The 117,419-nt window shown below is 57.6% G+C and overlaps 4 protein-coding genes and 1 non-coding gene across 5 annotated transcripts; 2 read left to right on the top strand and 3 right to left on the bottom strand.

The window, feature by feature from the left end:
- Window positions 1-31,772: 31,772 nt before the first annotated feature.
- On the bottom strand, window positions 31,773-31,845 carry TRNAR-UCG (transfer RNA arginine (anticodon UCG)). The gene has a single exon. It is a non-coding gene; the product is annotated as a tRNA-Arg (tRNA).
- A 1,070-nt stretch (window positions 31,846-32,915) lies between these two features.
- POLG (DNA polymerase gamma, catalytic subunit) lies at window positions 32,916-45,114 on the top strand. The gene is given in 23 exon segments (XM_087829074.1): window positions 32,916-33,459; window positions 33,461-33,639; window positions 35,337-35,532; window positions 36,269-36,433; window positions 36,533-36,679; window positions 36,822-36,901; window positions 37,219-37,401; window positions 37,498-37,649; window positions 37,785-37,911; window positions 38,668-38,889; window positions 39,079-39,199; window positions 39,396-39,482; window positions 39,770-39,877; window positions 40,309-40,469; window positions 40,835-40,888; window positions 40,978-41,095; window positions 41,432-41,567; window positions 41,666-41,912; window positions 42,419-42,541; window positions 42,658-42,826; window positions 42,936-43,144; window positions 44,008-44,168; window positions 44,646-45,114. Coding segments are annotated over 23 exon segments (3,687 nt in total). The 5' UTR covers window positions 32,916-32,994; the 3' UTR covers window positions 44,723-45,114.
- FANCI (FA complementation group I) lies at window positions 44,399-69,453 on the bottom strand. The gene is made up of 37 exons (XM_016197723.2): window positions 68,946-69,453; window positions 68,079-68,151; window positions 67,436-67,566; window positions 66,851-67,007; window positions 66,717-66,774; window positions 66,503-66,544; window positions 66,128-66,251; window positions 65,619-65,704; window positions 63,916-64,042; window positions 63,431-63,520; window positions 62,741-62,877; window positions 62,315-62,495; window positions 61,609-61,696; window positions 60,045-60,175; window positions 59,580-59,650; window positions 58,830-58,944; window positions 57,389-57,511; window positions 57,065-57,133; window positions 56,240-56,341; window positions 55,164-55,334; window positions 54,814-54,935; window positions 54,128-54,292; window positions 53,403-53,582; window positions 52,358-52,524; window positions 51,967-52,043; window positions 50,951-51,067; window positions 50,184-50,235; window positions 49,300-49,427; window positions 49,140-49,208; window positions 48,861-48,954; window positions 48,410-48,597; window positions 47,419-47,472; window positions 47,277-47,336; window positions 46,747-46,818; window positions 45,977-46,072; window positions 45,606-45,710; window positions 44,399-45,038 (listed from the first exon to the last, which is right to left on the bottom strand). The coding sequence occupies exons 1-37, from the start codon at window positions 69,027-69,029 to the stop codon at window positions 44,958-44,960; spliced, it is 3,987 nt and encodes a 1,328-aa protein (XP_016053209.2). The 5' UTR covers window positions 69,030-69,453; the 3' UTR covers window positions 44,399-44,957.
- Window positions 69,454-72,638: 3,185 nt separating this feature from the next.
- On the top strand, window positions 72,639-76,358 carry RLBP1 (retinaldehyde binding protein 1). The gene is made up of 7 exons (XM_016197750.2): window positions 72,639-72,822; window positions 73,093-73,221; window positions 73,868-74,072; window positions 74,452-74,630; window positions 75,157-75,315; window positions 75,500-75,610; window positions 75,825-76,358. Exons 1-7 carry the CDS (start codon window positions 72,811-72,813, stop codon window positions 75,981-75,983), a joined length of 954 nt encoding a protein of 317 aa, XP_016053236.2. The 5' UTR covers window positions 72,639-72,810; the 3' UTR covers window positions 75,984-76,358.
- Window positions 76,359-82,417: 6,059 nt separating this feature from the next.
- Window positions 82,418-115,917, bottom strand: ABHD2 (abhydrolase domain containing 2, acylglycerol lipase). Its single transcript, XM_087829075.1, has 11 exons — window positions 115,835-115,917; window positions 104,020-104,109; window positions 101,352-101,551; window positions 90,528-90,703; window positions 88,562-88,729; window positions 86,972-87,155; window positions 85,182-85,274; window positions 84,611-84,721; window positions 83,399-83,468; window positions 82,950-83,034; window positions 82,418-82,622 (listed from the first exon to the last, which is right to left on the bottom strand). Exons 3-11 carry the CDS (start codon window positions 101,543-101,545, stop codon window positions 82,429-82,431), a joined length of 1,275 nt encoding a protein of 424 aa, XP_087685201.1. The 5' UTR covers window positions 101,546-101,551; window positions 104,020-104,109; window positions 115,835-115,917; the 3' UTR covers window positions 82,418-82,428.
- Window positions 115,918-117,419: the final 1,502 nt, after the last annotated feature.

Raw genomic sequence — 117,419 nt, 5'->3', positions numbered from 1 at the left:
TCACTCCAGCTTCGGGGCTGCACTGCCAAGCTCCTTTCTGCTGGGCCCGGGCCTGCCTCCACGGCAGGGGAGGGGGAGTGGGGAAGGCTTGGGGTGCCCGGGGGCTTCCATGAGGACCTGGGAAGAGGGGCTCTGCCTGCCCGCTCCGGATCCTTTCTTTACCCCTTCCGAAAACAGAGGCCCACACTCCCGTGTCCACAGGGACAGGACTCCCAACACCCGCCCCGCCCGGAACTCCCTGTCACTGCTCAGTCAGTGGGTGTCACCACCATCACAGACTTTCTGAGCCAGAAGGAACCGCGAGATTCCCGAAGTTCGCCTCACTCATTCCATCGGGGAGAAACTGGGGTTTGGGGGTCAGGGAGACACGGCTGGCCCGAGGCCACGCAGCAAACCAGTGGCAAGGCCGTGCTTCGTGTCCGGTTCATGGCCAGGCCTCTGCAAGGACCCAAGAGGGGGCTTCTCCATCACATGCCCGGCCATAGGCGGCGGGGGTCTGGGGCCAGGGGAGACCGTAACGCAATAAACAGACTGGCCATCTGGCTCGGGGACAGAGGAGAGCCCAGACTGGCCGCTTCTGCTACCCGGTCCCGGGGGGCCCTATGTGGAGAGACAGACGGCCAGATGGACAGGCACTGGCCCGGGTCTGGGTGGAAGCCAGTGAGCTCCCTGTAATCAGAGCTAACCAACTTTGAGACATGGCCGGGTGGGGGTCGAGGGGGCACGGGGAGGAAAGCCAAGCCCCCGAAAGGGCAGAGAGACAGAAAAGCGGGTGGGGGGAGCCGAGATCCCCACCCGGGCGCGGAGCCGGGCTCCCCAGGTAGGCCCAGCCGGGCTCAGGGCTCCCTCGCAGCCACACACAGGCCCCCCTCCCTCCCAGGGAAAGGCAAACACAGCCCCCTGGCACCTTCTCAGACATGCATGCAAAACTAATTAACATGGGGAGACATGCGAGCAGCCGGCAGCTCCACACCCTCGAGCCCACGCAAACAAGGCGAGCCCTTGTCCGGGGACGTGCACAAAGCTTTGTTGCTAATTTAGGCATCTGTCTCTGTCTGGTCTGGTCCTCCTGCCTGCGCTGGGGTTTTTCCCAGCCCCTCGGACAATGCTGGGAACAGGCCTGCCGATCCCTTATTCAAATCACACCCAGGACAATGAACTCATTGTGCAGGCCACAGAAAAGGGGATGCTGGGGGGGGGGGGCATCGGAGCAGAGAAGGGGGGGGTTACGAAAAAACGGGAACCCAGGAAAGTGTTTACTAACACAGCCCTGCAGCTGCCTGGGGCCCCCCTCCCTCCCCCAGTGGCTGGGAGAAGTCCCGGGACTCACTCAGAGGTGGGGGGCCAGTGTGCACGAGGCCTGGGCCGGCAGATACAGCTCTGGCTCCCACCTTCCTCCCCCTCTCTTCCCCCACCCTCGACAGCCCATGGCTATGCCTGCACGTCCAGGGCCAGACACAGCTTTACACACTGGTCTGGGGCGTATTTTTTCCCCCCCTCACTTCAGACGAGACGGGGCTGGGGGAGAGGTGTGGGCCGCCGTTCGGGGTGGGACCTGCCACCTCGGCCATTGTCTTCCAACGTTTCATTTTCTGCTGCTTCCCAGCTCATAAATTAGAGAGGAGACCGTGAGCTGCAAGGGGACAGGCTCCCCACGGACGGACGGAGGGGAGGGGAGGGGCGGCAGGCGGGTAAGTCTGTGAGCCCCGGGCAGATGGGGCTCCCCCAGCCGCCGCTGGCTCCCACCACACCTGGCCGGGCCCTCGCATGGTGCCCCCCCAAAAAAAAACCTATACACATAACATACATATATAAACATCCACATGCACCCAGACAGGCAGGGGTGGGCAAGAGTAGGTTTAAAGTTGCTTGCATAGAAACACAGTAATAAATAAATAATGTCAAGAATAAAGTGTGTTTTGAGTTTCCACGACTGTGGGCCTCCTTTCGCCCACCCAGTATATATATAAATCTCCCGCAATCCCTGAGGGTGAGATCCCAGGCATTGGAATGCACCCCCCCCAGCCCTACCCACCGCTCCCTCCTACCCCCCCTCCACCCCACGCCCTGTGGCACTGAGAGGGCCCAGACAGGACCCAGTAAACAGACACACACAGCCTGACACTGACGTGCACAGCCGCCCCCCCCAGGCAGCCCCAGACACACACACTCACAATGGTGTCATGAATGCAGGCGGCCTCGCATTGGGTCAGAGCCCACGATGTGGGGCGCCCAGCACCCCGGTGGCTGGGAGGTGAGGGAGACGCTGCAGGGCAGCTCCCCGAACCACCCCCTCGGGGCTCGGCTCCGGGGGGGGGGGGGGGGGCGGGTACTGACTCAGGCATCAGACCGAGGCCAGTAGCTCCCGAGGCACCAAAGTTTGGAAGCGCCTGGTGGGGACTGTGCCAGCTGCCCTGGAGAATGCTTTTTCTTTTTAATGTGGAAAGAAACAGCGTTTAAAAGTCACCTTAACTGCCCTGCATTTCAAGGCCTGTCTTGAACTCGGGGCCAAGAGGACGGCTTAGTGTTCAGAAGCCAGCACAGATGACCAGGGGGAAACGTCACCGCACAGCTTTGGGACAATGGCCGGTGCTGTCAACTGGCCTCCAAACTGAAACCTGAGGCTGGCTGGTCTCCGTGCTAATGACATCCATTCAAACCAGCTCTAAGACGGCTGGGACCCCCTTCAGAGACGGCTGGGACCCCCTTCAGAGAGCGGGAACCAGCTTCCCTGCAGCTGGAAGGAGACGGTCCCTCCCGCACCTCTGACAGGTACAGGTGACCCCCGAACGGCCCAGGTGGGAACTGCACAGGTCTCCTTATGCGCGGATTTCCCCCCAATAAATATGTACAATACGATAAACGTACTTTCTCCTGTTTATAATTTTCTTAATAACATGTTCTTTCCTCTAGCTATGTTATGAGAACACGGGACAGAATACATACAACATACAAAACACACGTTCATCGGCTGACTATGTGACCGGGAGTGTTAGAAACTGTGACCTTCCAAGCAGCGCTGGACTCTCCTTCCGGTCAAGTAGGCAAGTTTTCGGGGAGTCAAAAGTTATAGGTGGAACCCTGGCTGGTATGGCTCAGTGGTTAGAGCGTCGGCCCTCGGACTGAAGGGTCCCGGGTTCGATTCCCGCCGAGGGCACGTACCCTGGTTGCGGGCTCGATCCCCGGCCCTGGGCCGGGCGCATGCGGGAGGCAACCAATCCACGTGTCTCTCTCACGTCGATGTTTCTCTCTCTCTCTCTCTGAAAAGCAATGGGGAAAATATCCTCCGGTGAAGATTTAAAAAAATAAGAATAAATAAAAGTTATAGGTGGATTTTCGACCGCACAGGGGATGGTGTCCCTCACCCCCATGTTGTGTCAAAGGTCAAGTGTACTTTAGGAATGTCGGGGAACGCCTAGAGCTTTATCTTCCTAAACATACACACACACGAATACCAACCCCAACCAGAAAACCACCACGTTAGTGACAATAAATAAGATGAATCTTATTTGGCCTTCGGGCTCGTGGAGGCAAATGGGACAAGGGCGGAGCCTGCGGTCTGGGCTGTAGGGCCGGTGGGTTCATTTGCAGGGGCAACGGCCAACTTAGGGGTACAAGGGGGACTCCCCCAAACTCCAGATGTGCCGGGAGGAGGCAGCTGGGAGACGGCCCAGTGCTGCTGACTCACGTGCAGGCTCACCCGGGATCCAGTCTGAGCCAAACCGGGACAGAATTCAGGCCCCGGGGCCCCAAACGGCGTCCGATTTCTTGCAAGGGGGGAGAAACCCCTGTACCTGAATTCATCCCGCTGAGATGTGTCACCCGGTTGCACTTCAGGTGTTCCCTTCGGATCTCCAACGCAAATCGCGACGGTCACCGCTACGCCGCTGCCCGAGATCAAATTTGGTTTTTAAACGAAGAGAAGGCAACTGAGACGTCACAGTTCTATCGAGAGCAAATGGAATCTGGAAAATTGAAGTTTTAGTCCAGGTTACACGGCAGCTTCAGGGCACCATGGGCAAAGCAGGACATGGCTTCTGACCCTGCTTTCCCGGGGTTTGGGACAGGGGCAGGGAAGCCAGAAGTCGCAGACTGGTGAGAACTGTCATATCCCAGGGTCCCCTAACCCAGCAGCCCCCCCATCCCCCGGCTGGCCTTCGTCCTGGATGGATGAAACTCCACACAACGCAGCTTCAAGTGCTGGGCCAGGGACTGTGGTTTTCTTTTCTGTACCCACAAGGCCTTGCCCGGAGCCCAACACATAGTGTGTGGTCAGTACACGTTGAATGAAATGAATGCAGTAGAAAAAATACAGTCAGCTGCAGGCAGACCTCCAATTCCTGAGCTCCCCGGTTCCCTTGCAAACTGGGATATAGCTGCCAGCACAGCCCTGGAGGTGCTGAGGGCCAGGCCGAAAGCCGTCAGGGGAGAGAGGCCCAGGAGGGCGTCCTGGTCTGGCTCAGGGCGGCCTGGCAGGGCGACCCCGCCCCTAGCCTGCCCTGCACCCCGGTTGTTCTGGGTCTCCACCCTCTGGCCTACTCTTCTGGACCCAGATCCCAGCGCCAGGCCCGCAGGACTCCGCCCTGCCGTTTCCACCCCCTCCCACCTCTGAACCTCGGTCCGGGGAGTCCTGTTTGGGTGCAGTGAGCCTTCTCTGACAGCCGAGCCCCAAACAGATTTCTCCTCTCTGAACTCCCATGGCCTGAGTCTCACCATCTGCCCCTTGAATGCTGCCTCCTCAGGTGACTTCTGCTCCAAGGGGACAGTGAGCGGGCTGGGGCTTCTCCTGGGCTCTCTCTGCTCCGTGGAGCCGGGCGCTGACCCGTGATCAGCAGCCACCACGACTTATTGCAGAGGGACCGGCGGAGAGCCGAGCCCAGGCCCTTGCTCGCCGCCTTCCCTTTGCTCCTTACAGATGTGTGGCCCAGGGGTGAGAGTCAGCCACCGGAGAGCCCTCAGCCCTGCCCCTAATGCCCCCCATTCTAGAGCAGCAGATGGGGCACAAAAGGACACTTCTTGAGGGCCACAAGGTAAGTTTTACTGTCCCCAATTTTACAGATGAGAAAACTGGCTGAGAGAGAGAGAGAGAGACAGGGAACAGCGTGCCCGTGGGGTCCGAGCTCGGTCGGGCAGACTCCCGGTTCCCACTGAGCCACACGCACTGCCTCTCACACCATCGTGATCTCAAAGCCGGGGACCCAACAGCAGGAGGGAGGAGACGAGACTAGAAACAGCTAAAAATGGGGTAAAGGAAGCCGCAGACCCGAAGGGAAGGGGGGCTGTGAACTGAGACCTTGGAGCCACCCCCTAGGGACCCAAACGAGCCCATGCTGCTTCCCAAGGCCCAGGCCAACTCTGGGGACCAGGACCCACAGGGACTCAGACTTCCCCCGACCCGAGGGCTGGCGCTTCTGGGATGCACCCCAGGAGACCCTGGATTACCTTTCCCACCCCCTCTGCTCCCCCAGACGCAGGGCGGATAGAAGAGAAGACGCAGTGTTAGCACGAAACCTGGCACAGCCTGGGAGCTCCATAACCGGCTCCTGTCACCACCGCCGTGACTCATTATGATTTCCTGGCTGCTTGTCCCCCACCTCCCAGGCTCCTGCGGGGAGCCCTCTTTTCACAAACTCGAGGGTTAGAGGAGCTGGGTGGCCCTTCACCCAGCCCAGGCCTCCAGGGCAGTTTCTGAGGGCGCTGGGGGAGGGGGGGAGGCTGGAGGCAAGGCCGGACCCACAGCCAGGAGCCCTCCGAAGTGAGAAGGCCCCTCTGCTCTCCGACAGCCCAACAGCAGGGCGAGCCCAGCGCCTCCCCAGAAAATCTCTCTGAAGACCCGGGGCCTGGCAGGGAGCCAGGGCAGGAGGCCTCTCCAAGAAGACGCTGGCGCCCAGCCAAGGCGCATCCCAGAAGCTTCAGCTGGCAGAGAGGGGCAGGGGCGGAGGGGAGGAGGGGCGGCCCCGAGAGGGGCAGCGAGGAGCCCTCGGGCCACAGGAAACCTGCTTATAGGGGGTTCGGCACGAACCCGGGGCGCACAGCTGCTTTCCCATGCCTCGTGCTTTCGCACATCTGGGAGCAATGAGATCACCGCGAGGAAGGGGAGGGGGTGCTGGGGAGGTGTTCTACATGCCCCCCCTCCCCCGGACAGCCCTCCTGCCATCTACATCTGTGCCCATACAGGCTCCACGGGCCCCCGCTGAACCTCCACCCAAAGCCTGCTCTGGGATGACCCAATGGCTCTCTTCACCCCACCGTACATGCTGACAAACAGGGGGCTGCCTACAGATCCAGGCCTCCTGCCTCAACGGATTGAGGGGTAACCCCCATTTAAGAGGCTGAACTAGGTACCCCTAAAAGCCCCGTTAGGGCCGAGCCGCTCCGCCTGGCTTTTCCATCGCCTCCTATGCACCGAGCTCTCTGGGACCTGACACCTTCCAGGGGGAGACCGGGGTCAGTTACCGAGCCCGGGGCTGGGAAGGTCTTGACCCTCTCTAGTCTGGACCGATGAAAATATGAACTACACGGATCGTTTTAAATTTTCTAGGAGCCACGTTAAAAAGTAAGAAGCAGCCTGGCCGGTGTGGCTCAGTGGTTGAGCGCCGACCTATGAACCAGGAGGTGGCGGTTCGATTCCCAGTCAGGGCACAGGCCTGGGTTGCAGGGGGCTGGATCCCCAGTAGGGGGCGCGCAGGAGGCAGCCGATCAATGACTACGTTTCTCTCTCTCTCTTTATATATAAAAAGATATATATTTTTTAAAGTAAGAAGCAGGTGAAACTAACTTTAATAACGTATTTTATTTAACTATGGTCAGAATGTTTCACTGACCACATTGCATGAGACCAACCGTGGTCAGCACCGAGGACAGTGCAGCTCTGGACTCCAGCGACTCCCCTCATTTAGGGGTGAGGGTGTGGCTCATGGGTCTAAGAAGAGGGCACCCGAGTGGAAAGGGAAGCCCCCAAGACCCGCCCCAACAGCTGGGCCCATCAGCCCTTCCTTTCAAGCCTCCCGACAAATACTCATGGCCTATTGAAACGGATCGTTTCACGATAAACCGAATTCGGGGGCAGGGGGCTGCCACGTGAACCTGTTTGAAACAGGCAACCTGCAGAGGAGCAGACATGGGTATTTTTGGCATCACAAGCTCAGAAACAAAGACCCCCAGGAAGAAACAGGAGACGAGTGTGGCTGAGGACCTCCTGGCTCCCGTGGGTCAGAAGTGCCCCACGCCCCGGGGCAACTGGGCCTGGTGAATTTTCTACCGCATCTCCCAGGGAGGAACTACCCACAAAAGCTCCTCGATGCTTTGGGAGGCAGGGACAAGTCACGCATTTATTTACCCAGCTCTTCTAGTCTTCTTAGTCGGAGTCGCCATGCCAACACACAGCCATAATTACCGGGGAGCCCGCCAAGAGTGGCCGAATTGACAAAGACGCTATATCAGGGCCTGTGAGCTGAGCAAGGTCAGGCTCCTCGCCGCCCCCCCCCCCCAGCTTCCTGCCCGGTCCCTTTATTCCACTCGGAGCCATCTCCTTCCCCCTTCATTCTTTCTATCCCACCCAGATGGTCCCTGATTATATTCTGTGTGCAAAGAAAGGCCGTGGACGGCTCAGTGTATAAAACACTTTTATAGCAATTAGGAGACAGGTTCTCCTTTGAGTCCCCGTTTCAACTTGTGGGAAAAGTCACTTGAACGTCCCGGCCTCAGTTAGCTGGCTGTGGATGGGCAGAGTGCTCTGAACGCCGCCCATTCAGCAAGTGGGCGCCTACTAGGTGCAGGGGCCTGGGTGTGCGTCTGGCCGACTCTGAGATCTCCTTTGGGATCAGCTCCGGAGGTACCAGAAGCTCGGGGAAAACAAAAGAAGGTTCAGATCAGACAGGGAGCGGGGTCTAATTCCCCAAGAACAGCAGGGCTTCTATCCCCCCCCCACCCACCCAGGAAGAGGGACCAGGAGCAGCTGAGTGGCGGGCTCTATCAGGTTATAAAAAGAGCGGGGCGATGAGGCCTATCGGGCTAAGCGACAGGCATCCTGAGGTCCCCAGCGAGAGAGAGGACATGCGCCCATTTAAAAAACGGGAGGTCAGGCAAGGAAGGCGGACAGCCGTCACCCAGCCCCGCGCAAGTGCGCCCCAATCTCAGGGCGCCCAGTGCACCAACATCTGAACTTACAAAGGAGATAAATTGGAGGCTGACGATTAGCATCACAAAATGATTATTCCCTTTGTAAAAGGCTTCGCTGCTGGACTGCTTTAAATAGTGCATTTAAACCATGATCTGATTTGCTAAATTCGATTTATACACATCCACCGCCTAAGCCGGCGTGCGGCTGAATTTACATGTCTCCCCTTGGCACGGAGGAAGGGAGAGGCCAGCAGTTATTTGGGGCCTTTAATCCTTGTAGACAGTAACTAATCTGGGGGGGGGAGCTGAACCCGGTTTTTCTTTCCACAGCTGGGGCTTTTGCTGGAGACTGGCCTCGGCCCTCCGCCCTGCCTTGCCAGGGCAGAGCCAGCCCAGAGACAACGGGCAGGGTTTGGCCAGGCTCTGGCTGTTGGAGCCTTCCTGCCAACAGGGGCTCCTCACCAATAAGCCACCCTCCTCCCCGCGCCCAGGGGTGACAACGTTTTCCGGTACAAATTTCCAGAGGATCTGGCCTGTGGCAGGCTTACTAAATTTACTCTGCGCCTACGGTGATCACACGAGGGGTTCAAAAGGCCTACTTCTGGGGAACCACGAAAATTGCACATTCCGGGATTTGTACACAAGCCACAGGAACCAAACCTGGGCAGGCACGGGAAGGCTGTCTCTCCACCCAAAGACAAAAGGACGGGTGGGCCAGGGCTCACGGCGACCAAGCTATGCCAGCAGGAAATCCTCCGTAGTCCCCATAAAGGGACTTACGGGTCTCGCCCACAACAGGGTTCCCCCACAGGGAAACGACCCCTCCCATGAGGTGCAACAAGGCGGTGGTAGGGCAGGTAGGAGCCGGACCACCGCCAAAGGGGCAAATACACTGCCCAGCTCACGGCATTTGCCGAGAGAGGCCTAAGGAATTCCCCGGCTCAGAAACGCAACAATCGAAACACAAGTCCCTTTGGAGAGCCCCACCCTCCGCCCCCCATCTCCCAGTCCAGAGGTTTAGCCTTGGAGCACCACTCACTCGTTTATCAAATATTTAAAGACACGCTCGTGCCCAGCACTAGGAATGCGGGGCCAGAAAGGAACAGGAGAGCAGCACACAGGCCTGAGGACTTGCCCGCGGGGGATGGATGGGCCACCGGACACAACTAAACCGAGTCCCTGTTATGACGCCTGCTCATGAGAGGATGGGAATCAGGACCCCTGGGCCCCGGTCCTGGCTTTTCTAGCTCACTTTATGATCCTGGGGCAAATCCGTAACCTCTCTGGGCCTGGTTCGTCATCTGTGCCGTGAGCATTTGACCTGTATCGTCGCCACGCTTTAAGTTTCTACAAATCTTACGGAGGGAAAGAAGAAAACAAAAAGTCCACATCTCTAAAAATCCGACGACCTTCCTTTTTCGAGCAAGGTTACCAACCACCATATTTTCTTCTTTGTCTTGGCTGCCAGGAGGCTCAGGGCACCCGAAGTATTAAAATCCCACCGTCTGTTTTAGGCCAGAGCTTTCCGCCAGGTTGGGGAGTCCCAGGCTGTGTTGGGTTGGGGGTTGGTACTTGACAGATAAGATCACAAAGGCGATGTGAACCCCTGTGCTTGTGCAAAAGAGAGCCTTTGGGCGAGAAGGCCCTGAAGCCGCATCCCGCCTGTGCCAAGATCACAAAGAAGGAATCCACACCTGAACCTGCCAGACGGAGGCCCGAATGCGAAATGCTCGGCACCAGGCCCCCGGCACAAAGAGCTATGGAGCGACTCCGTACACACAAAAGGGACACTCCTGGAGTTTCTTAGTCACTCTGGACAAATGCACATGCGTGGGGCCTGCCTCGGGGCAGCGGTGGGTCAACGGGAGCGGTCAGAGCAAGAGCCACTGCGCTGAAATCACTCGCCCAGGTGGCAGGGGGGGCGCGCAGAGGGGGCGCGCAAGGGGGACGCGCAGAGGGGGCGCGCAGGGGGAGCGCGCAGAGGGGGGCGCGCAGGGGGAGCGCGCAGAGGGGGCGCGCAGGGGGACGCGCAGAGGGGGCGCGCAGGGGGAGCGCGCAGAGGGGGCGCGCAAGGGGGACGCGCAGAGGGGGCGCAGCTCTGACCCCAGGCTGAGGCCTGCAGGGGTCGGGCTCAGAGGGGCAGCCTCAGCCCCGCTCGCTCGCTTCCTTCCTCCCCGACTGACGCGCAGGGACCCTCCAGGCCCCAACAGCACGGGCAGGCGACCACTTCGGCCCCTTCGGCCCCTTGGGCGGGGTCCTCTGCGCCCTGGCCACGGGCCCCACCCAACCTGGGAAGCGCGGCCCCGCCGGCCCGCTCGCCCTTCAAGGGCCATGCAGTTTGGAGAGAAAGCGGGCGCCAGCCACGCGCCTTCCTTTGCTCCGACGCCACCCAAAGGCGGCCAGCGCGCACGGTCCCCAAACGACGCCACCGCTCCGGGGGACCCGCCCCTCCAGCCCCGGCGCCCCCCTCGGGCCGCGGGGAGGCCGTCTCCGCCCTGAGCCAGCCGGGCTCCGTTGGGCCGAAGCCTCGGTCCCCGCAGCAGCCGGGCCAGAGCGCACAGCCGGCCGGGGCGCGCGCAGCGACTGGGGCCCGACAGCAGCCACGACGGAGGGGCCGGGCGGGAAGGGGGGGACCAGGGCTCCCCGGGCTTCCTGGGGCCGTGAACACCCGCGCGCCTGCGGGGGGCGGGGGGCGCTCGGGGCCTGCGCTCGGGGACGCTTGGCGCGCGCGCTGCGTGGCGCTGCGGGGGCTCCTGGTGCGCCCCGCGGCCATCTTGCCCGCGCTCTCAAAATGGCTTCCGGCCGCGGCGCCTCCCCCGGGGACCCCCCGGCACTTTGGGTTCCGAGGTTTGGCCCAGCGGGGCGCGCGCCCTGGTGCCCGCGACGTGCGGATGCTCGCGGAGGCCGCCGGCTGCGCGGACGCTTGCGCGCCCCCGGGGCCCGCGCTGGACCTGCGGCTCCGTCTCCGCGGCCCCGCCGAGTTGGGCTCCCAGCCGCGGCCTTTTGGGGGCCGTCGGAGCCCCTCGGGCGGGCGGGAGGCAGGCCGCGCGCCACCCCCGGCTGGAGACGCCCCAGGCCACCCCCCCCGCGCGCGCGCCTCGGGCTCCGCGCAACGCCCACGGGGAAGGCCCCGGGAGGCCAGACCCGTCAGAGCCGCCGCCGAGAAGGCGCCTACTGTGTGCAAGGCGCGCGCCAGCTCGTCGGGAGTGAAGCGCAAAGCAGGACGAGCCAGTAAGTGAACGGTTAGCGCCGCCGCCGTCTTGCCCGGAGGAGGGGACCGGGTGGTGGGGGCGACACTGCATCCGGGCTCGGGACGGTCACCCACAGCCGCTCCTCCGACCGGGTCCTGGCGTCTTCCAAGCGCGGGGGCGCGCGCGTCCTTGGAGACACCCGGGCGGAGCTGGGACGCGCGCCGACGGCGGCCCCGCCACTCACCTTTCTCCGGGGCACCCTGGGAGCGGACAGCCGGGCCCGCAGGGGGCGGAGGAGGGAGGCGCAGGCAGGCGGGGCGGTAGCTGCAAAACAGGGAGACATCAGGCGCCCCCCTTACTCCCGCCCAGATGCGCTCCCCTTACGCTCGCTCGAAGGTGGCTCTTGGGGACACTCGCATCCTGCAGGTCACCACCACAGCCGGGGATGCGGGAGGGGAGCCGGGTGGGGTTCAGGCTAAAGGGGATCCCGCTCCATCCCCGCCGGCGGGCCGGGCACCCAGCCACCCGCGAGGCCGCCGCTGGAGGCCGCCCTCGGGCGCGCGCTGAGAGCTGCAGCCCCGGGACTGCAGGCCCGAGAGGCGGGCCCCTGGGTGCGACTGGGGCGCGGCGCAGCGCAGGACCCCTGTCCTGACACCGGGTATTTGCCCGAGCCGGGGACCCCAGGCCATTTTCCAGAAGCAACAATCTACTATGAATAATCCTAAACCCTGAGCTGACCCGGGCCTCCTGGCGATGGCCTCCTGGCCGGGCAAGTCAACCCCTATCCTGCTGGCTTCCAGTCTCCAAAGGCACTTGTATGCCCCCCTCCTCAGCCAGCCAAACTTGGAACTTTAGGCCTGTCCCAGTGTCCTCCCAACCCCCAGAAGGGCACTCCTGGGAGCCCTGGCTTGTCTCCCAATTTGGGGGCACCGCGGGCATGACAGGCGCTGGTCAGTTTTTCCATGAGACTCAGGACATCTCCGGTGCTCTCACGGTGTCCAGCGAGTGGAGGTTAGAATTTCAGATCCAGAGACCCGCGTGCACCCCAGTCCCAGGCTGCAGAAAGAGGTGTCCTTTGCTCAGCGCCCACTATGTGCAGGCACCTTAATGTGTCTATTTTAATTCTCACATGACCCCTGGAGGTGCAGGTACTGTTAACCCCATTTCCCAGACAGAGACACAGAGGCCCGGAGAGGCGATGTGACTTGTCAAGGATACACCGAGTTGTCACGGCCAAACCGGGCTCCAAAAAACAAACAAACAAACAAACAAAACCTCCTCACAGGCACCGGCATCCCTCCCCCTGCCCCCAGCCACTGCCCTTCTGGAATTTGATTTTCCGTTTATTAGCTCAGTCCAAGTTGGTGCTGGGACTTCCTTGAGTGCCTCAGTTCAGGAATGGTCACCCCCAGGAGCAGACAAGGCCACGTAGGTGGCCAGTCCTGCTCGGGCCATGGCCACTGATGGGGAATTTCTGCAGCTCGCCCCCCCCCCAACACCCCAGAGAGGGACATCCCTGCGCACTTTAGCCTGGGTCCACAACCTCGGGGAGAACCGGCCAAGCCTCACGCTGGCCAGAAATCTACTCCTGATTTTTAAAACCCCAGTCTATGCAGTCAAATAAGTGGGTGACCTGCATTCCTATCAGGATAATTCACGCAGGAAGGGATGAGTTGAAGGGGCAGGGAGGGGATGCTATTTTTACCCACAGCCCCAGTGGGGACCCGAGGGGACTCGGGAGCTAACTAGGGGAGCATGGCGAGGGCGCCCCTCTCTCTGGTTCCAACAGGGAGAGAGGCAGGAAGCCTGAACTCCCCCAGCCTCTAAGCCGCGAGGCTCTTTTCCTTTAAATGACGTTCACGTGACGTTGATATTTTGTTTTCTTGTTTTTGTGTGCGGGTTTTGTTTTTTTTTTCTTCCCAATGAAACCTCTATCAGAGACAACCTCCATTTCAAAAACTCTGTCCGTTGGGCCTGGGGTGCGAGAAACAAGAAGCAAAACGGATTTTAACGTTGATTTAAAAATGGGCTTTTTCAGAAGAGGGCCGGGGCGACAGTCCCCATCCCCCAAGCTGCCCGGGAGGCGAATGTAGGGGCAGGTTGAGATGGGGTGGGTACAACAGGGACTGGGAGGCACCGAGGACTGGGGGGGGGGCACAGAGGAGGCAGTGTCTGCAGAGGGGAGAGGAGAGAGGTCCTTTTTAAAAGAAATGAAATAACCTGAAGTCGATGGGGTGGGACCAGCCCAGCCTGGGGGATGGCCTGTGGTGCCCAACCCCCTCCCAACTCCCAGGCCTCCCCCCTAATAAGACAGGGAAGGCTAGAGAATGCCACCCTGAGGATCCCTGCAGCACACAAAGAACCGGGGGGTTAGACCAGAAACAGAGGGGAGCAGCTGCACTCCCGGCAGCCCCCTAATACGTGGGGGTAACGAAAACTAGGTTGCAAGCTGCTGGGGGTGGCGGGAGGCTGACCGGGGAGGGGAGCACCCGCCCCGTGCAGATGGAAGCGGAGAGGAAGTTCTAATTAGCAGAAAGCAGCTCTTTTTCCATTAATAGCTCCCCATCACGTCCTGGATGCCGCGCAGGGAGGCACGTAGGAAAGTGTGAGGCTCACCTGTCCCCGGCTCATTAACAGGCCTGGGGTGAGAACAGGGCTGTCCTGGCAGAAGACCAGCCCAAATCAGCCCCCAGCCCCTGAGCTGACGACAGCTCTGACTTCTGGGGTCGCCGTCCCAGGGAAAGTGTTTAACCCCAAGTCCAATGCGACCGTAAAGGTGAAATCTGGACACTGGCTCGGCCATGCCTCTGAGGACAGTGCTCCCTTAAAAAAAAAAAAAAAAAAATTAAAAAAAAGTCCTGGCGTATGAAACTCTAAATAGGTCCATGGTGAGGAAAATCAGAAGGTGGGTGGGTAGAGATTGACAGAGGCAGGAGGGAAGTTTCTGGAGGGAGAGAGGCTGCCTGGTCTCAGGTGCTGGTTTCAGGGGTGTAAAATGCATCCGTCAGGACCCATGGAATTGTACACCTGTGATCTGTTTCTGTACGTAAATCAGACTTCGAATCAGCTACGTAGGTGTGTGTGTATGTGGCTGTCTGTCACACACACATAATTGCAAAGGTCTCGGCCCCCCGGACCCCGGACGGATTCCCCCCCCCCCAGCCTGAGATCTCCTAGGCGCCGAGGTTCACACCCTTTCCAAGGGTCACGGCGGAGGGAAGGGGCCGGAGCAGATGGGGAAACCGGGCCGCTGTGGCCGAGGTGGCGGAGCATCCGGCAAACACAGGGCCCCGGCTGGCTGGCCGGCCGGGCCCGGGCCGGGGAGGAGGGACGTCTGAATTGAATCAATTAGCAGCCGAAAACTTCAGAAAAGAAGTGAGGTCCTTCATAAAAACAAAGCCCACTCCTTAATCCCCAAAGGCAATCCTCGCCCCCCTTCCCATGGCCAATCCTCGGTAAACAAAGAAATCCCTCCCTCCACGGCCACACCTGACATTCATTGGGAGGTGACGCTGGGGACTTGGGTTCCAGCTCCCACAGTGGCCTGATGACTGGAGACCCGGGGCACTGACCGAGGGGTTTTCCTCCCTCCCCCCTCCTTTCTCTCAACATCTCCTCTCCTCTTTCCACTGCAGCGGGTTCTCTCTCTCCCCCTCTCTTACTAAAAAAGCAAACCCAAAAGGCAAGAAAAATCAAGGCAAAGATCTCACCGACTCTACTTTGTTCATTTATTTTGACAAGTGCAGCTGAATTTTAATTATTGATGATACTACTTCATAGTTGCGGGGGGGGGGGTGTCTTTGGTGCTATTCACGAACCCTGTCTGCCTAACCGGGGCCCTCACTCCCGCACCCCCCTGGAGAGCTAGCCGCCCCAGGGAGATGCGGGGTGAGACCAACGCTCTGCGGCAGGGTTTGCAATTTTCGGGGGGGTGGGAACTGGGGGTGGAGAACTTTATGGGCTTGAGGATGCACACACAGGCCACGTGCACTTTTACCCGGGAATCTCAAGCGGTCAGATCAGCGGAGGCCCGAAGAAATTAGGCTGCGGGCGGGGGGGGGGGGGGGCGATTAAACATTGAAATAAAAACGGAAAACGTGACACAGACAGTCCTGTGCCTCTTCCAAGTACCTTGTGCCTATTTATCATATATCTCAAGTGGACAAACCTGGTGAAAATTCGGAAGAGAAAGGGTGGGGGGTTTCTTAAGCTGGTGCTCAGGCGGGATGCTCCCTTCAGCGCACAATGAACCTCGGAAAACAGGTCTCGGTCAGCGCCACGTCCTTTTAAACGGGGCGGATATTTTTATAGCTCCCACCCAGCCCTGTCGCCATCCTTAACATAAACCGATGGTCACATAAGGGGGCGATTTGGAGTGTAGATCATGCAAATACACAAGAATGAATGTATTATATATACCGGAGTGTAACCATTCGGTCCAGACACATAGTTATCTGTACACACCTGAAGTTACATGCTCCAAAGCATGTACATTCATATTACCCACAATAGAGACAGTGTAAGTTGTAATACAATTAGGGCTTACTTTTTGAATGTAAAGAAACAGATGACGCTCTATTATTATTTTTTTTTAAAAGCACCACAGGGCTCCTTTTCTCATCTCTGCCTTGTTTGCCCACGCCCAGGGCTGTTTAGGGACATTCTAGGAGACAGGAGTGGGTTATTTTGAGACCATCTGCACCCACTTCCCGCCTCAGGATAGAGTCCAGGATTTTCCCAGAGTCTTAAAAGGGCCCAGGTTTGGTCCAGCCCCCCGGGGCAAAAACAGCGAACTAAGCAGCAATTGCTGGTTTCTCTTACTGGGCGATTCCAGCGGGGAAAAGAGAGACCTCCCCAGAACTAAGATGGGCCAGGGGCTCGGAGGAGGGGGCCCGTTTCTTGGCACAGCCACATGTGTGTGAGAGGGTTCGTAGAGCCTGCCTGCACCCCTGAAGTCCCGGAGAGTGACCCCACCCTCCTAGCAGAAGAGCGTCTTGGCCAGTAGCTCGGGGGCAACGTCAGCGGGAGGCACCTGGCTCCCAGCTTTCTCGCTTCGTCCCAATTTCCTTCAACGCTGCTTAAAGTCGTGGCCTGGCCCTGGCGTGGGAAAAGCAGTTTGGAGCCTTTCACAAATCCAGTATCCCCTTGAACCAAAACCAATTAGCCTGGCCCAAGGTCCTGTCATTGAGGCCCTGGCCCTCTTTTCAAACCCCTGCGGCTCAATTACGGCGAGGGGCCGGCCAGTGAATGCCTGGACCACTTAAAGTGGTGCTTAAGCCGGACTGGTCTGGAAGGAAGGAGCCGGCGCTATGGGGGCTGCAGTGGCCCCTTCTCAGCGCCGCTGACCAAGGTTTTGTTCCAGCCACAGCCCCCACTCTGCCTCTGTTTTTTTAAAAAAAACCTTCCCCAACTCTCGGATTCCCAGCGGTCTGGACGAGTGAAACAGGCTGGCTGTAGGACACCACCGGACACCCAAACTCGGCTTCCCCCAGAAAGAAGGGACATCCCCAAGCTCTGTCCTCAAAAGCCTCGCCCTCCCTGCTCAGGGAAAGGGCGCCCGCGCATCCATAGGGTGCGCCCTGGGCGCTTTCCGGGATGAGCCTGCAGACCAGCCCATCTTACCGATGACAAAACTAAGGCTCCGAGAGGGAAAGCCACTTGCCCCCCAAACCAGAGCCCTGACAGCAAGGCAATTAAGGGGAACCTCTGAGAGCCCCTGAAAAGAGAGAGGGTGAGACAGACAGACCAAGATGGACCTTTGCATCTGGCCCAGAAGGACGGAGGGGAGTCTGGCCGCGGGGATGGAAAAGGGCCCTGCCCGCGCCGCGCGTTCTCCCGCTGCCCGACCCAAGCGGAATGGGGCTAGGGCTGGGTTTGCGGTGCCACCTCTCCCTCCAACCCCGCAGTCGTCCCCACCCCCCGCCCCCACCCCCAGACCGAGTGGAGACTAGCCCTCGGTGATGGGCAGCTCTGCCAGGGCGCCCCGGCCGTCGCCATGGTGACGAGCATCCCACCCCAGGCCGGCGCTGATTGGCCGCCCTATCCAGGCCGGCGGAGAGGGGCAAAAGTCAGGGCGGGATGGGGGCAGAGACACCCCGACACAAGCGGGTGCCAGAGATGCCAAGGGGGGGGGGAAGAGTCGAGGGCTATGAAAATGGCGCCGAGGCGCACAAGGGGCCGCGCTCTGGGTGCGCCAAGCCCGGGCTGGAGAGATGCGCGCGCGGTCGCCTGGGCCTCGAAGGGCGCACGCCTGGCTCTGGGGCTCCCCCCGGGCTCGGGGCTGCTGATCCCTTCCCAGCGCGTCCCGGGCCCGCCCCCGCCGCACGTTCGGGCCGGGCGAGCGCGCAGCGCAGCGGATTAGCGGGCCCGCAGCCCCGAGGGCGCGCGGGGCGGGCGCGTTTGGGGCGGGGCGGCGGCCGCGCCTCTAATCCGGGCGCTGCGTGTGGGAGCGGCCGGATCAGGGCATTAGCGCTGTAACTTCGGATTAGTAACGCTGGCTAAATGAGCGCCTAATTCCAACCCTTCATGCTTTTCAGAGTCGCCGCCCTGGGCCCTGGGAGGCCTCCCGGCCTCGCTCCCTTGCGCGCTCAGCTCCCAGTTCCCGGAGGTCGGAGCGTGGCCGCGGACACCTCCCCGAGCCGCCGCCCGGATCAGGCCTCGGGACGCGCTGCAGCCCGGTTTTCAGCGGCGCCCGGGACGCCGGCTTTGCAGTCGCTGGGGGCGAATGAGGCCTACCTGGCCCAACAGTCTTTCAGGGCTGGGAGTTCCCAGACCAGCAAAGGGGGGGGGGAGGGAAAGCCCTCGGTGCCTCTCCCACCGCAGGGGGCTGCCCTGACCCGTGCCCCTGGCCAGTGGCTTTGCTGGGCGACCTTTGGCGAGCCCCTGGGCCTTCCTGAGCTCGCTCCTTCTAGATGGCCCGGGAAAGGGGCTCCGCGAAGGGTCCCAACCAGTTCTGGCTTCCAAACTGCAGCTTCAGTCGCACGGTCAGGCTCCCCCAAAAGCTTTTGGGGACTGGGGCATGGGGAGTAATGCAAAGTTTCCGCAAAAGTGAAGCCCCCAAACGTGGGGAGTGAGTGGCTAAAAGAGGTCGGGAGGTCTCCCTGGGGGAATCGGGGGAAAAAAAAGCACTGAGAAGGCCCAAGGCCCAGCCGGAGGCTCCATCTCCGGGCCAGACAGAGAGGAGCGTGGTGGGGCGTTGATTTTGAGCCTGGGTGTCCAGAGGGGGTTTAAATAGGGCTCCGATGGGGACAGTCATTGGTATCCCGAGGCCCAAATCAGGCGGGTTGGCCTCTCTCCAGGGCCATTTCTAGCGGGGTGGGGTGGTGCCCAGGAGATTAGGATTCCAGCCAGCGCGCTCTGCCCTCCGGAGCCCTGCGGCTGCATCCTTTCCAAGACGCCGGAGGTTTGCATCAACCAATTTTCGTAGAAAGCGGAAAGAAAAACCGAATTCACCCAGGCTCACACTCTTCCATCCCCGGACTCAGATTTTAAGGACTACCCAGATGGTTTTAGGACCCTGGTGTTTAAAAAATAAATTAAAAAAAATCAACTCACATGAACTGTGTAGACACAGTTCAAAATAGCAAAGGGATGGGGGTGGTGGGGAGGGAAGATGGAAGCCTCGGGCCCAGGGCCAGCTGGCGAGGAAGGGAGGCAGAAGCACAGGCCGAGGGGGTGGGAAGAGATGCTCCGGTTTCCTCCGAAACCAGGTCACGATCCGAGACCTGCGCACACTCGCTCCCAGGTGCGCTCGGAAAGGAGGGCCTGCCCCGGGGGGTCCGGAAACACGCTGGTCACCCTTCGCCAGCCTCTTGCCAGGAAAAGGGGAGACTGACCTTTAAAAAATGGGGGAGGGGGTGCCACATAGGACCCATGCACACCTTGTACCTGGCGAGCCTCTCTGGGCAGGACAACTGGGGGCAGAAGCGAGGGCAACTGACTTTTCCTGCCTGTTCTTTTGTTTTCCTCCCATTTAAATTTCATTTTCCATCGCTAACCCATTCAAGATGGGCCGTAGAAGACGGGCCACTGACACCCCACTCCCCTGACCCCCCTGCTCTGCACTGGTGAGCTGTGTGACCCTGGAGGTGTCACCTCAGGCCTCCAGTCTGTTCCCCCGCCCATACAAGGGAAAAAGGGTGTCAAAGTGGCGGGTCACGGCCCTGCCAGCTTGACTGTCATACACTCAGACCCCCGCACACCTAGAAGGCCCCCCCAAACCATCGGGGGCTCGGGACCCACAGTGGATCTTTTCTTATCTGAGGCAGGGCAGGGTCAGGGCTGGGAGCCCAGGCGCTTCCTGGGGGGAAGGGGGGGCCTCCTGGAGCCCAACTCAGGGCCCATTCAGGCCGTTAGGGGGTGAGAGTGACCTGGAGGCCGAGGAGGCCCTCAGGAGGGACCCGAGCGCTCCGTGCCGCGTGGGGCCCAGGTCCCCAGGCAGTTGCGCAAGGGTGCGCCCCACGCCCGGAGCCCAGCTGAGAGGGGCTGGGAGCTTTCGTCGCCGGGTGTGCTGCCTTGGGTTGCCATGGAAACGGAATGCAGATTTCCCCCAATTGCTTTTTTATTTGCTAGACATTGTAATACATCTTATGTTGCGACTGGGAAGGGGGGGGGGGAGTAGGGGGAGGGGCCGTCGGGAGCCTCGCCTGCACCTTTAACCACTCGGGCAAGTTGGGGAGGCGCGGGCGGGAGCGGCGGGGCCCAGGCTGGCGCGGAGGTGGCGCGGGGTCGAGCGCGGTGCCGGCCTCCCCGCCTCCCGCCTCCCTCCGTCCGTCCGTCCCGCCCGCGCGCGCGGTTTGTATGCAGGGCAGGGCCGGCCCGTCGGGGAGGGAGGCCCCCGGCCATTGAGCCCGGTCCTCCGCAGTTCTGCTCCGCTTCCCGCTGCACACAGACACCCCCCCGTCCCCAACCGCACACAAAGGCAGCTGCCAGAGCCCGTGAAAACTGATCAAATTATCAAGAACTTGACCTCGCGGAGGGGAGAGGCTCGGGCGACCCCCGCGCCGTATGCTAATGGCGCTCCGGGCCGCCTCGTCGAATAATTCGATAAAGGCCGCATTGTTAGCGCCGGGGCAGCCCCCCGGCCGCCCCCCGCCCCCCCACCCCGCCCCGCCCCGCCCCGCCCCACCCCCCGCCGGCCGCCGTCTCGGCCCCGGCGCATTTGCATCCCAAAATCCCCGTCGGCCGCTCGCCCGGAGGATTGTTCCAGCCTGATTTATGGGGTGAAGGCGAAGGCTGGCGCCTTCCCCGCCGGCGACCCCTCCGCAACCCCACCCCCCTCGGTGCCCCCGGCCCGCTCCACTTCGGGGTCCCCGCTCCGGCGCCAGGGGGGTGGGCTGCGTCGGGGCGAGGAAGGCGCAGAGGAGGGGGGAACAGCTGGCAAGTTCCTCGCGGGGACGCCAAGTGTCCCGGGGAGCGCGCCGAGGTCAGGTACCTGGTCCTGGGCTGGAGTCCGCTGGGCCGGCGCTGGGCTCCTTCGCGCTCCTGCGGCTGGGGCGCGCCGGGGCGGCCGGCGGGGCGCGCGCTCGCTGCCTCGCTCGCTCGCAGAAGTTGTGAGAGTCATTTCTGCTTTCGGTTATCTAGCTTTATGACGGCTCTGCGGCACTCATACAGCTAGATAACCAAAGAGAGAAACGGGCCTCCCTTCGCCACCGCCGCTGCCGCGCCGCGGGGCCCACGTGCCGGTGCCCGCCGGGCGCGGGGACGGCCGCGGGCGCCGCTCCCGGATCCCCCGGAGGCGCGCGGAGAGCCGAGAGGGGACCGACGGACGCGCGGACACGCCGACTCCCACGGCCGAGGCCGGCGCCCCCGCCCAGCTCCCTCCCTCCCGCGCTCGCTCCCTCCCGCGCCCTCCCTGCGCGCTCCTCTCGGCTCCCCGTTCGCCGCGTCTGGGCGCCCGCCGCCCGCTCCGACGGCGTCCCCGCGGCGCTCGAAGGGCGCGCGCGCGACGCGCTCCGCCAGCCCCGGGCGCCCCGGCCGCCCCCCGCGCACTGGCCCGCGGGCCCTCCTCTCGCAGGCTAATCGCCCCGCGGGGAAGTGACGTCAGTCCCGGCGCCGGCCAATCCCAGGCTCGCGTTCAAATCCCAGCCCCCTTCCCGCGCTCCGCACCACCCAGCCTTACAATGGCCTCGGCGTTCACGGCTTCCCCTCCCCGAGGGCAGGGCAGCGCCCCCTCCGCCCTCCAAAGCCTTAGGGCCGCGCGCCGCGGTGCGCACCGTCTGGCCTTCCCTCCAAACTCCACTGTCTTTTCTCCGTCGCCCCGGGAAGCCCGGCAGCCGCCGCGGACCCTCGGAGTTAGGGAGCTCCAGTGGCGAGGTCTGGGGACGCGCCTGCTGGGGCGTAGCGCAGGTTTCTCCGGGGCGGGCCCAGCGCGCACTTGGGGAGGCCGAGAGCCGAGAATAGGAGCCGGTTCGCCTTTAAGTTCCCTTTCCCTCTCCCCACGCGCAGCACCGTGCAGCAGACCCAGCCCACACGCGCGGGGACTTGAGTGCAGGGCGCGCTAAAGCGTCCTGAGGCGCACGGGCCGGTGTCCCACCCACAGTCCCTGGAGCGCAGAGGTTCCCGAGCCACGCTACGCTGGGGCCAGGCCCTGGCGCTCAGCACCGGACTGCTGGGTCCCCCCTCTGTCTGAGAGCCTCGGGGAACCTGCAACCGATTGTGCCTGGCCCCTTGGAGATGGCCTAGGCCCGAACGAGGCTGCCGGTTGCATTCCTGTTCCCCAGAAAAATGAAAACACAAAGCCGAGCTCCGCCCTCCTTCTGGGGCTCTCGGCACACACCTGACCCTCTGGGCTGCACGCAGCTCAGCAGGGGAAAGGGGCTGCCAGGCTGGATCCCCTGGAATCACCCCACCGGAGCCTGAGAGCAGACCTGGAGGCCTCATTACAGCCTTCCGAGCGGCCCATGGGCGCCCCTTCTCGCTCACCTCGGCCATCACCCCCTTGCTCCTAGATGCTGTGTGGCTGCCCTCCAGCCTTGGGGGCCACTGGGAGTCACCGCATCCCCCTGCCAGCCACCCCGGGGAAGTAATGGATTAAGTAGGAAAAACGCATATTATCAAGAGCTAGGGACAGATTAGGCGGCGAACAGGCGGTCAGCGCTCAGCGCCCGGGTTTTCTGTGCCCGCTGATGCCGGGGCACCGTGACGTTGGGCAGAGGTACCCACGAGGGTCCATTTCAGCAGGGCCTGGGGGCACCGAGCTGCTCCCGGCCAGGCAACCGCCCCCCAGGGTGGGTTCCAAAGAAGGGGGGGCAAAGAGGATGGTTTCTGGAGGACTTCACGATTTTTCTGAATTTCCCTTTCCCCCCTGAAAACGACACGTCTCCATTCGGTCAAGTGCCCATTGATTTTTGTCAAGTGCCTGCTGCCCCGCCGCCGCTGGGGTCAGCTCTGCTGTATTTTCATCCTGACCCTAAATCCAGAGCGGCCTGCACCCTGCAGCCACCCCAGCCAGGTTGTGCCAGGCCAGCCGTCCACACCTCTCCCCCCAAATCCCGTTTGACACACGCGCCCCCTTTTCCAGAAGGCGGACGGAGCCAGACGGAGCCAAACGGGGAGGCCAGCAGCAGCCCTGGGGGAGAGAGCCACCTGAATTTGGGCCTGAGACAGTTAACGGCGAGGGACTGCCACCCTTGGGAGGTGCCCCTTGCTCCCCTCCCCCTGCAGCTCCTGGAACCCCCGCTGGCTCCCCTTCTGGGTGTGTGTGGGGGCGGCCTCCAGAGCCCCAGGCCTTCGGGGCCACCCCGGGGTGGGAGGGGTGGGGCTGCGGAGGTGGGACCGGGCGGAGGAGCTGGCTCACCTGCGAGGGAGGGAGGAGAGTGGGATCAGGGGGAGACAGAGCAGGAGGGAGCCCCTCGGAGTGTGATTTAAGGAGGACGTTGCACAAAATGGCTCCTCAGCGAGGCTCACGGTAACACGGTGGCGCTGGAGGCCCGCCCGGCAAGCAGGCAAGGGCGGGTGGGGGCTCCGGGGAAAGAATTAGAAGCCTGATTTGGATTCAGTTCAGATGCGGGGGGTGAGGGGAAGGCCTCTGTCACCAGGGCCGCCTCTCTGCTGGCCTTTTTGGGAAACTGAGTCCCTGGGTGGGGAGCAGGTGAGGCTGGCCCGGGGAGGCTCCCACGCCCTGCTGGAATCAGCGACCCAGGGAGGCCAGGGGAGCCCGGGCCCTGAGGGTGTGGGCTGTGGGGAGGGGCTGCCCTGCGGTCTCCGTGGGCTGGGGGGCCGCCTCCAGGCACAGCTCAGACGGGACGCGGTCCAGGCGATGCCAGCCGGAGGCCCATTGTGCGGGCTGGGCACAGCCAGCTGAGGGTGGCAGGCGGCTGGGCAGGCCCTGGCTCCCGATCACCCTCTCGCTGGATGGGTCTGGGTTCTACGCGACTCGTCTCGTCTCGCACCAAGCCCCCAGCCGTGACCTGCAGGCCCCGAGGTCACGGGAAAGCAGGTGCTGAGTCTGGCCGGGCGCTGGGCGCTGAGACCAAGGAGCCAGAGGTAGACCATGGCCCTGGCCATGGTGCTGAGAGCCACGGCCGGGCCTCTCTCTCCACCGCCGCTCGGTTTGCCCGAACTTCCTCGGTTTTCTCCCCACGGTCCCAAACCTGAGCTCCAGGGGACTCGGGGCAAAGGAGCCGGAGCTGAGAGAGGCCCAGTGGCAGGTGCCTCCCCAAGCAGAGGCTCCCCCGTCCCCCAGGCGCCTCCTCTGAAGACCAGAAGCTCCATTTTTTCACATTCAAACCTGCACCGAAGGACAGACAGGCTCCGGAGCCACCATCCCTGTATCTACAAAAAAACGCCTACTCCCGCGGTAGCCTTCGGACCCACACAACTTGCAACCCGCCCCCCACATGCACACGCTCGGCCCAGACACCCGGCTAGCAGATACCCGGCCCGCGCCCGGGCACGTGTACTCGAGGGCTCTCGTGCCCATTGGCAACCTCGGCTTCCAGGGCTCCAGGCTGGCTTTGGCCCAAGTCCCTACTTCCTGCTGGTGGTTACACAACTCAGTGTGGGGGCCGTGACAACCCCTGGGAGTGTGCCACCCCGCTTGGGGACACAGCGGAGCGAAGGGGTTAAGCGGGAGAGCGAAGGGGTTAAGTGGACCGAGCGCGGGCAGTTCTGACTTTGGACATCAGCTCCGTGCCGGCGCCGGTGTCGTGAGGCCAGGCTAACCCCTGATCCGGAGGCTCAGAGCCTGAGCACCCGTGGAGCTCCCCGAGGCCCACCCAAGACCTTCCACTCCGCCTGGGACTAGTGCTCCTTTCCTGAGCCCCTCTGGGCCTTCGTTAGGAGACAGATCTCGGGGCACAGCCTAGGCTAAGCCCGGGGTGCCCTTTCCCCGCTGCTCCCTCCCCGCCTCGCTCCTTCCTCGGGCCTGATTAGGTTGCTCTTCCTTCCCATTGTCTGGGGTCTAGGAGCCCAGCACCGGACTAGCTCAGATGGACCCAGCTTCCTGCACCCAGGGGCCCAGGACCTGCCTGCCCACCTTCATGAGCACTGGGTCAGCTGGGCGCTAATGCCCTCTGTGGCCTCCGTTTCCTCAAACTGAGGCCCCGGGGAGGCCCAGGCTGGGCAGGAACCCAGAAACACCCCTCCTGAAAAGGCCTGAGCAGAGCAGCGCCCCTCCCCTGGGGTCTCCTCCAGCCGCTGGTATTGCTCCCGGAGGCTTCTTCCCTGGACCCCTGCATGGCACCCCCACCCCCGGTGTCCACCTGGGCCACCCTCTGGCCTCCGCCCTTGACTGAAAGCCAGACCCTCCAACTCCATCCTACCCCTCTCTGTAGCTGAAGCGCCCGCCTCCTCCAGGACATGGGGAGGGGCTCAGGAAGGGCCCCAGCCCCTCCAGGCCTCCCCGGCCACAAGGACTCGGGATTTCTGGATGTTTGCATATTTCTGGACACATGTTCTCCTCCCACGAGCTGACCCCGGAGCCTCTCCCAGCTTCTGCCACCTCCCTGCCCTGCTCGGGGCCAGCCTGAAATTCGCCCCAGCCCCCAGCCTTCTCCCAGAAAACCCCCTTATTCCCAGACTCTCTGGAGCCTGGGCTGGAGGAGAGGCAGAGATAGCCTCCAACAGACTCAAGACGGGGGAGCCGGACAGAAAGGGTTCCCCCACAGCTCCCCATTACAGAGGCTGAAAAGTGTGCCATAAATCTTGTCTGGAGTGGGTGCTGTGTGTTGCATTATTTCTTAACTCTATTTTTTTTCCCCCCCGGGAAGCCACTTTCTGCGTTATTATTTTTGCGGGAGAGGGGATGGGAGGACGGAGGGGGAGTTAGGGGCAGACGCGAGGCAAGGGGCGGTCGGGGAAAGTCCCCGGAACCTCACTTTGGAAACATTCCCCCCTTTCTGCTAAGCCTGCCCGCAGTCCCACGGCCTCCGTCTGGCTCCCTCTCTGCCCGCCCAGGGGCCTCGCCTCGGGGCGCTTCCCACGGCCCCGCGACCCTTGACCTTGGCCTTGACCATTTGTTGGGGATGGTGGGTCAGGCCCCAGGGGCTGACCAGGTCGTGGTCAGGGCGCACCCCTCACCTTGCCCGGCGGTGACGGGGATGCCCCAGCCCCCCCAGGGCGCCCCAGCCCCCCAGCGCCGCCCCAGCCCGGGCTCCGGCGCGCGCCCGCGCCCCGCTCCCCAGCCTCACCGAGCCGCGGCAGGCGGGCGGCGGCACTTACGGACCGGGAGGGGCCGGGGGCCCGAGAGGCGGCGGGGACGGCGGCTCGGCGGCCCCCGGTGGGTGCGGAGCGGCTCGCGGCTCGGGCCCGGCGGCGGCCGCGCTCCAGGCGCCCTGGCCCCGCGGACGCACGGCCGGGAGCCGCGGGGGGCGGGCGGGGCGGCGGCGGCGCGCGGCTGCTCGGGGCTCTGAGCGGCTCCCGGCGCCGCCTCCTCGGGCGGGCACGGCCCGCAGTGACGTCAGCGCGGCTCCCCCCGCCCCCTCCCCGCCCCCGGACCAGTGCGGAATGGAGGGGGCGGAGGCGAGCGGCGAGGGGCGCTCCGCCCGGCTCCCCCGCGCCGCCTCCCAGCCTTTCCCGGGGAGTCGCGGAGCCATTCGAGCCCTTCATCCCCCCGCGCCGCCGGGCGCCCCCGGAGCCGCCGCCCCCAACCTGGGAGGCGGCGCGGGCGCCGGGCTGGAAGCCTCGCGGGCGGCTCTGAGCTCGGCGATCCGGGCTGCTTTGGGGAGAAGGGAGAGGTGACCGGATTGGGGAAGGGGAGGGGGGGCGCGTCTACTCTCCGGGCTGAAAAGGGGGCGTTTTATCTTTCGCCTACAAAAGTGATGGGTAGGTTGAGGGCATCCGCACTGGACTGGAGGATCCCGGGGAGGGGGAGCCCCCACGCGAGCTCCGAAAGGATGCTTTAGCTCGGAGGAAACGCGTCCCGTTCGGAGCCGAGGGAGCCCTCCTGGCGGGATGCTGCGTCTCCGAGGCCCAGCGCCGCCCCCATCCCCGCCCGCCCGGGGCTGTGCACCTGCCAGCTCCGCCCGCGGGGCTGCGGGCGCCCCGAGCCGCTGTCCAAATGCTGAACTCGGCCTCGGGAGGGACTGGCTCCGGACGCCCCCGCTCCCCGTCGCCCCGCGTCGCCCGCAGGGGCGCACGGGAGGTTCTGGCACCGAGAACGCGCAGCCCCGGGAAACTTCGGTGCGTCGGGACGGTATCTGAGAGCGCGGCGGGCGCGAGGAGGCGCGCGGTCCAGCGGAGGCGCGGGCGGAGCCACGCGCCGTGGCCAAGCGGAGCCACGGTCCTCCCCGCGCGTCCTGGCCGCTCGCCCGGGGTCCCCTCTGCCTGTGTGTTTCTCCCGCCGCCACAGCAGGGGACGTCCCTCCGGCTGAACTTGTCAGCGGGTCTCAACATCCATCAAGAGCCCAGACAGACGGGCCAAGTTCACGAGCAACGCCGTTAACCCCTTGCAAGCCGAGCGCCTCCCACTGGAGGGAGCCGCGCGCTCTCGGGCTCCAGAGGCGCTGCCCCTGAGAAGCAGCAGCGGCTTCCCCTCCTTTCTTCTTTATGCCTCTGTTCCCCCAAACAACTTGGGGAAAGGGCTAGAGGAGGGATTTTCCCCCCACCCCATCCCCGATGCATTTTTCCGGCCATTTTTTTTGGGGGGTGGGGGGTCGTTTTATTTACACTTTTCATAACCTCTCCGGGTTTCTTTTCTTCTCAGTTAGTTGGACACCGGCGTCACTGACTGCTGGGTAGATGTCTCTCCCTGCGCCCCCGTTGCGACCAGGCTCGTTGTGTGTGGAAAAACTATTAGGAAGTTCAGAAAAATATAAGAGAGGAAAATATTCATTGGCCTTCGTTGCCACACCCAGAGGCCTGGCTTTAAAAGAGAACCAAAAAGGATATTCTCGTGAGGCGAGTCTAGATTGCCGGTTGGGTGGGTAGGGGGCAGGGGGAGTGAGCCTGGGGAGGGGGGCCAGGGGCACGCGCCCGGCCTGGCTGAACTGGAAGGGGGGAGAAAAACAAAAACCAGCCCTGGGAAGGATCAGGGACGGAGGCCTGCCCAGAGAGAGCCTGCTAGAGGAGCCCTGGGGAGACGCGGCGAGGTGGAGGGACAGAGAGACAGAGAGACAGAGGGGGGCATTTACAACCTGCACTGGGGAGCCAGAGCAGGACCAGGCTCTCCCTCCCCCCTCTCCAGCCATCGGCCCCCCTCTCGTCTCCAAAGCCCAGGAGAGGCCTCTCCCACCCGCCCTGGCAGCGCAGCTCTGGGGCCTGGCCCAGAGTGGAGGCGTCGGGTGGGTGGGGGTCCCTGCACAGGGCGAATGCTCCACCCTCCTGGGGAACCCCAGCCACCTCCCCGGGAAGCTTCTCTGCCTCTCCCAGCGGCCGGGCCTCCCGGGGCCACGCTCCCCCTCCTCCCACTTCCTATTGAATTCCCGGCGTCTGGTAGCTGGCGGCGACTGGGGCGACCTACCAACTTTTCCCCTGGGCATTTTCTCACCCCCTCCGCCCCCCCCCCCCCCCAGCGCTTTCTTTTCTTTCGGGCCCCGCGCTCCTTTTGAAAGGAGGCACCCAGGCCCGGGACGTGTTCTGCAGTTTAACTACTTCCAAATTCTTTGTTCGGGTCACCCCGGGACTCCATTGTCCACCATTGAGAGCTCGGGCGGGAGGGCGGGCGCGCCTCTGCCCCGCGGGCCCCAACCCATTAGGCCGCCGCTCCGGCCCGCGGCCCATTGAGGCGCCCGCCAAACCCGGGTGCCCCAGGCCCCTTCCCCTGCCCTCCGCGTCTGCTGCCTCTTTTGGATGCCCCGGTGGGGTGACAGGAGGCTGCAGGTCCCCGCGCCGGGTGTCCCCCTGTCTGGAGGGACTGGGCGCGGGTGCAGGCCCAGCACGATTCCTGCGGGCTCCGTCCCAGGCCGCTTGCCCTCCCTCACCCAGGGTCCTGGCTGTTTTCTGCTGGGCTCTTGGGCCTGCGAGGCAGCTTTGGAGGAGGCGGGAGCCAGGCCTCAGGGATGGGGGTGGAGGTGCAGCCACCCCCCCCCCCCAGCATCCCAGCAGCCTGCATTTCCCCCCTACTCTCTTTCCTCGGGGCCCAGGCCCCCAGCTTCCAGTTGGCTCCAGCCTCTCCTGAGTTAGGAGCGTGGAAGGAGGCCACCAGGTTGGGGGGGGGGGGGTGCACAGGGAGCTCTGTCCTGCGCGCAACGCGCCTCCAGTTGTCCCCAAAGGATGAGTCACTGGGGAAAGGACAAGAGGCGCCCGGGCCCAAGACGTGGCTTGCAGGCGCCTAGGGTGCCAGGGCTGCAGGTCCTCCCGCGGCCTCACCCTCTCCAGCCTCAGATCCCATGGAGACAGGGAGCGCGAGGGCCCCCAGGGGACTCAGCTCCCCAGTGCCCACCTGGGGATCGCCTCCAACGCTCGTGCGCCCCAGAGAGCCTCCCATGGCTCGGTAGGGAGGCGAAGGCTCGCTGAGCTTACCAAAGGCCTAGGAGAGGCTGAAGGTAAAGCTGGGACCCACGGGAGAACCAGGGAACCAGGACCGCGCGGGGACAGGGTGCGGAGACTTCGGCCTCAAGGAATCGCGGCGGCCGGACCCGCGCCCCCTGGCGTCGGCGCTGGAGCTCGCGCAACGCCGCCCGGCCACCCCCTTCCCCTGGGGCTCCAGACCTGAGGCTGGGAGGCCAAGGCCGCGCCGCCCCCGCCCCTAGACCCGGCCGGACTGCGCCAAGACCCTTGCGGGACTCGGGGGCCCCTTGCGTCCAGCCTGCGGGCCGGGGGTCCTCCCTGGGACCGTCCTGACCTCGCCAATGTACCCGGCCCGGGAGCGCGCGGCGCCCCGCGCTGTCCAACAGCGCCCTCTGGCGGGGGCTCCGGGGATGTGCAGGCGCACGGGGCTTAGGCTGCTGCGGGCGGGGCGCGAAAGACCCGCGACCCACGGGGCGTGGGTCTGATAGTTTGGGGTCTGCATAGAAGGGACGGAGATGCAGTAGCCCCACGAGGGCTGGGCGCCCCTTCCTTCTCCTGGCTCTTCTCTGTCTCGCCCTGCACCCTGCGCGCCCACTCGTGGGCGAGGCCCTCCCACCAAGTTAGGAGAAACGGGCACTCGCGGCGAGGGAGGCAGCCGGGCTCAAGGGCTGCGCCCCGCCTCCCTTTTGGGGCGCCTGCCATCCTGCCCTCCTTTGGGGGGGACCCGTGCAGACCGAGGTGGGTGGAGCAGGCGCAGGGCCTTTCCCCCCAGGGATCCTCCCGCGATTCTAACTCCAGGGGCAGGGCACCTGCCCGGCCTGAAGTCGCCCTGTGAGCGGGGCAGGCATCTCGACGGGCACTGCCTGGCACTGGGCTGTCCTCTCAATGGGTATCGAGCAGGCCAACGACAGCATGGCCAGGAAGTGACGTTCGGTCAGGCCAAGGGTCCTTCCCTTCTTTGTGCCATAGACGCCTTCTTAGAATAATGCCTTTAAATGCGGAAAACACACAGGGTCACGCAGGAAAGCAAAGGTACAATGAAATATTAGAAAGAATAGGTGACAGGCGTTTTTTTGTTTGTTTTTGGGGTGTGTTTTTTTTGTTAACTCACTAAATAAAAGACCTAGCGGTGACCTATTTAACATTGTTATTTTGAAGTACAATTAGTGTAAAGAACACATTGAAACAGCTGCAGCCCGGCCGGCGTGGCTCAGCGGTTGATCCGCGGCTTATAAACTAGGAGGTCACGCGGGTTCGATTCCCGGTCAGGGCAGATGCCCGGGGTTGCGGGCTCGGTCCCCAGCAGGGGGCGCGCAGGAGGCAGCCGATCCGTGACTCTCTCATCACCGATGTTATGAAAAGACCCACGATTGCTGCTGATACCACGGAGGCTGGTCGCCTAACCTCATAATTGAAGGAAATGCTGAATTTTAGGAGGAGACAAACAATGAGACAATGTTTTCCCCACTCGGGGACTCCCTGGTTTCACGCCGAGAGCCTCTCCTCTCCCTATTTTGTAAAAAAAAAAAAAAAAGCCAACAGTGCAAGGTTAAGGGGAAAGCGGGGGGGGGGGAAGCACGGATTATAAAAGAGCGAGTTTTCAGTTAATTGGATTTTTTTGGTCTTTTTTTTTTTTTTGCCAAAAGGAAAAATAAATAAACAAGGAAACATTTGTGTGTGTGCCTAACACCCCTAGGCCACCGGTAGGGCTTTTCCCTGCCTCTCGGGGCGGCCAGAGGGGCCGGGCGGGATGGGCGCAAGGCCCGCGGAGGGTGTGAGCCCCTGACCGCCTCCGCAGCCCCCTCCTGGACAGCGCCGAAGTCAGTGCCGGGGGCCCGAGCACGGCGTCCCGGCCCACGCACGGGCAGGACGGTGGGGTCCGACTTTCAGGGAGGCCTGAGTTTTGTCCCCAATCCGCTACGTGACCTGCCCGAGCCTCGCTTTCCTCACCCGCGCAGCTCGGGTTATCCGCGTGGGCCGCTCGGGTTATCCGCGTGGGCCTCCTCCTGCTGGGAAAACTCGACGGTTTCCCAGCCGCGGAGCGCGGACAGCCTGCTGCCCAGGCGCCTGGAGAGACAGGCGGCGGGAGGAGCAAAAAGCGTCCCCCGGGGCTGCCCAGGCCGGGGGCAGCAGGGCGCGCTCGGGGAGGTGCTTACCACCTGCGGGCAGACCCAGGCCCACCAAGGGGCAGCGTTTTTACCCCTCAGAGTTGCCCAGGAGGAGGAGGCGCCCCAGGGGGCTGACCAGGGAGGAGGGGTCCCCTCAAGTTGCGAGCTCCGGCCAGTCCCGCGTATTAGTCGCGTATTAAACCGGGGTTCCCGCGTAGGATGCGCTTCCCCTTCTCGCGCTGGGGGTCGCCCGGCTGGTACAGTTTCGGGGTGTCCCCCGCTAGCCCAGGACGCGTAGTCGGGGACCAACTTCCCCGGGGACACGCTGGGCGAGGTGTCGGGGGCCGTTGCTTCCGCGGTTTGGGGGGCGTCCCCCAGGGTCCCACGGGCACAGATCCCGAGCTATTCTGGGCCCTCGGTTCCCGGGATGAAATAAACCGAAAAAGTATGAGCGGAGCCCCTGCGACCGCGGCAGGACTCGAACCTGCAATCTTCTGATCCGAAGTCAGACGCCTTATCCATTAGGCCACGCGGCCGCCCGGCAGCGCAGGCCCGTGGCTGCGCTACAAAGTCTCCCCGCCGCGCCGGCCCCGGGCCAGCCCATGCGCCTCCCGAGCGGGGGAGGCCGGGCCCCGGGTCCCGGGTTCCGCACGCAGCGCCCGCCCGGAAGCCCCCGTCCCCCCCCGCGGGCGGGCCGGCCCACTGGCGGGGCTCCGATTGGCCGCGCGGCCCGGCCCCGCCCGCCCCCGGGGCAGCCGCGGGCCCCGCGCGGCGCAGACGGGAAGTGGCGGCCGCCAGCGAGGCGCGCTGCGCGGGGAGACCGCGCGCCAGCCCGGGGCTGCGGAGGCCGCGCGGGCCGAGAAGCGGCGGCGCGCGCCCGGGGCCGGGAGCCGCGGACCCGGAGGCACCGGGCGGACCGAGGTTTCGGGCGGGCGGGCGCCGGGGAGGCCGCGGAGGCCGGGGCGCGGGGCGGCGGCGCGGGCCCTCCCTCGGCTGCTGGCGGCGAGGCCCCGAGCGGGCGGAGGCGCGGCCGCGGCGCAGCGGGCGGCGGGGCCCCGGGGGAGGGCGGCCCGCGGGGCGGGTTCGAGTCCCAGCGCTGTCACCCCTGGGCGCTGGGCCCTCGGGCGGTCGCGATCACGATCACGGCGGCCACTGTTCGCCGAGGCCCGCGCCCCCCCTTGTCACCCGGACAGCCGCCCTGCAGCGCAGAACCCGTAGCCCCACTTTACAGAGTGGGAAAGCGGGGCGCACGGAGCTGGCCCAAGGTCACGCGCGCAGGTCCCGGAGCCAGGGCCCGGGGTTCAAACCCGCACCCTCCTCCTCCTGCAGGATCCGGGCTTTTCGGTGCCACGCGCACCCCCCACCCCCTCCACCTCGGCCCCAGGTTCACCGAGGAGCCCACGCGAGCTCCGGTTGACTCAGTGGGGCCTTGGCCGTCTCCCCGGGGGGGGGGGTGAGGCTTAACCGAGAAAATGAAGCGAGAGGCGCCGGGGGCGCAGCGCGCGCGGTAACACTGCCGTCCGTCTCCTCCAGGGCGCACGGCAGGCATGCGCGGGCCCATGTCGCCGAGGGACCGGCAGAGACCAGGCGCGTCGCTCTCCACGCCCCTCGGCCAGTAGAGGCAGCCAAGCTGGAGCCCAAGGCCAGGTGCCCTGAATCCCAGCGGGGGGCGCCCTGCACCCACCATGAGCCGCCTGCTCTGGAAGAAAGTGGCCGGGCCCGCCGCCGTCGCCGTCGGGCCAGGGCCGGGCCCGGCTCCGGCTCCGGCTCCGGCTCCGGGGCGCTGGGTGTCCAGCTCCGCCTCCGTCCCCAGCGAAGGGCAGCCGCAGGCGCCGCAGCCGCAGGCGCCGTCCACGGAGGAGGCCGGGCAGCTGCGGCACAACCCGCTGCACATCCAGATGCTGTCCCGGGGGCTGCACGAGCAGATCTTCGGGCCCGGCGGCGGGGAGAGCCCCGACCCGGCCGCGGTGCGCCGCAGCGTCGAGCACCTGCAGCGGCACGGGCTCTGGGGGCAGCCGGCCGCGGCCCTGCCCGACGTGCAGCTGCGCCTGCCGCGCCTCTACGGGGGCGACCTGGACGGGCACTTCCGCCGCCTGGCCCAGAAGCAGAGCCTGCCCTACCTGGCGGCGGCCGACGCGCTGCTGCGGGCCCCGCCGCCCCCCCCGGCCCGCCAGCTGGGCCTGGGCGCAGGGCTGGACGCGCTACGGCCCCGCGGGGGAGGCCGAACCCGTGGCCACCCCCGAGGAGCGGGCCCTGGTGTTCGACGTGGAGGTCTGCTTGGCAGGGGGAACTTGCCCCACGCTGGCGGTGGCCATGTCCCCCTCGGCCTGGTAAGTGCGCGCAGGGGGCAGGGGCCCAGCTTCATCGTTTGGTTCAGTGGACGCTGACCGAGCTCCCACTGGGTGCCGGGGTGGGTGCTCTTCGAGCGACTGCAGACTCGGTGGTGAGTCGGCTTGAGCCCAGCTTTCCTGAACAGGAGACACAGACAGTAAACAAGCACCCAGGCAGGTGTCCGTGGCGACCCGGGTTAGTGAAGAATCACAGGAGGGCTGTCCTGGAGACCGGCGGAGATCCCCTTGACTTGGTGTCTTTGCCCCTCTCCTGATAGCTTCCTGAGAGGACACTGGAGCAGTGTTTCTACTTGGGGACACTATTGGGTATTTTGGGCGGGAGAAATCTCCCTTTTGGGGGACTGTCCTAGACAGGATAATACATCAGCATCCTGCTCCTTTAAATGCCAGAACCCTCCCCCCAAACATTTCCAAATGCCCCCCTGGAGGCAGCATCCTCCTGAGCACCCCCAGCTAAGAAGCGCTGCCGTTTCCTTCCCTCAGCCTCCCAAGCAGGCCGGGAATGGAACCTGCAACCGAGGTACGTGCCCTTGGCCAGAGTCGCACCCGGGGCCCTTCAGTCTGCGGGCCAACGCTCTAACCACTGAGCCAAGCCGGCCAGGGCCAGTGACTTTTTATTGCAACTAAAGTTTCTGTCATCACCGTGGCCTCAAACGTTGACCTTCTTCAGCCTTTTTCTGTGTTTTCAGGGGCTTTCACCTCTAAATTGGGGCGGGAGGTTTCAGCTTCAGTCTCTGAGCACATTCCCACCTGCAGTGGGAGCTCAGTTTTACCAGCTTTAAAAAGAGGAATCTCTTTTTGCCCCTCCCCCCACCCCACCCCACTTCCACACACACACTTGTTGAAACTGTTGGCAGGTAACCCCTCCTCCTGTCCATCAGGGTTGCAGGGAGCTCCTTTGCAACTGGGGCGGCCACATACCTGGCGTGGTCACTCACTTTGATGCTGGTGGGCCATGACCCTTTGGCATAATCTGTGTGCACAACAGGCTTTTCCCAGCGGCCACCTCCCCACGCTCAGCCACATGGCTCTTGAGCCCACTCTGGCCTCTTCGGAGTCCATCAGGCCCTCAGCAGGCGGCACTCACCTCCTGCCCCCAACCCCTGCACATGTTTCCTGTTCTGGCACCTCCCCTGCTCTCAGGGAGGCTGCTCTGAGAGCCACAGACCCTCCAAGGTGTGTGACCTGCTCTTTGACCTTTAGAATCTCCAGCCATCAGATGACTCACCCTGCACACAAGTGCAGCATTGTCTTTTTTTTGCCACTTTCAATGAAAAAAAAACACACACCAATATCCACTTTGGATTGTATTCTAGTTGTTTCTCAAAGTGCATTGGCACTTTGAACACTAGCTGTTTGTGGTGACAGTCATGAGGGGTTGGGGATGTTTATGAAGCACCTCGGAGCCAAGCTCAGGCTCGGGGAACACTGGGCCCGAAGCCCAGGCTGAGCGCGGACCCCAGGGCTGTGGCGCTTACGCCACCTTTTCCTGCGGAAGTAAAGCTTTGTGACCACCCACAGCACAGGCCCCGCACCGCTCCACCTGACCTCTGGCTCCGTGAGGGTCAGGAGCACCCATTGGTGCCTCTGGTGTCCACAGCTGCTGTGTGGCCTGGCCCGTGGTGGCAGGGGTGCAGTGGGTGCTGGGAGCGGAAGTTCATGCCTCTCTCCCTCAGGTATTCCTGGTGCAGCCAGCGGCTGGTGGAAGAGCGTTACTCTTGGACCAGCCAGCTGTCGCCGGCTGACCTCATTCCCCTGGAGTTCCCTGCCAGTGCTGGCGGCCCCTCCCAGCGAGACGGGCAGGAGCAGTTAGTGGTAGGGCACAACGTTTCCTTTGACCGGGCCCACATCAGGGAGCAGTACCTGATCCAGGTAAGGGCCCTGGGGCCGGCTGCAGGTGCTGGTGCGGGTGGGCGGGAGCCCTGGCCAAAGTGACTGTGGGAGACAGTGACGACCAGCCTGTCGCAGATCCTGAGTTGTCACAGGACAAATGGCCCTTTGCTCTGTGTGGCACGGCAGAGCCCAGCATGGGTCTTTGCAGTCTCTGGGCCATGCAGCCTGGGCTGACGTCCTGCCTCGGCCGTGGATGAGCGGTGTGAGCATCTCGGCATCCCCGAGCCTGTTTCCGTATTTGTGCAAGGACGGAGATAACTGTCCGGAGGGTCTGACCAATGCACAGACACTGCAGCCATGTGTAGTTGTGGCAATTCTTAACTTTAGGAAAATGCTTTATCATCGTGTTCTCCCGACAGCCCCGGGAGAGGGCAGTGCAGGGAGAGCAGCCTTAGCCTGTAGCTGAGGGTGCCAAGGCTCAGCCTTGTTGACTTGCCCAGGGCTACTTGCTTGTGCGTGGCGGGGCTGGAGTCGAGCCTGACAGCTCAGAGGCCTTGTTTTGGCCCCTCTGTACCCAAGGTGCCCCTCAGGGCTGTGCTGGATGCTGGAAGGACGTGTGTGTGGCCTTTAGGCCAGGTGTGCACCTTCAAGGGGGGCTAGAATTGGGGAGGGCAGGCCCCTCAGGCCCAGGGACAGGCGTGGTGTCGGAGCTGTGTGATGGGGGGAGGCTGTATGAGGGCCCAGCGGGCTGGCCCTCAGCTGCAGCCTGTCTCAGGGCTCCCGCATGCGCTTCCTGGACACCATGAGCATGCACATGGCCATCTCGGGGCTGAGCAGCTTCCAGCGCAGCCTGTGGATGGCAGCCAAGCAGGGCAAGCACAAGGCCCGGCAAGGCACACAGCGAGGCCAGAAGCCCCCGAGCAAAGCCAGCGGCCCGGCGGTGAGTGTGCACCGTTGGGGGCGCGAAACCCCTTCACCAGCCTGCCTGTCTGGCCTGAGGCCAGGCTCACCTGCCATGTCCCTTGCTCTGGCCCCTCAGATCTCATCCTGGGACTGGCTGGACATCAGCAGTGTCAACAACCTGGCAGACGTGCACAGCCTGTATGTGGGGGGACCTCCCCTACAGAAGGAGCCTCGAGAGCTGTTTGTCAAGGGCAGCATGAAGGACGTCCGGGAGAACTTCCAGGTACGGAGCTGAAGAGGGCTCTGGAGGGATGGGGTGGCAGACCCCTAGCTGAGCCCGGGGCACCGCTGCCAGACCTGACCCCGAGACCGGCGGTGGTAGTGGGATGGCTGCCCACCCAGCGCCTTCCTGTCGCCTGTGCCAGGACCTGATGCAGTACTGTGCCCAGGACGTGTGGGCCACCTATGAGGTCTTCCAGCAGCAGCTGCCACTCTTCCTGGAGAGGTGAGGTGGGGCCCTGTGGGCACCATGGGGCCAGTGCACAGTGACAGTCACCTAAGGATGCCTTTCTCAGAACACATCCCAGTTGAGCCGCACATGACTGTCTCCATATTACGGATGGAGGAACTGAGGCTCAGAGAGGTGACCTGCTGTTCCCAGGCTCTGGTGGCAGAAGCAGTAAAGCCGGGGTTTAACCCCGTGTGTCTGGCTGTGGAGCTATGCTGTGCGGGTGGTGGGTGAGGCTTGCCACACCTCTCGGGGATCGGGCCGAAACCTGCTTCCTGTGGTCACTTATGGCAGCCCTGGTGTTTGCCCCCAAGGTGTCCCCACCCTGTGACTCTGGCCGGCATGCTGGAGATGGGTGTCTCCTACCTGCCCGTCAACCAGAACTGGGAGCGCTACCTGGCGGAGGCGCAGAGCACCTATGAGGAGCTCCAGCGGGAGATGAAAAAGTCGCTGATGGACCTGGCCAACGACGCCTGCCAGCTTCTTTCCGGGGAGAGGTAGCCGGGCCTGGGCAGGCAGGATCGGGGCAGGGGACAGCAGGTGGGGGCCTGGCTTTCGGCTTGGCCTCAGCCCTGTGCCAACTGGCTGCGCAGGTACAAAGAAGACCCCTGGCTCTGGGACCTGGAGTGGGATCTGCAAGAGTTTAAGCAGAAGAAAGCTAAGAAAGTGCCAAGGAGGGAGCCAGCCGCCAGCAGCGTGCCCACCGAGGGTGCAGGGGCCCCCGGACAGCCCCAGGATCAGGAAGGTGGGGAGCATGGCAGGAGGTGGGGCAGAGCCGGGCCCTGGGAAAGTGCTGCTGCAGCCCTCCGGAGATCAGAAGCTGGGCCGGTCTTCCTGAGAGCCCCTTCCCAGGCTCTGATGGTCCTCCCACCCTGTACAGACCCCGGCCCCCCCAGTGAGGAGGAAGAGTTTCACCAAGCGATCACGGCTCGCATCTGCTTGGAGCAGCTGAAGGGGACCACAGAGCTCCTGCCCAAGCGGCCCCAGCACCTTCCTGGACACCCTGGGTGAGCCCTATCCTCTCACCCCCATCTCGGGACACCCCTATTCTGGGCCCCAGCGCAGGGCTGGTGGCTGCCATCTGTTCCTTCTGACTTCCACGCCTGCCCTCAGCTGGTTCCCTCTGACCCCTGGCTCACTGAGCACCTGCTGTATGCCTGCCATGGCAGCCCTGGGGGTGCATACAGGAGCATAGCTCCTCCTCTCTAGGACCCCCTTCACCCCTGGAGGAGCCAGGCACGCAGACCGGCTCGCGCAGCTGGTGTCTGTGTCCAGGGTTACACAGAGGAGTGGTTGTGTTGAGGCAGTGCCTAGCTCTGCCTGGGGTAATCAGGGAAGGCTTCCTTAAGGAGGTGACCCTTGACTTGAGCCTCACAGAGTGGCAGAGTTGGGAAAACGGGCAGCCAGGGTGAACAGCACGTGAGAGATGGAGCTCTGGTCTCCCTAGTGTGTTGCTAGAGCCGTCGGGGGAGGGCAGACCCATTTGTTTCTCTGCCCAGTTGTCCTGCAGGGACTGGAGCTCGGGAAGGAGCCCACCGGGGGCCACGCCTGTGGGCCCTGGCTGCTGCCTAAACCGGGAGGGTCTTTCCTTTTGAGATCTTTGAATTTTTCTGCGGGACTCCACAGGGGTCTGGGCCACATCCCAGAGGGAGAAAGTGGCCACAGGCTGAGGTCACGGGCCTTGGAGGGTAGGTGGAGCATGTCGTGGGGAGAGAGCCTTCCTTGCGGTCACCACTGTGACACTGTTCTCTGGTGGGGCACAGGTGGTACCGGAAACTCTGTCCTCGACTCGATGACCCTGCGTGGGCCCCGGGCCCCAGCCTCCTCAGCCTGCAGATGCGGGTCACACCCAAACTCATGGCGCTGACCTGGGACGGCTTCCCCCTGCACTTCTCAGAGCGGCATGGCTGGGGATACCTGGTGCCCGGGCGGCGGGACAACCTGGCCAGTGTGCCAGCATCGGCTGGGGTGACCTGCCCCTACAGGTGAGGCTCAGGCTCTGGGAGGACCGGCCGAGCACATAAGGACCCCTTCTAAACACCGGGGAGCACTGTCCGCTTCTGCCTCAGAGCTGATTCTCAGGCCTGGACAAGGGGAGCTGTGGAGGGTGCCCTGCACCTGCCTGGCCCGGAGCAGGCACATAACCCGAGGCTGCTGCCCTGTTCTCTGCCCAGAGCCATCGAGACCCTGTATAGGACACACTGCGTCAAGCAGGGGAAGCAGCAGCTGGAGCCGCAGGAGGCGCGCCTGGCCGAGGAGTTCCTGCTCACCGAGAGCAGCACCGAGTGGCAGATGGTGAGGGCGAAGCGAGCGCGGCCTGAGCTCTGGGGAGGGTCCTGTTCCCTCCCGAGGAAGGGGGGGGTGGGGCACGGGGAGTGCCCAGCTCTCACCCCAGGCCGGCCTGGGCTGTCTGCGTGTCGCAGGGAGGGGCTGGTGGATTCCTGCCGACCCAGCCTCCTGCTTTACTCCCTTGGTACCTGGGCCCATCCAGGTGGAAGAGCTGGGCTGCCTGGAGGTGCAGGACGAGGCCAAGGCAGAGAACTGGGAAGCAGCGGCTCCGGGTGGACCCGCAGCTCTGGTGAGCAGGGCACGTGCTCAGGCTCTCTGGGTGGGTCCTGGGGTCTGGCCCTCCCTCTGCCCAAGTAGGGCTCCCACCAGAGTCCCAGCGGTCCCGGGGGGTTGGGAGATGCTGCCCTGCCTTGGAAAGGCCTAGGAGGAAGCCTGAGACCTGGTGGCTGTCCTGTCACCGCCCAGCTCACCTGCTCAGCGTTTCAGGCCCCTTTCCCACCCCTACCTACCCTACCCCATGGCCCTTGCTGAATGCAGGTGCCGGAGCAGGGCCTGACCTAGGTGTGTGGCCCACAGACTGGTGCTCATGGCCCAAAAGCTAGCCAGCCCGCCTATCACCACGGCAACGGACCCTACCATGACGTGGACATCCCCGGCTGCTGGTTCTTCAAGCTGCCTCACAAGGTGTGTCCTGGGTCACGCACGTCCATGTCCTCACCGTGCTCAGGGCTCCTGGCAGGTGGGCGGAGTAACAAACCAGGAGGCTGCCCCTTTGCAGGAGTGGCCGGGGCAGTGGGCAGAGCTTGATCGCAGGCAAAGAGCCCATCTCTGTGAGCCAGTTTTCCCTGTGGAAATCGGGTGGGAAAGGGCATGTCAGGTGGCTGGCACTGAATCTGCCGCATGGTGGGTCCTGTGACTGGCGGCTGTTACTGTGAGGGGGCAGGTGCGTCGTATCCATCCTGGTGCCTGCCTGTGTGGCCGTCAGGGTGGGATCTGCCCTGACAGCCCTGCTCCAGGTTCCGAGCTGCGCCGGGCAGAGCCCAAGTGCACAGACACCGGCTCCCAGCCAGGGGTCTGCCACCTGCCTCCAGCCCCTGCTTCTGCTGACCCCCCAGGACGGTAACAGCTGCAATGTGGGCAGCCCCTTTGCCAAGGACTTCCTGCCCAAGATGGAAGACGGCACGCTGCAGGCGGGCCCCGGAGGTGCCAGCGGGCCCCGTGCCTTGGAAATCAACAAAATGATCTCTTTCTGGAGGAATGCCCATAAGCGGATCAGGTGGGCCACCGTGGGAGGGCAGGGATGTGCCTGCCTACCCCAGCCAGGTTTCTGCGGCGCTGGGACTCCCTTCCCTGCCTCCCCCGGGGCCCCGGGCTCAGCCTGTGCTGCAGGGAACAGCCCAGCTGGGTCTGGAGTCCTTGCCACTTGCAGTCCTGGGGCTGCCCACCCACAGGCAAGTCTGTCCCTCTCCAGCCTCAGCTGCCCTGTTTACGTGCAGAGGGGTTACTGTGGAAGAGGCTGGAGGCTGGGCAAGGAGGGGGCAGGCACAGCAGCCCCCGAAGCTGGGCAGTGAGGGCCCTGCTGGGAAGGGGTTGGGTTCTGACCCCGTGATGTGCTGAGCCTCAGCCTGTCTGTCCCCACAGCTCCCAGATGGTGGTGTGGCTGCCCAGGTCAGCTCTGCCCCGTGCTGTGACCAGGTATGGCCCGCCAAGTGGTTGTGGGGACAGTTAGGGTGTCCTAGAACCAAAGCAGGCTGCTGAGGCTGGTCATCTCCCCCTCCGCCCAGGCACCCGGATTACGATGAAGAAGGCTGCTATGGGGCCATCCTGCCGCAGGTGGTGACCGCCGGCACCATCACCCGCCGGGCCGTGGAGCCCACGTGGCTCACTGCCAGCAACGCCCGGGTACGTGTCCTGTGTCCCCTGCACCTCCAGTCCCTGCCCCTCCTCTCCCGTGTCTCCAAACTGGGGCTGCAGGGCCGTCAGTGAGGAGCAGGAGAAGGAACCCAAGACCTGGATGAGGTGGGACTGGGTCACATCTGGCTCCACAGCTCATCCATGTTCAGTAAACATGTCTGGGCACCTGCTGCCGGCCAGATGTCGACGAGGGGCAGCCACAGACGTGGTTAAAGGGGTACCGGGCCAGGCGCAGGGTAGGGATTCCCTTACCTGTCAGCCGTTGCTGCTAGCCCGCCGTCCGGCTTGGAGTGGGGTAGGAGCCTCAGGGTGTCTCTCCTGCAGCCCGACCGAGTAGGCAGCGAGTTGAAGGCCATGGTGCAGGCCCCACCCGGCTACGTGCTGGTGGGTGCGGACGTGGACTCGCAGGAGCTGTGGATCGCGGCGGTGCTGGGAGATGCCCACTTTGCCGGCATGCACGGTGAGCAGGGGCCCCGGCTGGCACGGTGGCGGCCGCCTGAGCCCCGGGGGCCGGGTTGCGAGGCTCCTGAGCCTCCTCTCACTCCTCCCGGCCCGCAGGCTGCACGGCCTTCGGGTGGATGACGCTGCAGGGCCGGAAGAGCAGGGGCACCGACCTGCACAGTAAGACTGCTTCCACGGTGGGCATCAGCCGCGAGCACGCCAAGGTCTTCAACTACGGCCGCATCTACGGGGCAGGGCAGCCCTTCGCCGAGCGCCTGCTTATGCAGTTCAACCACCGGCTCACGGGCCAGGAGGCAGCCGAGAAGGCCCAGCAGATGTACGCCATCACTAAGGGCCTGCGCAGGTGAGGGTTCCCCTCCGTCATCCCCCAGGGCCTCAGGCGCTTTACTAGCCTTTTCTGCCCGGTGTCGTCCACCTTTCCCGTGACCTGCGCCCTTACCTGGCCCGTCTCCCTTCAGACCTGTGATCGAGCTCCAGGATGGTTCATCCTTGGGCGTGACGTTTGCTTAATAGTTGGCCCTGAGCAGGTTCCCTTGTAGGGTTAAACCTGTTGGTCACTTGGCAGTTCGGTGTCTAAGGCACCGGGACAGAGAACTGTTGCTTCTGTATTAGCCTGTCCTCTGCGGGGCCACCACGGCATAACCAGAGCTTGGATTCCTGTCTGGGTTCCACCTGTTTCTGGCTGTGTGGCCCCAGCAACTGAGCCTCTCTGTGCCTGTCTCCTCCACTGAGGTCGAGCCTGCAGGGAGGGGCAGGAGCCCGGGTGGTGGTGGGAATGGGGCTGGGTGGTGGCGGAGCTTGGCAGAGGCGGAACTCCCATGGGAGCGATGGGGGTGACACTGCCCCCAGGTATCGGCTGTCAGATGAGGGCGAGTGGCTGGTGAGGCAGCTGCACATCCCCGTGGAGAGGACCGAGGACGGCTGCGTTTCCCTGCAGGACCTGCGCAAGATCCAGAGGGAAGCGTCTAGAAAGTGAGGCCCTCCTGTGCTCTAAGGGTGGACAGAGGGTCTGGGCTGGGGACTGGGAGGCTGTTTTCAGCTGAGATCCTGGACGACACTGCTTGTCCCGTCTGTTCCTGGCCCCCCAGGTCCCGCAGGAAGAAGTGGGATGTGGTCGCCGGACGCGCATGGACGGGGGGCACAGAGTCGGAAATGTTCAACAAGCTGGAGAGCATTGCCACGGCCGACGAGCCCCGGACCCCGGTGCTGGGCTGCCGCGTCAGCCGAGCCCTGGAGCCAGCGGTGGCTCGGGGGGAGGTACTCTGCCCAGAGCACGGGGAAGTCACAGGGAGGGAGGGCTCCTGGGCCACCTCCCACCCCCGGGGACCGGTGTGCCGCTGGGCCCTCACTGCCCGCCTCCCTGCAGTTCATGACCAGCCGTGTGAACTGGGTGGTGCAGAGCTCAGCTGTGGACTACCTGCACCTCATGCTCGTGGCCATGAAGTGGCTGTTTGAGGAGTTCGCCATCGACGGGCGGTTCTGCATCAGCATCCACGACGAGGTCCGCTACCTGGTGCGGGAGGAGGACCGCTACCGGGCTGCCCTGGCCCTGCAGATCACCAACCTGCTCACCAGGTAGGCGGGCCTGGCCGCAGGCTCACGCGCAGGCTTTGCACCAGGCTGAGTGTGATCTGAGGTTTCATCTCCCCAGAAGTGAACGTTTTAGTTTTATCTAATTTTTAAAAAGTTGTGGAAGTCTTAAGGCTGGCCTTCAACTTTTGAAAGGTCCCTTGGTTTGAAAGTGTCGTATCCTGAGACTAGATCACTGAGGCGCTGAGCTGTAGGTCGGGGAGCTGTTCCAAAGAGGAGCTCTCAGGTGTGCTCCCTGGAAACACCTTCCTGCCTAACAGGCTTTTATCAACCACAGAAAGTTGAGATTTTAAAAGTCTGCAAATTATTTTAGTGCCAGACGTTTGTTACTCTGTTACTACTAACAGAGTAATAAGTCCTTAATGCAGAAAGTCAAATGTGATGTCAGAATAACTTATCGTTTACGTACTGGGTTGTATTTTCTCACGGTAAAGCCTGACTTGTATGGTTAAGTGACACCACAGTTCCACGCTGACCTGCCACTCAGAACCAGTTTGGGAACCACGACCTTTCCTGATTAATGGGTAAATAAGGAGCTTTTACAATGCTCAGCGCTGTCTCCGTTGCCCTCTTCATTGTATCCTGGGGGGCTGTGCTTAACGAGCTAACAGTCTTCGCATATTCAAGTAATAGAGAAAATTTGTACTTCAGGAACGTGTGCCAGGGTGGGGCACAGGTTTGAGTCCGTCACTGCATTTTAGGACCTCACTGTGTCGGATGGAGGCAGCGGTGGCCCTGCGGTGCTCCTGGCTGAGTGCCCTGCTCTCGGGGTGCAGGTCATTTCTCCTGGGGTGATGGGCCTTTGCTCGCGGCAGGGGCATCACTGAGAGGAGGCCGGTCTCTTCCAGGTGCATGTTTGCCTACAAGCTGGGCCTCAATGACCTGCCCCAGTCAGTCGCCTTTTTCAGCGCCGTCGACATTGACCGCTGCCTCAGGAAGGAAGTGACCATGGATTGTAAAACCCCCTCCAACCCGACTGGGATGGAAAGGAGATACGGGATTCCCCAGGGTGAGCACACTCATTCACGTTCCTCATGGTGGGCAGGATGTGGGGTCCACTAGGAAGTGGTCTGCACACCAGAGGAGTCCACTCTGAGCAGTAGGGTGCACCCTGGGTCCAAGGGGAACGTGACGTTCAGCGCACAAAGGGATGCGCGTCTAGCGTGTTCACAGAAACAAAGGAGTATCTGCAGCTCCGGTTTCTTCCATGTGGACCTTTCCCTCTCCAACCACACGAGAAACGTTTAAAGATTTATTGTGCAAAGTTAAAGTGCATTCATTCTTAGGTGAAAAAATTTGTGCCTTGAATGCCAAACAATCAGAAAGCTTCGTTTCCATATAAAGTGGCTCTAAGACAAACATTTTATACAAAGAGAGCATGGACCCTCCAAATGTAACAGCGCAGTCATCCCGCCCTCCGGTCCTTCTGCTAGTCCTGAGTGCCGTCCTTGAGAAGGCATCGTAACCAATCCGCACCGTCTTTCAGGTGAAGCGCTGGACATTTACCAGATCATCGAACTCACCAAAGGCTCCTTGGAAAGACGCAGCCAGCCCGGGCCGTAGCACTGCCAGAGGCTCTGCATTCGCTCCCGTGGAGCTTCATCGGGTGGCCCAGGCGCCCGCACTCAGGCTCTCAGCTGTGCTGTCCTCAGGAGCAGGACCTGCCGGGAGCGACGGCCTGTGACTAAAGGTGCAGCTGGTTTCAGCGGGTTCAGAACTAGGACGCGGCGTCTGTGCAGGCTGCACAGGGGCAGTGTGGCTTGTCGGGTAAGAAGAAAGCAGAAGCCCCAAGTTCGTGTTAACTCAGGCATTTCGTCTCCCTCTTCCTTTTCTTCTTGGCTGGTCCTTTGCTCTGGGCCCCGTGCTCCGAGTCAGTGTCCTAGGAGGAGACGCGTCAGTAAGACAAACCTGCTCAGAGGCACGGGAATAAAGAAACCCTCTATCTTCTCGCCGCAGCCTTGTGGTCGTGCTTTCCCCTCCCCACGCACGGGGTGAGAGGGGAGGCCTCCGGGTGGAGCAGGGCAGTGTGTGCCTCTCCTTGCCCTGGGGAGGTGCGTGGGACACGACAGGAGGCTCACTACACAACGCTCCTCCCCGGTGCCGAGGAGGCGAGGGGAGCGGGTGGGGCCAGGGCACTGTGGCCCGGAGTGTGACAGCCTGAAGGATGTGGGTGCAGGGCCCTGAGCCAGGATGCGGAGCTACTCGCTGTCCACTGCTTCACCCCGTCAGGCCTTGCTTTGTCACCACCCTTTCTGGAAACGGGCACCCAAAATGTCTATAAGTTTGGGCACCCAGCTGTGGCTCAAAACACATAACCCTTCTCTTGGGAGTTTTTAGTTTCGTCTTGGCCTGACCTTTTAGCCCATTCGCTGCCTGCGGCTGCTCCCAGCAGCCCCTGGTCAGGAAGGGGGGCCAGGCGGGGCTCCCGCCAGAAGCAGACACTGACCTCATCCGTGTCCCCGTCTTCGTCCCGGAGAAGCACGTCCAGGACGTTCCCCTTGATCTTGAAGTCCCGGGAGGTGCTGAGCTTCATGTGCTGCATCAGGTTCACCTGGACAGGACAGGACAGGGCGTCAGCACCACACATGCTCCTAAGGCTGTGCAGGTCCCGCCTGCACAGCCTCACAACCCTCAGCAGCCCCCAAAGCAAGCGCACACCCTGGCCCTGCCTCCCACCGGTTTCCTGCGTGATGTCGGGGTTCAGGCCATCAGGTCAGATCAGAAGCAGAAAAGTAGGTAGGTAGCTGCTTCCTGCCGCAGCCTGGCTGCCTCTGTTGCCAGCCCCCCCCCCCGTAAATGAAACAGAAGCGCGCTTACCTTGGACCTCTTGGAAAGAAAGATGAGGAATTTCTCATACTGTTCAATGGCGAAGATGAGATTCGGGATTGGCTTGGTTTCCCGAAGAACTCTGGCCTGCAGGGCAAAGAAGGGGAGCCTTAAACCCAGGGCTTTCTGAGGTTGTCCCCTAAGGCTGTCAGAACTGCTCACAGCTTTGGGAGAAGGCGGGGCCACCCTCCAAACACACACATTTTCCTTAGGTCCCAGTCACCTAAGATTCCTGGCAGCTCAATCTCGTCATTTCACTGTGAGTCTGAGGGAGCCGCCTCCCTGGGCCCAGAGCAGCCCCGTCCACAGCCAGGGATGGGGGAGCACCTTCGGCCCCCACTCACCTTTCCTCAGTCCCTCCCCACGCGCACCCTAAGCTATTTCTATTTTTAAAGAGCGAGCTTCACGATTTTCTGGTCCTTCCTGAATACAGCGTATGTTTTTTGGTTCAGGGGAAAGAGATGTTCCATCTGAACATCACATCCGTTCACCGAGCAGCAGCCACACACACTTTCCCAGCTTCACTGAGAATAACTCATGCCCCGTACAACTCACCCCTATATTCAGTGTCACTCGTGCAACCATCACCACTTAGGAACGCTGGAACATCTTCGTGGCCGCAAAGCCTGCACCCGTCTTAGCAGGCACCCCCAAGCTCTAGTAGCCACCAACCCACTTCCTGTCGCTCGGGGTTTGCCTGGTCTCCATTCCCACGGCGCTTCTCCCACCAGCAGCCACTGGGGAGCGCAGCCGCATCTTACCATGGCCACGGCAACGGCGGCTCCGTTCCTTTTCTTCCCTCCTGGGCACTGGGGGCTCCTGCTCCTCTTGTTCTAGAGAAATAGGAACCGGTCTTACTCCTGAGTGGCAGTTTTCTGGGCAGGTGGTTACAGCGGGCACGGGGACTCCCGAGGGGACCGAGTCTGGGCAAGGAGACTATCCCGCAGCGGGTGTGGAAAGTGGGAAGCGTCTGTGACCCTCACACTGTCTACTGGGAGGTTTGCGACCCCGCTCTTGGGCCAGCACATGGAGGTGAGGGCAGGGCCAACTGTCACTGTACCAGCCAGCCAAGGGCCGGTGAGGCACAAAGGACAGTTCAAGTGGGGATGTGGAGGTGGCAGCAGGAGCGGTATTTCAGCAGGTAGTGGGCTGAAAGGATTCCCCAAAGGAGGGGACGCTGGGGAGGCTGTTCCGGGCCTGCAGGCTTCCCACCCAGGGGCAATCGCCCGATGTGCCTTGGAAACCATGTGGTCACAGGCCAGAGAAGGGGTTAAGACAATGAGTCACCCACCTGTACATAAGAAATGAAGGAATAGCACACGGGGGTCAGATGAGAGCCCGACAGCTTCACCTGCAGCCAGTGAGAAGGAAACCGAGGTGACCATGAGAGTAAGGGAGCCTCCCCGCGCCCAAGAAAGGCATCCTCAACTCACCAGCTTTTCCATGATTTTGGGAATTCCTCTGGAGCTCCGACACACCTGGATGTACTAACAGAAGATTCTGTGGTTTAGAGCTCATTCTATACAAATGTCCCCTGGAACTAAAGGAATGGAATGCATGGCACAGGGCTCTGACTGGTGGACGGGAGGAGCTACTACACACACCGGCCCCTGGACACAGGCCTCCGTCCCCTCCTCAGCAACTAAGCTCCACTGACAACAGGCACCTATTCAGCTCATTGCTCTAAAAACCCTTCAGGACGATAATCCCTCCGTCTAGAAAACCAGGTCTGCTTTTTCTTTTGGAAACGCCCCTGAAGAGAAGGGGCTCAGTGCTCCCACTGCAGAAGCTCGGTGGCCACACCGTGTAGCCGGAGCCAGGCATCCTCAGCAGCTGCACTGCTGTTTGGGGGCGCTGTGCAGTCTACAGTCTTTCTGGGGTGGTCTACGCCTCAGTACTTAGTACGAATTGCTGCCCTCTGAATGTCTGCTCAGCACCAAAATGTCCAAGTACAAGAAAAGAGTTTGTTGTTATCAGATACTAAGAAGCATGAACTTAAACTCGGGGCAGAGTATGCCTTGTATTTTTAAAAAAATAAACTTCCTCCCCACCCTAGCACCTGACCTGTGAGGCACTGAACACCTACATTAAAGGAAGGGAGATGAAGGAACCCCTTTCAGTGCCCAGACCGGTCAAAAGATGTCCTTTCTGTGTGCAACAGGGAACGAGACTGAATCCTACAGCTAGAGTCTAGATTCCGTCTCAGAAGACGTTGGAAGCGGCATCCACTCTCAATCAGGGCCACATACTCGTGCCAGGGAAAGAGGGCTCTAAGGGCAGGCGACAAAGCATCGGTCGGCTGTTACTTCCAGGCCCGAGGAGACGCCTGCCACCTACTGGCCAAACCAGGCCTCGGCCCAGTCCCCTGACTGGCTGGGAGCAGGGGTGGGATCCTGGCCATCGCCCAGACGCTCAGATACTCACGTATTTGACAAGCGCGGTGAGGATGACGTACATCTTGCAGAGGTCCCGGAGCAAGGTGTCCACACAGCCGCCCGAGGGCAGGGCGGTCTGCACCAGCTCGTGGAAGCAGGTGAGCAGAGTCCCCAGCTGCATGACAATGGCCTTCTCCATGGGGCGGGGCGGCAGGGCTGCCTGAGAAGACGCCTCTTCTGAGGGGAGAGGAAAGTGGCACGTTCAACCCACTGGCCTTACTTCCCAGTTTAAGTGAAGGAGACTTAGAAACCGACACCGTTAGCCAGCAAGTCTGCAGGGACACTGGGCATGCGACTCGCCACGCAGCGGTGACGGGACAACCGCGGTCAGACACGGAGACCTGGTTCAAACAGATGAGCTCCTGCGCCGGCCCAGTCTGGATGCTGGATGACCTGGCTCTCCCCACAATTCCCGGAACCCCACCTTGACCTCCTCTTACCCGATGTGGCTTCTTGGCTCACTTGTCCCTTGAGCTTGGTGATTAGCCAGTCCACTTCCTCCAGGACCTTCTCAGCCTGGCTCAGAACCAGCAGCTGGGAAAGGAAAGGAGCCTGCGGTGGCCGTGGCTCACTGCACTCGGCAGCCGGTGGGACAGACCAGCCATGGCCACAGTGGTGGGTCAAAGGCCGCAGGACGTCAGCCACTGTGATTTGCCTCCCCTTGGAATAAAACGTCAAGAACGACCGGCTGTTTCCCATGGCCCCGGATTAAGACTTACACAGACAGTAGGGGCCGCAGTCTTCAAATTCACCATCGCAAAGTGGTTTGTCTTCTCCACTTCAACATCCTGGGGCGCGAGAGGGAGGTAAGCGGCGATGGCAGCAGGCGGCGCCAACCTCCGCCCGCTCGGGGACCTTGCTGAAGGTCTGCCACAGTACCTCGTCTATGTCTCCAAGGAGCCCGTGAATATCCTGCGACAGGTCACGCAGCAGGGCCACCGGGCTCTTGCACAAAACGTGGAGGCTGAAGAGCAAGTTCATCAGGCCCCTGCAGAACGAAGCATCCTCTGGGGCGGGAAGGAAAGAAAACTAGAAGCTCAGTGATAACCAGTCAGTGCCTCTGGGGAGGGGATGCCCGGCCAGAACACGCAGCCACCCATGTCCCCGGCACCACCCCGGTGCTGCCCACGCCGACCAAGCAGCTTGCCCACAAACGTGCCCGAAGGAGGGAGACGTGTCTACCAGTCAGCCTGACCACTGCGTGACCTGGAAACCTCTGCCCTGATCGCCCCACCGAGGAAACTGCCACTCTGACCTCTAATCTCATGTCTAGTTTTATCTGATTTTGACCCTGATCTACATGGACTCAAACAGCAAGTACTCTTCCGTGGGGCTTGTTTTGCTAGACGCTGCGTGTGTGAGATTCCCCCAAGCTGTGCGCCAGCGGAGCCTGGTCACTCTCCCCGCCTGAGCTACTCCACTTGGACACATCACTACTCCACGCATCCTGCTGCTCACGGGTATTTGGGTTGTTCTGCTTATTAAAATAGTGCTGTGAGAATTTTTCCACCTGTTTGTTGGGAGTGGACTTGCTGGGTCACAGCACATGTTTCATTCTGGTGGTCAGACAGTCCAAACAGCGCTCCAGGGTGGACATGCCAGCTCGCCCCCCGCCCGGTGGTGAGAGGTCCCTCTGCTCTACTCCTCCTGACACTTGCTACCGCGTCTCTTTCTCATTTTGGCTCTTCTGCTGAATGAGTGAATGCTGTCCCGTGACGGTGATTTTAAATAAAGCCTGAAAGGGAACATGGGAGGACACTCACCCCTACTGTGTTCCTTGCAGATCTTGGATGTCCAGGTCAGCATCTGCACAAACTGCAGACATTTGGACATTACAGACACGTGACGAGACGCAGCTACAGGAGCCCTAGGCCTTCCCACACCTAACCACCCGCCAAAACATGCACCTGGGTCTAAAGTAACACCTACTGAGAACAGCAGGAGAACCAGTCCAAAACTATGAGGATTACTGGTACTTCCCATGTATTATAGCGAACAACTTAATTCCCGAAGTCTACACCCACATTAAGGGCCAAAAGTCCTGGGGTCCGGGTCTGGGTCCTGCCCCTGAGCTCCCCCTACCCGACGACCACGTCTGGGCTGCAGCTCCTTTGTCCCTCCCAAGCCCCACGGCCTTGAGGCCAAACAGGTGGGCGACAGGAGAGGAGAGGAGGGAGACCATTCACTGAAAATCTCTGGTTTTCAAATCATGGGACTTTATTACCTGCTCAAAATTCAATTTAAAAAATAAAAGACTACCTGAAATTATGGGGGCAAGTGATGCATTTTAAAATAAAACTTTCCTCTGAATATGAGCCTTTCCAAATCCATTTATTTTCCCTCAAACGTCCCCCTGGCCTAATTCCCTGCGACTGCATTTCCTCCCTAGTCTTCTGCTCTTTGCGGCAACACTGTGGGATGAAAGAATGACGCTGAGAGTAAGTGGGGGTGAGCTGTTCGGCTCCAGGATGAAGCAAGCAGCTAGCAGAAGGGATGTGTGCTGGGAGGGGCCGAGCAGGGGCGCCCATACCTGTGGGGAGGAGGGCTCCAGCAGCCGGGACAAGCTGGAGAGGACACTGACAAGGAGCAGGGCTTCTCTGCTGCTGAAGTCTTCCTCCGGGCTGCTGAGCAAGTTCAACAAGGCCCTCTGGGAAAGGGAGGCGCAGACGCATTAGCAGACGTGCCCCACAGGGAAAGACACGCAGCCAGAGGTCCCTGAGGCTGGGGCGAGACGGACTCAAAGCTGCCAAAATCCCACGAGGACGAAGTCTAAAAATAAACTTGACCGAACAGCTACTTTCCTACCCTGTTTTCGACCATCAGTGTCTGTGTCTCTTAGAAACGGCGGGAGCCCCCCCCCCCCCCCGCATACATGAGGAAGGACTGTGCTCAATCTTGGGGTGTACAGCCCATCCACGACCTCGGGTTTGGACCCCCACCCCCCAGCATTCCCTATACACCTTCCGTTTGCCTCTCCTCTGTCTCTCCCCACCTGCCTCACGCTGTATTTTGTCTGTCTCTTCCCCACTACGCTGTCAGTGCCACGAGGTGGGGACTTTGTCTCGTTTCCTGCTACACCTCCAGCACCTGAACAGTCCCTGCCACAGAACAGGAACTTTATAAAATTATCCTGATATTGTGACAACTAATCTAATGGTTGGAAACTAACAGGCTTCACTGTCCAGCCTTTATACAACCTGACAAACCCAAGTTATACCAGGGACACAAGGAAAAGTTCCCCGTCTTCACAGGCTCCGGGTCATCTCGGTGTCAACTCAAACAGTGATTCCTGGGGGCAGGGACTGCGGCCGGGTGGGGTGGCTTCACACGCCAGCGCAGCGTCCCTTCCGACACCCTCTCCTCTCCTCCCCTCCCCTCCCCTCCCCTCCCCTCCCCTCCCCTAAGAGCTATGTCCTCTTGTTGGGACGATGACCCAGATAGAGTCCTGTCCTACTTGCTCACTGGGCTCGTCTCACCAGCTGGCCCTGCTCACAGTCCCCCTGCGAGGACCCTGGGGCCAGTCCCACAGCGTCCGAGGCTCCTCACCTGGAACTGCCGGACCTGGAACGCTGCTCTCTGGGTGACAGTGACCTCTACCTCCTCTCCCTCGGTGTCTGGGGCATCTAGGGAAGGAAAGAACACCATCATCTTTGAAACGGACTGTGCTTTTTTAGCATTTTAAGAGCTAAAATTTTAGAAAGCCGAAAGTCTAGAGAGAGATTTAAACATATCCCTGACATCCTGCAATTCCTTCTTGCTACGCTCCACTGTCCAGTCCTACTTGTGGCTTTAAGTGTAATCCAGCAAAGGCCCATCCTGAACCCACTAGATGTCACCTCCCAGCAACGTTCGGACTGTCCTCAGGTGACTCCTGACAGGTGAACGAACAGAACTGAGAGGGCGGGTCAAGCCCACGGAGCAGCAGGGAGGTGCGCACCCAGCGCGCGGAGGAACAGGGGCAGCCGGGGCTGGAAGAACTGCTGCACGGCCACGAAGATCTTCTGCAGCCCCTCCAAGCACAGCAGCGAGATACTCTTCCCCTTTTCTTTCTTTCCCGACTCCTCCACGGAGGTGGGGATGGACGTGTACCTCCAGAGAAAGACCCTGAGAGGGGAAGGGAGGCATTTCTAAAGTCAGCTCCCCTGAGGTGCAGTGTGCGCCCAGTAAAGCCCCACCCTGCAGACGCACGGCCCCGCGAGTTCTGCCAGACGTAGGAAGTGCGTATCACGCCCGCGACCAAGGTTTTTCCAGCTCCCCAAAACTCCTTTAATGCTCCTCTGTAGTCAACTCTCTCCCACCGATTTTCCAAGCAACCACTGACCTGATTCCTGTCCCTATGGTTTTACCATTTACAGAATATCAGATAAAAATGGCGCCACTCAGCAGGCAGCCTCCCGAGCCTGGCTTTAAGCGCGTGCTTTAGAGATTCACCTACTCCACCGACGCTGCTATGCCTGTCGGCGGTGGCTTGTCCCACGTCACTGGGCAGTTTTCCGCTGTATGGATGTACCACAGCCTGACTTTTCACCAATCTACCCATCCACCTGTTGTTGGAGTATCTGGTGGGCATTCGGGTTGTTTCCAAATTTTGCCATTACAGATACGGCTGCTATATGCAAATCCACGGCAAGTTAATATTCTGTATGTGACACGAGGGACGGAAGAAGGGTCGCTTTTTGCACACGGATGCCCAACTGTTTGAAAATCTTTTGAAAAAGAGACTTTCCTTTCTCCAGTAAATTACCTCGGCACCTTTGCCAAATCAAATAACCCCATCTGTGTGTTTTCCTGAGCTGTCCATTCTGTTCCACTCATCCTGCCAACACCACAGTGTCTTAAACACAGTTTTTTATGTACAACCTGAAATCGGGGAGCGTGAGTGTGCTTGGTTCTTTTGCTCCAAACCTGTGTTAGTCGTTGTGACTGTTCCTCTCCTGGAGCCCACAGCAAGCGGGCAGGTTCCTGAGGGCGAGGTGACTCACCGAGTTATGTCACACAGGTTCTGAAAGATCTTGTCTGGGTTCTGGCCGTCGGGGCCGCTCACATGCCCCATTTCCTTCAGCTGCTGCACCTTCCGCAGGGCCACGCTCACTGCGTAGCGCATGAACTCGCCGCTGGACCTCAGCACAGACAGGCTCTCCTCGTGGCTTTGGGTACTGTCCCTAGAGAGAGAGAAAGGGGGGGAGAGAGGGAGGTTCCCTACTGCTACTGGAACTGGGCTTTCTAGGGACTGTTCAGAGTAAGAGCATCCAGCAAGCTCCGCGTGGCAGTCCCTAGGTGCCCAAGAAATCAACTCAATCCTGACACTATCTACCTACAGGGCCTCAGACGCCACAGGTGACGGGTTCAGTCCTACACGGCTACCCCACCCCCATTTCAGACACCAGCTGCAAGCCCAGGTAACCAGAGTCATGTTACAGAGGGTCTCAAAGACCAACAGGCGACAGACTGGAGTTTCCAATGACCACCCCCCCCCCCCCCCCCGCACTCAAAATGCTAAACGCAAATCCAGGTTGTTCCCTGTGCTTCTGACTGGCTGTCAATCCGAGGTTCCCACAGCCCCCTCCTTGGGTTCAGTTAATTTGCTAGAATGGCTCTCACAGAGCCCAGAGAAACCCATGCGCAGTAAGGATCATGACCCCAAACCAGGCAGCGGTGCCACCCAGGTTCTCTAGCAGCATCTTCTGAGCACCTGCCAGCACCTCACCTGAAGAGAGTGGTGAGAAGCTCAGACACAAACTTCATGGACAAAAAGCTATGGTTTGCTCTGTGGGCCGTTTTAGTTTTGCCTTTGCCAGCTTTTTCGTTGAGGATGTCAGAGAGCTTCTTGTAACACGTAAATAAGCTCAGGACGTCCTCAAACTTGTTCTTACTGTGGGAAAAGAGAGACCACCGAGGACAAGCGTCAGAGGTTGTGGTTTCCTGTCGCATGAGGTCATAGGAAACACCACGGTGCTTTAGATGCCATATTTCAGACACAGCGCTAGACACCACGAACCCTCACCACCACGAGCTCCCAGGCACGCCCTTCTGCCTGCGTTACCCTCTCCCGCTGACAGACCAGGCAACACAGAGCGTGCAAGTCCAATACCACCACCCACCAAAAGCAGGAGCTCTCGAGCTCAGGGCCTGGGAGTTCTAAGCAAATGCGAGCCTGCTGGAGGCGCGACACTCGCCAGCCTGTCCAGCAGAGGCTCTGGTGCTCTCTGGTCCAAAGAGCAGTGCCTGGTCTTAGGCCAGGTTCTATTTAAGACAGTGTCGTGGTGTGGCCTGTGGTCTGTTCAGTACCTTGCATATCATTAAGTGCTAAAAACAAAAACCAAAACCCCCAAGCCCCTCTGCCCATAAAAGGGAGCATTAGGCAACTGAATTAGCGTCATAACAACACCTTACCTGAAATTACTGGTGGAGAAATTATATTCTATCAGAACCTCACAAACTCCCATCACAAGAGAGGCACAGATGTTATTTTTGATGCCGACGCCAGTGCTCTGAGAAAAATCTGCTGATTTATCCTAAAAGACACAAGATAAAAACTAACAAGCTACCAAAAACCTTCATCAGGCCTGGCTGGCGTGGCCCAGGTGGTTCGAGCGTCCTCCCAAGTGCACCAAAAGGTGGCGGTTAGATCCCCGGTCGGGGTGCGTATAGGGAGGCAACCAATCCATGTTTCTCCCTCTGTCTCCCTTCTTCTCTAAGGTCAATGTAAGAAACAAACGGCGTGACTGAGGCTCAGCCATTACCAGCTCAAAGTCCTCCAGCTCCGTCTTGATCATTCTGCGCGTGAGGGACTCCAGCATGTCATCCATCTCCTGGTAGAACCCGTCCTCAGGCTCCTCCTCTCCCTGCTGGCCGGGCAGCACCTTGCTCTTATACCAGGCCAAGCAGTGCTGCATGCAGCACAGCAGGTGGTCCTGAGAAGCAAACAGCGGTTATATTCCAGAGTGCTCGGGGCTAAGCCGCTAATCAACAAGTGACTCCAGTCTCGAAGGCTGAGGTCATCTGAATGAACAGCACCGGCAGGACTGAGGGAACAGAGGCAGGTTTTCTGACCTTCCCCAGAGGAACTGGGTTCCTGAGTAGCTGACACCTCAGAAAGCAACGTCCGATGCGCTCCCTCTGACCCAGTACAAACTCCAGCACCATGGGGCCCGGCTGGGCAGTGAGGCCCCCTCGAGATCCCCTGAGTCCCAGAGGCTGTGCTGAAGATGGGGGCTTGTGCTGAAGGGGTCTTTGGGGGGCCAGCACAGCATCTCCCGGGCTAAGGGCGTCGCACGGCCGAGAAGGTCCATGCTTGAGGGCAGACTACAACTCCGTGACCACAAGTCCTACATCACCTGGGGCGGTGGAGCTCCAGTTTTACCATCTCTTCCTGTCTTTCTGAGGCTGGAAAGCAGGAACAGAGCACCCAGCCTGTCCCAGTTCCTCCAAAGGGCCCACAGAGCGCCAGTTCTGGCTCAGCCTAAATCACACGCTCCCTCCAGACTAACAAAGCAGGCCCCCTGGGCCACCGCAGCTGGCTGCCTCCCTCCCCCACTCTGAGGCAGTGTGCTCAGTACTACAGATAAAGAGCCTCGGAGGGGAGACACGGTGCTCCTGGGGGAAGTGGCAGAGGCTGACACGGAGCTGTCTTCCCATCAGGCACGGGTGATGAAGGGTCGGAAAAGAAAAGCAGGGAGGATTTCAGATAACTCGACGGGAGTAGGGGAGAGAGCTTCACGGGGAACGGTGTCCCCTTCTAGAGATCAACTCTACCGACAGGGTTGGTGATTTAACTTAACAGCAGAAACAATGGGCACGGGAGGGATGAAAGTCTCACCAGGGGTTCTTGTAGAGAGAGCTGATCTCCTTGGGTCAAAATACAGGCTTCGAACTTCAGAGGAGGCAGCACGTCAGGCTGTGGCTCATAGAACTGCTTCAGCTACAGGCGGTAAGGAAAGAAGACAGCGGCTCGTCACTGCTGCTCACGGTTTTAACTGGTCAAGCTAACGGCACTTTTAAGGGATGACACCTTCTAAGACGTTCCTAACATCCAAAGATGAAAGCAGCAATGTTGGCAGAGCTTTTGCTCTGCCCTCGCTTTGGGCACCGTGCTGAGATCTTTCCTATTCTGCCTGTGACCTCTCCTCCCACACCCCTCCCACGTCCTGACCACCCCGGCACTCAGCGCCTCCAGTACAGCTTGACGAGGCTCCAGAGTCGGACGGCGGAGGGGAAATCATTCAGGATGGCAAAGCTGAATCCACAGGAATAAATGAGGGGGGTGGGCAACGGTAAAAAGCTGGTACACACGAAGAACTGTGTGTGTCCGCATCTGTACACTGTATTTTTTCTTCTCTTAATTAGTATAAAAGACGAACATGTAACTGTCTAAAGCACAAATCGTAACACTGTTTGCTGGGACTTTAACATAGATAAGTACTCTTATTACTATCAGTACATAACAGCATCTTGAGTTCTTGGTTACTGTCATTTTTTCCCTTTTTGTTGAAGTTGTTGGGGGGGAGACACTGGTTAACAGAGTCATACAGGTTCCCGGTGCACAGCTCTGCAGCGCATCCTCTGCACGCTGCACTGTGTTCACCACCCCCCTGAACTCTCTTAATATTATTAAAAGATCCAAATGCCATGAATATTTTTTCACCTGGGACAGCAGAGTGTGCATGACAGAATCAGCCAGCTGCGAGTTTCTTCGGAGGACATCGTAGAACCCCTAAGAGGAATCGGAGAAATAAACTCTCCAACATACACCAGTGATGTGGACAGTCACAACTTCAAAGTAACTTTCTCTACCCTCCTCTCAGTTCTTTGAAATAGATGAACATATTATTTGCCAGAGAAGCAATTCAAAGTTTAGGTTATTGACTAAGCTGTACCCCAATAAACTCAATAATAAATAATAAAAAACATTGGGGGGAAAAAAGACTAGTTGGGGGATCCCCGTGTTCCTCCCACTCTGCTGACTGACCTCATAGAGCATGAGTCGCACATCGGCCTGCTGGCCTAAGCACCTTCGCAGGCTGTCTATGATCTCGAGGCAAAAAGCTTCGTTGGCCACAGAATTGTAGCGACTGTGGACGTCCACGTGGACCTGGAAGAGACGCAGGGTCTATCCTACCAAACCAGCTTCCATTAAGGAGACTCAGACTTGGCTTTCCCCACACGCCAGAACCCAGGGCTGAGGCCGACTTTATAACCACCACCAGGCTACGCAGGTCGCTCTCACTCTGCTTTGGAACAGAGAATTCTCAAGCACCTTAACAAAATGAACTCTTTCCCAGCCCCTGAGGTTTTTCTTGGCGACGTCACCTGCTTGGGAAGGCAGATTTCATGCCACTAGAACTGAATAATTCATAATATACCTGCTGATTTTACTTAAAAGGCCTAAGACTTCCTTCAATGTCTTCAGTAGCTAGAAGAACCTAGTTCTTCCTGCTTCCATAAGGTCCTGAGAGGGTAAGAGGCAGGTCGTTTCTAGTTTAGAAATGCACGTGACAATAACAGCCCTTGTCTGATTTACACAATGAATTCAGCAATTATAGAGACAATCCCCAGTCCTTACACCAGGCCTTTCCGCAAGGTAGTTAATACTGACTGACTGACTGAGGTCAAATTCCAGCTCCACCTTTTCCAGGTTCTATCACCTCGGGCAAGTTATTTCCCTTCTCTCTGCCTCCGTTTTCTTATCCTTAAAACGGGGATGACGTTATTACACCAGTGATACCCAGTGCTCCTAATATTAGCCTACGCCATACGTTACAGACAACAGCTCTGCGCAGTCAGTTACACTAGAGCAAGGATTCCTAGTGGAACTATTAATGCCTGTTGTGCATGAGTCATACAGCACATAATTTAAGTTATACCGGGCTTACTGGGTGCTCGTGTGCCGAGTAAATAAGCTATCAAAGATGGAGGTGACAAATGTGTTCAGCCTCTGAGAACTACTGTGAAGAAAGGAAATAATGAATGTAAAGCACCTGACATGGTGTCTAACACAACAAACCACAAGTGCAACACACATACACAACTTAAAATTTCCTAGTAACCCCATTTAAACAGAAACTGATTAAATGAATTTTAATTTTTTACTTAACCCAACATATCCAAAATATCATCTCCTCATGTGATCAAAATAAGAAATTAATGCGACACTGTGCACTCTTCAGTCTCACGCTGTCTTTAAAACCCAGGGCACCATCACGCGCACGGCACAGCTGCATCCGACTGGCCGCATCTCAGCGGCCACACCGAGGCCGGTGCGCGGACAGCAGGTCTGCCACCAGCGGGTGTTACCTGATGCGGCCACCACCACGGCCCGGACTGTCTCAGGGCCCTTTGCACAACCAGGACAGGAGCACGTCACCCGCTCCCAGCCGTGCACAGCGAGCGAGCCGGGCTGACCGCCTTACCTGGCTGACGCCGATGGCCTGGCTGCACTGGGAGGACGACAGGCTGCCTAACACTCTGAAGTTTTTCAGGAGCAGCAGAAACCCGGCCACTGCCGACTTCCGGGCGTCAAGCTGTCTAGCTCCCAACGGACAGAGAAGCAATGAACAGTATTAATTTCACGGGAACAGACTTCTGGGTCAAAAAAAAGCCAGTTATTTTTGTACAGAGAAGGAATATGTATCAACAGTGAAACATGGAGCAAAATAAACTGAATTTATGGACTTAAATTAGGAAGCAGCTGTTCACAGTATTAGCAGTGCAGGACCTCAGCTGATGTTTTCATGACCTACTTAACCCCCTGACATTCTCTCTACTTTCTTCTACCCTGACAAGTCGACGTGGGGAATGAGAACAAGTGCCCAGAAACTCCAATGCACGTGCTGAATGGAGGACATCGCCGACTCTGCGCCCAAGGGAGCCGTCTCCTCCACAGGGTGCACGCCTGGTGCCTTCTAGAGCCCCAGCCAGGAAAACGATGCAGTTGCCTCACTGAGGCCCCGTGATTAGCTCACGCTACAGATGCTACAGCGTCCAGCCCTGGCCTGTCAGGCACGGGCCACACAAAATTATCAACTTAAAAACTAGCCTGCTATATTTGGTCAAATATTGTACTGAATTTCGAGTCCTGCCTGTGGCTGCCTTGGCAGGCCCCGACCAAATGACAGGAAACAGGTTGCCCGCCCGTCCGAGCGCCTCCAGGGCCCACGCACCTGGCAAACATGGCTTTCCGCAGGACGACGATCAGCGAGTCCCTCATGGACATGCTCACTTTGAGGAGGGGCTGGAAGAGGAAGGGGCACCGGTAAAACCAGAACAAGCCTCGTTATCGGCCTCGGCTCCTCTCTGCCCAACACTGTGGCCGCCTGGCTCTTCTAAGGCACGTTGGTTCTGCTTTACACGTTTCCCCGGGTGTCCACTTGGTAATAAGGACACTGGGGCTGGCTGAGGGTGCAATCAGCAACCCTCGGAGAGCCTTCCGATCCCTTCACTAATGTGAAAGTCAGTCAGAGGACAGAGCAGCGCCGTGAGGACGGGGAAAACCGTGTCTAGGGCTTGGGGCTCCCGCCCTTTCAACACAAAGGTTAATGTTTCAGAACCAAGAGCAAGAAACGGGATTTCTTAGACACAGATGCTCATGGAGAAACACACCAGCCCCCGCTCCGCAGGACACCCACCTGCACCGCCTTCAGGAGCCCGTCCACGGTCGCAAGGGGCAGCAAGGACAGGTAGTCAAAGCTTCCTGTGATTTTAGAAGAACAGCCCTGAAGGACTAAGGGCGAATACGTGACGATGCTGGAGAGCAGCTCTGGAGAACAGAAATCGATCATCAGTTGTCTCAAATAACCAAAGATCTTCCAAACAAATGGAAATTAAAACGGGAAAGGAACGGTAAGAGGTCCGTTTCCTTTCTCAGGTCGGATGTACTGCACTATGAATGTCTACTGATCTTAGGCATCTTTCTACGGTCACTGTAACCGCGACACTTTGACTTTCTCCTGTCCACACAAGGAGCACATGGTGTCTTCACCTTTCCAGGCTAACGCGATAAACACTCGGGAACTGTGGTGTGTGTGCATCTGTACTGCGGTCCCATAAGGAACACACAAAAGCGTAAAACAGTCTCTCTCCCTTCTAGGGTTTTAATTTAGTTGGAAATCAGTTGTATTTTATAAGAATGAAAGAGGTAGATAAACTGTAAATAAAGGAGCTCACACAGGAGCTCAGTATGAGTCGGCAAAGCAGAGAGGAGCTGGTGGCTCAGCCGGGCTCTGATGGGCCCCAGGGAGCTGCACCGAGAGCAGCAAGGCCTGCCCCACGTTCGGGAAGCGCAGGAAAGGCACGGGGATAGAAAGCGGACGGTGGGGACACCCGTGCAGTTGGGGTGAAGGCTCGGAATAAATAAATAATGGACACTAACGTAGGATCCAACAGTCAAGGGCCTTAAGCGCAGGATCAGGAGCTGACTAGCTACTGCTGGAGGAGCTAGTGACTCTCCGGTGACGGGTGGTGCTGGCTGCAGGAATGCTCATCTGGGGGCAACAGGCAGGCGGAGCTGCTGCGGGGAGGAGAGGGAGCGGGGAACCGGCCAGGAAGCTGGGGCAGAGCACTAAGAGCAAGGCCACAGACGGGAACTGGCCTCGGGTGTGTGGGGGCAGGCGAAAGAAGGAGGGAGAAGTAACAGTAAGAGGGAAAGCGTGGGAAGACTTAGGTGCCAAGCGTATCTGAGCAGATAAAAGGGAATTCCAGCCTCTGGGACCTGCAGAGCCAGGCCTCTGACAACAGAAACAGTGGCGATAAAGGGGGAATTTGTTTGAAGGGAGCTGTCGTGCATTTGAGATACGAGGGGAAACAAATACTAAGCGGAAACACCCAGCAGGAATGAAAGGACGGAACTAAGGGAAGAGGAGGGTCTAGGTGTGAAGATGTGGAGCCGTGCCCACGAAAATAACTGAAATTGTGAAAACAGATCTGACATGCCGAAGAAAGAACTTAGGAACAGACTTATAGTCGCCTGACGTCGTAATCAAAAATATTGGATTAAATACTCAGAAACCTAAGCATATACGTTCTTTTTTACAGGCAAAAGGAAAGAAACCATTATTTGTACAGTTGATCCTAGAAAATATATGGAGTTTGTAAGATGCTGTCTTTTAAATGCTGTCCTTTATGAACAAAACATTGTGACACTTAAGTGAAAATATCCCTGAGAACTTGAACGGCCCTCTGGAAGTCCGATACCTAGGAAATGGCTGATGGGAGAGGATGCTCGGGTGACAACCCTGTTGAGGACTTGCTCCAGGATTTCTTGTCTGACCATCTCATGGATCTAAAAAGAAAAGCAGCATCGGTAAAACAGTCCTCGGCGACAGTCAGCATGCCACTGCGCCAAGGCCTGCGAGGCAGGGCAGAGAACGGTCTGGACGTGGGAAAAAGCTGAATCGCTAGCAAAGCAACGCTGCTTCGCCTCAGACAGGATCCAGCTTTCTTTATTTTTTTTACTTAAAAAGAAACATATTTTTCAAAGGTGCTTCAGAAATTAAGGCTGAGGTGACAGTCATGATATGGTAATGAATTTAAAAAAGGCAAACCCCCCATTTTGGGTTCTTCAAAAACAAGGCAGTAAAGCAGGATTCTACAGTGACGTAAAAGATCATTGTTTCGTATAAAGAAATAGCATTAAAAAAACAAAACAGAAACAGAGCTGACTTACTGCTGGAGAAGAGGAGACCATGGGAAAGCTAACTTACGTCGCTTCCACTCACACAAATCAAAGACGAGGGAGTAACTGTTCCATTAGGCTGGAGCCATGACGTTTCAATTACCGCCCCAATCTCTGTTCCCGGAGCGCAGGTTTCCTTGTCTTCCAAACTCCAGGCGAACACCACGCCTTACTCACAAGGCCACTTAATAAAATTAGGAAATGGCTGTGAAACTGGAGTCTCACCTTGAAAGTTTCCAACAGGATATCGGCTCCCAGCTTGCACGCGTGCTGGCTTGGTGTCCGAGAGAGATCGGGGCTGGTTTCGACAGCTCTCCCATCAACCATCTTCTTGGGCCCATACGAATCCATTAAAATGAAGCCAAATTCGACCAGGCCCTGAGTCACATGATCCCAGCTATGAACGCTGCGAGGAAACAGGGCTTCGTGAAGAAGGAAAGCTTAGCGAAGGCCTCACCCTCAGCTTCGCTGCAGCGTTAGAAGTTCCCAAGCCTGACCTGGACAAGCGCAGCCTTCCCCCGACCCTCTCCTCACGCATCCGGAGGGTGCCCAGCGCCCTGCTCTACTCACACTGTGTGACCGTCAGCGGTTTCCTCGCTGGGCCTCGGGATGGCCCCCACTGCCCTCTCTCACGACGGTTCATGAACTCACCTGTTTTTCACCACCTCCAGGGTCATGGCTGAAACGCAAGACGGATGAGGGACCAGATTCTGAAGAAATTTTGAGGCCTGGAGAAGCTGAAGATCCTTGAAGCTTTTAAAAACCAAAGCCTTTAAAAGGTCAAACACCTAATACATAACGAAAGCAATGGGGAAATGAATTGAGAGCGACACCCCACGCCAGAGGGTTTTAATCCTGCAACGGCTCCCACTTGCTGCTGGACTCTCACGGCCCCAGGACACCTGTTTCGCTAGATGAGTGAAGATATGAAATTGTGACTTTCAGTCATATTTCCCAATAGTAGAGAACACGTGAGAAAAATCTGCAAAGGATTTCTATCTTTCCATCCTGGAAACTAACCTACTCCCATTAATTCCAGCTTGATCAGGGACAACTCCTGGGAAAGCTACCGCATAACGGACGGCTGGCGACCGCCCACCTAGGCTCCCATCCTTGCTGCCTGCACCGGGTGACGTTCCCATCACTTTGCATTTCACCACCAGGCTCACCTGGACAAGCCTCCCAGCAACCCCCGACAACCGTGCGGACCTACGTCTCTTACAGAGGGATTTGCTGCTGGCAGGACAGCGGTGGGATTGTGTAAGGATTAAAAAAAAAGGGGGGGGGGCTCTTGAAATCCTTATCAACTACAGGAGGAACAGAAAAGTCATCAATAAATACCTGTTCCTCAAACCTTTGTATTCTTGCTACGGAGAGCAGGAGGGCAATGCTGAAGGGACATACATCGTTGCTGAAATCTTGCAGTCCTATCTGGAACAGAGGAACAAAACAGGAGTCGTTACTTACATCTTAAAAGCATGACACAGCCCCACTTAACGTTAAGGTCCTTAAATACATCAGGAGCCTCTACGCCAGGGACAGAACTAGAAAACTTCTGGAAGAAAGCAGAGCAACACATCTTCAAGACCTTGGGTGAGACAAGACTTTCTTAGACATGGCACCAAAAGCAAAATTTGTGTAGGACAAAAATGGATAAATTGGATAGTACCGAAATTCAAAACTTTTTTGTGCTTCAAAGAAGACCTCTAAGAAAATTAAAAGACGCACGACGGACTGGGGGAAATAGTTGCTAAACATATATACGTATGTGTTCAAACAGCCCCGCTTCCCAGAGACGCCAGGCCACCTCGAGAGTGTGGGGCTACCTTCAAGAGCTTCAGCAGTTCTCTGCCTAGCTCGCAGTCCAAGGTCATGGCGAACACGATGTGCAGGATGACAGTGCCTTCCACATGGCGAAGTTCACTGGACGGCACAGTGATAAGGTCCAGGAGCCTGAGGAGTCGACAGAAGCGTGTGAACAAGAGACAGCAGTGCAGGCGCTCGGACGAAGCCGCCGAGGAGCCAGGCGGGACTCACGGTCGCGGGAGGAAGGCGGGAAGTGCAGACTCCACCGCCCCACTCTCTGCTCCCTTTTACACAAACCCCCCCAATGAAGTTTCTGTAGTCATTATTCCCACTCCTTTCCCTCTTCCCAGTTAAATGTAATTCAATTAGGCTTCTGTCCCCTCCCACTGGCTAAGTACCACTGCTGAGAGGGTTACAACGATCTCTATGTTGCCAAAGCCAATAACCAAGTCCCACATTAAAGCCACAGCTCAACACGTCCATGTGGGGCGCCGATATACCCCTCAACCTCAACACGGTCTCAGCTGAGCTCATTTCCCCCCTAAACCTCCTTTTCTGCCAGTCCTTCCTAAGTACACAAGATCACCTTCCCATCAGCTGCTCAGCCACGTGACTAAAAGTTACTCTAGCGCAAAAGCAGTAAGCTGCAACAGGGTCAGGGTGTGAATTCTGCGCGGCCAGCGTGGCTCAGCGGTTGAGCGTTGACCTAGGATCCAGGAGATGGCGATTAGATTCCCGGTCAGGGCACATGCCTGGGTTGTGGGTTCGATCCCCAGTGCAGGAGGCAGCTGACCAACGACTCTCTCATGATTGATGTTTCTCTCTTTCCCCCCGCTCTCCCTTCCTCTCTCTGAAATCAGCAGAAAATTTTTAAAAATGTAAGTGTACTTTCCCATTGGGGGTGGGGGTGCTGTTTAAAAAAGTAAGTGTGAATTCTGCAGTCAAACTGCCTGGATTCAAAACCCAGCCCCACCAGGCAATGGCTCCATAATCTTGGGAAACTCCTTAATTTCTCGGTGCCTTTGTTTCCACATCCAAAAAATAGAGACAAAGTAAGGTTATTGTGAGGTTTAAAGTTCTTGTAAGTTCTTAAAACATCACATGGCACAGATAAGCACTTCCAAATATATGCTGTAAAAAAAAAAATTCTCATTTTCAGACGCGCCAGGCTGTCTCCATCATAACGCCTTTGCACGAACCGTCACACTAACTTAAAATGTCCCTCCCCCCTGAGCGACAGGTTGCAGGCTCTCCTGCAGGCCGCACGCCTTCTCAGACTGGTCCCTGGGCACCCGGCGCACAGCAGCTACACTGCCACTGTTCTCGTCACCCACCCGGATCATCTGCGCAGCACTTTCCACTCCAACATTTTTCGTGTCCGTGTTCTGTTCTCTTTTCACTTAAGCTCCAGGAAAGCAGGGAGGGACCTGGCCCGACTGCCTGGCTCATCGCTGACCCAGGGCCAAACGGTCCCCAGCACCGAGCAGACACTCAGTAACAAACAGCCTCTAGACTTACAGCTTAGGGAACAATTTTTGCTACTTTCCCAGAACCGTGCAAACCGACGAGCTCAGGAGGACTCACTGTTCTTTTAACCTCATGGCTAAGCAGCTGGGGGAGGGTTAGGGAAGCTCTGTGCTCTGAGGTGAAGGCAGGGGCCGGAGGGCCAGCAGCCCAAGTACAGGGCGAGGGGAAAGCGACCTCTTTCCTGCTCGATACTCACTCGTCGCCGCTCTGCTCTTCCTTGTGCTGCTTGTCGAGCTCCCTGAAGAAAGCTACGACTCCTTCCAAAACGCACCTTCTGCTTCCCTGAAAAAGCACAGAAACGGGTAAGGCCTCCCCTCGGCGGGCAAGATCAGCAAGTGGAACTTCTCAGCTTAGAGGCTGCTCAAGTATGAATTTAAACAGACAAATTATAACCTCGAGTCACAAGGAGAACATACGGAACACTTTCGTGTTAAAATTGGGTTTAAAATACATCGTAATGCCAGACTTCTAGGGGCCTATAGCCCACCTTTTCTGAGATCTTGACTCCTTTTACTGCCACACACAAAACACGTGGTGGCACAGAGACGAACTGTTTTCCTTGACTTTTTTACTAGATCAAATCATCAAACTCGAAACAAAAGCAACCACGCCCTAGTATGTATATCAAGAGTGTAAACAAGCTGAATGGCCCTAACTGGTCATTATTTTGCTAGAGTTAAAAAACACACCAGATGTCCTTTATACCTTGGAGGAGAGAACCAGAAGCTGATAGACCAAAGGCGGTATTTCTTGAAGGTTCAGCTTGGAGAACATCTTGAGCACTTTCTCCGTCACAGACTCCACCTCGTCTGCAGTCAGAGGCACATCCCTGTGGGATCAGAGAGTCTCAAGGCCACAGCAGTTACGCCGCAGCCTAACTCGGGAGATGTTAGGATATTACATCTGCCCCTGTTGAATTTTCTCAAACAGAGCGCCTTAAGCAAAGTCATCTTGGAAGAAAAATCACAAGATTATGCTTTAAGTAAGCAATTAAAGCAAAAGAGGGGGTGGGGGGACATCCTGTAACAGAAAACAGAGGTCCCAACACTCTCCCTGGGGAGGGGGAATGGCGATGCTTACTTGAACATGGACGTGAGCTGAATCACATAGCGCCGATCCCACCTGGTCAGAGACAATGACAAGAATATGCGAGTTCATCTCATTTTAACTTACGTACCTATTTCTTTACAAAACTGGGGCCATCCCAAGGGATGTGAATTCCTAAAAACAATGGGAATTCTCTCTGGCACTTGCAGTCCTGAGGAAGTTCTACACGTTAGTGGGAAAGACTCACCTGCCAGAGCAGAGGGTGTTAATCAGCTGTTTCTTATGGTCTTCCCCGCTCAGCTCCTCTAGAAACGCAAACGCACTGAGAAATAAATCTGATTACGCGAAGAGAGGGAAAAGCCACTAAGACTAGAAAATTACCTTTTCCAGAAGGCACGTTTCCCTTTTTGGTGACAAGGGCACTAAGAATGATGGGAAGTAACTCCAAAGATTTTCCATTCAGGAGGCTGCCCTCTTTGATTGCACCAATAAACTCATTGGCTAATTCAACCAACAATGGTCCTGGAAAACTGTGGGCCTAAAAGTTCATGGGATAAAGAAAGCATTAAGCAGAAATCTAAATGTGTGCTCTCTCTTCCCAAGAAATAGAGCCTTCTGCTGAATTAATAGAACTGGCAATGAAACCATAACTGGCCCTATAAGGAACTCGGAGCGTCATTCTACTCTGGCACAAACTTAGAAAGGGTTTCAAAGATCGGAACCCTCCTCTGGTTCCCTGCTGTTTTCAAATATGCCAGCTCTTCAAAGAGATACATGTCCCTGACACCAGAAACATAATGGAAACATCTGCTTATGGCCCATCCATCAGCCATTTGTCTTTTAACAGCTCCCATTCATAAACGGGAGCTATGTGGTTTGGCAAATCTATTTTCCCTTCCTCAACAAATTACAAACCCCCCCACAAAATCTATCCAAAACCAAAAGCAGTTTTGTTTCCCAGCTCACCTCCAGCATCAGCAAGCCTATGATCTCAGATGCTATTTCCTTCTGCAAATCCCCGGATTCCACCAACTGGATACAACAAGTATATGTCTTACGTCTCCTAAGAGCTCCAGCTTCCTCAGAGCAGGGGGAACCTTATTGTTTTAAAAAGGTGTATAGAAACAAAAAGACAAAAGGGAAAAAAAGTCTTACAAGGCTGAAGAGTAAATAAAAAAAAAATACAGCTTTGTAGTTTAACACAGAAACACAACACAATATACAGATGACATATTGTAGAATGGTATACCTGAAACATGTAATTTTATTAACCAATGTCACCCCAATAAATTCAATTAAAAAAAGATTTTTAAAAATTAAAAAAGCATAAAAAACACAAGTAAACCAAAGCTGATTTTATGAAATGCATCCTTTACAGGCCCCCAAACCAGCAATACCATCTCAGGCAGCCACCTCAACCCCCTTCAGCAAAATTATTCAAGTCCACAAGACAAGAGAGACTGCAGCTTTAGCTGATTCTGGAAAATCTCCCAAACACAGCGCAGTCTCAGTGGGGCTGCAGACAGTAAGGAAAATAACAGTATGTGCCAAAGGTAAACACGTCTAGCAATGAACCAAGGGAGACAGAAGTAGCATTAACTACTGTTACCTTTGAAGATGGCTCTCAGGAGGGCTCCAACCGCTTTTCCTTTCACCGCCTGGTTCTGAAGGAGGTTCGCCAGCTGCGAGTGAAGATTGAAGAAAGAAAAGAACACAGGTCTCTGGCAACGATTTCTTTACCCCAATGACCTAATCTCCCAATGTGCAAAATACTCATCTCTCAGGTTCATATCCCTCAGAAACTCTAGTGATTAGAAAAAAAGAAATTTGTAAAGGCTGAAGGCTGAGATAGACAGTAATTGAGGAAAGGGCGACGATTTCAGCTTGAGTGGGTTCATCTTAAGGAGGGATTCCTCTCTATGCAGAGATTGGGATAAGCAGAGACCAATTATTACACAAAAGGTAGATCAGGAGGGTAAGGAAATTAGGACCAATGAACAATAAAGTAAATGCTGTCCCATTTGAGTCATATACTTACAATGAAAACACGGTGGTATTCTCTTACTAATAATTTCAAAATCTTTTACTGCTTATGAATTTATCTTTAGGGAAATATAGGAAGGAAAGAAAGGAAACCAATAGGCAAATCTAATGGCTCAATAACTATAGTCGGGGTGTTATCTTCTAGTAGGATTGTTCTAAGAACCATAAAAGTACACTAACTCGCTCATATACCTACAGTTGCATAAATATAATTTGAATGTTATATAATTGTATAAATGTACACAAATGCCCTTCAGAGTTCCGTTTCTCCTCCTCATTTCTTTACATCTATGAGCTGTTATCACATAAATCGTTGTCTCCTAAGGAGAGTGGTGAGTAGATAAAGTGGCGGATAACTGGTCTAACATGTCTTATGAATCTGTCCTCAGGCTTGACACGTGCTTTCAGCAGAAGGTTGATTCCCAGTACTCACGTCCTCTCCCTTCAGGGTCTGAAGAAATTCCTGCAGTCCGTCTGCTGTCTTTTCTGCTGCTAGAGACAGGATTTTCTGGTCCATCGTTGCACATATCAGGACACTGAAAGGCAAAAATGCCAGAGCTGATGAAACTTCCAGAAGCAAGATTTTTTTGGTGTTTTTCCTTCCCTACCTGTTAGAACTGAGTATTTCACAGATATTATGGACAACGTACACAGCGGGCATTCAATAGGTTAAGGACCACTAAATAGTATGAGTAGGTAATTCTACTCATTCCCTGGAAGTTCCGTATTAGAAACTTTTTATTCCGATCAAGTGGATTCGTAATTCTGCCCGCATTTTTATCAGAACACTGTCTAGAACAAAGCAGTCATCGAACAGCGTGTCAAATACGTAATAAACTGTTATAAACACGTAGACAAGAATACGTCTCGTTACAGGATAAAGTCATATTGCATAAAAGCATAAACAAACAGCACTGTAAGTGCAAGAGCCAACGAAATGGTATGAAAACAAAGGAGACATTAACAGGGCTACAGAAATACAAGTGTTCAAATCTTCCCAGCAGCCCAGCCTCCAGTGGCTCGGTGGTTGCGCCTGGACCCAAGAACCAGGAGGTCGCCTAGTTCAGGGCACATGCCCGGGCTTGCAGGCTCGATCGCCAGTAGGGGACTTGCAGGAAGCAGCCCACGGATGTTTTGTCTCTCTCTCTCCCCCTCTCTAAAATCCATGAAAGAACATATTTTAAAAAACCCATACAGTCCAACCAGGCATGGCTCAGCGGCTGAGCATCGACCTAGGATCCAGGTGATCAGGGTTCGATTCCCGGTCAGGGCACATGCCCGGGGTTGCGAGCTCGATGCCCGGTGCAGGAGGCAGCTGATCCATGACTCTCTCACCATTGATGTTTCTCTCTCTCTCTCTCTCTCTCTCTCTCTCCCCCCTCCTCTCCCTTTCCTCTCTCTGCAATCAATAGACATGTATTAAAAAATAAAGAAGCAAAAAATAAAATTAAAATTAAAAAAACAACAGACAAGCAAGTCTTCCCAGCAGAGGGAAGCTGCACATGGAACTCAGAGGCTGGCTTTAGAGAGTCGAGGTCGGCAGATGATGCTGTTTCCATGACTGGGAAGGAGAGCACCACCCGCCAAGGCATCCAGGCCGGGAGGGCGGCCGCGGGCAGCGGAGGCTGGGAGGCCGGGCTGGGGGTAAACTGGGCAAAGCCTGAAACGCCAGGCGAAGGAGCCTGGGTTTTATTCTGCAAATAACAGCGCGCGGCCAAAATCTGTGTAGCCCCAGAGCACGGGGCCAGGCTGAGACGTCGTTTCAGGGGCCGGCGTCTGGCATCACTTGCCAGGAGCGGCGGGCACGGGGGGGGGGGAGGGTGGCAGCGGCCGAGGCCCGTCGTCGGGGTCCCTGCGGGAAGTTCTCGGACGGAGGGGAACGGACAACGCCGGGAACCAAGGGTCACAGCCCCCGAGGGTGGGGGGGGGGGCCGCGAAAGCGCGCGGGACGCGGCGCCGGGCGGCTGCGCACCTCCACCTTCCGGGCCTCAGAAAACGCGGCAACCCCGCGGCGGAGCGCGACGCCTCCGGCCCTCGCAGACCCGCTCCCTCCGCCCGGCGCTGAGCCCCGCCGCCCCGGCCGCGCGCCCCGCCCGCCGGCACCGCTACCTCAGCCCCGCCGCCGCCTCCTCCGCCGCCGCCGCCGCTGCTGCCGACGCCGCGCGCTTCTGAAAATCCCGCTCGATTGCTGGGCTCCGCACTTCCGTCGCCCGGGGCAACAGGGCCCGCCCCCGCGGCTCACTTCCGCCCGCCGGGGTGGACTGTACCATTAAGGCAGATGGGAGGGGGAACCTCGGGAGCCCTCGGACGGCCCCACTCACAGTCGGGGGCCGGGGAGGTGCGGGCTCAGAACTCGAACTCGGGACCGCAGCGCGAGCATGCGCAGAGCGGGCTGGGCGTGCCCGGCGCGATGTCTTGCTGGGTGAAGTCCTTCCTTCCAGCATCCTGCTGGGGAGTCAGGGGGAGAGGGGACGAATCAAGTGATGGTCTTTGCATTGGAAGGGCCTGGAAGGCAGGGGCAGGTGTCCTACTCCTAGTGTCCTTGAAGGTGCCAGTGACCCCGCAGGTGTAAGCTGAGCGGGGCCCGGGGCTTTTTGTCGTTCCCGTGAGAAATGCCAGCATTTAGTGCATAGGTTGGCAAAGCAGTAAATGCTCAGCAAATAACTTAAATATTTACAGCGGAGCAAAGAACAGCACAGGGACGGGCAGAGAGTCTCTCGTCTGTTCCTTTCTTCACGGGGATTGTTTCAAATTTTTCTATGTCCTCAGCTCTCAGCAGATGACCTCGCTGTCATCAGCACCAGTTCTTCCCTTCGGCTCCCCGTAGCAAGGGGACGATGTTCCTTAGGGTCCTCCCTAGCCTGGGAGGATTCTTACTAGCCAGAGGCAGTGTGACCAGACTCTTGCCCCCCTGGGCTGCTCCCAGGAAAGTGAGGCGATGTCACCTTCCCCAGGAGGCACAACCAGGACTGAGGGTGACATTCGTAGAAGGTGGCTGGGGCTCAAACCAAGGATGACTTTTTTTTTTTTTTAAATATATCTTTGTTGATTTCAGAGAGAGGAAAGGAGAGGGAGAGAGAGAGATAGAAACATCAATGATGAGAGAGTCATTGATTGGATGCAGCCTGCAACCCGGGCATGTGCCCTGACCAGTAATCGAACCCCGATCACCTGGATCCTAGGTCGATGCTCAACCGCTGAGCCACACCCGGCCAGGCAAGGATGACTTTTAAAACGAGGATTCTCCGGCAGTGGAAACAAGGAGCTCCCGCCCTTGGAGTGCTGGGAAAAGGATATTCCAAAGGGATCCCCACCCACCAAGTGGAATACCAGAGCAGAGACTGAGAATCCAGCTACTGAGGGGCTGCGGAGGGGTTTCCTGCTGCACAGAGGGTGGGTCCCCTCCACCCAGACTCGTATTAATTCTGTATTTGGACTATAGGCAGTGTTTACGTGCATTTACACTAAGTATCAGGCGCTGTGCTAAGCCCTTGAATGCATTTCCTAATCACTAAAGCCACCAGCCTGTCCTCTGATCATCCCCACTTCTCAGAGGGGGAAACTGAGCCACTGGTGCTGGAGCTGAGGTTTAAAAGTGGGCTGTCTGGATCCAGAACAAGCTCCTAGAAGGTGAGTCGGCCTGTCTCGTCCCCCCCCCAGCCTAAGCTACATGTCCCCCACTGTCCCCATTCTCTGTGGTAACAACTACCTTGCCAGGCCCTGCTGGGCCTAGGGGAGAGGGTGACAGGTCTGGATTCACCCAAGCTGCCGTTCACATTTAAAACTTCTCTGTGCCCCCTGCGTGTGTTACTCCGGGTGTGAGCTCCCCTGGGCTGGGGGAGAGGGCAGGGAGGAGGGAATGGGGCTGGCCCAGATCCCATCCCCAAAGCCCAGCTTCCACATGGCTGAGCAGGAACTCGGGGCAGACCACACAAAGGAGGGCTTTGAGGATGCTCGATCCCCTCACCCCCCTGGCGCTTTGCTGGCCCCAATCTGGGCCTCCTGTGAGCCTGATTTAACAGGAAGCTGGGGGGCCGTGAGAAGTTCCTTGTGACCCGCTAATCCCTGCCTGCTGACTGGCCCACGCCCCCAGCAGAGGCAACCTCCAGGGCTCCTGGGGGGCCCAGGCACCAGGTGGCCCCAAGAACAACAAATGCCCCAGGGGGCTGTGATGCGAGAGAAAGTTTGAGACAATATCAGCTTTTCCGTCCCACTGTTGCCTGGACTTTCTCTCCTAGGGAAGGGGCTGCCTGGAGAGGCCGGGACAGAGGGCAAGGACTTGGTCTTCTAGAGGCAGCATGGCAGAGGGGGTGAGTGCCCCTGCGCCCTGTGGCTCCCCTGCCCTCCCTCCACCTCCCCCCTTCCCTCTCTCCCTCCCTGCTCTCCACTTCTGGTCTGCCCACAGTTCCGGGCATTCACCCCTACAACCTCTCTGTGGCCCTGGACCCCACCCAAAGGCAGGCGGCTTCGCAGCCACCTTGGGCAGGAGCCCCGGTGTAGGGTCCGAGCAGGCCATTGGCTCGGCTCGCCCAGGCTGATGGGAACCTGTCGCTGCCTTTTCCTGACTCCTGTCGGCCCAGGCGGGCACCTTCCGTGTGGTCCCCGTGGAGGAGCAGGAGCTCCGCGCCCAGCTGGAGCGGCTCACAACCAAGGACCATGGGCCTGTCTTTGGCCAGTGCAGCGAGCTGCCCCCCCATACCTTGCAGAAGGTGAGGTAGCCTCGGGTGCAGGGAGGGGCAGGCGAGGGAGGCGACAAGCTGGGGAATGCCTCCTGTAGAGAGGGCCCTCCCCCAGCTCTCCCGGTCATCCTGAACCTAATCAACTGGCCTGTTTAGGGGCCCCCCTGGAAGTCAGGCCATGGCAGCCTCTCCAAGACCATAGCAACAACAGGGCTCCCTGAAACAAATGCTGGGACCTGGGGCCTCCGACCGGGGATCGTCCTAGGCTCTGAGATTAGGAACGTTGGTTTGCAAGTGACCCTGGCAAGAGGCCTGAGTTCGAGAATCACACCTACTTCCAACTTGCTGTGTGACCTCAAGCAAAGTGCTTTCTCTCTCTGGGTCTTGCCTCTCAAACCTATGAAAATAAGTTGTTGGACCCGCTCAGAAATGATCAGACTGTGCTCTGTCGAGATCCCCAGAGCCGTCTTGGGGCTGGGCTGAGCTGGGCTCCCACTAACGAACCCAGGGTGAGCAGTTGGGCCTAATTTTCTCCAAATACAACTGGCTGTGGGCAGAGCTGGGATGGCCCGGCCACGGCCCCCGCGCCACTCAGCCCTGTCACCCTGGGTGCGTGTGTCCCGTCCCCGCACAGCACCTCCCTGTGACCTCCTACTTCCACCCGACTCTGTTCCAGGCCAAGGACGAGCTGAACGAGAGAGAGGAGACCAGGGAGGAGGTGGTGCGGGAGCTGCGGGAGCTGGTGCGGGCGCAGGCGGCCTCGGGGCAGGAGCTGGCCCAGGCTGTGGCCGAGAAGGTGCAGGGGAGGGACAGCGCCTTCTTCCTGCGGTTCATCCGCGCGCGGAAGTTCCACGTGGGGCGCGCCTACGAGCTGCTCAGAGGTGAGGCCCGCGCTGGCTGCTGGGGACCTGGCCAGGACGGCAAGGGTGGGCTTTGAAGGTGCTACCGGTGATGCTCCATCGGGAAGGGCCGATGTGTCCAGCTTGGGGTCTGGCGTTTATCTCCCCCCGGGCCCCACCCAGCTCACCCTGTGCCTCTGCCCCGGGGAGGGAGAAACACCAAGTAACAGTCGTCCCCAGACTTAGGATCACGCCCCACGTGTGGGCAGTTTGCATATGATGTTCAGGCCTAGAATCTTGTTGGGTGACCACGACAATTATCCTGGGGGGGGGGTCCTGCTGGGTCACACACAGGCCTCCGGATCCCCACCCCAGGAGGGGCTGGCTCCCTGAGGGGGCTCCTCTGTTCCCCCCGGGCCAGGCTACGTGCAGTTCCGGCTGCAGCATCCCGAGCTCTTCGACAGCCTGTCCCTGGAGGCGATCCGCTGCACCATCGAGGCGGGCTACCCCGGTGTCCTCTCCAGTCGGGACAGGTATGGCCGAGTGGTCATGCTCTTCAACATCGAGAACTGGGACTGTGAAGAAATTACCTTTGACGAGGTCAGTGGGGGGGGGGGGGCACGACTCCCTCCCACGCTCTGGGTTGGGTTCCGTCCCCAGCCCTGGCCTCTACTGGGCTCTCAGTCCTGGCTCCCTGGGAGGCGAGGCCTGCGGGAGCCGGAGGCAGGCAGCCAGGGCCACCAGGCCTTTCCCAGGCAAGGGGAGGACTCCTAGGGTGTGCCAGAGCAGCTGCAAAACCCAGCTGCTTTGCAGGCAGAGCCCTGGTGTCCCTGCCAAGTGGGGGGCGACAGCTGTGGGCCACGAGCTGGGGTCAGCCCTGCCAAATGCTGAAAGCTGAGAGCGACAGGGAGAGCTGGGAGAGCTCCTGACCATGGCTGTGACATTCACGGTTATTTTCTCGGGATACATTCACAGAGCGGGGACTGTGTGACTCCCCAGTGTCCCAGCTCTAAGTCTGTGACAGGTGACCTCCGGTAAGGATGCACCAGTTAGCTCCCCCCCTCCCCCCCCCTGGGACCTTGATCCATGTGGGTGGGTCCGGCAACCCCGTTCACTCTGTGCCAAGATCTTGCAGGCGTATTGTTTCCTTCTGGAGAAGCTGCTGGAGAGCCAGGAGACTCAGATCAATGGCTTCTGCATCGTCGAGAATTTCAGGGGCTTCACCATGCAGCAGGCTGCTGGGCTCCGGGCTGCTGACCTCAGGAAGATGGTGGACATGCTCCAGGTGAAGCCTCGGAGCCCTGTCCTTCGGGGGTCCAGTCACAGGGCCGGAGGGAGGCTGGGAGGCGGGCCCGGAGCCCTGGTTTCGTGGTGCTGGGGCTGGAACCTCGGGGAGAGGCCGTGGGGGAGTGAGCGGGAGTTTCTGAGGCCATCGGGGCTGCGGGGTGGGGCGCTCTGTGTCCCCGCAGGACTCCTTCCCAGCCCGGTTCAAAGCCATCCACTTCCTCCACCAGCCGTGGTACTTCACCGCCACCTACAACGTGGTGAGGCCCTTTCTGAAGAGCAAGCTGCTGGAGAGGGTGAGCGCCGGCCCTGCGGGCGCAGTGGGCCGGTGAACGGGGCTGGAGCAGGAAAGCCTCCATGAGACAAGAGGGACAAGGGTGGGGGGCCAGGGGACCACGCCGGAGCCCTGAGCTGAGTGGATCCCACGGACAGCGCGAGGAGGAGGGTTGGTCTTCGCCTCCATCACCATGGGCACCCCCTGCTCAGCTCTGCGTCCCCTGCTTTCCGCAGGTCTTTGTCCACGGAGACGACCTCTCCGGCTTCTTCCAGGAGATCGACAAGGACATCCTGCCGGCCGATTTTGGGGGCACCCTGCCCAAGTATGATGGGAAGGTGGTTGCTGAGCAGCTCTTTGGCCCCCGGGCCCAGGCTGAGAGCACCGCCTTCTGACAGCACCTGCCGTCTGACGCGTAGTTAGCACCCCGGGCGTCTCCTCAGAGTCCTGGAGCCAGAGGCTGGGAAAAGCGCTGTCTGAGGCCCCTGGTTCCCCTGCCCTCCCTGAGCTTGAGTGAGCTCAGGTGTCACCCACCTCCCGATTTGGGGGCAGTAAAAGCTCTCTCCTCCAGACCCCTTGCCTCCCGGATGGTTTTACGGATGGATTTTCTCGGCACTCAGGCCTCAAGTGACACAGGGAAGGCTCTTTACCATCAGTTTCAGGCATTTGATGGTGACGGATGTCTACTCCCCTGCTCTGCACAGTGTGACAAATACAAATGCTTCCCCTCTGTGGAGCTGGCGCTCCTTAGGTGTTTCATGATTTAAAAATATATATATATATATATATGTATGTCTTTATTGATTTCAGAGAGGGAGAGGGAGAGAGAGAAACATCAATGAGAGTCATTGATCAGCTGCCTCCTGCTTACCCCTGGTGGCGATCGAGGAGCCTGCAACCGGGGCATGTGCCCTGGCCGGGAATCGAACCCTGACCTCCTGGTTCATAGGTCATCGCTCAACCGCTGAGCCACACAGTCCAGGTGGTCGTAAACGATATTTACATGCGACTTCCGAGCAGAGGGAGGCATTGTTGAAAATTTCTGTGGGTGGCTGGGAGCAGTGAGGGTTTCTTCCAACCCCTTTAGAAGTTGAGGCTCTGCTTTTCCAAATCAAACCTTACATGGAACTCGAGTATTTAAGCCTAAAACGAGTGGAACTTCTCGGGTTGAAGGGGGCTCGATGGCCTCCTCCTGGGGGATCTCCAAGGACACCTGGAGCTGAGGGGGGGGGGGGGGGTCTGACAAGAAAAGTCCTGGGCCTTCCTGAGGCAGAAGCTATAGGGCTGGGGCCCAGTGAGGTCCTGACTGTGGGCTGGCACTGCCCCCTGCTGGCCGTGCCTGGCACTGGCCCCCTGTGCTCAGAGACCAGCTGAGCGGTCAGGGAGGTAGTCGGGCTGGGCCACACCTTGCCCAGGGGGGAAGGCAGGTGGTGCCACCTTCCCGGAGAACGTGTCCCAGCACCGCGACTGTTAACGTTAAATCTGACATACTCAGCCTCACAAAATCCCAGCTGGCTTCCTACAAGCGGAGGAAGAGCGACAGTAAAATATTCTTTTGAAAGCCGCCGAATACAGGAAGGGGGACCATGAAACTGGACTTTCAGTGCCAACCTCTTGCTGCCCAGAACAGCTTCCTTCTTGGAGACAGGGGCAGGCGGGAATTCTGCCGCGGGTCCAAGTTGCAGTGACGCGTTTCTGCCACCCCCTGGGGATCTCTGTGTTAGCAGGTGGAGGTCGCAGGGGGGAACCAGGCCACCCAGCCGGCGTGGCTCAGGGGTTGAGCATCGACCTAGGAACCAGATCAGGGTTCGACTCCCGGTTGGGGCACAGGCCCGGGTTGCGGGCTCAATCACCAGCAGGGGGCGAGCAGGAGGCAGCCGATCCATGACTCTCATCATTGATGTTTCTCTCTCTCTCCCTCTCCCTTCCTCTCTCTGAAATCAATAAACACATATTTAAAAAAAAAAAAAATCAGTTGTCATGAGGACTTGGTACTTGGCCCATTTCCTTCAGGCTCAGGAATCCTTTTAGGTAGAAAATCCCCACGACACAGAAAACACTCAGCCAATGCCAGGTTTTTGAGTCTTTTATTTTTTTAAGTAAAGAAATTCCATTGAGTCAGAGATAACAAAATTACAGTTTTTGTTTGTAATGATCATTGTTTTACCACCACACAGAATCAAACTGGGACCAAAAGTAACACAAGAACATAAAATGACCAAGGACACCGTGGTTTAGTATAATTTCTTAATAAAGGTAAATATCCTCATATTTAGAAAAAATTGCATTGCTAGTTGCAAATCTTAAACACCTCGGTGCTGGGGGGGGGGGTGTCGCGCGTTTCTCCCCCAAAACCCAGCAGCACGGGGGTTTTCAGACACAAACTCAAAAATACATTATTATCAGGGCAGCATTTTAAGTCTCAGAAAATCCAAACAGAATGAAACAAAACAAAAATCAGGAATGTGAGAGTGACGGTTCTCAGAAATCAGTCTGGAAGCAGATCTGCCAGGAGAAGGTGGCTGAGGGGAGCCGGGCGGGAGGGGGGAGTGGGCGCGGGCCCCCCGCCCGCCCCGCCCCGCCCCCGGGTCCCTAAGGCAGCTGCAGTGGAGGAGGCAGGAGCTCAGGTACAGTGGAGGTCTCCCTGAGGCGCAGGAGAGGCCCAGCTCACCTGGAACGGGCGACGGGAGGGGGGGTTCCACACGGGTGCACTTGTGCTTCGGGGGAACGAGGGAGGCCAAACCCAAACCCAGACAGGACCGAGCTCCCCGCCCAGGAACTTGGCCCACCCACGAGACCAGCCTGGGGGCCGGGGGTCAGCAATTATTCTAGGGGCCGGCGGCTGCTCAACGTGGGGGGTCTGAATGCCCATTGAGATGACGGGTATTTCTGCAGGTAAGATAAGTGGACTGTCCCCAACGTATGGCAACAGATTTCTTGGCTTATGGGGACCGGGAGGGGAAGGGCAGAGGATACGGGTTTCATTCCGAGACGACAGAGGGGCCGAGTTAAACGGCTTAACCCACCAGTTAGAAATCAACGTCATCTTACGCATTAGAGACACCCACACGCACGCCAGGAAAAGCAGCTCAGGAAACGAGGGGGGTGGGGGCTGCCCCCCGAGGGGGACGTCGAGAATGGCCTGCGGGCTGGGCTCTGCAGACTGCTCCCCGGGGTGCCCTGGCCGGCGGCAGCATCCAGGGGGGCGAGAGGAAGCAGCTTTTGTTTGGGGTGCCTCCCAGGCTCACTGCCCGCAGGGGGGCCACTTCCCCTTCCCTCAGCCTCAAACACAATTTGGCAGAAGCAACGCTAGTCTGGGGGGGGGGGGGGAGCGCGCCCCTCTGCCTGGACAACAGAGGTTATCTGGCCTACACGTCACTTTTCACGGCTTTCTGGAGCATCCGAGTGACGCAGGGTGGCCGCGAGCGAAAGGGGGGCCGAGAAGGAAGGAAGGCGGCCGAGAGGGGGCGTCTGGCAGGTCCTGGTCCCTCGTCGCCGAGGGGTGGGGGCGCCTACTGTAGCAAGGAGCACACAGGCCACGTGAAGAAATTCTCTGGTTTTACCTGTGGCTTCCCTCCAGACCCCCTCAGCAGAGTCTGAATGGCAACGCCACGGTCCTGTGGTGGGACAGGGGACGTCCAAGTTAAGGCTTCTGGTCAAAGAAAGAGATTCCAGATGATGCTGTGGGCGGAGGCTGCAGGGAAATGCTTCCTAGTGACTCTCCCGTCCCGCCTAGGACACGAAGACCCGGGGGTTCTTTTAACCCAGCGTGACGTGTCCGTGACCTTTACTTTAGCTCGGAGCCGGCATCGGTGCCACGGGAAAGGAAAAGCCCGTCGCATCCCAGACGTCTGCTGCCCGCGAACACAAGCAAGAGCGCGCGCATTGTCCCCCTGGCGCTGCCGGGGGACCGCGAGTGACACAGTGACAAAGCCGCTCTCATTCGGATGCCCCGGGAGCTGGGCTCTGATGAAGGCAGCACTTGGAGGGTGAAAGTCTGAGCTGGGGGGGTCCTGCCCCGGGAACTCTCAATGCTCCCACGACTCACGCAGAAGGGGGGGCCTCGCCTCGTTCCCACGTGCACCTGCCCTAGTCCCGCGACCAGCCCCGAACAGCGAGGACACTGGCGTGAGGATGGACACTCGAGAGAAGCCAGACACAGGCAAGGGCAAGACCCGCGAAGCCGAGGCAGCAGGTCCCTCTCCAGGTCCCCTCGAGAGGGACTTAAAATCAGATGAAACAGAGCGTTCAGATGCGCTCTGAAAATCCAGCCAGGCCCTAGCCCGGGCAGGACGCTGATGGCAAGAGCACTCGCGGGCCCCCAGGAGTGAGTGGCTTCAGGAAGAGGGACAGGAGGGCTGCGGGGAGGAAGAAGCTGACCTGCATACAAAACGCGCTCCCCTGCTCATGAGGCGAGTCCGGTGCCCGCAGGCTCAATGCTCCCCGCTCTCATTCAGGGGCAAACAAGAATCTCCCTGTCAGACGGCCAGAGGCCCTCATTGCCATGCCCGGGAGCCTGCCGCCTGCACAAAGGGCTTCAGTGGGTGTCGTGTGAGTGCCACTCAGAGTCACGCATCGCCAAGGCTGCAGCTGGGACACAGCCCTCCAAGGCCGGGGGGGGGGCAAATTCCGGGGTGTGGCAACAAGGAGATGCCCAACCCTGCCTCTCCCCCATGGGCCTCCTGGTCTGCCGGCCCGTGCACCCCGGGCTGACAACTGGGACCTGGCCGGGACTTTCTGAGAACGGGTCAAGAGAGGTGGCCCGAGGCCGATGACAAGGAGCCTCTGGCCTCCTGGGACGGCCACACAAACCCATCCAGGCATTGCTCCGTTCACCTAATCTCACAAAAAGCCTCAAGCAATGAAGGCCGTCCTGGGGATATGACGGCGGGTGTCCTAGATCACAGCCGCGGCTGTCGGGGAGGGGACGCGGGGGGCGGGGGGACCAGCTTCCACACGGGGGGCGCCACTCGGTGCTAAAACGACGCGAGGAGGGAAAGCACTAGACAAGAACCTGGGGAAGCCACAGGGCGGATCTGGGGTACCTTAAACCTACGCAGAGCCGGCCGAGACCACAGGGATCTTAGTCTTTTGAGATAATGGCTGTTCTGATGTTACTCATTAGGACGATCTAGTGATTGTCAGCAAATAATTTCTCCAGGCTACAGACACAACTGTCGCGGTCACGGGGACCAATGCGCGAGCTACATCCACCTGTGGCCACAGGGTGGGCGCCCAGCCCCCAGGGGACTCCCTCCACCCCTGAAACGTCCACACGGGCCCCCTTTTTCTATCAAGCCTGTCCCCGAGCAAAGGAGATGGGAGCAGGGGAAAAAAAAATTTTTAAAGCATCCAGGCCATTTTGCTCACAGTTCCAGGCAGCAACCGCTGATTTTTCAAAAGTGCAGGGTTTTTAGACATTCAAGTCCCACGGGACTGGAGAGGAGAACTTGACGCTCCGAGGGACGCCCGTTTCAGAAGACACGCTTTGGAAAGACGGTCTCCGTCCGACAGGCTACGGCAGGCAGGCTGCTGGACCAGAAATCTGCTGGCAGAACCACCCGGGAAGAGCCTTCTCCAGACTCAGGCCCCGTTTGGAACTGTTTGGTATCAAAAGCCAGCGTTAGCCAGAGACCTGGGCTAAAAAGTCAAATGACAAATAAGCGCAGAATGAAACAAAACCCCAGAAACTTCTTTATATAAGATGAAGAACAGTGGGGAAAAAAGAAACAGGAATGCAGAGGATGACATCCACACGTTTCGACTGGGAGGGCAGCTCCGGGCCCCCCGGGGGACCTTCTCTTAACCTCAGTGGAGCGAGGCTGTCACTGGGCTTTGGGATGGGTACTGACCTCGGCAATCTACCTGGTCCAAGTCCCTCATTTCGCAGGTGGAGAGACTCAAGTGCAAGGGGACTTTTCCAGGGTCATAGAGCCGGTGGGCAGTCAGGGGCAGCCCGGCCCTTCCCAGGCCTCACACTGTGGTCACAGGGGGGCATCTGCACACCACAGGCCTTGCTGCTCCGGAGGCCCCGGGAGCCAGGCTACACCTCCGACTATAGATTTTAAAAAAATGAGCTACCAAGAGGTTTCTAATTTAAAGGCCTTGAAGACAGTGGTTCCCAAGTTTGCCTGGCGATGAGAATCACCGGGGGCGCTTGTCAAAAATTAAAATCCCCAGACCCCTTCCCAGGCTCGTGGACTCGGCGGGGAGGGACCTGGGAGGCTGAATTTTTAATAAGCGCCCCAGGTCACTCTCATCACCAGCAAGGGGCAGGGAAACTGTCTGAGGAGCAAGTGGGGGAGAAACTTGGCTTGTGACTCAAGGGAGTTTACTCTGCCACATCCGAGGCCACAGGGCAGCGGAGGGGCCCGGGTCCCCAGGCTCCGGAGCTGACCCGCATCTCCGGCAGGGGTCCAGGCCTACGTAAGGACACAGGCGGCCGCCCCAAAACGACAGGCATCCTCCACTGCTTTTGGGGGCAAAGCCTTCTGATTGGCAAAGCAAAACTGCCGCTCCAACAACGGTTTTTTCATAAGGAAACTAGATGTAATTGGCTTAAAGCGATCACGTTGATGCTGCAGCTGGACAGGCGGGCGAGGAGCCTGTTGCTTGTCACCTCGGCTAACAATGCAATGGAGAGAAGAGTAACTACGCACAAAAATAGCCTGGAGCTCCCGGGACGGCCGCCCACCCCCGACAGGTGTGGCCGGCGGTGGCCCCCCCGCAGGTGGCGTGAGGTCAGATCCAGGTCACGGAGGGAGGGGGGGGGACCTGAAGCGGCCGGCGGCCAGGGCCACGGTCCCGAGGGGCGCGGCCCGAGCGCGGAGTCCGGGCGGCTCACTCCCGCTCGGCCGCCGGCTCGGCCTCGGCGCACTGCAGCTTGCTGCGCTCCCACTGGCAGACGGCGTTGGCGTACTCGACCAGCAGCTTGTCCATCCAGGTCAGGGGCTCGGGGAACAGCATGGAGCCCTCGAAGAAGCCCAGGTGGCCCCCGTGCATCGGCAGCACGAACATGACGTTCTCCCGCTTCTCTGCAGGCGGGAGGCAGCCGTGAGTCCCCGCGTGCGGGCCGGCCGGGGGGCCCCGGGGGCAGGCCACCCACAAGGGCATCCGGGCGCCCGGCCTCCGCTCACGTAAGGGAGCCAGGCCCCTGAGACAGTCTCAGAGAGCAGGGGACTCTGCTCTGGCCCGTGGGCATCAATGACGGAGCGCGAGGAGCCCGCCAGGCCCACCGCAGCCCCAGGACGTCCGGCTGGGCCAGGCCCACTGAGAGCACCGCCAGGTGACATCGCGGAGCAGGGACAGGCGCTGGGGCAGTCGGCTGAGCCCATGGGGGGTGGCAAGAGAAAAACACGTACCTGAGAGAGACTTCGGAATGGTCAGGAGGCTCTCGTGTACCAGGGGGTCATCGGCGGCGTTCACCAGCATGAGGGGCACGTAAATCTGAACCAGGGAAATAAAAGGAATTGAATTCAACGGTCGCTCCCCTTCTGCAGGCCCCACTGAGGGGCTTTGCACGGTCCCAGGAGCAGGCTGGTCCCGCGCTGCACGGGAGGCCGCTCTGGGGTTAGCACACGGAGGCCAGGCGGGGACCCGAGTGAACGGCGGGTGGGGTCTGAGCTTCCTGTGGGGACGGCTGGGAGGGCGCCGGGACCCGGCGGGGACGGCTGGGAGGGCGCCGGGACCCGGCGGGGACGGCTGGGAGGGCGCCGTGACCCCGGGGACGCCTGGGAGGGCGCCGGGACCCGGCGGGGACGGCTGGGAGGGCGCCGGGACCCCGGGGACACGGCCGTCCGGCCGCACTCACCCTGTGCAAGTACCGCATGCAGCTCTCTTCCTCATAATACTCCTTCAGGGAGTTGTAGCCATGAAACTTCCTGCGGCACACGAGGGAAAAGGACGGAACAGTGCTTGTCACGAGGGGGGACGCTGCGGGGATTTCATTCCTGCCCCAGCTCCTGCACTAACCGGTCACATCAGTGGAGATACACAGGCCCCAGGGGTGGGGTCCGGAGCACCGGCTTTGGCATCTGGGTTCAAATCCTGCCCCTGCCCCCTACTGGCTGTGTGACCTCAGGCAAAGGGCTTCACCTCTCTGAGCTTCTCTGTAAAACAGAGCTAAGGACAGGAGGCCGCCCGAACCGGTGCAGATCAAACTGCTACTACCCAGCACCGTCGCAACAGACAAGCTTTAGGGGGACAGCTGAAGGACAGTCCCTTTCGGGCCTCAAAAACTCCAGAAGATGAGCGGGAAACGGAAATAAGCTCGGGTCGGCTTGTCTTCTCTCGTTAGGCACACCTCCACCAAGTGAGGGTGGGTAAAACTCATTCTCGCCTCCTGACATGCCACCAGGTTCCTAGTTTCTCAACAGGCATCTTTTCAAGGTCACTTGGGTAAGACAGTGACTAAGATCCCGTAAGAAAGACAAGCACGGATCCCGGACGCCCAGGTCAGTACCTGCCTATCTATCGAGCGGACGTTAGCTGGCTTTAGACCAGGCCTAAAGGTACCAGGTGATTATTAAATAAAAACGGTGATTTCTTTTCAAAAGGGAATTAGGAGGTCAGAGGTCAACTTGACCTTCCCCAGCGAAGGCTGACCTCAGGCAGGGATGTCTTCACGCCCCAAAGAAAAGGCTCCGTCCGTCCAGTTTTCCTGCGACACAGCCCCTCGGACTATTATTTTTTAACTTTTGATAAAGCCATACAAGGTACAAGAAATATTTCCCTTTCCTTCTACTCCACCGTAAACGCAGGTTACGGGCACCTGAGCTCTGCCCGGCGTGAAGCACACAGGCGGGGTGAGGACTGTGGAACCCGGGCGTGGGCACCCAGGCCCCGGTTCAAGCTCAGCCCGGCCACGCAGGGACACAGGGCGAGGGGGCAGATCTTCTTAGGTTCCAAGAGAAACTCGAATTTTCATTTGCTGTGAAATCTCCTGTTGTTTTTAAACACTGGACATTTATTTATCCAGAGGGGAAAATAAAGCCCGTAACACTAAAGGCGCGCAAGGACACACCTCATCACGTTGTCATCGATCTGCATCAGGGACGTGGCCATGTAGAGGCGGCTCAAGTCCGAGTCCTCCAGGCTCTGGGGCTTCTTTACGTGGTCTCCAAAGAGGGCTTGTCTGGAATGAGACGCGAAAGCGAGCAGAGAATGCAGGTGAGAGACCAAACAAGTCGTCACGCACGCTGGACACCGGTGATGCCCACGACGACGCGTCCCCCTAGTATTTACTGCGAGCTCCCGCAGGCGGGGGCCAGGGGCGCACCCCGCGGAGGCCTGTGAGCAGGAGAGAGGCAGGAGGAGCGCGGAGGCCTGACGCCACCCTCTGCCCCAGGCGCTGGGCCCCTGCCACACGGCCGCCTGGTCAGACGCCCGAGGTCCCCAGACACAGGCATCCTCAGGGGAAAGGTCCCTAGGCGACGGCCAGCCCCCCTCAGCATTGCCTGAACGTGGGGTGGGATCCAGGAGCCGTCCCTCCTCTTGGGTGTATTGGGCCTGGTGAGAGCAGCAAGCGGTCTGGGGAACCCGGGAGCTGGGGACGACAAGCCGGTCCCCAGCGGGCACCTGCGCCCCCGACGCACCTGTGCGAGAGGATGATCTTCTTCATATTGTCGGCCATGAGGAAGTTGTAAAAGCGCCGGCACTGGTCCCACTGCATGAAGGTCTCCTGGGCCCTGGACGGACAGTCGGCAGACGATGCCGTGTGAGCCTCGGGTTCTTCGGCGTTTACGCAGCTTACCAAGCACACGCCGCCCAGCGGACCCTGCGGGCTGCACCCTGTGGCTGACCTGCCTGTAACTGCACGTCTGCACCTCCTAGGCCCCCCTTCACCGTTTTCGCTCCCCCCCCCCCAGCAACCATCAGTTTAGGTTCTCAGCCGCCTAAACCTTCAGGGCCTCAGTCCAACGCCTAGTTCACCAGATGCGCGGCTCGGCGCTCTTGCCACCAGCAGGTGGCGCTGCTGCGGCGAAACCGAAAAAGGCCACTGTGGTTTGCGATTTCGTTCCTTGGAAAGGACGCGAGGAGAAATGTCCGACATCCGCCTGCCTAGCAAACCCAGCGCTCTCTCAACACAAGGTCGCTGTTCACGGGACTCTCGGGGCACTGGGCTCCGGAAGGGGCTCTAGAGGTTCCAGTTTTACGGACGACCGACGGCTCGATGAAAACCGAAACCCGGACCACGCGTCGGGTGACAGCAGGCGAGGTCCTCAGGCCCCCCAGGCCCTGCTCCCTTGAGCCCTGCGGCAGGCCCGTTGCTCCCCTGTCGTCCGTCTCAGGGGACTGGGCAGATGGGACTCTGGTTAACTCTGGTTATATGATGGCCTTGACCTGGGGGCTGAATACCTCTGGTCAAGCCCTCCAGGGAGCAGAGAGGAGCGAGGGGGGGGTTAGTGCAGGAGGACCAGGGACTGACCTAGTCCTGCCACACTAGAGCTGGAGAGACCACTGAGGTCCCCGGGCCCAGGGACCGCTAAACATGGTTAAAATATCAGACGTCACTGTGAAATGTGTGCAAATGCAGGTCCCTGGCCATACACCTCGGATTCATGAATCAGAACCTCCGGGGGTGGGGCCCGCGAAACTGAATTTATTTCTAACACAATCCTCCAAGTAACTGTTAACAAAGTGAGACAGTCACTAGTCCACCAGACTGGTCTTTGTCACCCACTGGTCTAACCCATTCACAGTGAATGATGATGGTGATTGTCACTGACGCACTTTCTGATCGGGAATAGCCCTCAGAAATACAAAAGACACCCTAACGGAGAGGGAACAACGTGAATGCCCTGGAAGAGTTTGCGCGGGGGGGGGGGTTGTGGTGACTCGAGAGGTCGGGGACAACACCGATCGCCGGGACTCAGAGCAGACAGCAATCCCTCCCCAGGGCTCATCCTTGGGGGCTCTGCTGGCAGGAGACTAAGGGGCGAGATCAACATTCACCGGGCAGGTCATCTCCTTTGTGAGAGATGAATATTTGAAGGGAGGGCACAGATTAAATGACTGCTACGGATCCTCCCAGGTGCCACCTGCGACTCGACTCCTAGGGGGGCAGGAGGAATCTGGGATCCTACGGCCCAGCTGTCAGACGCTGGCTGGCCTGGCTCCCGCGTCCTTTCATAACCTGGTCGTACAAAACTCCTGGAGCACAGACAGACGCCTTTCCACAAGGACTCCACAGGGAGACCGCAGCTCTCGGGGGACGCTGGCTTATTTGGCTACAGATCTGCATATCCCAGGCTTAAGGGGTCTGACAGGGCAACTGCCGTGAATGATGTGGAAGCAAATGACCCACTGGGGCGTCTCGACAGACAGGCGCCAACGGGAGGACCCGACGGGAGACAGAAGCGGGGGCGCGGGAGGGGGCACTCACCTCAGCGCGCTGTACCCCTGGCACACGCTGACGCAGCACAGGACCTTGTCCTGGTTCGCCTGTCTCTCCCCCAAGTATTTGCACACGATGTTGCCGCCCAGGCTGAAGCCCACAACGACCAGCTGGGTCAGGGGGTAGGTCTTCTTGATGTAGTTGACCATGGCTCCGAATTCCCAGGTGCAGCCTGTGGGCAGGGAGGACACGCCATCACGTCGGGGGCGACAAGGACTGGGGAGGACGTGAGCTGCAGGGTTACTAGACGGGAGCCAAGATATTAAGAGAGAGAGAGCGAGAGCCCGGGCGGTGTGGCTCAGCGGTTCGATTCCCGGTCAGGGCCCAGGCCCTCACCCTGACTGGGAATCACACCCAGGACCTGCCGGTGCACGGGGCACCGCTCCACCCAACCGAGCCACACGGGAGGGCGATTTCTTCATAGAAGCCTTCCTCCCTCACCATCTGACTCCTTCTAGACACGTCTCTCTTTCCTCGGGGTGCAGACTAATTATCTGAGACCTACAGCAGATGTTCCGATGTCACCGGGCAGGTACAGGCCTCGGATTCGCCGCACTGCTGAGGAGCAATTACAGCTAATTGTGTTGGCACCTTGGGAGCCTCCATGTAATTAAGTGCAAACACGTCCGATCTGCATGAAGGGCCAGCCCTGCTTAGTGCCCGACAAGCTGCTGGGTGTTTTCTGAAGAGCTGCCATCTCTCCCTGGCAAGGGACAGGCAAGGACATGGTGTGTGCCCGGCTCCGGTGCCAGCCTTCTGGTAGGTAGGTGCTGGGTCCTCCTGGGATCTCGTCCGGATGTTGGTCCCCGACCCCCTCCGCGCCTGGGAGCCCCTTCCTGGCTCCAGCAATCTGCTTTAACACTAGGAGGGTTCTATGAGGTTCTGCGTATCTAATCCCCACGGCATTAGCACCAGTAACAGGATTTGGGCCTCTAATCTCGCTGCAGCTTTTTAAAGCCAAGATGAAACAGGAGACGCTAACGTGGCCTCAGAGAGGCGAGGACTGCATCTCGGAAAGGCCGCCTGCTGGGAACAGGACGGTCCTTTCTCCTCAGGCTCCCACCCTAAGCAAAGGCAAAGCTAAGGCTGCCCAGGGCCACTGTTTCCAGCGTCACCAACGTGACTAAGCAGGTTAAATACGGGGGCCTGGGGATGGGCTGTCCCTTGGGGCTGGAGACGCTGAGTCACCGCTGTGCCCCGCACACCAGGCCGGGGCCTGCACCGGTGGGTGTGTCACCGGTGTCGGCCGGTAAGGAGTCTGCATCAGGTGGGGGGAGGGCACCCCGAGGCCTCAGCGTGTGACTGCATTTGGAGAAAGGGCCTTGCAGGAGATGATTACGTTAAAACGGGGTTGTCAGGGCGGCCTCTGATGCAATATGCCTGGTGTCTTTATATGACCTCCCCCTGTGAGTTTCAGGTTCCTCCCATGTGAGACGGGGGCGGGGGGTGCAGGACCCGTCTGTGGGCCCCCAGCCACCCACAGAGGAGCAGAAATTTCACACTGAGAACAGAAAGTCACTGTCACCCGCAGTGAGGACAGAAGCAGGGAGACCCCAGGCGGCCGTGCGCCCCGCCTACCGTAGGTGAACATGCGGGGCGAGGTGAGCTCGATGTTGGGCAGGGCGCCCAGGTGGTTGAGCACGGCGCAGCGGTAGCCGTTCTTCTGGGCATAGTCCACGAAGGTGCGGATGTACTGCTTCTCGCTGTGATTGGCGATTCCGGGGCAGATGACCATGGTGATGTCATCTGCGGGGCGGAGAGAGAGACCCCGGTGTGTCCCGTGAACAGCGACACAGTGAACGGACACAGGCAGACTGGCCGGTGTTACTACTGACCAACCGTGAACGTGACGTTTCTGACAGCTTTCAGACTTCTAGTGACACGGGAAAATACTTTATGACGTAATAGCTAATAATTCAGATGTTGGAAAAACAATGTGCAGAACAGGAAGAAATGGAACGAAATGCTAATGGTATTATGCTGGGTGGTGGGATTATAGGTGATTCTTGTTTCCTTTCAAAAATGTTTCTGTAGTATCTAAATTTTCTACAATGAGTGTTTATTCCTTTCGTAGATAAAAGTCAGAAAAAAAATCATAAAAGGGAAGACAGGTTGTTTTCCTTAGAGCGCTTCTTGGATGCGAACCCTCCCTCCCCCAGACCCACCGTCATCAACCCTTTCTGGGGACACGGGTCATAGAGTGAGAAAGACAAAGAATCTCAGTTTTTCCCTTTCAACTTCCCACCCCGTCCTGGTGGGAAAAGAGCGGTCTGGCTAAATTACATTCTGTGCTTTCATTTTAAAAGTATGAGTATTAGAAACAAGAGAAAAACACACACGTAACTGGGTACGGCACAGACATAAATATTTGAAAGATCAGCTACGAGACTGATAAACACAATGTGAGCTCCTAGCCTATCATTTATTCGTTCCTCCTGTGCCTGTTTACTGGGAACCTGCCGTCGGGACTCTTGGGAGTCCTACTTTCCAGCAGACAGACAATAAACAGCTACACGAATAAATTTAGAGAGTGGCGGGTCCCCTCGAGCACCGACGCTGGAAGGCCTGATGGATTTACAGGGAGGGCAACGCACGTTAGGGAAGGCGGGGAACGTCCTCTGGGGAGGTGACATGGGGGCTGAGGCCTGAATGACAACAGGGGGCAGCCATGAGAAAGTCTGGGGAGGGGCCCCAGACAGACTGGACATAAATTAACCTTGGTCACTAGCTACTCAGCAGTTCTATTACTTTAAGTGACTGAGACTTATATGTTTACTGGAATCTACCCATAAATATCGACTGAGCTCCTATAAAAAACCCACGTGCCTCTGCACACTAAGAAATCAAACTCAGGCTCTCTCCGGGCGGGAGCGGCACGTGGAAGGGGCTGAGTCTAACTCCACTCCCTCCAAGTCCTCACTCTGAAGTGTTTTACGAGCGTCTATTGTGCAGGCTGCACCGATCAATGGGAATGAGAGGTGCTTCTGAGAAACAGGTGCCCCGGATCCCCGCCTGATAAACATGATGTTAACGTGTCATTTTGTGCATGGGAACCTCAGCAGAGGGTGCCCGAGGGCCTTCGTTATCTGCTTGTTACCCAACAAACACACCCAGCCTACGCTGCATCCCTAATTCAGCTCCTTCAGTAACGTGACGAGGGGTAGACGAGATGGTTATACACGTAAAGCAAGTAGAACAGTCTGGCTTCTGTTGTGTCCTCAAACCAGAGGCCTGGAACTAGGGGGCCTGGGCTCCGAGTTCTCCCGCATCCCTCACCCCAAGCTTCTGTCTCTCACAGGACAATTAAAAACGGTATTGGACAATGCCTTTAGGCTGCACACGGTGACTGGAGAGCTCAGGGTGCACCTCATCCCTGCCAGTTGCTCCTAAGTGAGGTATCTCAGCAGACTTCCCACCCGGCCCTGGATACAACGGACAGATGGATGATAAGAGTCGGTAGCAAGAGCGTGCACCCAGTGCTCCCTCGCTGCCTAGTGCTCCTTCTCCGAGTCATGGCCCAATCCTACGCCCTAACCTCGCTCACCTCCAACACAGTGCTCAGCCAAGGGCTCGAAGAGGTCGAAGGTGGAAGTGGCCCCGTCGGACATGGTGATGAACTTCCGGTGCCCATACGGGTGTGGCGACCTCACCCTTCCCATCTTCCCGTACAAGGCTGTTTGGATGTGTCCACTCTTCCCCCAGATCAAGGGCGGAATGTATCTAAGAAAGAAGGAGACGAGAGGTCAATCTTCTCCACATTCCTTGAAGAATGCTCTAAAAACCCTCTGAGCAAAAGACTTACAGCTATTTAAGATTTTTTTTTCCTGACAAATTCTGTACACTAAACATAAATGAGATATTTTTTAAACCTTACATCCATGCCACAACTTACCCTCTTTCCCATTTATTAATACATCCTGCATCAACTTAGCTTTAGAAACCAACCAGGATATGCTTACAGGGACAGAATTTCAAATTTAGGGTGTTTGGTAACTCAACACAGGTTATTTCCATACGTAGAATAAAAAGGAAGTAATACGTTCTAAACACACGTTACACGACGGGGCCAGTCTCATTATCAAATGAGCTCATGTACACAGAACAGCACAGAACCTACACTCACCAAATGCTCACTTCTTTGCCTTCCCCAATATTTCCTTCTGTGACTCCTACAGTCTTTAAAAATGGATTGCCCTTAAATCTGCGTATTGTTTACAAATGAGTAAATGCACTTTTTCCTAACAGCCAATTGTCCTTCCACTGTAAATGGCCCATCCTTTCACTACTGATTTCAACTGTCACTTCAAATATGTACCAAGTTTCCAAGGACATATTTAGACTTGTTCCTACATTCTCTGTTCTGGTCCTTCAATCTTTTTGTCTGTTCTTATGTTTCATCACCACAGCTCTTTGGAACATTTCGAGAGTTGACAGAGCAGGCCTCCTCCGCTCTCCTCTTTGAACATTTCTTGGCAGGTTTCTGGCATTTTATTTTCCGGATGCACTCTAGGGGCAGCTCGGTCTGTGAAAATCCTGGGGGTTTTCATCGGAAACAACAGCACACACATTTTACCTTGGGGAAAACCGGCATCTGTACGATTGTGACTTGTCCCATTCAAGAGCACAGCGCGTCTCTCCATTCCTTGGGTATTTACGTCCTACCGTAAAACTTTACAGCTTGCTGCATGTCAATGATCAGTTTTTACTACACTCATTGGCATGTGCTTCTACATGCACCTTTTTTTTTTTAAAGCTATTTTTAGAGTTAGCATCTGGGCTTGTTTATCCCTAACTCCCTGAAAGCAGAGAGAGGCGGTGTCTTCTTGTTTACTCATCATATGGGGCTTTGTGTGATGTTGTGCTGTGGCCGGTGGTTAGTAGACGCTTGTCACTAAGAAAGTAGCTTGACCACAGCACAGTGGAGAGGCCAGCCTGTCCCTATCTTCGGAACCTACTTGTAATCGACATCTGGCTGTGCCAACAGAAAGCTGAGCTCAAGGCCCTCGTGTGTGTGTGTGTGTGTGTGTGTGTGTACACATGTGTGCGTGTGCACAAGCTTCTGTGCATACAGGGGAGGCGAGGAAGCAGGGATGGGGCAAAGCCCTTTAGAATTTAGCAGAACATTTTGTAGATACTTTTTAAAAAAATATGTTTTTATTGATGTCAACTGCCTCCCGCACGCCCCCTGCTGGGGATCAAGGAGCCGGCAACCTGGGCACGTGCCCTGACCGGGAATCGAACCACGACCTCCTGGTTCCTGGGTTGATGCCCAACCACTGAGCCCCGCCAGCCGGGCCATTTTGTAGATCTTTATCCTGAATCCTGATCTGCCTCCCCTCCCCTTCATGGGCCTCAAACTCAGGACTCTTGCTGCTCCCACCACAGACCCCTGTGGCTCCCTTAGAGGCCTCTCTGCCCCCATCCAGCCCGACTGACCTGAAGCCAGCGTGTCTTTTGTGAGCCCACCCCACTGGGCTCCCCCTTCCACTAGGCTACAGCCCCCTGGAAGGCCCTTCTTCTCAGGAGGCCCGATGGGGAGTGGACCCTGCATCCCGTCACCCCAGTCCTGCTGGGGCAAGACTGAGGCTGGGAAATGGCTTCATCATCAAGTTCAGAAACAAACATCTTGGGTCTTTTATCTCAACTGGCAAGTGGCGTATTGAACTTCTAAAAGACTTACTAACAGGCTCATCACAAATACTCTGTGGTCACGGCATTTCCCCCCGGAGGCTAACACTTCCTCGTCTCACATTGCATTTCACTGCTGTTGCTGGATGCTCTGTGCCCGAATTCCAGGCTTCTGCACAGGAAAATTCCAGTGCAGAGGCTGGCTTGTTTTTGCCCGAAATGACCAAAAGTGGCCATATGACAAAGAGAGAAAACATCTGTTCCTGTAACTGGTTTCTAAACACTGGACAGAGGCCATGGGGGCGGCTGGCACCTCCACGACCTGTGGTGTGAGCTACAAAGCCCAAATGTTAGAGAGAACGGACACACAACTGAGTTACAATAAAACGGCTTAAAAAAAAAAAAAGCCACACTCTTTCCCTCCAAGGAAAAATAAACTCCATGTTAAAGTTCAGAGGGCACCCGTTAAAACGTCTCAGGATTATGTTTGTGTGTTAAATACATCTGATCCCTTTCTCTCCCTGTTCTACAAACAGTGGTCAGGACTGGTTGGCCTCCTCCCCACACAGACGGAAGCAGAGCCCTCTCTCCACCCCCTTCTGTCCCAGCCTGGTTTTGACACTATGATTTATATGGGCTTGGAGTTTACAAAAAGGCTCCAGGGCTCACCCCACAAAGGCCATGCACTGGAGAGCTAGTCCTGCGGAGAGCCAGTCTGGACAGCACACACAGGGATGTCAACAGTCTGCCCTTCGGCCAACCCGGGACTGCCTTTCCATCGCTTCTCAGCCCAAGACCACCTCAAAAATCTCTGCATAGGGGCCGGGAGGAGGGAAGATGAGCACTGAAGGCTCACGTCTCTGCTACTGTTCCTGGTGGGGGGAGCTGGAGTAGCTTGCTGTGGGGTCCCCGCACTACCTACAAAGATGCCCTTCAGGACTCTGTAATCAAGACATGGCTGTGAGAATTGAGACCTGACATTCAACACATGTCTTTCTCTGATGTGCAGAAAAGAATTCAGAAAATGGCAAGCAATGACGCTAGAAAAATGATGGGTTCTTAGAATATTTAATTAAAAATATGCTTCTTTTGTTTGTCGGGGGGGCACTAGCACTCCAGCCCCACTGTCCATAGTAAAACATATCAAAAAGCTACAAATATGCTAATAGCATAACCATTCGGGATGGTCAACACACCAGAACGGACTGAAATATGAGTAAACACATCCTGACATTTAGTACGAGAAAAAAAGAGCATTTCAACAAGCTGGGGAGCCACGGGCTGTCCAATAAAGGATGCTGGGCAAAGGGTAGCATCTAGAAAAGTATTAAGTTGGAGCCACACTGTGCACCAGGATAAATTCCAGAGGATCAAACATTTCTACATAGAAAACGAAACCATAAATGTGCTAGAAGAAACTGTAGATTTTTTTCACAACCGTACCAGGAAGAAGACCTTTCTGAAGAAAACAGACATCCCAGGAGCCATAAAGGAAAGAATCGAGAGGTTTGACTATGCAAACATTCAAAAATTCTGCATGGCAAATGCCACCGTGGGCAAGGCCACAGGACAAAGGACACACCAAGAACAAAAATTTGCAACTCATGACACAAAAGGCTGATTTCCCTAGTGCTCAGATGATTAGGAAGAAGACCAGTGGCCACCAGAAGAATGGGCAGGGGTCACAAAACAGGAAATAAAAGCAGTTCTTGCCCGGCCGGGCGTGGCTCAGCGGTTGAGCATCGACCCAGGATCTAGGAGATGGCGGTTCCATTCCCGGTCAGGGCACAGGCCGGGGTGCGGGCTCCTCGATCCCCAGCAGGGGGCGAGCAGGAGGCAGCCGGTCAATGACTCTCTGTCATCACTGATGTTTCTCTCTCTCTCCCCCTTAAAAAAAAAAACCAAACAGTAGTTCTTAACTGTAAACAAGAGGCTCAAGCCTCTTTCACAAGAGACACATTAAAGCACAGTGAGAAAAAAATATTTACCCACCCGATTGGCAAATATCAACAAGCAGGAGAGCCTCTCTGTTGGCAAGGTTTCGGGGAAACAGACACTCCTTTGGGGCCTGTGGGACAGCCTGAGGGCACCAGGTAACACAGTTTCCCACGCACACAACCTCTGACCCCACAGTCCCACCTCCAGTCCACCCTACACGGGCGCGCATAATGTAATTACAAAACTATCGACGGCAGCGTTGGGAAGCAAAAGGTTAGAAATAAATCAACCCCCCACCTAGGAAACCGGTCACACAAATGACGGTCCAACTGAGCGGCCAGGGCACGCATGGGGGAAGCTCTTCCTACACTCTGTGGAAATCAGTGATATTCCAGGAGAAGAGGCACGGGGCAGGGCGGGAGAGCACACAGCTTACTGCTGTTTCTGCAATAAAGGAACAGAAGTGTGTGTGTGTAACCGCTGCTTTTGCAATCAGACTGGAAACATTACTTGAAGGGAACTGGACAGTGGCTGGGGGAGTGTTTTAATGTAAATGTATGCCCTGTTTTTTTAAAAATAAACATAAGCCCGGCTGGCGTGGCTCAGCGGTTGAGCATTGACCTAGGATCCAGGAGATTGCGGTTCGATTCCCGGTCAGGGCACAGGCCGGGGTGCGGGCTCCTCGATCCCCAGCAGGGGGCGAGCAGGAGGCGGCCGATCCATGACTCTCATCATTGATGTTTCTCTCTCTCTCTCCCCCTCCCTTCCTCTCTGAAATCAATAAAAATATATTAAAATAAAAAAATAAACATAAGCTCTGAAGGGGTTAAGGGAGCTTACGATAGGCACAACTATTACGTATCTACTCTGATAAACACAGGCGCCCACCGACGGCAGGCTGTATCACAACCTGGAGCTAGAGAGCTCCGGGGACGCACGGCCACCACTTGTTGAGCCTCGAACAGAAATGCAAGAGGAAGGAAATGCTGCAGCTGCCCCAGAGCCGCCACAGTTCCAAGAAGCTGAAAGGAGCTGCTGTTGGCGGCTGCGGTTGAGCCCCGCCGAGCCGGCGGCCCTCTCCTGTGGCATGAGAACACAGAAAAATATTTCCTCAAACAGTCAACAGCCCTGCCCTTGTGGAAACTCGCAGCAGCTCAGGCACCGGCTCTTCACTCCCGTCCGCACACCAGGAGACCACAGAGATACGCAGTTCCCGAGAGTTCCGCCAAGGCAGAGTCCGTCTCTCTTTACACACGAGGGACAGGTGGGCTGGGGTCAGCGATCACACGTAGCATCAGCCACAAACCATGCACGACTTTGGAAACTGTGACAGTCTCTGAGACGTGTACTCGGAGGCCTCGCAGTTAACTTCGCATCAACATGAAACAGCGAGACGAGACCTGGGCTGGGGCCTCAGAAGCTCCTGGAGCCTGGAGCTTCAGGTCTCCAGCTCGGTGTCCCTCGGCTTGGTCACCTGCCCTCCACTCAGAGCCGTGGGCACCAGCTCGGTGACGGGACCTGGGCCACACGTGCAGACAACACCCAGGGCACAGCGAGCAGAGGGCAGAGAGAGCGGCAGGTCCAAAGCCCGCACAAAGGAGATGTTTGGGAATTGCGAGAGAGGTGGCCAAAGTCGAGTCGCATGAAGATCCACCGAACTGGGGGGTCACCAGCGCAGTGGCCGCGGGGTCAGGGCAAGGCAGCCGCAGGGAGGAAATGGGCCAGATCTGCGAGGCCTCGGTCATCTCGTCGCCCGGCAGGCTGGCCAAAGGCCCGCAGGCCACAGCAACGAATGCGTGGGGGTGAAAAGCACCGGCCTGCGGAGCAAACTCAGTTTCCTCCCAGAAGCCCTTGCTGAGGGGATGGCGCTGACCTCTGCCTTCCCTCATCCGGACCCTTCTGTGCACGTCACCGATCCTTCGGGACCACGCAGGACCCCAGCACCCAGGCCGCCGCAGCACCATCCCCCCTCCCCCAAGCCCCTTTATCACTCATCTCAATTTCTCATTCGGACCCTCGGTCACACAGGCTCCTACCACAGCCATCTGCAAACGCTGGCGGGCACTGGCTGCTGGGAGAGAGAACTCGGTACAGTCTCTGTCCTTTGGCCTCTCAGGACACAGCTGGGGAGACGAGAGGCACACACACGGAGACGTGGTTGCATCCTGTCGTTAGGCAGGGGCCAGGGGGACAGAAGCGGGAAACGTGGCAGAAGGCTGAAGGAGCTGGGTGACAGGGCCTTGAGGGACACAGGATTTAGATGGACCGAGACGGTGGCATTACGAGGGAAGGCCTGTGTGTGTTTGCGCTGGGGGCAGGGACCGCGTGTGGCATTCAGAGTGGACGGACCAGAACAGGTTACTAAACACTGACCGACTTATACCCACATATTTACTTTTCACCGAGAAGAATACTTTAAGGAAATACCAGGCAAGGAAAAGCCCGCGCTGTTCTGACGTGGCAGATTTCAACTTGTAAAACGCATACGGAGTTTCTCACTTCGGATTAATAAGGGATTACTGCCCAAAAAACGGGGTTACTGTTCAAGCTTCTGCGATCTGGCAGAAACACCGGGTCAGGGCCTCGCCGCCGGGAGACTCTGGGACTACGTGGCACTGGGAAGTCAGGCTGGCTGCGGCAATGGCCTCAGCAGCAGTGGAAAGATAGAAAAGTACATAAGCTGCTGCTCTGCATGGCCTCTCCCTGCGTGGATGACCGCTGACCTCCTGGGGAGCCTTCCCAAACGCTCTCTTAATGGCCACCTCCAAAGTTAAGTTGCCTGGCTGGACGCCATGGGCCCAGGATGACCTAGAGCCCCGACCCTATGATTAGAAGCTGACCCGGGGAGGGGACTTCGGGTGGCTCGCAAGCTGCCATCAGGGCTGACTCATTCCATGGCTCACGGTGACGTGGCATGTAGCACGTGGCATGGCAGGCGGCCTCCTGGGGCAGATGAAGAGCTCTGAGGAACACACGGCCCTGGGGAGAGGGCACTGCTAGGCCTGGCAGATGGTCATCTGGGTGGGAACGGGGATGGCATCTCATCGGGTCACGGGACAAATCAACGCGTCAAGGGTTCCAGCTTTCCGTAACAGTGACAGCTGGGCTTCCTAGAATTTTGTAGAGGGGGCAGATTTCCTTACAAGCCCAGGAAATTGCTTTCCTCAGCCCAGGCCCCCCAACAGACTCCAGGATGGTGGCCCTTTCCTTTCTGGCTTGGACGGCCTCCTGGATAAGTGACCTGCTAAGGCAGGGACGGCCCAGATGGGCAACGTCCAAGAGTCGGATTAAACCTAAACCTCCCGCCCCCAGACGCACGGCAGGAGACAGTGAGTCACAGAGAGAGGAGGCAGGCGGCACATCCCTGACGTCTGGGCCTAAAAACCCCACATTCCGGGAACCTATCAGTCCTGGGAGAGCCGGATGTCCGCTCAGTCCAGGAACAGAGGACAGTAAGTAGCCCAGATCCTGCAACTCAACCCTTTGACCTTGACAGTTTGGGTTTGGGCTATTTCATCAGAAGCACAAGTGATTTCAAGATGAAGTCACCTGAAAATATGACCTCATTGGTGCTAGTCATCAATCCTTGGTCTTTTTTTTTTTTTAATCCTTACCTGAGGCTATTTTTTCCCATTGTTTTTCAGAGAGTGGGAGGGGGAGAGAGAGAAAGAGAGACATTGATGTGAGAGAGACACGTTGACTGGTTGCCTCCTGCACATGCCCTGATTCAGGCTGGGGATCGAACCTGCAACCGAGGTACATGGCCCTTGGCCAGAATCGGGACCCTTCAGTCTGCAGGCCTACACTCTAACCACTGAGCCACACCGGCCGGGGCCCTCCCTGGTCTTGATAAAGATGGTTTTTCAGTCTTCCCTCTGTCAAGAGCTCTCTTGCGATGGGAGGTTCCAGGTAAACGTGCTCTGAAGGCCTGGTGCCCACGTAGCTCGCTCATCACCGACCCTCTTGTCAGTGGTCAGTGGCATCTGAGGAAATGTCCGCACAGTTCTTGAGATCAGGTCAATGTCAGTATTAAGACCCTGGGCAATTAGGAGCTTATCCTACGGAAAGGGCGAAGCTACAGTGTTCGGCCAAGGAGGGGAGGATCTAAGTCTGACCTGGGATCTCTGCGAGCAGGAGGGAGTTAAGGCGCATTTAAGCCCAAGATACTGAAACACTTTTCACCTTGAACTCGCTAGAAACGAGCTGAGCTGGCCCCAAGCTTCTACCGCGGGGGGTCCCAGGCGGCAGTGGGACCAGAAGGGAGCGCACGCAGCTGCACTGAGCGACGTTTTACTGAAGACGGACCGAACAGCCACCGCCCACATCGAGGCCCCTCGCCCTCGCTCCCCTGGCGGTACTGGCACTGCAGATGGGCACCTTCCAAAAAGGGGGCGAGGGGGGAGACGGCAGGGGGTGCAGGGGCACAAATCCACAGGCCTGTGCTCTTTAGATCTGGAAAACAGCCCCTTGCATGGCACTAGCAGGGGTCCGAGTTAGAGCTTCCCCCTAGAGCCCTTCCAACGCCCTTCCTAAGCTAGGCCAAAAATAGTGCGCATTGCACATCTGTGACAAACCACTATTTGCCCAGGCTTTGATTTGGGGAAGAAGAGAGAAAAATGGGTATTTACGGTTAGGAAGTGAACATATATTGACAGCAACCGAGAGGGAGCTGGTATTGTCTGAGAGGAGAGTCAAAAACTGTTTTTTCTGCCTTATCGGAAATCACGAGGAAGCGGTTGTGCAGAAACCAATCGAAAAAGTGCCTTTAGAAAATTTCTGCAATGAAAAAGTTTTTCTAAAATGAGGCTTTTTTAATACCTCCCAACCATGGAGTCTCAGAGCAGTGGGAACACGCTGGGGAGACGCCCGTGTAGGGAGAAGGGCAAAGGGGCTCGTTGTGACAGAGGCGGGGGAAGGGGAGTCACGGGGAGTCACCGGGAGTCACAGGGGGGTCTCTCAGAATCCGTGCCCTTGAAGTTTGTTCCCAGGATAAGAGGCATTTTGGTGCAGAGAGAAAGGAGGGGCTCTGGGGGGAGCCAGGGGCTACCGGCCCCGGGGCAGGCACTTCGTGGGCAGTGGGAGCTGCCACAGCCGGGGTCACACTGAAGTGTGCCTGGGTGCCGGCCGCTCGGGTGGCACTGTGCCAGGGGAGGTGACTCGGGAAACTCCTGCGGAAGCCCAGGGAATGGTAGCTACACGGGTGAGTACGTATCAGAGGGTCCTGAGCTGTATACTTAGGGTCTGTGTACACACAGGGTTTTACAATATGCATGTTAAATTTCTTACTCAGGAAAAAAAAAAGGAAAATCCTATAGATTTTTCTCATAATTCTGAACTGAGTTTTTGGCCTACGAGTTTCACTGAGAGCAAACACCTCTTGAGAACAAAAAAATGAATCACTAGGTAAATATTGACCTGTTGCTAAGTGAACGAGAAACGTATGGCCCCATCCCAGCAGCGTTTTCCTCTGGACACTGAAAAGGTTCACCCCTAACGCACGGCTGGGCCGATTACCTTAAAACAGACCGAAACACTGACTTGAATGCTGAGAGGGGAAACAAATCCCCGATTCTCCTGTTTTCAATGTCCACCTTTCATCGACTTTTTTTCCTACCCCAGAACAGCAAGGGGAAATGTTCTGATTCCGCTCAGAAGTCGTAACAACCGGCTGCGGTGGGTCAGGGTTACTGAGTGACACCGCCGGCCTGTTGTAAATCAGTCAACTGAACTTTCTACCCAGACGGTGTCTGTGGAGGCTGCAGACAGGCTTCCTCTAGAAAAAAAAACCTTCAAAGTCCCCGGAGAAACCCTTTTACCCATAACAGACATGTTTCCTGCCCTCAGCTTCAAATAGATGAGAGGCGGTGACAGAAAGTGCAAGACGGCCCGGCCGGTGTGGCTCAGCGGTTGAGCCTTGACCTAGGATCCAGGAGGTTGCGGTTCGATTCCCGGTCAGGGCACAGGCCCGGGTGCAGGCTCCTCGGTCCCCAGCAGGGGGCGGGCAGGAGGCGGCCGATCCATGACTCTCATCATTGATGTTTCTCTCTCCCCCTCTCTCCCCTCCTCTCACCTGCACCCGAAGGGAACCAAGTCTAGAGTCACAAACTTGGGCTCGCTGCCCCTCTCTGCTGCTCTGCATCCTCACATTGAAAGGAGGAAGGAACCCAACCCCAAAGCTGTTAAGAGGATTGAAAGGCCAGAGCCCTGACGGGAGGCGCAGTTACTCAGGAGACATCAGCAGGGAAACGCTGACCCGCGTGTCTCCTGAAAACAGTCCGTGTGACATAAAATGTACCCTTTACGAGGGCGGTTTCCTCTCTCAGAAGCAGCGCTCCCCCGGCACGCAGGCCTGGGCCTCACGCAGGGACACCTGGCTCGCCTGGAAGGAAGGCACCCTGTTTAGGCGGTGGCATCTCTTAGCTCATGTCAGGCCATTTTTCACTGAGAGATGGCGAGGCCCCAACTCGTAAATCCGTGTCCTTTTGCTTATTAATTATTTTGGGTAGAGCTGGTTCTTCTGTCCTAGCAAGAGGGGGCATCCGATACCCGGCTAGAATGCTGCCCAAGGTTTCTGTATCCACCTAAAAATGACCACCGTTTTCTGCCGTGTCCTTGTCATGAATGCTGACTCCAGGCAACCAAGATCGGATTCTGTCTCCTACCCTCCGAAATTCAGACCGAGACTCTAGCTGTTTGAACAGCCACGACGTTACCTTACAGTGGCCTGAAGGACACGCGGGACAAGGTTGGTTGAACACCGCCCAGGCCAAGGGGCTCAGCAGGCGCGGGACAGGGTACTCACTCTTTGGTCAGAAGAGGACAGGACTTGAGCAGAAAGCGGGAGAGCCCCGAGTCCTGGAAGTAGAGGTCCGGGGGGGCGGTGGGGCTCTTCAGGTTCAGACAGCGGACGATCACGTACAGCACGGCGGCCACCGCGGCCAGCTTCACCCCGTCAAACACGGCCGGGAGCTCGGGGGTCTCCAGCATGGCATCCATCTTGGCCTGGGGAGCAGAGGCACAGGGTAGCTTTAGGGCTCAGCGAGGCGGGTGGAGCCCGCACGCGAGGAGACAAAGCCGGCGACGACTTGTCCCATCCAGATGTGTCCACAGGGCCCGCCCGGGTGGATTGCCATCAGCACCTTACAGCTGCCCGGGGACTGGCAACCACCCAAATCACAAACAGTCCTGGGCACTGATAAGCTGGGTCGGGTGTTGTTTTATTTAAATTTAATGAACCCCTTCTGAGTGAGATAAGCAAACTGGGAAACGCTGAGAATAGCATCCTTCAGGGAGTGGGAGAGCAGAGGACAGACGAGTGGCACCGGGAGTGGCACTCCAAGCCCTGTTCACGGGCAGCCTCAGGTCTCTGCACACTTAACCCACACGTCCCCGGTGCACCAGGTGTGTGGGAAGGTCCCCGTTTACAGCCGAGGACATGACGTGAAATGGGACTGCGAGGGCCCCCAGCCGTGGCTGTACTGCCCCCTGGCTCCACCCCTCTATTTTTAGAGCAGAATGAGATAAAGTCACCTGGGCCTGACTGGTCATCTGCTCCTCAGGTGTAAAGTTCAGAGCCAGCCCAGGTCACGGGGATCCTTGCTTCTGGGGGTTCCGGGCAGTGTGAAATGGAGCTCAGCCAATCCCCGCCCCCACGATTACAAAAATCGGCTAAAATTGTACCAAATTCAATTGCTAAGCCAAAATTAAAAACTGGAGGGAGGCCCGGCCGGTGTGGCTCAGCGGTTGAGCATCGACCTAGGATCCAGGCGATCGCAGGTTCAATTCCCAGTCAGGGCACAGGCCCGGGTTGCAGGCTCGATCCCCAGTCGGGGGCGTGCAGGAGGCAGCCAATCAGCGACTCTCATCATTGATGTTTCTCTCTCTCTCCCTTCCTCTCTCTAAAATCAATAAAGATATATTTAAAAAACAAAAACAAAACTGGAGTGAGAAAACTGCGTGCGCGTACCTGGCTCTTCCCAAGCTCTCTTACTATTTTATCTTCTGAAGCAGTCTGACCTCAATTAAGAGATACACACGTGGAGACACATACCTCCAAACACATAAGACAAATATCCACGAAAAGCAACAAAAATCCAGTCTTTTCCTTGCTGCTCAGCAGAAAAACAGAACATCAGCTGTCACCTTAAAAACCAGGGAAGCCACAGGCTCGCAGAACAAGAGAGAATGGGACTCTCCCGGCCAGGGTAGCTATGGCAACGGCTTCCCCTGAACCGGCTCCCGGTGGCCTCTGCCAAAAACAGGCGGCAGGAGGACTCAGCCGGCCAACAGCGCAGGCAGGACGGGGGGGCAAAACAGCCTCCCAAAGACATGTTCGGGGCACAACCGACGGGCCCTGTCCAGCCCCTCAGCGAGGCCAGAGGGGATCAGAGGCCCTTTGCTAAAGTCCAGGTGACTTTGGCAAATGCAGGGCCCAACGGCGCTGCAGCTGACCTCGGGCAGGGCTCCGGGCTCAGCGCGGACTGCAACCAGAGAGCGCAGCTCCTTAACTTGCCACAGGGCAAAGAATTTAATTTTCTCTCGTTCTTTAAAAATATGTCTTTATTGGTTTCAGAGAGAGGAAGGGAGAGGGAGAGAGAGAGAGAGAAACGTCAGTGATGAGAAAGTCACTGATCGGCTGCCTCCTGCATGCCCCCCGCTGGGGATCAAGCCTGAAACCCAGGCCTGTGCCCTGACCGGCAATCGAACCTCGATCTCTTGGTTCATAGGTCGATGCTGAACCGCTGAGCCACACCGGCTGGGCAAGAATATAATTTTTAATAAACCATCCGACACAATTTTGCGTCTAGGCTAGACCTCCAAATATACGGTCAGCTGCAGCCACCTTTGAACTTTTAAGAGCTGGCAGATTCCTTAAAACTCAACCTCTGGGGACATGTCCCCCCCTCAGGATGAGCTATCTATAAATTCCTAAAACAAGGATTCTAAACTTGGGGTCTGTGGGTCCCCTACAGGATGCTAGGGCCCAGGAACCCCGTGGCAGTTTGTGTGATGCTTAATTTTCTGGAGAGGGAGGATCTGCAGAGTCAATCAGTTCTCCAAGGGGTCTGTGGCCTAAAACATCCACAGTACCGCATTCAAAGATGCTCCCGGGTTGAACCTGTGGCCCCGGCCACTTGCCTCATCAGGGCCCTGCCACCTGTGCCACTCAAGCCACCAAGAAACGCTCAGGATGATATAAGTCGTCACCATGGATTTTTAAGAGCCATAAACAAGACCTAGCGGGGCATCCAGAATGCCTCTGACCTGATGCAGGTGCTCTTCTCGCCCCCGTGGTTGCAAAGAGAACAGAGGAGACCAGCAGGTGGCTCGACCAGTTTCCCTGTTGGTCTGGAGCAGACTCATCAAATAAAAAAAAAATAAAACAGCCCCCCCCCCCCCCCGCTTCCCCTCCCTACCGACTAATGTGAGGGAGGTAGGAGAAGTAAAACAAGAGCCTGGACAATACGTACCTATGTCCTTTGTTCCTTGCTACTGGGAATATTCACTGCTGTACAGCTGGGCCGGGCAGGTCGGGTCTCTTCCTCGGATTTACCTAAAAGCTGAAGAGATCGGTGACAAGAAAGAAGCAATTTAATTGAAATACAAGCACGTTCAGGTTTCCCTGCACCTCAGGTCTTGGGGGAAAAAGGCAGTTTCTGTAATTGACACGTGCGCCACACGCCTGCTGGGGGGAGGCTTTGTCGCCCCGCAGAAGGACGGGCCCTCTCTGGTTTCCAGGGCGAGTTACCTGGCGCCCTCAGAACTCTGGCTAAAGCAACTCGCCTGCTTTTACCCTTTATCTCGTGACATAATCTCCAGAATCGCAGGGGAGATATAGTCCCCGTGTAACCGAGGACATAGTTTAACCAGGCTTTAGGTCAAGACGGTGAGGGGGGAGAAGGCACAGAGGGGATAGATAAATGGTGATGGAAAAAATAAAATAAAATAAAATAAAATAATAATAATAATAATAATAAAAAGACAGCAGTCTGTTGCCTCACTGTTTCTCTTGCAGACATGCAGCAATGATGGAAAAAATATGAGCCGGGAAAAGTAAAAAGGCACAGGCGGGCTCAAAAACAAGGTGCCAGAAAGAGAAGGGGGCTGGAGTAATTAATGATGGGGGGGGGCTGCAGGGCCTGCAGGGTCTGGGTCCGGCTGGCTGCAGACAGGCACCAGGAGCTAACTGCTCCCGTGAGACGGGGAGCCAGGGCCGGGCCCACGGTGCTGAATCTCCATGGCTTCCAAAGCAGCAGGGATTATAAAAGAAAAAAAAATTTTTTAAAGGTCTGTGGGACTTTATATAAGGGGACCTTGAGTGATGTGATAGGCAGAGTCCTCCTACAACCTTTTTAAATAGCAAATGCAATAGAGAATTAATTGACGTAACCCTTGAAGAGTGACAAGGGTTTAAAATGGAACCCAAGTCAGCGAAGGCAATCCTAGGAGAGGCTGGTAATTATTATGGTCCAAATAGGCAGCCCTGAGTCAGGGCTTGGACCCGAAGGCCGGAGCAACAGGGCAGTTCTACCACATGTCGCTAGGGCCACTGCCCTCGAACCTCAGTGGGCTCAGGGCACTTGATGACCGACTGTGTGCCTAGCAATATGCTAAGCATCGTATGGGACTGCAGTTAAGCAGAATTCTCATTTTAACTGGGGAGAAAAGTTGCTGTTAAGGCCAGATCTGCTTTAGAAACTTGGGGACACGAAAAATCAGTCCAGGAAATAATTAGGCGCGGGAGGGCTTATGGAGCAGATGGATCTAAAGCTGGGCCTTAGGATTTAGAAGTGTAAGTGTGGGAATGAATATATGTGCGTGTGTAAATGTGTATATAGGTATTAAGTCAATAATTAACTGGCAATTTTAGCACAAAACTCTTGAAGTTCATTTTAACTTAGCTCGCTGCATTTTATTCCATGCTGCTCTTCCTTGCCAAGTTCCACCTGCCGCTACATGTTCATATTCTGAATCTGTTCGAGACATAACAAACTTTGCTTTCGTTGCACTATTTTGTGTGCCCCTGTCCCCTCTCCGGGCAGGTGAAGTCACTTAAATGAACACGGGACAGCCGAGACAGGGAAGTCACCCCGAATGACTGGAGGGCTGGGCATGTGGAAGGCGGAAAGTGGGCCTCTCCCCGCCCCACCCTTGTGTACCTACCGGATCCTCCGACCGTGGGCCCCGCACCTCCCCTGCTCCCACCCCAGTCGTTTTATGAGTGGAATTTAGATGCTATAAATCACAGTTAAAATTCCATCTGTAGTCTCCACATTAACAAAGAAACCCGAAGTGCTGCCAAATACCCAACAGCAAAGGGACATTCAGCGCTGCCCTGGGTCTCTGACCTGCTGGACGGGCTTGTCCACCAGTGCGAGGGCCTGGGCTTCGCTCTTGGGGCCAAGAGCGCTGTTTTGCAACAGAGGCACAGATGCAGGGACAGACAGGGCCCCTGTGCTGGGACAGGCTCTCCTCTGGGGGTTCTGAGGCCTGGGTCTCAGTGCCTGCTCTGCCCCCTCCCATAGCCAGCGACCTTGAACAAGTCACTTAACCTTTCTGGGCCCTTAAGACCTCATCTGTAAAATGAGAGGGTTACGTTAGAAGTACATGATACCAAAGGTCTCTTTCAGCTCAAAATTTCCGAGATTCTCGGTGTAGAATTGCAGCCGTTGGCTGGGGAGCAGGATGCGCTCTCTCTGAGCCGGGTCACAGAAGACAGCCTTTCCCAGCCGACTGCGGGGACCAGCGAACACCACAGTCCACAAGATCGACAGCCCTCGGGGCCTTTGTTCGTCCCTCGGGTGAGTTAGACACTCAGGCACCCTCAGCGGTGTCCTTTGCGCCGATCACCCCACCACACTCACTCTACCCGCAAGGGCGCAGGGCGACTGCAGCCCTGGAATATTAACTAACGACCCCTGACAACCCGAAACCTACTGTGAAGAGAGGAAAACCTGAGTGGAGACCTCAAACACCGAAAACTCACTGCCCTGGGTAGCGGGGTGAAAAACGCCCCCCTAGAATCCACATCTACGTAGGACCTGTGAGCGGGGCCTCATTTGGAAAGAGGCGCGTTGGAGATGGAAGCGAGTTCAGGCGGGGTCACGCTGATCAGAGGGGTCCCAGCCCACGAGTGGGGTCCTTATATGAAGAGACAGAGACAGGCACTCGGAGGAAAGATAAAAGCAGCGATTGGAGCAATGCGCCCCTAAGCCCAGGAACCCCCGGTAGCCAAGGAGAGGCCGGGGACAGACTTCCTCTGGGAGCCCTGGTTACCCAGCAAGCTCCCCCCAGGAGACCAAAGTCAGCAACCGACGCAGACGCTCCCAAGCTACGGGGTAACACAATACGAACCGTGTTCTGTGCACAGATATTTACTGGCTTGGCTGCTTTGCCCCTGAGATTCAGCTAAGTGCCCCCCAAATATCAGCCGCACCATCACCAGTAATAAACCTCTCCATGCCGCCTTGGTGAACTCCCCGATCCAATGGATAGAAATGACCGCCAAAGAGGCTCTTTCTCAGACTCGGGGGCCTCGTGAACAGCGAGAGAACCAGCGGACTGGCCGCCCGGCCTCCTCCAACACGTTTAAAATGAATCCCAGGCCACCCTCTTGGTTCCTGTAACACGGAGCAGTGACAGACTTAATAAATCACTGAGTAATAAGCGTCCACTGTCAAGTTCCACTCACAGTTTCAAGGTGTGTCCTTGTGTCTGTGCTAAAAAGGGTCCTGGAAGCGTGCAGTCCGGACCCTCCTCCTGACATGTACCCCATTCTCCTGCCGAGGGGGGATGCCTTGCAAAACTACACTCCCTTTCGGACGTTCACCCCACTCCCCGTGGGTTCCAAAGGTATCAGCTTTGTCCTAAGCTCTGTTGGGGCTAAGACAGGGCGTCCACAAAATGATTAGAAAACAGCGCCAATCCACACGTAACTAACTGTGAGGTCCTGAAGCACCACCTATAAATACTGGAGGAATTCAAAGCAGGGGAGCCCCAGGAAGACAAGGGACAGGAGAGAAGGGGAGGAGGAGGGGTGGGCGCAGACGTCGGGCTGGGCTCCCCGGCTGAGGCAGGGCCCGGGAATGCTGGGCAGCCAGGACAAGAGGGACGGGTTTGGGAGCAGGGGGAGTGAGTCACTGCGGAATGAAGCTTCGGGGCTTTACTTCCGAGACAAATGCCAGAGGTCAGCCTGAAAGATGGCACCGCACGCACGTCGCATGTACGGGCTGGGCCGGGGACGGGGGGGGGGGGGGGGGGGGGGGGCTGGCGTGTGGCAGTGGGTGTGACTGGGGGTCACCTGACCCGTGGGATGCTGGGCAAGCCTTTGTCATTCATTCACCACGTGAACATCCCTGCGAGCCCTCGAGGGCATCCGGACAGCCCTGTGCGACCTGCTGAACTCTGCAGGGACCTTCATTCGGGAGCCCATCCCCTCCAGGCCCTAACAGTCCCCCCTCTCCCCCTTTCTTTTACAAAGGCCCTTTCTTATCCAGAGAACCTGAAGGCCTCGTCTCTGCGTAACAAGGATGACTCACGTCCCTTTAATCTCTGTTGGGGATTCTGGTCTACACCCTACACCCGTCTGATTCAATCCTCGCGTGTAAATTGTGCACGAGTCTGAATTTACGGTCTCGAGCACCCGGTGGGCAGTCTGTAAATGTTTATTGATCGAGTCCGTGGGGAAGGCCTAACGTATCACCACTCCCGCCCCTGGTGCAGGATTTTCTTACGTGATTATGGCAAAGGGCTGAGTTGAGAGGCGTGGCCCCCATGAGGCTGCCCAGCTGCTGTGGGTGGGGACAGAGCTCAGCCTGACCGGGGCTGTCAGCAGCTTCTGGAAAGTTGAAAGACAGTCTCCAAGTTCACGCAAACAGCTATCCATCCAAACGCAAGCTCTGCATTTTCTATCCCTTGCAGAAGTGACTGTCCAAGGCCATATTTCTTTCCCCCTTTTCCCTGGGTGTCTAAAGCAGCTTTTACTCGCTTCCAAGAATTATAAATCTACCTCTAAAACTGCTCACAAATAAAGAGATCTCAGGGCAAAAGCAGGCTGTTTGAGGCAGCGGAGGGAAGGAAAGGTCCCCAAAGAGGGACAGGATTTACCCACTGACTGTTAGCGTTCAGATAAACACTGAAATCCACTGGACGGCTCATGCTTTCTGCTACTCCCCCCAAGACATCAATGCAACAAAACTGTCTATGGCATTTTCCATCGGACATGACCTTATATGATCTAGAAAACGGACTAATCCTAGGCTAACCCAGACTGAGATGTGTGTGCTACTATAAAACGGCAATCCTTTTTGACATCCAAGGAAAAACGGAGAACTTCCTTCTCAGGCATCTGTGGCGTCGGAAACAGGTTTGTGGAAATAGGTCAGAGCAACCAGTGTTACCAAGATTTCCGCTTCATTGAGGTGCCCTCTGTGGGTGCACCCCGATGCTGGGGTCACGAGGCCGATCACAGAGGGGTGGACACATTCACAGGCGTGGGGGAAGGACAGGGCAGGCCCAGTGGCAACTCTACCGCTTGCTGGCTGAGTGACTCTGGGCCAGTTTAACCTCTTTGCACCTCAGTTTGCTTCCCTATTACACGGGGGTAATAGGAGCATCCTGCTATTATAATAAAAATGAAAAACACAGCCTGGCTGGTGTAGCTCAGGGGTTGAGCATCCACCTAGGAACCAGGAGGTTGCGGTTCGATTCCTGGTCAGGGCACAGGCCCGGGTCGTGGCTCCTCGATCCCCAGCAGGGGGCGAGCAGGAGGCAACTGATCAATGACTCTCATCATTGATGTTTATCTCCCCCCCCCCTCTTGCTGAAATCAATAAAGATATATTTTTTAAAAAAATTAAAAACCAGACCCAAGGCTAACCTGGCAGTGGTGTGCTCACCCGAGAAGCAAAGGCGGGTCTGCTTTAGCCAACACGGCCAGAGGAACCCGGCCTACAGACAAAGGCCTGGGCCTTCAAGACCCTACTCGGTCCAGATCCTGGGCCTGCCTGTGAGCATGTACAGGGTCCCATCCCCATCCCAGACCCTTAGCTTCTCTATCGGGCACCCTGAGAAAAATCTGTAAGTTTGTGAGCCGCAGGCGAGGGGTCGAAGGTCCAGCAGCGCTCTCTGGGTGATGGGAACAGGCCGCCATATCTTCTAAAATGACAGAGAACTACATGACAGTAAAAATTCCTATTTGTGTAAGTCTACAGCTTATCAGATGCTTGGGATTTTAATATATGACCTCAGTTCCTACTCGAACATGTCATTAAAGGCACTGGTGTGGATAGTTAAGGCCAATTACAGAATTTACTGTGTACAAAGTATGTTCTCAGACATTACCTCACCACACTTCTGTGAGTTATGATTGATGCAAGTGAGGAAATCGAGGCCCGAGAACCCTCTCTCTGCCACCCCTGGGCAAGACTCTAGGAGGACAGAGAAGTGAGGCAGGCACCTATCTGCCTTAGGGGCCCTTCAGAGGGCTGGATGGATCCCAAACACTTCAGTCCCCCTGACTAAACATCATGTGTCAATTTCCATTAACTCAACCTTCTCCTAAATCTAAATGTGTTCTGTGACCTTCCCTCGTTTTGAGTGTTAAAATAGCTTTTTTTTTTAAAATTGATTTTTTTAAATATATATATATATCTTTACTGATTTCAGAGAGAGGAACGAAGAGGTAGAGAGATAAAAACATTGATTAAAGAGAGTCTTTGATCAGCTGCCTCCTGCACGTCCGACCCTGGCCTGTGCCCTGACTGGGGATCGAACCCTGATCTCCTGGATCATAGGTCGATGCTCAGCCACTGAGCCACACCGGCCAGGCTAAAACATCTTTTCTTAAATGGTGGTAATAATGAGAGATAAGGTTGTTGTTTTCTGTACTTGAAAATATTCACGTTTGGCAATCTCACGTTGGACTTCCTGATTTGTTTTTACTGTTCGCATCGACATGACTAAGTAAACAAGGACAAAGCGCCCTCTCCTCATATTACATAACACGGTATCTATGGCAAGCTGATCGATGATGTGGTCGCCCAGCAATGGGTAAAGACCAGAAGGTCATGACTCTAGATTAGAGTGGCTGACTAACACCTTCAAGATTCAATTCGAATTCAAGGTGACTCGATTAGACTCGGAGGGAAATAAAAGCAGATTAAGGCACATTAAAGGAAAGAGAAACACACAAAGGCAAGAGCTGGGAGCCACAAAAACCATAAGACCACGTGGACATCAGCCTGTGCAGTCACAGGAAATTCAAATATGAAGAACCTTGTCTTCTTCTAGAGCCATCACCAGCAAAGGCTGAGAAAGGCCGGGTCAGGCTCAGACCTTGGAAAGGGCCAAGGGATTTGGAGAACTTGGGAAACACCGCTAAGGCGAGCGACAGAGACTCTATCGATATAGTCCCAGATGCTGGTCTGGGAAACATGGTTGGCAGAGGCGCAGGTTTGAGAGCTGGTTTTCTGGGAGTGAGAGAAAGGAAGGGGTGGGGCATCCACCAGAGCCACCCAAGCAGGAAGTCCCCGGAGGAAGGGCAGGTCCCCTTCTGATGCCCGAGGGCGAGGGCCAGCCTGGGTGCAGGGCCAGGAGACAGACAGATGCTGATGTGAGCATCAGGAAGACCGGAGCCTTCTCTAAAGACCAGAGAAAACACCCAGAAGGCCAGGCAAAGGGCCCAAGGTCCGGGGCCCTCAATCTCCAACATTTCCTACTCTACCATCATAGGATGGCCTTTGGGAGATGCCCTCTACCTCCCAGGCCTCTTCCCAGGCTCAGAGCTGCAGCTTGTAGAAGAAAAGCATTTGCCCCCAAATATCCACACGATGCTGTAGGATATCTCCATGCCACGGTGCTGCCCAAATAAGGCTGGTTCTTAGCATCCTTAGAAACAAAAACCATGGGTATTAAAAACAGATGGCCTTGCCCTGGCCGGTTTGGCTCAGTGGTTAGAGCATCAGCCTGAAGACTGAAGGGTCCTGGGTTCAATTCCGGCCAAGGGCACCTACCTCGGTTGCAGGCTCGATCCCCAGCGCCGGTCAGGGCGCATGCAGGAGGCAACCCATTGATGTGTCTCTCTCACGTGGATGTTTCTCTCTCTCTCTCTCCCCCTTTCACTCTCTCTGAAAAGCAAGGGAAAAAATGTCCTCAGGTGATGGTTAAAAAAACAAAAACAAAAACAAGCCTTCATAAAAAATGACGCAAAAGCTCTTTACATACTGCCAAGGAATATTAAGTGAAAAAAAGCAGGGTTCCCCAAAGCATGCTACCATTGATACAAAAGGGAAGGGGTGTTCATAACACATCTGCTCAGAGAGGTATAAAACATCCTGGCTGTGCATGGGACACCTCTGAACGGTGAAAAAAATCAGTAACACAGGTGCCTCTAGGGAACAAAACTAGGTGGCAGAGTCGGGTGGACAGACACACTTACTGTCTAACCTCGTGTGCTCCCCGAATATTTTCTTTCATCATCTAAATGTATTACCTACTTAGAGAATTATTTCTGAGTTGAAAACATTAACATTTTTAGGGTGTAATATACACGCAAAATAGTCTATATGCAGCACACCAGACGCACTTGCTAATGGGGACAGCTGTGCTCCTGGCACACGCCAGATGCTCAGTTCGCTGAACTTAATGGACGTCCACTGAAGGAAAACAAAAGAAAATCAGAAACCAGGCAAACCCAACGGTCTCAGTGTTCCGATCCTCTAATAAGCTCTTTTTTTAAAAAAATATATTTTATTTTATTTATTTTTTATATATCTTTATTGATTTCAGAGAGAGGGAGGGAGAGGGAGAGGGAGGGGGAGATAGAAACAACAATATGAGTCATTTATCAGCTGCCTCCTGCACACCCCCAACTGGGGATCGAGCTCGTAACCTGGGCATGTGCCCTGACCGGGAATTGAACCGTGATCTCCTGGATCCTAGGTTGATGTTCAACCGCTGAGCCACACCGGCCAGGCTCTTTACCTGTACGCTGCTGTGCTACAAAAGATGGGAGAATGGGTCCTTGTGCAATAAGGTCTGCACCCTGCTGGGCCCTGGGCACAAGCTTCAAGGGCAACCACCGGTCTGGTCACCTGCCCCCTCCAGCCATTTTATAAACAGAAAAAACATTTAATTCAAAAGCAGGATGCCCTGGAACCAAGACAACAAAAGTAAATGCGCAAATATGAAAATGATCTCACCCGCAATGCGATAAAAAACAGAATATGGTATGCAGTAGGTCAGAGCAGAGTTCTGCCACGTGGAGTTTTATTATATTGGAAGTCTCTCTTTGCTACAGCTTTTCACAGAGCCAGGTTTAGGCAAAAAATAAGACAGACTCTGCCCCTGGCTTCCATAGGACCAAAGAAATGTCAGGTGCTCTGCACAAGGGCAGTGGGAAACCCCTATACTCCTTGTGGGAGCTGCCAGAGATTACGAGGAGGAAGTTGTGAGTAAAGAATGAAAGAATTTACAGTAAACTAGAAGCCCTTTCTCCAGGACATGAGAAAAGAGTGAGATAGAGAGAAGGGGGCCCATTATTAACACACAAACAATGGAACTAAGGCGATTATTCTAAGACGGCCGAGCTCTAGAACCTCCTAGACAAAACCAAAACCAAACTCTGAATCGACTCTTAAAGAAGGTGCTAATCAATGAAGTGATAATCTTTGGTTTATTCTAGAAAACACCTAAAGACAGACAGAGAAGGGAAAACCACAAGTGACAGGTATCTCCTAATTAAAAGGGAACTGACTGGCAAACAGAGTAGGTATTTATCAAAACTGCAAAGGCGATCAAAGGAATGAAGGTGAAACTAAAAAGGAAAGAGAGGAAACTTCCCGGACTGAAACGAGAGGAAAGTCTGTTGTTCCACGACACTTGCCATCTGGTTTATTTCAAGCTCAAGAAAAGAACCAGAGAGACGCAGAAAAACCAGTGAACAAGCTAATTTACCGGCAAGAATCAGTCCCACACTTGTGTTTCTGGCTTGCAGGCCAGGTGCTGCCGGTGCTCCCCCAGCTCGGATGACTAAGTAACTGGCTTAAATGCATTTGACACACGATCCCTGAACTTCCGAAAAGCACTTAATACGGTGGCTCATGAAATCTTAATCTAAAAATGTTCATCCATTTATAATCAAGCTGCGTCGCACTGACAACTGGGGAGGCGGGCCAGGCGGAGGGAAGAGATATTTTGGAAGAATTAGTGGAAATTGGTATCATCGGGGACTATCACTTTGAGGGATCACCCTCCCCGCCCTTTTAAAGACAATAAAGCAGATTTGGAGTCTAAAAAGAGTGTAATTACAAGGAGAAAAATAAATGCCCGGATTCAATAAAAGGCAGAAAAATAAATAAAATGCAATGTGACTTGGAAAACCTTACAGACATCTGAGCTACCATAAAATCTGGAATATACTTAATGAATTGCAGGGGAGAAAGCAGGGGAAAAAATAAGCCCCTGGAAGAAAATATTGGGTGGTAGATACGAAGAGAAACTGTATAAAAGGGCAACAGGACATCGTGTTCAGCAAATCTATAGTGGTTACCGTGTGCCAGGCACTGTGGTAAGTGCTTCAGATAGAGTAACTCAGGCACTCCTCAAAACCACCTTCCAATCTAAGTACCATGATTATTCCTGGTTTATAGGTGAGCAAACAGAGGCATGGAAAGGTTAAGTAACTTGCCCAAAGAAGCCGGGCTAGGGTTCGAATCCAGGCACTACGACACCAAAATCTGTTCTCCTAACCTCGCTGGACTCCCCTAGAATCGAAAATCGAAACATCAAGTGTGAGATGACTAGGCCGGGAGTGAAACACAAGTCATGAACTCAATAGATCCAGGGTCACCAGAGCACCCTTCTTTACTCGCGGCTCTGTGATGACCAGCCGGCCCTGTGACCTCGCCAGGCCTTGGTGTCCTCACCTCTGTCTGCATTGAGAAGACAGATTGGATGAGCTCTGTCTACCGTGTCTTCAGCTCTAAAATGCCACAAGTCCACGCTGCATATGGACTGATCTGCTTTCTGACTGGCTATTCAAAGGTCCGTTCATCCTAAAACAGGCAGCCAGTGGGGTCAAAGTTCCCGGCCCGCTGACCTTCCGAAGATTAGTTACGTCCCCTCTGTTCAGGCACATGACAGAGGGTAGCCAAGTGGTCCTGTGCGGTTTCTCTTTTGGACTCTACTTAACGTGGCTGTAACAACATGGCCCTCAAGAAGCTCTGGGTGCAGATCACGCTAATTCTGACCAACCTACCGTCTCCCCAAGGCCCCTCTCATGAGCCTGTTCTTGGGCCGCGGGTCGAACTGGTTCATGGGTTGTGAGAGGAAACGGAATGATTAAAGACCAGCAGCAGCCCACAGTCCAAACTCAGGAGTTTCCAGGCCGGCTGAATAAACCTTCCCTTTTCGGTACAGTCCATGCTCTTTGCTAACACCCACTCTTGAGAGCTGAGACCACAAAACTGGTTTACCGGTCAACTCAACAATCCTAAACTAACCACCCCCCCGGGGAAGTATCCTTATGAAGCTGGGCACCAAAGGTCACCCGGGATGCCCCTGTGAGCGCAGAAAAGGCCTCCCAGGTGGGTCCTGCAGCCCTCCCTCGGCGTCCTTTCCAAGCATCCCCGACAGGTGGCCGTAATCTGGCCTCTGCCTGGACACCTCCAAGGTCGAGGCGCTGGCTGCCTGGCCTGGCAGGCGGCCCCCTGCGCCTGCTGGACAGTCCTCCTGGTGGGGAAAGCCCACCGAGCGCCTAGGATGGAGCCAAGGAGCGCAGATAAGCTCAGTGAAGTGTGTCTCCAAGTGGGCCCCAAAAAGCTGCCTTCCTACACCTGGAACGCATCGGTCCCAGGCGCACCCCTGGAGCCCCCAAACGCAGAGGGCCCCTTGGATGCCCGAGGCGGTCATGGGGCTCCTCGGCCCTCTCCTTCCAGGTGCGCACCCCGGACCTCCATCACCAGCCTACCCGCCCTCCCAAGGGCGCGCACCGATGGAGGGACGGCCGGCGCCCTAGAGGCTCGGGTCTGGGGCTGTCCCCAACCTCGGAGCCTGGGGCAGGAGGGGACAAAGGGCTTCCAGGGACGCGTCCAGGCTCCCTGCGAGTCGGCCCTGCGGGACCCCGGCGGCGCCAGGTGACAGGCCCCGGGGATCCCCGCGCGCAGGCGGCGGCGCTATGGGCCGAGCCCCGGCGAGGATGGCGGGGACTCAAGGGAGGGGGTTGGCCCGAGCGGCCCGGGGCGCGACCCGGGCTCAGCGGGGTTCGCGCGGCGGCCGTGGCTTTACCTGTGAGCGGTGACTACAGAGGCCCAGCTTGTCCCGGGTCCGAGCGCCCGCAGCTCCGCCGCGCTCCTGGAAATGCAGCCGGAACCCCTGGCCAGCGCAGCTCCCGCGGCTACCGGCCCCGCCCAGGCAACGGCCGCCACGCCCCTGACGACCGCTTCTACCACGCCCCTAACCTCGGGCACCCGCCGGCTCATTGGACGGTCCAGCCGCCGCTCTACGAGCCCCGCGCTCTTCCTGACAGCCCATTGGTCGGGGGCGCTGCTCCTCAGCCTGAAGGCGGGAGGGAGGCCTGAGCGAAGACAATTGGTTACTTTTGACGTCTTTGGCCCGTGGGCCGAGGCCTGATTGGATAAGGCGGGCCCGGAGGGGGCGGGAAAAGGGAGGGAGGGCTCAAAGGTGGGTCGTGTTGGATGTTGCCGCGGGCGGGGGCGGAAACGGGGGCGGGGGGAGCCCCGATTGTGATCTCAGGCGGGTGAGGCGGGGGCTGTGCGAGGTCTGGTGTCGCCTGGGGTCTGGAGGAGAGGAGGGAGGCCGGCTGGTAGCTCACCTGCGGGACCTGATGGCTCCAGGATGAACGACAGACTCACCTGTAGCCCAGGACACAGGGAGCAGAATTGGGGGTCCCGCCCAGGGAGGAAAGTGGGGGACCAAACTGCATGGACAGGGTGTGGAGGCAGCGGCCTCTATCCAGCCCCTGGGTTCTGGGGAAGCCAGGAAAGAGTGCCTGGCAGTGTGGACCCCAGTTCACTGCCCCCCCCCCCCCCCCAGTCCTTTCAAGCCTTTTTAACAAACAGCCTCGCTCAGGGAAAGAATGTAGCCTTTGGAGTCAGACCCAGACTTGAGCCCCCCCCCCCCCCGCCCCACTACCGCCCCCCCTGGCCCCCCGTTGGCAACATAACAAGTTGCATGGCCTTGAGCAAGTCCCTTGTAGCCTCTGCTGCATGCACCCTGATTTCTGCACTTGGCAACGGGGAGCAACAATAGCAGTTCCTGAGAAGACGAAATAGCTCCCTAAACAATAACAGAGCCCGGGGCTCCGCAGGCGCTCAGTCAGGACTGGCTCCCCACCCACGCACCCCCCACAGGCCTGTGGAACTAGGCCCAGTGCTAGAAGTCTACGAGGCTGGAGAAGGGAAATGGTATTCGTAGCAATGTTAATTCCAACCCCCCCCCAACATATTTTAGAATTATGACAAGGATACACGGAGCCTCCTTTTAGCCTGTTCACTCATCCAAAGGTCCAGTGGCTCCAGTTAACCCCTTGAAGGCGGATCAGCACTGGGCCAGACACCACTGCATGAAATCTATCAGCCAAGGAGTGGAATTCCTGGGGGTGGGGTGGGGGGCTTGAACAGAATATACCCTCTCAGGCCTGAATTTAGCCCCAAACTAAATTTATTTTTTCTATCCGGGGAAAGGAAAATGCAGACTTCGGTAGCAAAGGATTTTAGCGAAGGACCCCTACAGTTCTGACTCTGTGTTAAAACAGTTTGGGGCTTCCAGCCCTGCCGGCGTGAACATCGACCTAGGATCCAGGAGATCGGGGTGTGATTTGTGGTCAGGGCACACGCCCGGGTTGTGGGCG

This window comes from Miniopterus natalensis, chromosome 22 (assembly GCF_054644295.1).
Source record: "Miniopterus natalensis isolate mMinNat1 chromosome 22, mMinNat1.hap1, whole genome shotgun sequence".
Taxonomy (NCBI): domain Eukaryota; kingdom Metazoa; phylum Chordata; class Mammalia; order Chiroptera; family Miniopteridae; genus Miniopterus; species Miniopterus natalensis.
This window is presented reverse-complemented; position numbering and strand designations above follow the sequence as displayed.

Excerpts from the sequence above, each read along its gene's own strand:
- FANCI (XM_016197723.2), bottom strand. The coding sequence starts at position 69,029 with ATGGACCAGAAAATCCTGTCTCTAGCAGCAGAAAAGACAGCAGACGGA. Across the intron at positions 67,567-68,078 it reads CCTGAGAGCCATCTTCAAAG|GTTCCCCCTGCTCTGAGGAA; the intron begins GTAACAGTAGTT and ends TAAAACAATAAG. Across the intron at positions 47,337-47,418 it reads CCAAAATCATGGAAAAGCTG|GTGAAGCTGTCGGGCTCTCA; the intron begins GTGAGTTGAGGA and ends CACTGGCTGCAG.
- RLBP1 (XM_016197750.2), top strand. Across the intron at positions 73,222-73,867 it reads CCCCCCATACCTTGCAGAAG|GCCAAGGACGAGCTGAACGA; the intron begins GTGAGGTAGCCT and ends ACTCTGTTCCAG. Across the intron at positions 75,316-75,499 it reads AGATGGTGGACATGCTCCAG|GACTCCTTCCCAGCCCGGTT; the intron begins GTGAAGCCTCGG and ends GTGTCCCCGCAG.
- ABHD2 (XM_087829075.1), bottom strand. The coding sequence starts at position 101,545 with ATGGATGCCATGCTGGAGACCCCCGAGCTCCCGGCCGTGTTTGACGGG. Across the intron at positions 85,275-86,971 it reads CAGGGGTACAGCGCGCTGAG|GGCCCAGGAGACCTTCATGC; the intron begins GTGAGTGCCCCC and ends CTGTCCGTCCAG. Across the intron at positions 82,623-82,949 it reads CATTCCGAAGTCTCTCTCAG|AGAAGCGGGAGAACGTCATG; the intron begins GTACGTGTTTTT and ends TCCCGCCTGCAG.